Source organism: Eulemur rufifrons, chromosome 4 (assembly GCF_041146395.1).
Source record: "Eulemur rufifrons isolate Redbay chromosome 4, OSU_ERuf_1, whole genome shotgun sequence".
Lineage (NCBI taxonomy): Eukaryota > Metazoa > Chordata > Mammalia > Primates > Lemuridae > Eulemur > Eulemur rufifrons.
The window spans coordinates 11785822-11907717 of record NC_090986.1 but is presented as its reverse complement, the minus strand read 5'-3'; the positions used below and the strand labels follow the sequence as shown (position 1 = coordinate 11907717).

At 45.4% G+C, this 121896-nt stretch overlaps 3 protein-coding genes across 8 annotated transcripts; 2 read left to right on the top strand and 1 right to left on the bottom strand.

Annotated features, from left to right (window-relative positions):
• Positions 1-1920: 1920 nt before the first annotated feature.
• Positions 1921-23996, top strand: NAXD (NAD(P)HX dehydratase). Of its 3 annotated transcripts, none has more exons than XM_069467577.1 (10): positions 1921-1998; positions 8805-8955; positions 10540-10585; positions 11547-11635; positions 13821-13929; positions 19952-20002; positions 20080-20184; positions 20947-21067; positions 21218-21338; positions 22471-23996. In XM_069467577.1, the coding sequence occupies exons 1-10, from the start codon at positions 1953-1955 to the stop codon at positions 22619-22621; spliced, it is 990 nt and encodes a 329-aa protein (XP_069323678.1). In that variant the 5' UTR covers positions 1921-1952; the 3' UTR covers positions 22622-23996. The 3 variants fall into 3 exon arrangements, with proteins under 3 accessions (XP_069323678.1, XP_069323677.1, XP_069323679.1); XM_069467576.1 differs by lacking the exon at positions 1921-1998 and adding an exon at positions 2011-2121; XM_069467578.1 differs by lacking the exons at positions 1921-1998; positions 8805-8955 and adding an exon at positions 10337-10437.
• Positions 23997-25405: 1409 nt separating this feature from the next.
• On the bottom strand, positions 25406-76699 carry CARS2 (cysteinyl-tRNA synthetase 2, mitochondrial). 3 transcript variants are annotated; one of them, XM_069467573.1, is made up of 15 exons: positions 76429-76699; positions 76106-76156; positions 72334-72451; positions 64000-64071; positions 63790-63895; positions 59813-59896; positions 54637-54769; positions 50415-50548; positions 46655-46722; positions 36742-36808; positions 31586-31724; positions 29077-29197; positions 27170-27268; positions 26049-26255; positions 25406-25583 (listed from the first exon to the last, which is right to left on the bottom strand). In XM_069467573.1, exons 1-15 carry the CDS (start codon positions 76647-76649, stop codon positions 25512-25514), a joined length of 1692 nt encoding a protein of 563 aa, XP_069323674.1. In that variant the 5' UTR covers positions 76650-76699; the 3' UTR covers positions 25406-25511. The 3 variants fall into 3 exon arrangements, with proteins under 3 accessions (XP_069323674.1, XP_069323675.1, XP_069323676.1); XM_069467574.1 differs by having other exon boundaries at positions 54637-54766; XM_069467575.1 differs by having other exon boundaries at positions 27170-27289; positions 29086-29197; positions 54637-54766.
• Positions 76700-82171: 5472 nt separating this feature from the next.
• ING1 (inhibitor of growth family member 1) lies at positions 82172-89483 on the top strand. 2 transcript variants are annotated; one of them, XM_069467028.1, is made up of 2 exons: positions 82172-82421; positions 87977-89483. In XM_069467028.1, exons 1-2 carry the CDS (start codon positions 82286-82288, stop codon positions 88678-88680), a joined length of 840 nt encoding a protein of 279 aa, XP_069323129.1. In that variant the 5' UTR covers positions 82172-82285; the 3' UTR covers positions 88681-89483. The 2 variants fall into 2 exon arrangements, with proteins under 2 accessions (XP_069323129.1, XP_069323131.1); XM_069467030.1 differs by lacking the exon at positions 82172-82421 and adding an exon at positions 84224-84274.
• The last annotated feature ends 32413 nt before the right edge of the window (positions 89484-121896 follow it).

The following is a 121896-nucleotide window of genomic DNA, read 5'->3' as shown; positions in this document are numbered from 1 at the left end:
CTTATCTTAAAACATTCCAAGCCTTTAGACAAAGCTTCATGTCTTTAACCAATTACAAGTCAAAGAATCTTTAAACCAACCTATAACCTGTAAGCCCCTGCTTTGAGATGGCCCACCTTTTCAGGCCAAACCAATGCATGCCTCCCACTTAATGATTTATGACTTTACCTGTAATCCCTGTCTCCCTGAAATGCATAAAACCAACTGTAACCCAGCCACATTGAGTCCACTTGCTCAAGACTTCTTGGGCTTGGCTCCGGGTCATGGTCCTCAAATTAGGCTCAGAATAAATTTCTTAAAATTATTTTACAGAGCTTGATTTTTTTTTTCCATTAATAGAGGTGTGAGAGGAAGAGAGAAGTCGGATGACTTCCCAGTGTCTTGGTTTCGGCAGCAGGAATGATGGAGTCGCTTCTTACTGAGATGCGGAAGATGGCAGGAATTTGGGGTAAGCTTGTTTGGGAAATATCCAGCTGGATATACAAGTTTGGAGTTCATGGGATATGTAGGGCCTGGAGCCAACAAAGTGTCAATGGAAAAGAAGCCAAACTCTGTAAAATAATTTGAAGAGGTTTATTCTGAGCCAAATTTGAGGACCATGACCCAGAGCTACACCCAAGAAGCCTTGAGCAAGTGGACTCCATGTGGCTGGGTTACAGTTTGGTTTTACACATTTTAGGGAGACAGGGATTACAGGTAAAGTCATAAATAAATACATGGAAAGCATATATTGGTTTGGTCTGAAAAGGGGGGCCATCTCGAAGTGGGGTGGGGGTGCTTACAGGTTATAGGTGGGTTTAAAGACTCTTTGACTTGTAATTAATTTAAAAATGAAGCTTTTGTCTGAAGGAATGTTTTAAGGGAGTCTGTTAATCAGAGAAAAGCTACAGGCCATATATTTGTTGTGTAAATTAAGGACCTGCAGGTTTGTCTTGCATAGCCTTAGGCCTGTTAATGAGTTACAAAGGATGTCTCCAAGAAGGGAGCGGAGCATGGAGCATGAGGCTCGTCTGACCTCCCTCTCTTGGCCAGCAACTCAGTTTTAGGGTATCCTCTTGGCCAGGAGGGGGGTCCATGCAGTCAGCCGCGGGGGAGGGTGGAGCCTTAAGATTTTGTTTTGGGCCGGGCGCGGTGGCTCACGCCTGTAATCCTAGCACTCTGGGAGGCCGAGGTGGGCGGATCGTTTGAGCTCAGGAGTTCGAGACCAGCCTGAGCAAGAGCGAGACCCCACCTCTACTAAAAATAGAAAGAAAATATATGGACAGCTAAAAATATATATAGAAAAAATTAGCCGGGCATGGTGGCGCATGCCTGTAGTCCCAGCTACTCGGGAGGCTGAGACAGGAGGATCGCTTGAGCTCAGGAGTTTGAGGTTGCTGTGAGCTAGGCAGATGCCACGGCACTCACTCTAGCCTGGGCAACAGAGTGAGACTCTGTCTCAAAAAAAAAAAAAAAAAAGATTTTGTTTTGGTTCACAAAAGCAAGGCATATATAATACCCTGCACGTGGGCAGCGCAGAGGGCTCGGGGCACTCCACCTGCCCTCTGATGACCAACTCTGACAGGTGTTCTGCCCGTAATCTGCTTGCTAATTGGGCAACGTTCAACATCAGTCACTTTCTGTAACGCCCCATGCCCAAATAAACACCGGGCAAAAAAAAGGGGGGGGGGGAGAAAACAGGCTCTAAACCTGACCATCTTGATTCTTTAACCGGCCTTCCTGCAAAACCCTAGTAGGCCAGAGCGCGGCCAGGCTGGGTTGGGCGGCGCTCTTGTCAATCATCCGGGGCCGAACGTAATTGGTGGAGGCCGGTCCAGGCGTGAGGCGAGCCAGTGAGTTGAAAGCCCACTTCCGGCAGCGACGTGGGAACGGCTGGGAACCCGAGAGCGGCGCCCAATGGCTGTGGTTTCGGCGGCGGCGTGGAGGCCGCCGGGAACCCGGAAGACTGCCGGATGGCTGTGCGAGCTCGCGGCGTGGTGATCCGGGCATGCAAGCGAGGTAAGACCGATTCCGGTCTCCCGGGGATGCCTGCGCGGGCGGGGGCCGGGGCTGCAGTCGCCGGCGCGGCCGTTGTCGCACTGCTCTCGGCCGCGCTCGCGTTCTACGGGCCGCTGGACACAGGTACCCGGCCGCGGGCTGCTTCTCCGGGTTTGCGAGAGGGAGGCGCCGCCGAGGGGTCCGCCCTAATGGGGGGCCGGGAGTCGCGGGATAGGGTTTGCACCTGCGTCTCCAGGAGGACCCGTGGGGCGCGGTCAGGTCCATCTGTTCTGCCCTAGCCGCGTTCCCGGGCCGGTGCTTGTCAGCTCCCGGGGCTTGCAGCGGTCTGAGCTGGAGACGCGAGCCCTGCTGGGCCTTTGGGGTGCGGGGGCCGCTGGCCGGGAGCTTTCGGAACCGCAGCGGGGCCTAGGATGAGGCGAGCTGGCCGACCCAGACGGGCTTAGTGCACACGTCGGAGAAAGGCCGCGTCCGCATTCCCAGCTTGAAGCGCCCAGTACTACTCACTAGGGGAGGGACCCGCCGCCCGCGCGCAAAGCCTGCAAGTTCTTGGGCGAGACGAACTGGATACTGCGACGCCCTCATTCAACCGTGGAGAAGGACTACACCGGCCAAGGCACCTCCTTCGCCCTCCCCGGGCCAGAGCATATGTGTGCGGGGGGTTCCTTCAGGGAGGGGGGCTAACCTGAGTGACACCCGGAACCGGGAGAGGTTGCAGTAGCCAGACGCTCCCGAGGACCCCCCCCCCCCCCCCCCGGCCTTCGCTGCTGGACTAGAAACTTCCTCAGTTGGTCCCTGGACTCCGAGATGCCTTTTCAGATAGGATGGATGATGTAGAAGGAATTTAGACATGAATTGAGCAAGTGGATCCTAATTATTCAGAGCCTCATATTTCTTCATACGGTGTTTTTCTTTTGCCTTGTGGATATTAGTTTGTTACATCTTTTATACAGCTAAGTAGTGTTTTGTGATCTCATTTCTCACAAAGTGGAGAGATTACTGTTATCCACCATCCATTGCTTTATATAGGAGGTAAATAAAGGCTCTGAGACAGTGGCTTAGCCAGGATTCCCCAGCCAGTAAGAGGCTGAAATGGTAAAATGCACTGTTTGCTGTAGTCATTAGAAAAATTTACCTTCAGCCAATTTGCATATACCTGAGTATGTATGTATATACCAACAGAATATCTCTTCTTGTAGATATATAGAAAGGGAATTTCTAGTATTTGTAGGGGAAGAGCTCACCATGCCACTCTGACGACCTTGCGTATGGGACATGTAGGCAAGGCTTATGCATATATGTTGAGCCTGGTCAGAGAATACTTGTTAGGGAGTTTTGGCTTTTTGTTTTTCAGCAGGCTAGTTTTGAATGCATTGGGAGGGTCCCTCAGCCTCTCCCCCACACCTCAATCACACCAGCAGGGGGACTTCTGAGCACCACTTTATTTAGAGATTTTTTTTATTGGTAGCTGTTTGCCTTGAATTCACATGCTGTACAGTTAGTTAGGAAGGTGTTTGTGTTTTGTTTTGTTTTGTTTTTGTTTTTGTTTTTTTTTTACGCTAGTATGAGGCTTCATCCTCTGACTGACTTGGCAAACTTTTACCAGAAACCAGGTGGAGTCGATATTATGACTCCCATCCAGGCTTCAAGGATTGTCTCAGTTAACTTAAGGATTGTTGTCTCATGCTCTAAATTAGTTATAATTCACGTTAACTTAAAAGCACTTTTAGCACAAAGAAGCAGCTTCTTTGTGCTTCTTTAAAACAAAAACCAAACAGACTTGGCCTGTTTTTCCAGACTCAGAATTGTCCTGAAGACAAAGTTACTAAATAGGATAAATTTTTTTTTTTTTTTGAGACAGAGTCTCACTCTGTTGCCCAGGCTAGAGTGAGTGCCATGGCGTCAGCCTAGCTCACAGCAACCTCAAACTCCTGAGCTCAAGGGATCCTCCTGTCTCAGCCTCCCGAGTAGTTGGGACTACAGGCATACACCACCATGCCCGGCTAATTTTTTCTATATATATTTTTTAGCTGTCCATATAATTTCTTTCTATTTTTAGTAGAGATGGGGTCTCGCTCTTGCTCAGGCTGGTCTCGAACTCCTGAGCTCAAACGATCCGCCCACCTCGGCCTCCCAGAGTGCTAGGATTACAGGCGTGAGCCACCGCGCCCGGCCCTAAATAGGATAAATTTTAAGTCTTCTCTTGTCAAGGCCTTTCTGTCCTTCAAAACTTTGATGTTTATATTTAAATACTTCTGTGGATGAGTCCAATAGCGATGTCAATAAGCCAGTTGAAACTTTGGGTTCACTGTTGGGAAATGTAACTGACCTGTATTTGCCCTTTTGCTAAGGGAAGCTGTTTGCTCAGGCGAGTGGGACAGAACGCTGGGGCACAGTTTGGATTTTAGTTTGCATTCATGCAATTCCAATTAGAAAGTGGAAATGTACTTCTTATTTTGCCTTAGAATGGCAGCATTTTGGTAAAATGTGTCTTGTGGCCTGGCTTGTCTATTATTAACGGCAGCATCTTCACTGTTCTCTCTCTGGGCCTCAGTTTCCTTATCAGTTCTTTAAAAGAAAGATAAACTGATTTTTAATAAGGAGAGTGAGCCCAGATGTCTTTACTTTCTCCAACATTATTCCTTGCCCTATTCTGTGCCAGGCTCTGTTCCAGGTGATCGAGGATGGGCCCTACCTGGAAGCACTGTGAATGCTGCCCGGAAGCCACAGTGTGCGAGTGACACCCCGTTCTGTGCAGGCAGAGGGTAGAAGGGTGGTGATTCCCCACCAAGTCAGACATGAAAACTTCCTTCTTGTCCAGTTCAGCCCCTACCACGTATGTTTTCTGTGTGCTTTGGAAGCCCGCGTGTGATAATAGTTGCTTTACCTTTGGTATCACTGTGAATTTTTAAAAATTACATACCAAAAAGCTGCTATTGATTACATTATGATTTTAAAATAATTTTGAAATAACTGACATTTGAGCGTTACTTTTCCCATGTGTAAAACTTCAGCTATTCAGTGTCCAGGTGATGCTTGTTGTCCTCAAGGAGTGTGTCCTCAAGGAGTCCTAGACCAGCTCTTACAGTAGCATTGCCGCCCGTAAACTGGAATCTGACAAAGCCTTAAGATAGAGCAGAAGGAAGAGGTGAATTTTGCATTGGTGTGTTGGTCAAGTTGCCATGGAGGTAATATGATTTGCACAATTTTGGATCAAAAATGCTAGTTCTATATAAGATAAAGGAATTGCTTAAAACAGGATTTTCCCCCATGTTTTCTTTGTAGGTACTATAAAGACCGCTATGTGAATGTACTGTGAGTTTTCACACATTCAGAATATATGTTTTTGGCTAAAACATTTTTTTAAATGCTTAACCTACTGTAAGTAAATCTGCCATAGAAAGTGGATATTGTATTTGTTTTTAAGACCCTTGATATCTTACCATTCTAATAAAGCTTATTTTGAAGTGAAGGAAAAGTATGTGTACTTGTCATTATTTGAATCACAGCAAAAATCATTATTTGCTTTAAAACTTGTAGGCTTAAGCATATCCATGCCCAGACTAGCACATCTTTCTCAACCAAAAAGATCAAAAGGTGCATACCAGTATACCTCTGGACAAAAACAAAGAGAAGCTTTTACAGCAAAGTGGGGACACAGAAGAGACATTTTTTGGATCTGAAGAGTAGAAGCTGTTATGGGGCATTTGGAATCAGAGTGTGCCTGGGAGCTCAGATGCTATAGCCGTGGGGCTGTGGGCCAGGTGCTGGCGGTCCCCCAGGCTGCGGTTCCCTAGGCTGTCCCCTTACTCCCCCACAACAGCGGCATGCCACCAGGTGTTCTGGTGACATCAGTTTTGTGGCAGCAGCTCTTTGCCTCCCCTAGGAACTGCATCTCGGCTTGTGGGTACAGCTTAGTTTTGTGTCAAATCTTTTCTGGTAATATAGGTAGGTTACTTCAGCTGGGAGGCAAAGTGCAAATGGATAGTTAAATGTCGGTTTATGATACTGGCCCTTTTGACATAGAGATTAAATATTTCATACCTTGTCTATAGTAAATAAGGTTTAAAATCTGAAATTTAAGATATAGATGTTTATACGATATGAATCTTGAGTATTTAGGGGAAAGAGGCTTCCTGAAAAATGTACAGTATTATCTGCTGGACCGATTTAATTTCTTTTTAAGTTAAGCATTGGCATTTAAGAGTTTTCATCAGGTGAGTTAGATTGGTATAAATGTTAATTTTTAACATCCATAAATTGAAGTCTGACTAAATTGTTTTCCTCTATGATTTCATAAATCAAAATTTATATTTTATATGACCTTAAATACATAATTTGAAGCACAGGTGTATTTAAAGGTGCTAAAACGATACACATCTCTACCAGTCATTCTCAACCAAGGCTCATTTTGCCCTCAGAGAGACCTTTGGCAACATCTAGAGACATTTTTGGTTGTCACAACTACGTGTGTGTGTGTGTGTGTGTGTGTGTGGTGCACACACTGCTGACAGAGTGTAGGCCAGGGATGGCGTTCGGCATCCCACAGTGCATGGACAGCCCCCACAACAAAGATGGAGCTGTCATCTATGACCATAAATGTCTTACAGAGACGTGTATTATTTTAAAACTATAGTTTAGCCTGCCTGGAGAGATTTGATGATGGGTTCATAATATTTCTGTTTTTAGACTTAATGATACTTCATGTGTTATCTCTCATTTTCCTTCTGTAATGATCAGACATAGCGAGGACTTCTTAATGTTATTAGTCATATTCTAATTCACATAGAAATTCAGTGGTGAAACTATAGATTAAATTTTGTTGTGACTTTTACAAACATTGTCCTGTTTTAAAGAAAGAAGTATGTTTATGAAAACTTTGGAAAATGGATTTTTACAAATGTTTTGTGAGCATTTAAAAAGATAGAAAAATTAGGGAAATTAAACTGATAAGAGGATGTGCCTGTTAGGACATGCACATCTTAAAGCATTTCATAGGTCTTATTTAGTGACAAATAATAAAAATGATTATAATTTCATCCAGACTATCTTTCTTTGCTAAATATTGAAGTTCTTAAGCATTATCAAAGGCTGACATGACTTTTATTCAGTTACTAATACTGATTTTAAAATTATTAAGTAATATAAGTTATTATCTCAATAACTTTCTGGAAGAGTTATTGAAATGCTGGTTTGGAAACAGAACTTTTTAAAACCAGCATGTATACAACACAGTGAAAGCACTTGGTCATAAGAGATTTTATATGCGGCTAAGTGCTTCATACAAAGGGATAGTATACAATAAATGCAAAATGTAAGAAACCAGAACAACCTTTGAATGACTGGTAGGTTTGGATTCTACTTTTACAATTCCTAGACTCTAAAAAGCGACTGTATTTCTTGTTCTGGGGATTTGAAGGAGTGAACATTCTCTGATATTCCTGTATCGGTCAGTTGTTTTACGATGCTAGATATGTTAAGGTTTGAAACAAGCATATGTCCAGTGTTTTCATAACTGGATTGTTCCTCAGCACTCAGTGAACTATCGTTAAATTTAACGACAGTTAAATTTATAACAAGTCTGATTTCTGTCGTGCAGCTTGTCACAGGGAACACCAGGGGAGGAGCGTTTATGCTGTTCAGTACATGTGTGTGGTGAAAAGACAGTGTTCAGTCTTGGAGTTTGGGGTGCAGATGGACATAGAGGAAGTTGAGTGAATTGAGGGGAGGAGGAAATTAGAGCAGTGTGGCTCTGGCAGCTCCGGGCCTCCAAGGCCTGGCTCCAGGTCCGGGTGGGAGCAGGGCTGCTGACAGGTCGCTGGAGCAGATTGGCACGTGATGACGGACCTTGGGTGCTGGGGGTCACCCGGCCACACTTAGTGCGGCAAACCTCGTTGTGCCTTTTTTTGTCCAAGGGTTTACAGTGATTCTGTGCTGAGTTTTCTTTCTGTGTTGGTTTGGAAGAAGGTGAAAAGGCATTTAGGTTGAATTAATGTTATCCTTTCACCTTGGGGTCTGGGCATCTGGTATATCAGCTAAGGCATATACGTCTACGAATTAAACCCATTACTTGATGGATTCTCAGTTGTAGAAAGCAAAAAAAAAAAGAAATATTTGAATAATTTTGTTGAACAAAAAGCAAAACTGGGAGAGTTGGAAGACAAAGCCGTTTTACCATAAAGCACCCCGGCAGCTTTGGTCTTCAGTGGAACTTGTGGCACAGCTAGTTTTTCTCAGCTGCGGAGATAATTGGGAGGATGAAAATATTGAGTGCTTTGTTTGAAAAATATTATTTATATTAGCAAGGATTCTTTAATTCTGGAGAGAATATAGACTTTATTATCTATTCATACCTTGGAGTCTACAGAATGTATCAGTATTTCTCTCATAGCTGAGCTGTTTTAAATATTAAGACAAAATGTACAAAGTAGGAAGTTTTTCAAGAAAGGCCAATTAAAGTGTAGCTATTTAAAGACCTAATAAACTTAAAGGGAAATTGAAATGAAATAAAATAGTTCATTAATTAATAATGCATATTTTTTACTTGATAAAACTTCCTGGAAGATTAAGTGGTCTTCCAAAATTTGATACATTTCAAAAATAAACTTGGTATATACAGCATATGTTAGTGTTAAAGTAATTTTTGGACATCAGTTGCCTAAAGAAATAAAACCATTGGGTAAAAACCTATTGCATTCATATTACGTCAACTTTGGGAAGTGTTTTGGTTAGTGGGATATTTTAAATCTGTTCTTTATGTATACAAGTGGATATTATTTACTAATTGATTTCATTTTCCTATTTTTCAGTTTTAGAAAGAGCATTTTCCCTACATAAAGCGCATTCGATAAAGGATATGGAAAATACTTTTCAGTTGGTGAGAAATATTATACCTCCTCTGTCTGCCAGAAAGCACAAAGGACAAGATGGAAGAATAGGCGTAGTTGGAGGCTGTCAAGAGTAAGTGGCAGATGGATAATAAAACGTTAGTGCTTATCTGTCCGTGTCTACCTGCTCACCCACCTAGCATCCAGCGTCTGTCTACTGTGTGACCCCAGTAATCATTTTTAAATGTCGTCTGATAGGACATTGAGTGTTTTTCCATGATCGACTTTTTTATTAAATAAGAAAAACCCTAAGGAGCCCTGATTAAGTTTTCCCTGGTGTGTGTTGGTGTTAAGTTTTGTATGTAGAGGGGAGATGTGACGTGACTATTTTTTCCTATTTTATTCTTTCCTGTATTCACCAGACTTCATACTACAAGCATGTCTTGTATAATCAGGATAAAAACACTCAGCAACTTTTTGGTTTACCTTGTCAATTTAAAGGTATTTCTGGAAGTCATTTGTGAACTTTGACAGATCTTAGCTTTTTTCAAGGCCTGTTCCATCATCTGGTCTTGCATGTTTTTTGCTGCTTTATTTGGCACGTAAAGGTTGATAGCATGTCTTTGGGTGTGAATGACACCTTCTCCCTTCGACTTAAAGGCTGTGATGGTTACTGCTTCTGTTTTCTGATCACTTTCTCTTTGTACTTATGTGGTATCTCTTTGCCTGTTCCTGCGTTTTCAACTATCATGTAACTAGGTATGGTAGGAGAATTTTTACTGGATCAGAGTATGTGCACATTTTAAGTGCTGGTGAACACTGCTAACGTGCCTCCTGCCCCTGTGTAGTAGGGTGCGCTGCCACCAAACAGCACCCACTCCCCACACCCTCGTGGGTGTTGGCAACCTTTGCCAGTCGAGTAGGCAAACTGTGTTGTTTTAGCGCATTTCTAAATGCACTAAAGTGAGACTCATTTTCACATTGTAGGGTGAGAGCGTGCATGTTGCCTGTCCATTCTTTCGTGTTTACACTTTCTGGCAACACCACTTTGCAGGACAAGGTCATCTACATAAAGTGACATGTTACTTTTGTCACTGGTTTGTTTTACTTTGTTAGTAAAACTCGTCATTTCTTGGGACGGACATAAAAGTTACAGTCGCTCATCTGATGCCAAGGGCAAGGATCTTCCTTTCTCCGTGTGAAGTGACATTAAACATGGAGTTGCAGGAACTCAGAACAGTCAGAGGGAAGCCCAGGAGGTGTGTGCAGTCCCTTGCTTGTCATGGGGGGCCCCCACGTGGCCTCTGCTGGCTGTTATTCCCTGGGAATGGGGTCTGCCCCCCTGAAACCCTTTCGCCCAGACTGTGCTGTACTTGTGGTCCCTCTACCTCCTCTCGGGGCTGAAGCCTGCAGTCAGCTGTTTACCTTGCACGTCCACAGCACAGAGACTGCAGTCCCTTGCGCCAGAGGCCGACTCTCCTGAACTGGTACAAAGGTTTTGTGGAAGATTGACTGTTCTCATTCTGATTCCTGTTTATTGAACATTTACTGAGCATCTGCTAGGTGCTGTCTGTGTGCCTGGTGCTTCATGTCTCTCTTATTTATTGATAGTCATGTCTGTATTATTATCTATATGTTTTATTGATAACTTATTTATTGATCAACATGTGATTGTGTTATTCTCAGAAGTTTTTGACTCTGAGAATCTTCTTTTTAGGTACACTGGAGCCCCATATTTTGCAGCAATCTCAGCTCTCAAAGTGGTATGTTTACTTAAAACTTCTTTATTGGTCGGATATCAGACTGAGGTGGGGGTGGGGGAGGGGATGGGTGTATGCCTACACAATGAGTGCATTGCACACCATTTGGGGAGTGGTAACACTTGAAGGTGCTGACCCGGGAAGGGGGGGGTGGGGAAGGGAGGGATATATACCTACATGATGGGTGCAACGCGCACTACCTGGGGAACAGACACGCCTGGAGCTCTGACTTGGGGGGAAAGGCGGTACAGGGGCAACGTATGTAACCTGCAATTCTGTATCCCCCATAACAAGATGAAATAAAAAATAAAATAAAATAAAAAAAAAAAACTTCTTTATTGGGATTTTTCTAGTGAAGAGTTGAGTTATTTACATGTTTTGATGGAAATCTAAATAACATCTTAGGGCAATAATAGGTAATAGAAACACCTTTAAATCTATTTTGACTTCTTGTGCGGTGACAAAATCACTTGAAACCTGTTTTTTAAAAAATGAACTTTTATTTATGTTGTACTTCACCAAAGGGACCCCGGGATGCCTTTTTGGTCCCAGCTTAAGCAGTTGTTGCCCTTGGAACATGGCATTTCCCACCATTTGATCAGGTCCCAGTGGGGCGGCTCCTGGACAGGGGCTGGGCTTGGGAGCCGAGTTGCTTCCTGTGCCTTCATGGAGGGTGACCAGGCCTGGCTGGTCTGGTTGGGGTCGTGTGGTCCTGACTCTGCCTCTGAGGTGGCAGCAGAAGTCAGACTTTCTTTCCAGGCATTTTCTCATGCTACGTGTCCTTTTCCTAGGCTACCTAGCCAAGGTTTAACTACCGCAGTTTAATATTCCCATGTGTGCCGTGAGCACTGTGTCGCTGGCGTGGGTGGACGTGTGTCTAGTGGTGGGCCAGTGGCTCGTGCCTGAAGCCACCTGCAGTGCCTGTTGACTGGTTCCTAAGTCGGCCTCTTGTGCTGTTTCCCAGGGTGCGGATTTGTCCCATGTGTTCTGTGCCAGGGAGGCCGCGCCTGTGATCAAGGCCTACAGCCCGGAGCTGATCGTGCACCCCATTCTGTGAGTCGGTTCCCTGTGCTTGCAGCAGCTCTCCTTGGTCACGGACACCAAGTGTCTGCTCTGCTCGGGTTTGTCGGGTATCAGCAAAAGTAGAAGAAAAATGTAAGGCGCCCATTGTTCCGTGGTCAGGATGAGACAGACGTGGCCGGGTGAGGGGAGAGGTTGGGGGCGCCGAGTGGTGGGCCCGATGCTGTTTGCACAGGCACTTGGACTGTCAGAAATGGCCAGGGTCCAAGGTCCAGGGGAGGGCTGGCCTTGAGGGCCTGTGTGTGGACAGGTCTCTTACGGCAGAAAAAGAGGGCCTCTTAGGCAGTAACAAGGCCCTTCACTCATTCCGCAAATGCTTGCTGCCAGGCACCGTTGTGAGTCAGTGGGGTCAGCAGCAAACAAGCAGAGGGACACCTGCCCCGTGGGGCTCCCCAGAACAGCCTGGGCTGTGGAACTTTCCACAGTGATGGAGACGTTCTCTTTGGCTGTCCAGGACCCTGGCTGCTGAGCACTTGAAATGTGGCTGGTGAGGCTCGGGAACTGGATTTTCAGTTTTGTTTAATTTTATGTAAGAGTGTATGTACTAGCACCTGCCGTACTGGGCAGGACCGCTCTGGATGCAGACAGGGGACAGCACTGTGTTCAGTGGAGAAAGAACCGTGGAAGAGCTGAAGCAGGGAGTAGGCATAAGACGCAGGCTGCGCATGTGCGTGAGAGAGAGGGAGAGGATGGGGAGGTTGGGGCAGCACAGAGTGACATTCAAGTAAACCCCGCAGACTCCCAGCTGAGGCCCTTCCACACCCGAGGAGGAGCCGGCCCAGAGCTCGGGGTGGGGTCCTACGGGTGCGTCAGGATGACTGAGGGGTGCAGGGCAGGACCCCATGTTTACTGCTGCTGGGGGGCTTTGGGGGCCAGGGTGGAGGCTGCTGTCAGGGTCCTGGTGATAGGTATGGGGTGCAGTTGAAACAGTGAGATGGGACCTGATTCTGGGGATATCTGGGAAGTTCGGCCTCAGGATTTGCTGACAGATTGAGTGGAAAAGGCAGGCGTCACAGTGCCACTAAGAGTTTGGTCTGGGGGAGTTTTCCTTTCATGTGACGAGGAGACAGGGAACGAGTTTGGTGGGATTAAGATGAGGGTGGGTTTGGGGCGTGGTTTTGGTTGTCTGGTAAACCCCCAGGTGATCGTGGCTAGTTGGAGTTGGCTAGGAGGGGACAGTCGGGAGGCACAGGCAGCTGTTAACATGTGGATGGCGTGTGAAGCCAGGAGGTGAGGACAGGGTGGGGTGAGAGTAGGCGGGGGCACCCCGGTGTCGGGAGCAGAGGGGGTGGGGAGGAGGAAGAAGCCAGGAGGGGCAACCTGGAGTCAGCAAAGCAGCTGTTTTCTGGACAGTTCTAGAAGGGCCCATGCCACCCTAGGCCAGTTTGAGATGAGGACTAAGAATGAATGATGATGCGTCTCATGTTGTGGGGTCATTGGTGACCTTGACAAGGGCAGCTTATGGGGGAGCACAGGGGACAAAGGCCTTAACGGAGTGGGCTCTCAGAGATGAGATGCTAAACAGGAAGATGTGAAAAAACAAAACACGGTTTACTCTGAATGAGTGCGTTTTTGGTGCTGTAACAGGGGCAGCCATGCGAGTCCTAAGCCAGCCTGTTGTGTGTATCTCATGCAGGGGACAGAGTGTAATTTGATACCTACACGTATGTGTCATGGAAACAAACTGGTTAATTTTAGAGGGCAAAGATAATTTTGAAATTGGCTAAATGTCTTATTTTAACTTATTTTAAGTGTTGAAAGCTAGGCATCTAAATCAGGGCATTAAAAAACTAAACCATCCTGGGTGGACAAAAACAAAAAAAGAAACGAGTCTACGGAGAGGATTAGCGGAGATGACAACCGAATGCAGTGTGGGGTCTGAGTTGATCCTAAAACAGGGACGGGCAGGGGTGGGATCCAGAATGTCCACAGTCCACGTGACAGTACGGAACCCGTGTCCCCTCCTTTGTGATAATCTGGAACGCCAGTGTGTGAGATGCTAGCCTTAGGGGAGACTGGGCGAAGGCCGGGAACCCTCTGTACCGTTTTTGCAAATTTTCTGTAAATCTAAATTATTTTTTTTCAAAATAAAATGTTTTAAAAAGTAAACAAGTGAAACAGTTTAGGTAAACCATCTGCCCTTCTCTTCCTCGTTTAGTGACAGCCCTCATGCTGTTCATGAGGTGGAGCAGTGGCTGCCCCGGCTGCATGCCCTCGTCGTAGGCCCCGGCTTGGGCAGAGATGACGTTCTTCTCAAAAATGTCGAGGTAACGTATGTGAAAAATATTAAATTCCCCTCATGACAGACTTAACTGTTAGATACCGTGAAATCAGAACAGAGGCATAAGTTCCGTGCTGCTGTTCAGTGTTCTGCGTGCCTCTTCCTGGGATAATTTAGATAAGATCTGCTATGAGGGATAAAGGCAATGGTGAGCTGTGCGCAGAAATGAGACACGCACCGGAAGAAGGGATTCCGGGGCGCCGGCCGTTGTCCTGCCGAGCAGCAGTGGGTGCACGTGGGATTGCCACGTGTCCTGTGTCTGACTCCACGAGAAGCTGGGTGGGACTGAGGAGCCAGGCTCGCATTCACCTCCCAGCGCCATCTCCTTGTCGCGGGGGGGCCCTGGTGGTTCGCTCGGCCTCTCGGGCCTCTGTGCTGCCCTTTGAAGGGTGACTGCACCCCCTGGGGTTACTGTGAGCTTGGTGACATCCTTTGCACAGTGCCCAGTGCGGTATGAGCAAAGTCACTGTCACAGGTGACTGAGTCTGAGTAGCATGTCCCTGAGAATAAGTTACTCTAATCGCTTTGTGTTTGCTGCCAGTTGTACGTTTAGGTACAAACCCAAAGGGATTCTGTTGGTGCTCGCGTCGCGTTTTCAGCTGGGCTCTCTTGAAAGCTGTTAGTGTAATTCCTTAGCAGATGTTTCTGTAGCCTTTATCTAGGTCCTCATCGGGTCTAGAGGACCTTGGGCTCAGGCCCCACTGGCTGCTGGTGTGACTTTGACCTCTTTCTGTCCCTGCCGTGCTCCTCACAGCCATGCGCTGGTAACAGCAGGCTGAGGTGGCTCGGGCCTGCCAGTCCACACCCCTGCGCACACGTACGTTGTTCATTTATCATTTCATTTATTGTTTATAAGAGCAAATATTAAAAGTTCATCTGTGCCCACCTTCATCTAAAAAGATGGAAAATTTTATTATAAAAATTGAAATACAAATAAATACCATCTGGGATCAGGGAAAATAAAAAGATCGGGATGGCATGCTGGCCCTGTGTTCTGTGCGTTCCGTCTGACACTACATGGGTGCCTGCCTGGGGAGTCGCCCTCCTGGGTGGACACATCTTGGGGTCTCCCAAGGCTCCCTCCCGAGTTTCCCTGAGACACCTCATCAGGACTCCTGGGAGCAGAGGCAGCGTGCAGGATGGGCAGGTCCAGGTCTGTCCTCCCCGACGCGGGTGCTGCAGTGTGCTCACGTGTGCACTGGCGCTGTAACTGTAACTGTCTGGGCATGGGGGGTGGCGGGGGTGCTAAGCATTAAATGAGGGACTATGCTTGAAGCCCTTAGGAGGGGTGTGGCGTTATTGTGTTCCCCAGAAGGTCAGCGGTCATACTGAACATGACTACTGTCCGCAGGGCACTCTGCTGAATGCCTAGCTGAGGGTCCCTGAAGCCGTGAGGACTTGAAGGTGGTGAGTGATTAACGAGCCAGCTGTTGTGCGTTCAGGATGCGATGTGAGGGGCCTTCAAATACAGTGTGAACACTGTGCACGTTACAGGCTTTTAGGATTCTCATGGTTTTGAAACGACATGGAGTTAGCATGGGGAGCACAAGTCATTTGTCAGGTGGCACCGTTATGTCTTTGAACATCTTCACCGCTTGCCAAGAAGTAGGAGGTAGCCCTGGTTTAGGAGCGATAGAGCCGAGGGAGAAACTGTCCGTGGGAAGTCCCACCTGCAAACAGCTGGGCTCCGTGTGGCGGCCTTGCCATGTCCACCTTTGCATCCTGGGGGTGTGGACGAGTTTAAGGTGAAAATGGCCAGAGCTCTCTGTGCTTCAGGTCCATTTCTCTGTGAGTTTAATAAGTTCATCATTTTAAAAAAACCTGGCATCTGAAGAAAAAGAAAACACTTTGCAACGTGGAAATGTAAAATGTGGGCAGTGAGGGTGTGTCTCACTCCCTTCCAGCCCAGACTGCAGACTCCACGTCTTGGTTCATGTACAGCAGCAGTGGTGGCCGTGAGACTTGCTCACTTACTGCGCGGTCGCTGTGTTGCGGGGAACGCTGAGCGCAATTCTGCCTTCCTCCCCGTCGGCTCCCGGCGCGGTGCCTGCCGCAGAGCAGACACTCGGTAGATACTTTCTGCGTGAGGCCGTTATCTGTGTAGTCCTGGAAACGGCCCTATTAGATAGATTTCTGTTCTTACCCTTGTTTTTTTCTAATGACAAATTGAATCCTGGTGAGGATTCAAGACCATCCATCCCCAAGGTGGTCTTGTAGTAAGTAAATTGCTGAGTTTGTTTTTTTTAAACAACCTTTTGGAAATAATTTACCATACAATTCACCCATTTAAAGGGTACAACTTGGTGGTTTCTAGTGTACTCATAGAGTTGTGCAACCAACACTACAATCTATTTTGGAACATTTTTATCATCTCAAAAAGAAACTTCATATGTGTTACCTTCTGCTCCCTGTTCCCCAACCTCCTCAGTTCTGGGCGGCCACTCAATCTACTCTCTGTCTCTGATTCTGGACATTGCGTATGAATGGAATCATACAATATGTGCCATTTTGTAAGTTGTTTTGTCCACTCATCATAAGTTTATATTCATAGTTCATCGTGTTGTAGCACGTATCAGAGCTTCATTCCTTTTCCTATCTCATTGTTATGGATATACCAGCTTTGGTTTAATCTGTTGGTTTAATCTGTTCATTGGCTGCTAGACAGTTGGTTTGTTTCCACTTATTGGCTCTTATGAATAATGCTGCTATGAATATGTGTTTACAAGTTTTTGTGTGAACATGTATTTTCATTTCTCTGGGGTATATGTTTAGGAGTGGAAATGGCTGGGTCATATGGTAACTGTGTTTCACGTTTTGAGGAACTGCCCGTTTTCCACAGCAGCCGTACCATCTAATGTTCCCACTAGCAACGTGTGAGGGCTGCGATTCTTCACATTGTCCCCAACACTTGTCATTGTCATTTTAACTGTTAGCCATCCTAGTGGGTGTGCAGTGGCATCCCACATGGTTTGGGTGGCATTTCCCTGATGACTGATGGTGTTGAGCATCTTTTCATGAGCTTATTGGCCATTTGTATGTTTTCTTTGGAGAAGTGTCTGTTCATGGCTTTTCCCCATTTTGAAAATTGTTTATTTACCTTTTTACTATTGTTTTAAAGGTCTTTTTATATATTCCAGATACAAATCCCTTATCAGAGATAGGATTTGCAAATATCTTCTCATTTTGTAGGTTGTCTTTTCACTTCCTTGATGGTTTTGTTTGCAGCCCAAATTTTTAATTTTGATGAAGTCCAATTTATCTATTTTTCTTTTGTCCCTTGTGCTTTTGGTGTCTCATCTAAGGTTTTGCCTAACCCAACATTTACAACTATCTTTTCTTTTAAGAGCTTTATGGGTTTAGCTCTTACATTTAGATCTGTGATTCATTTTGAGTTTACTTTTGTCTGCAGTGTAAGGAAGGGTCCAGCTTCATTCTTTTGCACGTGGGAATCCAGTCATTCTAGCACCGTTTGTTGGACAGACTCTTCTTTCCTCCCGACTTGTCTTGTCATCCTTATTGAAAATCACTTGACCCTAAATTGAAGGGTTTATTTCTGGACCCGTTTCTGTTCCATTGATCTATGTGGCAGTCCTTACGCAACTACCCGCTGTCTCGATTACTGTGGCTGTGTAGGCAGCTTTCAAATCGGAAAGTGTTTTAAGTCCTCCAACTTTGTTTTTTTCGAGGCTGTTTTGGCTCTCCCGGCAAGAGCCGAGACTCAATGCATCCCCAGATGAGTCCTGGACCTGCTTGCTCATTTGCACTGGGATTTTGGTAGGGATTATGTTCAATTCGTAGAGTATTGCTGCCTTAACAATACTAAGTCTTCTGGTTCATGAGCCGATTTTGCACCTGAGTTGCCTGAATCTATAAGGAAAGTAGGCTCTTGACTAACACACCTGTCCTCACACTGTGCTCTTTGCAACGTGCTCTTTTCAACAGCGTGTCCTGGAGACTCTTTCCTGGCAAGATATGCAGATGTCCCTCATTATTTGTAAGAGCTACATCATAATTTACTGTGGATGTACTATAATGCTGTGGTCTCCAACCCTTGGGCCGAGGACCAGTACCGGTCCGTGGCCTGTTAAGAACCGGGCCGCACAGCAGGAAGTGAGCAGTGGGCGGGTGAGCCAGTGAAGCTGCTCCCCATTGCTGACATCACTGCCTGAGCTCTGCCTCCCCCGCCCCCATCCATGGAAAAATTGTCTTCCATGAAACCAGTCCCTGGTGCCAAAAAGGTTGGGAACTGCTGCTATGATGTATCCAACTAGTTCATTAAGGCTGTTTTCAGCTTTTTCCCTATTATATCAGTGATGTCTTGAACATTTCTGTATATTTTGTCCACTCTTGGGGTATTTTCTTTAAGCTAAATTTCTGGAAGTTCCACTGCTAAATCAAAGAGTATAGACATTTACATTTTTGAGAGATGCTCCAAAATTTCTCCAGGCTTGTAGCAGTTTGCTTTCCCATCATGGGATCCCCTTTGCTCTGGGTACTCTGATCCTGTGTAGCTGGCTAGTGCTGTTAATCTTCCTAGGAGATCTGAGTGCCATGTTCAAATACTACCCAATAATGTTGACTCTCATTTTCCAGTATTTGAATATTCACCGTAGGCTACTTACTGTTCTTTGTAAATACCTTAATAGAAAAAAACAAAAGACACAAAGATATCAGGTTGTTGCCAAATACTGCAACACAAAATTAGAAACTAATTTAAAGTGTGAATTAGGAAAAGCCTGTCAGTTTCAACAGTAAAGCCAAAATCAGGGCAAAGAATTTTCATTGTTATTAATAAAAAAGGAAATAAGCTTCTGTGAAGGCTCTTGTACCCTGACGCTCACTTGATGGGGCTTTTGGGCACACTCCTGACACTCGGACCAATGTCAGAGCAAAATACAGATGTTTTCTACAGCTGAAATATTTGTCACATAGTAAAGCTCTCAGGGTGGGCAGCTAATACTGTGGGTTTTCAAATTTCATTTTCAGAATAAGTTTTGATTAAATATAAGTGGCTTTAATTTTCAGTATTTTAAATTATTTTTACTTGGCATATATTTTGTTTTAATATTATCTTTTAATGTTTTCTATTAAGTGTCTACATCAAGTGGAGATTATTTTACTATGCTGTTGCAGTATATAATCTTGTCACAACATATTGGTTCATATTAATAATAAACAACCACATGTTGATGACGTTTTCCGTTTTCTGTTGACGTTTTCTGTTTAGCAGAAAACCTTTGAAACTTTTAGTGTAATCCTGTTGGGAAAAATGATTCACTGTTTATTATGGTCGCTCATTTTGAAACATGTAAATAAAGTGTTATGAAAAATATGGGATGACTAATGATTTGGGGAATTCCTGAGAATTCAGATTCCTCGTCTCCAAATTCTGAAGATTAGTGTCTGTTGGAAGTTTGGAAGCCCCACCGGGGTAGGTCTTTGTGGGCCAGCCTGGGAACACAGCCATTAGTCACAGCACTCCCGGCGGGCTTCTCTTCTCGGGGTTCCCAGGGTCCTGCCTTTTTAGGGGGCTCTGCCAGTTCATTGCCAGTCTTTCTTCCTCTCTGTTTATTTTATTATTTTCTATTTATTTGTTGTTGATCTGATGTTGCATTCTATTAAGGGACTGCCTGGTTTTCTTGAATTCCTCTTGAAAAGTGTCGTGGTCTGTTTCGTGCTGCTCTAACAGTACCACAGACAAGGTAGCTTATAATGAACAGACACTGACAGTGCAGGAGGCCGGGAGTCCAAGATCAAGGTGCCAGCATCTGGCGAGGGCCTTCTGGCCACAGCATCGGCGAAAGGGCAAGAGAGACAGCCCTGAAAGCCCTTTTTCAAAGTCACTAAACCAACCCATTAGGCCCTCATGGCCTAGCCACCTTTTAAATCCCCCACTGCCCAGTGCCCTTCCATTGGCAATTAAACTTCAACATGAGTTTTGCAGGGAACATTCAACGTGTAATAGAGGTGATAGGCCCGGTGCTCACTGTCATTTTCTCTTCTGGCAGGGCATTTTGGAAGCGTCCAAGGCCAGGGGCATCCCTGTCGTCGTGGACGCGGTGAGTGTGGCCTCTCCCCTCCCAGCGCAGGTTCCTGTAAGGCCTGTCCAGTGAACGCGGGTCCTTGTTCTGTGCAGGATGGCCTGTGGCTGGTCGCTCGGCAGCCGGCCCTCATCCAAGGCTACCAGAAAGCCATTCTCACTCCCAACCACATGGAGTTCGGCAGACTGTATGAAGCGGTGGTGAGTCAGTGGACCCCCCTGAAAGGCGGACGCTAGCCCTCCTCGTCCTGAGGAGTGGGGAGGAACGGGTTCTGTGCTTCTGCCCGGCTTGTCCCTGTGGGCACGTCTCTGCAGGGACACAGACTTGCAGGTGAAGAGTGGACACGTCTCTCAGAGTCTGAGATGCACATTTTTCACATGCTAACATGTGATCACGATACCTATTGTTACAGTTGATGGTGCATCATCCGATTAGTGCACCTTTGGATGAATGGTGGTGTGCTGGCCTTGGGGGCAGGCGGCCCCCTCTTGCAGCGTACTCTGGACGGGTCACTTCATCCCTGTCCTGCACTGCCTCTCCTGTGACACGTGATGACAGCGTCTACTTCACAGGGTTTATGAAGATGAAATGAAATACCTTTGTAAAGGCATGATTCCCTGCATAGCACGTGTCTCATACGTGTTGGCTGCCATTATTATTTGAATTTATATCACTTCTACAAACCTTTCAGAAGCCACCCGTGGGTGGCATTCTTTTAACTCTGGTCTGACCGGGCAGAGCACTGACGTGGCAAGTGCCGTGCTGGCATCTGCTTGGAGGACTTGCTGCCAGTGACAGCCTGGGCCTCCTTCCACCTGCTTGGTTTTTACCAGGTGCCCAGGTGATTCCTTTAGACACGAGTGTTGAGACTTGTGACAGATAGGACAGGGTTGTTTGTCATATCGTGTGCAGTGGGCTCCTTTTCCATGTCTCAGTGTTCCTGTGGTCTTCCTGTGTTGTAGCTCAGGGGTCCTGTGGACAGCGCTGACCACCACGGGTCTGTTCTGAGACTTAGCCAAGCCCTGGGGAATGTGACTGTGGTCCAGAAAGGAGAGCGTGACGTGATCTCTGACGGCCAGCAGGGTGAGTGGCGGCTTCCCTCTGCATGTCGCTGGCTCTGGGTCAGCACCGTGTGTGCTGGGGTTGGCCAGTGCCAGGTCAGTGTGGCCGGGCTGGGCGTGACTGTCCCCTCACGTCCATGCTAACGTGCCCTCTCATGTCTGCCCTGTGCAGTGCTCACGTGCAGCCAGGAAGGCAGCGGCCGCAGGTGTGGAGGGCAAGGAGACCTCCTGTCGGGCTCCCTGGGCGTGCTGGTGCACTGGGCCCTCCTCGCTGGACCTGAGAAAACAAACGGGTATGGCCACATCCTTTATCCTGCCTTGGAATTGTCTGCTTGTATGCTGTTCGGTAGCTCGTGCGTTTAATAAGTAGCCCTTGGAACATTCCAAATGAACTCTCAGGGTTTCATCAGAGAGATCCTAGGGCAGAGGTTAGCCCTCCACAGAAGCTTCTGCTCTGCGCTTGTTCCTGGGCCCGTCTGTCACTGGGGTGGGGCCTGGGGCATCAGTGGTTTTCAGAGCACCCCAGGTGGAGAACACTGTTCTAGAAGTTCAGTGATCCACCCTGTGTGAGACAAAATACCATGACAGAAAACATGCAGGCTGAAGGCTTAGACACTTGTCTTTAAATATGTGAAATTTATTTAAGAGGCAGCAGAATCCTGAGATCCAGGCTCTGGACTCGTTTCTGTCATCAGAGAGCTCTGTGAGCACAGGCAGTCCCCACACCTCTGTGCGCCTCAGTTTCTCTCTAAAAACCCACCATGGTGACCATGATGTCTGCACGTGCTGGGTGTGGTACATCCTGGGCCCTGGAGGGTGAGCCTGTGGTCTGGCGGGCTCACCTGACACCTGCTGGGTGGAACTACTGGGACGTGATGTCTCGGCACACCTGCACAGGAGCACTGGTCACCAGGGACCCCCCCCAAACTGGGAGTGTGTGTGGACTTTAACTGCACTGGGAAAGGCGAGAGGGTCGCTCCAGTTCCTTCCTCCCCTCCCCCAGGATATGTAATAATGGTAGCAGGCATCCGCATTCTCAGGCTCAGATATTCCACCCCATCCTGGGAAGACTAAAGAGGACTGTTAAAATACGTACAACCGGTAGGTGCTTGGCTGGTTTTTGCCAGGGAAAATTGCTTCCCACTGATATGTCCCACTGTGTCTGTGAATGGATATTTTTCATATCCCTTCTGTCAGGGAATACAGTATCAGGGGCTTAATGGTTACTTTGGCTGTAATAAAGCTGCCTTCTCCGAGGCACGTCAGACTTGAAATTGCCAATTTGGAGTCCCAGGGTTGAAACGGAGTCAGTGCCGATGGCAGCTGCGGCCCACTGACCTCCAGGTGCTGGTGTCTGAGCCCACGGCCGTGGGGGCCTCTAACAACGACATCCTGCAGCTTCCTGCCCACGCCCTCTCCTTCCAGGTCCAGCCCTCTCCTGGTGGCCGCGTTCGGGGCCTGCGCGCTCACAAGGCAGTGCAACCACCAAGCCTTCCAGAAGCACGGCCGCTCCACCACCACCACGGACATGATCGCCGAGGTGGGAGCCGCGTTCAGCAAACTCTTTGAAACCTGAACCGGAGCAGACAGGACCAACATTGCTGGAGGAAACGGCAATTTGTAATGAAAACACCCATACCTACGTGTGCTGAATCCTCAGGGTGCCAGAGCAGCACAGGTTGCTTTTGAGGGTTTTTAATTATAGCATAAATTGATTGATATAAGAATTTAAGAATTCAGAAAATGGCAAGTTTGGGCTAAACTAGTATGTAGTTGGAGATGTTACGATGACACGAATCAAAGTATTCCTGAACTTTTTTTTAGCTTCTAAGCAGTAACTGAGAAGGAAAACTGAGTCACATGAGAATGAAAAACTCTTTGAACAGCTCACCTGACTCTTGGCTTGCTCCAAGGTCGGCAGAGCTGTTCGTGGTCTCTACTTACTTCTTCTTAGTCTCTGCGGACGCATTTCATTCTCCCGGTTTCCCTTCACGAGGGGTCCTGTCGAAGGCACCGGCCAGTTCTCAGGGGGCCGTGTGAACACTGGCTGTGGCTTTTGACTGAGGTCCACCAGAAGGTTGGCCTTCATTCTCCAGCTCATTTTTGTTTAAGTGGTTAGGTTGGAAACGTCTGGGTGTTGGTTGTTTCGGTTAATGTATTGAAGTGTGTCAGAATAGTCAGTGGTCAGTTTATCTTGGCGATCCTTCTGCAGGCACCAAGGGAACAGAGAAGGAAGTGTAGGTGACACTGACCCTTGAGGGGCCAGGCAGGGAGCTCTGAGACACCTCCTGTCTGACACCCTCCCCTGTCCACGTTACACACACTCAAGTCCCGTGACGCTGCCGGGCCCCAGCCGGACAGACCTGACACCTGGGGGTGCTGTCTTGGGAAAGGCTTTCGGGAAGCGCAGGACTTGCTGGGTCTGGTGGGGCGATGGCATCAGGGGACCTGATGACAGTGTCTGCTTAGGAAGCAGCATAGCTGTGTTCTCAGGAATATTTGCAATCCACTGCAGAAAATAACTCTAAAATTTCAGCGAACATAACGTTTTATTGTATTCTTAACCTCGGGTTAGCTTTTGTTGTTTGTGTGAACGGTTCTTGTAAAACGGCCTGGCGCTTGTTCTCCGGTCCCACGTCTAGAGGGGTCGGTGCCTGGTGTGTGCGTGGGGCTGCTCTGTTACCCCTCACGAGGGCAGGCCTGCCCGGCTCCTCAAAGTCGTTTTGCCCTCGTGGCTACTCCTGGGTGATGCTCTGTGACTTGAGCACTGCTACAGATGGATTCTGCTTTCCTTAAAACTAGTCAGCAGCCTGCCATGATTGCTACTATTAATTTTACATCTAACTTTAGAAGCTTCACTATCTACATGTGAACTTTTGCAGAAAAACTGTGCCATGGACATTTTTCCTTTGGGGAATAACATCTAAACTCTAGTAGCTATTAAAAGAAAGATCTGGTTTATTTCAATGTAGTGTTTTGGTTTTTTTTTCTTAAATAGCTAAAACTCACCTTTTGGTTTTCTGAAGTGAAGATATTGCCACACACTGGGCAGATGAAAATATCTAAGCCTTTCTGTCCAACATTGTGCTTATCACCAGTGCCTCCCAATATTGCTACAATAATTCAAAGAATAAGGCTGAAACACAGGTACTTCTTTCCATAGGAATTAAAATTAGCAAAGTCACAGGAACTATTCTTACATTTTTTTGTTACTTAAGTTTCTGTTACTTAAGCTTTTCAGGAAGTACAGAATCCCTTTGTTTAAGAGAGAGATTGGGAGTATATCCAGGTAGTCAGGGACTGTTTTGTGTTTTTAGAAATGAATTCTGCTGCTGAATGGTATTTTTTAATGAAATTAACTGCTTCCCTGTTCTTTACAAACATCATGCAGCGCATAATCATTAACTGCAGCTAAAGAGACACTATGACCTGGAGCTTCCCTGGAACCAGGAGAGTAATGAGGAAGTATGTTTGGGTGGTCAGTGAGGTGGTGGGCCGTTGGGGGACAGTCTGCCCCCCGGTACCAAGGGGCCCTGTCTGGGTGTCTCATTGTAAGGCAGCCTCTGGGAATCTTCCCGCTCCGTTAATCCCCCGGGTGGGTGCCTTCTGAACTGCTGTCCTCGTCTGTAGACTGGGAAGAGCAGTACCTCAGGATCGTGACCAAATGTCGACAAGGCTGTGCTCGTGCCACAGCTGTGCCGGGGATCAAGAGACGCCAGCGCCACAGTGCGGGACACTGGGAGGGGGCTGCCCAGCGTTTGCGAGCCAGGGAGGGAAGGAAAGGGCCACCCGGCTCCTGCTGGCTCCTTTGGGAACTGGGGTCCTGTCACAGATGGTAAGGAGATCAGGGGCTCACAGGTGCTCCCGAAGGGCAGCCGCACTGCACACAGGGCAGTCCTGTCTTTGTCACATCTCCCCGTCTTGGTCTCACCTGGCTGTCCTGACCTCACCACAACTAACCTTTCTCGGGCCCAGCCCTGACCCCAGCTGCTCACAGCATGACAGCCAAGGTGACGCAGCTGTCAGGACGTTAACTGTGTAGCAGGACTGCAGGGGTGTCCCGTGTTTTCTGTGGCGAACACATTCTGTCATCGCTGGGAGGGGAACCACCTCGGCCGTCCTCGCGGCCACCTCCCATCGGCTTCCCTCCCGTTCCTGCTCTTCTGTGCCTCCTGCCTCATCCCATCCTTGGGCGCAGGGGCCAGCTGGTGTCAAGGTGCACAAGCACGTCAGCTGGTTGGACTCCCGCTGGATAGCTGAGGCGCTTTTACTAAACTTACTGTTGAGCCTCTGGCCCTCGGCACCAGGGACGAAATCTGTAGGCGCAGTCACTGACACCCGTGGGACAGCGTTGGTTTGCTCCGTTTTAATGTTGACTGAACAGCCACAATAGAAACTTAATATAAAGTTTGCACCGTAAGGAAGCACAGGCCGCGACGTGAGCGGGGGGTCCTGGCTTCACTCCATCAGCTCCCTGGTTTGGGGCCTTTTGTCCTCTGACCCAGCAGCTCCCACGTGGAGGCTGTACTGCTTCTGTCCTGCAGAGAGAACAGAGCCCGAGTCTGGCTGGACATGGCGTCCAGCGTGCTGCAACCTGATCCTCGGATGACCCGGCCCTGAGGGAGGCAGCTGGATGCTTCAAAGGGGGACGCTGCTGCCCTCTGGTAAAAGACCAGGAGGCCACGGCAGGTGCAGTGTGACCCGGGGGTGGGGGGGGGAGGAGGGGGGGAGGGCAGGACCTGGGTCTTCATGAGACACTGCCCAGCCTGTGTCCCTCTGCCCCTCCACCCCATCCCCAACGCATTTCTCCCTCCAGCTCTGACACGGCCCGCCCCAGCGTCCCTCCAGATTTGCCACAGGGTGGCTTTCTCCACTCACGAGCAAGCACGGTCACAGGGGCTCTCTGGGCCTCTGACAGCCTGGTGTTTATGTGACACCTGTGGACATTCCTGGCTACTAGAGTGATGGCCCTGGGGTCCCCAGGCCCGGGCAACAGCACTCACCTTAATGTTGATGCCGTGGGCGGTGAGGTCCCGGCGCAGGGCATCGCAGGCCTCCAGCAGGGGCTGCCTCTCCAGAAGCTGCTGCTGTCGGGCCTCCCCAGTGGCCTCTGGTGTGGTCAGTGCGAACTGCCGGACCTTCTGCCGGAACCGCACCACCTCCTCCACCACGCCGTGCAGGGTGGCCGCGCTGCTGTCTCCTGGAACACACTGAGCCAGGCACGGCCACGCTGCCGGAGTCTGCACGGGCCGCGTCTGCCTCCCTGGCAGGGTCCTGGGCTGAGGCCCCCACCACTGGCCTCTTTCTGGAACGGTGCAGGGCAGCTGCAGGTTTCCACTGCCCGCTTTCAACCCTACCCAGCTGCCCAGCGCCCACCGGGGGCACAGGGAAGGGCTGGGGTACAGATGTGAGGGCCGCTGCCCGACAGGCGGGCATTTCCTTACGTCTGGCCGTGACGAATGAAAACATGCAGAACCACAGACGCCCCGCAGGGCTCTGCGTGTGCACGTGCTGTCTCAGCTCAACAGTCTGAGGCCGGCCGCTCAGTGGCCCTGGACACCGAGTACATCAGGACCGCACGGGAGCCTCCTCCCCACCCCCGCTCCCCCCTCCCATCGGAGAGTGGCCCTGGGGGCTGCTCTGGAAGGTGCGGATGCAGCGCGGGCTTCTGAACAGGACCCAGCTGCCAGAAAGGACTTCACGGGGCCCGGGGCTGAGGCCGGAAGGGTATTCAGTTAGAGCCTGTTTGTATACAGGAAGCACACCGTGGCATCGGGCAGGAGGGTCAGGCTATAGCTTACTCTCAAATGGTTCAAGAAAAAAATCTTATCGTACATGTGACTTCTACATTTTGAGTCTTTCCCAGTAAAGAAGTGTGTGCAGAGCTGACAGACCACTCTGCCGCTGAGGTGGACTGCGCTCGGCTCACAAGTGTTTGCCAGCTGCGAAGTGGAATCCCACAATTCCAGTTAATAAGTAATAGCTCTGAGTGTTTTTCCAGGAAAGTGACATTTTAAAGCAGGCAAATTAATTCGGCATTATAATTATCTATTAAAAGGATAAAGGTTATTGCACCAACATGTAGGTAATTCCATAATTAAGCATTTAAAAGAAAAGGACGTACCTGTCGATTTGCCAGAGAAATTCCAACAGTCTCAAAAAACTGTTCAATGTAGGAGACAATGGCGCCGAACACGGCAGGGCTTCTGGGACCGGGAAGTTCCTGTAAGGAAGCACCGAGGGGCTCCGGGAAAGTGGTCGGATGCCAGAGGGCAAACAGGAGGAGCCCAGCAGGCACTGCCCTGGGGCCTTTTAGCTTCTGTGAGGGACGACACAGCTCCGCCATCAGCCGGCCTCCCTGGCAGACCACGTGAGCGTGGGTGCAGCAGGGTCCCTGGTGCCTCAGTTCCCCCACCTGTAACGTTGGAGAATGGTGGTCCTAGCTCATGAGGCCCTGGGGGGCGATGGGTGAGCGTGAGAGTGGGCTACGGCAATCGGAGGGTGAATGGGCTGCATTTCTGAGTGAGAAGGTGAGGAAACCCTGACGTCTGCTTGCGCCAGTCAAGGAGCACAGACACTTGCGTGATGCCAGTCTTCACTCCTGGGCACGTGCAAAGATCGCGACAGAAAACTGCAGGTGGCCGGGTCCAAGGAGCCCCTGCAGCCCGAGCTGGGGCGGCTGGGCAGCGCCTTGGGGGAAGGCCACCGTGGGCAGAGTGGAAAGCGCTCCTGTGCCACAACGGTCATGGCTGCTGGATCTGCCCACTCCCGCAGTGCCGGGTGCTGTGTCCCTACATCCACTGGGCTGGGACCGAAATGCTCCTGCCTGTCACACTGACCAGCTGGGTGACTCAGAGGAGACTATAACCCACAGTCTGCCTGTGCTGGTCAGACCACAGGTACGTGGTACAGGCGTGGACCTGCAGGCTCGTGAGGGATGCAGCCTCCCAGCCCTGCCTGCTGTGACTCTGATGCAGGGTCCAGTCTGGGAATCTGTCCTCTAAAACCCCAAGCAGCACAGCCAGGGATGGCGCAGCCCTCCACCAAGGTGCTGAACTAACGGAGGATTTGGACCAGAACCTACAAGTGTTACCAAAGGTGTGAAAGGCACGAAACTGGCCTCAAATAGCGTCTTCACAGCTGTCGTGCCTTCCCAGATCCTGGGAGGTCACGTGGCTCCCAGTGGAGCTCTTCCCAGGGCCAGCACCTGCCAGCCAGTCCCCGTCCCAGCCCCACACGTGGCAAGGAGACCCTCAAAAGTGCGCAGGAACCGAGGTCTGCTGCCTACCTCCTGTCTCTGTCTCTCACTCCACACACCCTCAGGGACCAGCGGTTCAGGCTCAGCCCCTGGGTGCAACCGCACAGTACCTGCAAGGGGGTGGATGGGTCTTTCCTTAAGTTCTGCACAGAAGCTATCTGAGCCAGGTGTGGTGTGTGGACCTATAGTCCCAGCCACTTGGGAGACTGAGGGTGGAGGACTGCTTGAGGCCAGGAGTTCAAGACCACATAGCAAGAACTCATTTCAAAAAAAAGAGAATTTCTCTAAGAAAGTGTCACAAATGGAGTGTGTACATGAAACGTGTTCCCTGAGGATCAGGCACATGTAGAATCTCTGAAAAGCTGGTCATTCCTAGTTGGCCTCAAGACCCAGGCCGGGTGGGCAGCACAGTTGGGTCCCAACGCACAGTGTCCTCCCATTTCATGTCTGAGCAACAAACGCAGACTCCAGCGAGCTCCTCCATGCTAACAGGAGGGTCACGCCGTGCGTGCCAGGGCCGTGGCACGTGCTCTGCGCATTCCCAGAGCCACTGGGTGGCTGGGGCCTGGCCGGGCCATCAGGGCAGACCACGCATGCCAGATGAGCAGACTCTTACTGAGGGGGCTGGCCAGTAGGTGCCCAGAGGCCACCAGCTGTGGGAGGCAGGGTCACCAGAGCCAGCATCTGTTACTTCCACATGAGAAGGACCCACAGAGCAACCCCCCACCTGTCCCACTTCACGGCAGGCCTAGGAGGCTGCCAGCCCTTGTTACCTGAGCCACCTTGAGCTGTCCATTCCCCTGGTGCACCAGGCCCAGGATGGCGTCCACTGCCCTGGGCGTGTCAAAGTCATCTGCCAGCGCGGCCTGCACGGTCCCCCTGGTGCTGGAGAGTCTGAGGAGAGATAAGAAGTCACTGAAGCCAAAGGGAAGCTCGACCAGGCCCCCGAGCCAGCCCTTCAGAAGCCCAGCATTCCTGGGAGCAGGGCTGGGGGTTTAACTGGGTCACATTCATGGACTTGTGTGCTGTGGTAAGTTACTTCCAGAGCAACAGAATCCTAACTATGTAACGTCAACTCCAGACTGCACATCACCCAAATCAGACTTTGTCTAGAGTGGAGGTAACCTGTACAGCTTGTATCTGAATACCCAAGATACTGATGGGCGTTCTCCTAATGGTTTAAAGACCAATAGTGAGAAACTGGACAGAGCTGATACAAAGTAAAGCCGTCACCTTCACGCGACTGGGCTGTGCGAGGTGGCTCAAGGCAAACCTCGGGCAGGTGGCCAGGAGAGGTGGGCACTGGCTCTCTCCGCCTGCCTGACAGGCCGTGTGAGGAACCCCCGAGGACTCGGGTCGGGGAACCGCAGGGGCAGTCGGTGTCTTGTGGCAGGAAGCGTGCCCAGAGCTGCCAGGCGGCCTTGTCGGGACTAGGACCTCTGCCCCCTCTGGGTCCTTGGAGAACTTGCCTCATTTCTGGGCTACCAAGGACACAGAGGCTGACAGGAGGGCGGCACCCCTGGGCTCCTGCCTCTCGGAGGCCCTCCCTGAGCGTGGGAACAGCGCCTGCTCTGTGTCACCTCTCAAAGTGGCCTCTGCTTTCTCTCCTTCACCTTCAGACATCCTTCAAGGAGCAGCGTCAGTGACGGCCCAGTGTCCACACTTCTACCTCACCAACCCCGCTGGGGCACTCCTGTGGGAGGCCGTGTGTCCCCCGGGTCCCCTCCCTGTCCAGGCGCACTGGCCTCCCGCATACGCCTGCTCAGGCTTCGCTGACCCCTAAGGCCTCATCTCCTCCGGCCCTGCTGAAACGGCCACTCCTGACTGTCACTGTCTCGGGGACTCTGCCCGCTTCCCCCGATCTCTCCCTGGGGCCACGTGGAAGGATCGGCGTCCGAGTGCCCTCCAGGCGGCCAGTTCTGGCCGTGTGAGCAGCGGTGACCTGCATGCACTTCAGGGCTGGTGCCTCCACAGCTGGGACAAGGCCCCTGTGCTCCCTCCCCTCAATGCCACACTGTCGAGGGGGACCCACAGCTTCTGGTCAGCCTGGGCCCGAGTGACCACACGTAGAGGCCTCTGCTGACCCGTGAGGGAGAAGCCCTCGCTGTTTTGCACCACTGAGACTCGGGCTGGATGTCACACAGCACAGCTAGGCCTCTCAAGACCCACCGGTAGGGTCACCTGCCCCTACACACCTCGGTCTTTCTTCCTGCGTCCCCTGTGTTGGTGCCACCCGCAGTCCTCCTCCTCCCTCTGATGGTGGCCGAGCTGCTGGCCTGTCCCCAGCCCAGCTCTGGGAGGTCCTAGGCCCATGGCTAGAATGACTCAGCTCCAGCTGTCTTCTGGGGGTACCCCTCCCCTACAGACCCCAGACGAGCCCCAGGTTCCTCATCTCTCCCGGGGATCCCGAGGGGCACAGGTCCCAGCCAGTCCCTGGCAAGCGTCCGGCAGATGTCTGAGCAGCCGGCCGCACTTCCTTCCCCTGGCTGGGGGAGAGTGGAGGGGCGTGCCGCTGTCCACCAGGAAGCTCTGCCTGACGTCAGCCCTGAAACCTCCCGATGTGACACATAATGACATTTACCATGTAACCAGGTGACAGACTGGAACTTTCATGGAATACATCCCTGTTTAGTGCTGGGGCCCCCCTCTTCCTTCCTACTCACTGTCTGCGCTGGAGTCACCCCATCTCCTCAGCCCCTTGTCTGCCCAGAGTCTACACGGCGCAGCCCAGGCACCGTCGTAAGGACATGAGCGCCTGTTCCTCCCCCAGGCGACAGCAGGTCACTATTAGCTGAGGGCCGGCGGGGTGGGCTGTGCGCCTGTCTTGCAGCAGACTCATCTGCCAATTCCTGATGTAGGTTTGGCTTTAGTCACCGAGACCTGCTGTATCCCCTGCCCCACTGTGCCCTCGACCCCGCCATGACACGCCCATTTCTCTGAAGGTCCAGTGCGTCCACTGACCTGCGAGTCTTCCTCTAACTGTGAAGTCCAGTAATACGAGCCCCCGTTTCCCAAACACCGTGAGTGCCCAGCCGCTCTGCCCAGCCGCTCTGCCCAGCCTGGCGAGCCCGTCCAGGACGCAGTATTACAGCCTTCACGCCCACCCACAGGCGGGGAGCTCCTCCACTCTCACCCAGCAGGACCTCGGAAGGGCCACACAGCCAGTGAGGGAGGAGCCCTGGGACCCGCACCTGCTCACGAGGGCCCTGTCTCCAGGCAGCCCCGGCCCTAGAGCAGCCCTTGTGTGGCGCCCGGCAGAAGGGTCCTGGATGTGCCTCTTACCTCTCCCACAGCTGGTCTTCCTGGACGGAGCCACAGGCCAGCTGCCCTTTCATGTAGGCGCGCGCGTCCTCGAGGAAGGAGCACAGCCGCAGGAGCAGGTGCTGGGCTTGGAGCACGGCGCCGTCGCTGTAGTCGATGGCTGAGGAGCAAGAGACGGCATCTGAGGCGGTGCCTGCCGCGCCCACAGCACCAGCATCAGCAGCGTGCCGGGACGGCGATGCTGCCCTCCGAGAGCCGCGACTCCCTGCACCTGCACGATGCAGACCACGGGGTCATCCCAGCTCAAGTGTCACCCGCCCTGGAAGAACAAGGTGAACCAAGGAAAAACGCTCCTGATGCGCGGAGGGGGCGCGTTCCCACCGGCAGAGCACCTGACTCGAGGAGAAGCACCTCTGGGGACACGCCCCCTGGTGCCACGAGGACACTGAGCTCACGAGTCCGAAGGGAGAGGGAGGAGCGGTACAAACGTGGGGCTGTGGAATGACTGTTTCTCATGACCCAGAATGAGGAACCAGTGTGTTTTCTGTTTTTTTTTATCATTTCTAATCTATTGCACCTTGAGAGGTAAGATACAGTAAGGATGAATTATTTCACAATGATTACACATTCCTGGGAATCAGCACTGTCAACTTGGCATAAATTTCTAGAGCCTGACTCTCATCTCTGTGCCTACTATGTGTCGGACCATAACAAACGTCCCCACCTGGCTGGGTGCGCAGACCCTGCCGAGCTCTGCAGCAAACGGCCCTGTGAAACCTATCTGGGCACATGCGCCACAGACTGCCGCCCTGCGTGCCTGGAAGCATGGGTTCCAAAGCGGAATGCCACGGTCAGACGTGGATTCAGGCTGGGCAGCAGCGCGATGAAACTTTCTCTCAAGGTTCTCCACTGTCTTGCTTAAAATGTTTTCCTTTTTCTCAAAACCCAGTTTCAGTTTTTGCTTTGCATAGCTTGATTCAAAAGAGAAAAACCCAGAAACCCACAATGCACTGACAAAATCTAAGATATAGCTCTCAGGGTTGACACGCCTGGAGACCCAGGATAAAATTCACGTGAACGGCAGCAAGAACACACACCCCAGACTGGGAGGGCAGGCAGACCCCCAGGTGCACAGCAGGGTTTGCCTTCGGGTCAAGGAGCACAGCATTTTCCACGAGGATCCTACTGTATAGACAGGGAAAATGGGCAAGAAAACAACCTGCTTTTCCAAAGTGCATGTGCGGCGCAGCGTGCATGGGAGTGGGATCTCTGGCCGCCCCTGTCTCGGTCCATCGGCTGGATGGGGTTTTAGAGACTCCTCCCTCGAGGTGAAGTTCCACTCCAGGAAAGGCGGCGGCTCTGGCCCGGAGGGAAGCTGAGAGAGCAGGCAGTTGCACCAGACAGGTCCCCATACGCCCAGGGGATCTGTCCAGTGTGGGTGTCCATGTCCCAGCTAAGCTGCTACTCGGGGATGGATCAATATTCCCAGAAATCCCTCATGGGCAGGTCAGTGCCTCCTAAATCCCACCCAAAATTCCCAGTGGGAATGAGTTCCCAAAAGGGCTGCCCAGGCTTCAGAAAGCTGCTTTTCAGACCACATTTGTATTCAAAGTCAAAAGGAACTACACAGACAGAGATTAAAATAGTAGGGCTGGGAGCTGTGGCTCACACCTATAATCCCAGCTACTTGGGGGGCTGTGGTGGGAGGATCGCTTGAGGCCAGGAGTTCAAGATCAGCCTGGGCAACATAGAAAGACCCCCATCTCTATAAAAAAAAAATAATAAAAATGAGCTGGGCACGGTGGTGTGTGCCTATAAGCTCAGCTACTCAGGAGGCTGAGGCAGGAGGATCGCCTGGGCCTAGGAGTTCGAGGTTGCAGTGAGCTATGATGATGCCACTGTACTCCAGCCTGGGTGACAGAATAAGACCAATTCTCAAAAAATGATAATAAATAACAAATAAAATAAGTAACGCACAGCCCTGCCCCATCCCTCCACAGTCTGTGATGAGGAGGGGGCAGGGGCCTCCGAGGATGAAAAGACCCTGGGAAGGGCTCAGCTCAGGACACTTCTGAAGGGACCACGAGGGAGGAACAAGCAGAAGCCAGGAGGAGAGAGCTCTGCACTGTGTGTGTGTGAAGTTCATCCACCATGTCTCTGAGACACGCTCTTTCCTTTCCTAGCAACAGAGAGCCAGGTGGAAACAGTGGATTTCCCCAGTAAATTTACTGCTCTGCACCTTCCTCGCACAGCCATGGCCGGGCCATGTTCACTGGAGACATTATCAACATGCTATATGAACAGTGCACAACACAGACGATGACAGTGCCGCCCTCTGTCTCAGGACGACCAGGTCCTCAGGCCGAGTCTGCCACTCCTGCCTGCACCACCCCCAACCCCGGAAGCGTAAGTCCCCCGCCCAGCGCACACAGTTCCACCCCTCAGGGAGAGACCTCGGTCATCCATAGTGTGGAAAACCGGGGTGAACAGCAGAAAGCCCACGCCACGCTGTGTGCCCATCAGAGCCGCAATAAAGACGGTTCTGTGTGCACATCAGAACATGGGCAAAAGGACGACGTGCACATCCTGGGATGGCGGGGTTCTGAGTGAAAGGCGCGCATCTGGGGAGCCCAGCGTGGCTGTGGCTGCCCCTGCCAGCCTCACGGCTCATCTGTGCTCCAGAGGACACAGGATGTGCTTCCTCGCACCCTTGCCAAGCTCGCCCGCTGCTGTTAGCGGGGTGTGGGAACGGCTCTCGGCCTTCCGCCCGTGCCCTGTGCCCCACGCTTCCTGGCAGCACAGCCATGCGGGACGGGCCACACCGGAGAGCCCCAAACTTCCAGACTGAACACTGATGTGGCACCCGCGTCTCCCACAGAGCCCGGACAGGACCTTGCACTCAGAACACACTTTTTTTTTTTTTTCAACTGACACTAAGTTTATTTACCAAAAAATATTGTCTTTCTGTATATGACAGCTTTCCTGAAAGACAGCTAGATAGATCTTCCACCAACCTGTGGGTTTGTCTCACTGCCTCTGACAATAAATATTATGAAGGAAAATGGAAATTATAGGGGTTTATTCCCATGATTGCAAAATGAGATGCAACTGCTACAGAAGTTTACAAGAACCTGGAGAAACAAGCTTGCTATTTCACACTAAATCAACCTACAACACTATATTGCAGCAGTCCCTCCATTCCTCTTGATAAGCATCCCACAGACCAAGAAACGGTAACCAGTCAGCACATACGTGAAGGGAGCTGCCGTGCAGGCTGCGGGTGCTCAGTGCGAGAGAGGAAGTGAGAGGCACAATCCCTGCCCCAAAGCCTGCCACAGCTGGGGAGGTCACGACCTGCTCACCCTAAGTGTCCCAGCAAGACCAGGCAGGAAACACCAAATGGCAAATGACTAAGCGCTAAAGTAATTCAGAGAACAGAAATTGTGTGTCTCAGTGTGTGCATGGCTGTGCGTCAACTATGAGTGCATTCGTGTGTGCACATCTGCATGTTGTGTGTGTGGCATCTGCATGTTAATTGTGTGTGGCATCTGTGTACCATTGTGAGCATATTTGTGTGCATCTGCTTGTTCATTGTGAGTGTGGCATCCGTGTGTCATGGTGAGTATGCTTGTGTGTGTGCATCTGCTTATTGTGTGTGGCATGTGCGTGTCACTGTTAGCATGTTTGCATGTGTGTGCATCTGTGTTAATTGTGTGACCATGCAGGTAGCCAAATTGTGCAGACATCTGGGTGCCTCAGCTGGAGCAGGGGAGCTTGTGCTTGGCCGATGGCCGGGTGAGACTCTGCACAGGAAGGGGAGAGGGGCCTCCTGGGAAAGGACCCCAAGGGGACAGTGGGATGGACCTGGCCCCAGGGTCCCACCCAAACGGCCGAGAGCTCTGTGAGAGACATATGGTACGTTGTTGGGGCAGATTTGCCCCACAGGTGAGCTGAGAATAGACTGTGCCCCAACGCACAACCCCACCCCATCTTTTCATGCACTACGGACACGACCTGGGGAGTGAGGGAGTTGGTCTGACGGCAGCACAGGACATGGACAGAGGCATCAGTGGAGCAGTGGGGCACAAGGAGGCCAGAGGGACAGCACTCGGATGCTGCTGACCTCAGTAGGGCACACAGCCCCAGCTGGGACGGGAGGCTCAACAGGTGCTGTGTGGACGGAGGGCCCAGGAGAAGCTGCTGCCACGCTTGGCGTGAGTGCAGAGGGCAGTGCCAAGGGGCAGCCTGGCGGGAAGGGGTGGTCCTGCACGGGACCCCCCGTGGGGCACTCAGACTGCCTAGCCCAGCTGCTGGTGTGCCACCACCCAACTCAAGGACTGACTAGAAGGACAGCTCCACCGTTTCCTTACGATCAACCCAGTTTTTACACTTCAGTGAGAGTGAGAGGAAGCCGGCCGCCCCCACTGTAAAGGGTGCAGCTCCCATCGACAGAGGTGCCACTGCGGGTCCCCCCAGCCCTGGCCACTGCCTTCCTGGCACAGGTGTGGGGCTGGACAGCACCTGAGGGCCCAAGCTGCGCCTCTCACTGCCCAGCCCGTCCCCAGGGCACACAGGCCCTGCTGCTCCTCCAACAGAGCTAGTCAGACCCTGGAAGCCCTATTGCCAATCAGGTGTTCTAGCCAGACAGGGTCGTGCCTGCTGTCCCCTACCTCGCTGGCCCCCAGGGACATGACGGTTCCCCAGGAGTCCAGCCCCAGGGCAGCAGGCAGCACTGTAGCGACCAGCGTCACTCCTCCAGGGCCCTGTCCCCTGCACACCACAGGAGCAGGGGGTGCCTCTGGGTGGACAGATGGGGTGGCCCCACACTAGAGGGCTCCTGTGTTTCAGGTGCCGTGGGAGGTTGACCGGTGTCATCTCATAGTTCACAACGCAGATGCCAAGATGCTGCAGGGCCAACGGCTTGTCAGACCCCACCAGGAGGGAGCGCTGGACAGGACTCAGCCTGATGCGGAAACCACGTCCTCTAGGAGACGAGCTCCGGACCTCCTGGCTGAGCTCCCTCTGGACTCCCTGCAGAATCCACGCTCACGGCGTCACATTTATTCTGTGGCCCGTACCTTGCTATCCCCGAACATTGCTGGAATGATTCGTTCCCAGGCTGTAAACGAGTGAACACTGTGGTCATCAGACCCAGAGGGTGACGCTCTCTGGCTCACCTGACCTGTAGCTGCTCTGCATGCAGAAGAGCCGGAAGACATCGGGGGAAAACGTCTTCAGAAAGTCCTAATAAAGGGAGAAATAAGCACAGTTATAATGCTTTTTTCCTACATTTTGTATCATTCAGAGATTACCTTCTTTGCTACAGTTATGTGAGCTAATCTGTACATATCAAGAAGTCAGGGAATTTTAAGGAAAAGGCTTATTTTGTCTTCAAACTCTCACAGTTACCACTCTTTCTCCTGGCAATTTCCCCACTGAATTGTCTATGTTCAAGCTCAGCATTGGGCAGAAACGGCAAGAGGAGAAGGCCTGAAATTCCTGCTCTGAGCAGGCCCAAGAGAAGCCTGTTCTGTTGTCAGCCTTGGGGACTTTCATGCCCGGCACAGATGGAAGACAGGGACACAGCCAGATGCCTCCAGGTGGCCAGCCCACCACTCAGACCGTGCCTGGTGCGGAGGGGACCCGGGAGGTGGCGGGAGACACTGCTCGGGGGGGAGACCGTGCAGGAGAAAACCATGGTTAGCCCTGCTGACCTCTGAGCCCGGTCAGCCCGGGACCAAGACGCAAAGCCCTGCCCACCCCACGTGGCAGCACAGTTCTCGCAAACAATGAGGTCAATGTACGCACCAGGTATGTCTCCTGCCTCCGATTAAACATTAGGAAAACTGATAACCCAACCAACCAGTATCGTCCTATGGACAATTTATAAAACATCTGTTCACAAAGAAGTGGAAATTTCTACATTTGGGAGCACAGCACAGAAAAACTCCAGAGCGCACTTGAACCCGCACAGCACGCAACAAAACCTTCCTGCAGACAGTGCCGGTCCTGACGGTTACTTTAAGGAGAAGAAACTTGGTGGGGGAAGGAGAAAAGGGCTCCGCCTCACTCAGGGCTCCAAAGGCGGCCCCAGGAAAGAAAGCGAGAGCCCCGCTTCGACCCCCTGCCCTGGGCAGATGTGCTCAGAGGACAGGGCTGTGAGTGGCAGGTCACCTCCACAGGCAGCACACAGCGCTGGCCCGATGAAAGCCTTCTCTTTCTCTCTGGCCAGCGCCGCAGAAGGCAGCCACGACTGGCTACCTCTCCCCGACGCCTCTCCGCTGCCTGGGACGCGGCCGAGGCCCTCACAGCAGAGCAGCGACCCCGTCCCCTGGGACAAGCCTGGTTCCTCTCATCCCTGGGCTGATGTGTGGTGACGTGAGCACACAGCACCAGGCTGCCGCTAAGCCAGGGTCTGCACCCCACCCTGGGGCCCAGACACCCCTCGTCCTCACCACGCTTGTCCCATAACAGGTGACAGGCCGCTGGCACAAGACACATTCAAGGAGGGTGAGCAGGAAACAGTCTGGCGGCTCAGGCCCGGCGGCTGGCTCAAAATACCGCATCAGGACACATGTGCTCTACATAAAATGCTGCTCTGTGGCTATACTGCTCAACAACCTTACTAAGAGCAGTGAACAAAACTGAGGAGCGTCCTGGGGCAGAAGGGGCTGTCCCTGTCCCAGGGCTGCAGCAAGGCCTCCCGAGCAGAACCAGGGCAGCCTCCCCTCTCCTGCCCGGGAGCAGGAAGGAGACTGCTTACCTGCTCCAGAGAACGGAGGGGCCTGGACTGCCTCCCACCAGGTGGACACTCCACCTCCGGCCCTCATTCCACCCCCTTGTCTGCCTGTGCCTGTCACAGTGTGTGTGGAGGGGGAGGTCATTCTTGCTCAGGGGTGGCATTAATTAGGAAGCTGCTGGGCCAATCCCCTAATCCAGGTTCTCAACCTGGGTCCACGGACCTCCGAGGGGCCCAAGGAGAGACTTCCGGAGGAGAGAGGGGAGAGGAGGTGTATGAATTTAGATGGTTAAATCGTTACACACTTATACCCCCTAACCTGTCACTGAGATGTGGCGTTCCCTTCAATGATCAATCGTGAGCAACAAACCACAGGATGACCACAGCCTGGTGCTCTGTTGCCACAGCAGTCGGAGATGCGTTCATACTGCAAGTACCGCCTACGCCTGCTAATTATTCAACCAGACCTGCAGCAGGTTGTGTTCAGTAAGGGAGAGCACACGTTCCTCTAACCCAATGCCATCACCGTCCTCTGTAATCCTATGTATTTCATCTTATGTATTTAAAAACATTAAATCATAAGGGAGGTCCACAAACTTCACCAGGCTGCCAGAGGGGTCCAGGGAAAGGGGAAAAAGTGTGTGTGTTTGTGTGTGTGTGTGTGTGTGTGTGAGAGAGAGAGAGAGAGAGAGAGAGAACCCCTGTCCAATCTGACCTTCATCAGTAATAACGTTGAAATTTCAGTTTAAATCTGTGCATTTCCTGTGTCCTCCTTTCCAAATCGTGAAAAAAGGAATACCATTTCCCCTGAATTCCCTCACTCGTGCCAAGTGCTGCCGTTCCCGTTAACACACAGGCAGCCAGGCCCTGCCGCCTTCAACGCAAAGTGCTTCCTCCTCCAATCTCCACGCACCGGCGTGGAACTACATGCTGCTGTGCACGCAGGGCAGAGCCCCAAGTCAGTGCGCCACAGACAGAACCACCAGGTGAGCAGCTGACATTGTTACATAAGGCTCTATCATTTACAAAATGCTCACACATGTGACAGACCGTAATTATTATCTGTCCTATTGTGGTGACAAAAAAAAACGAAGCTTAGAGAACTGAAAACCAAACCACTGAACATCACAGGCAGCACTCAGCCTCCATTCTGGTTTGTCTCCATGACTGAGTCCCTATGTCTTGGTTTGCAGGTATTTCCCCTCTGTGGTACTTGAGTCCTCCCAGTTCTAGCTGTCTTGAACAGTGCTCCTCCAAGTGCACAAGCTGTGTCTTCCAGCAGCAACTGTCTTGCTATACCGGGTCCCGGCGGGCTCTGGTCCGCTGGGTGAACAGGCAGCACAGCTGAGAAGGGACCGTGCGCGGGTGGCTCTACCTGGCACGCAGAGGTCCTTGCTGCCCTTCTTCCCACTTTCGCCTTTACTTTTGAATTATTTCCTTGTTACTCATTCTCCAAGGCATAGAGTATAAACTGCTGTACAGCTTGTTACATGTTGCTTTATGCTGCAGTTCATTTCTCTTTGCCCAGGGAAAGAATGTATTGGCAGACCTATTCCCCACCTGCCCTGCCATTATGTGAGTTGTACTTTTAAACTGTTGTTTTGCTTTGTATAAATTGTTGCCAGATAGCGAGTTGTTTTCCACAGAAGCAGAAGCTCTCATCCCGTCGGTGACCTGCTGTCTACAGTTCCTCTCCCACGGCCTGGAGCTCGCCCATCCAACAGAAACCAACACCGCACATCCCCTCTCTGGGTGTTTGTACTTCCTCTGAATTAGGTACCATTTCCCACTCTGCTGACTTTCTGCTCATGTTTGTTGCACTTCATTACACAATTTTAAAACTGTAATATTAAGTATATTTTATCTCTGATGAAGTTCTCTCGTTTTTCTGAAAGAAATCTCTCTTCCTTTCAGAATTGGAGAAAAAGATTCTAGGTGGCTTTATTTTAAAGGGTTCTTATTAGCCTCACTGTGTTCACACATCTAACGTAATAGTTCTCTGAAACCCCAGCAACACTAAAGGGTGCTTATGTGCCCCACTATGGGGGGACGGGGAGACAGGAAAGGCACTGCCATAGAGTTAGGTATCGTAGCAGTTCAAATCTGGAATCTAATCCCTCTATAGCATTCAGTTCCTGTGGACTGTTCCCTAATAATAATATACAAAGAGGGGGAAACATAACTTCTTCATTTTATAATATTCTGGTACTGATGTGAAAGGGTCCCAAATACCGTGGGTGTTCATGGACATTAATTTTTTAATGTGTTCCTGCTCTAGTATCACTAAGTTTCCGTCCTACTCTGGTTCCACCCTACAACTTGGCCACAGCTACCTGAGAGGTGAAATGTGACGATGCTGGTGTAAGTTTGTGCTGGAAGTGTCTCAGGGAGGTAAGCGATCTCCTGGGCACTCTGGCCAGAGGACCGCTCCCCGGCAGGCACCAGGTGGTGATGAGAGCAAGAGCTCTGAGGCGCCGTGAGCTCACAGGTGACAGGTGCATGCTCGCAGGGAGCCAGCAGAGTGGACAGGCCAGTGGTCGCTGCTCCCTCTGACACTGGGACCCACCCCCGGAGCCCCGGGCAGGGGCAGGCTCCAGGAGCCTCTCTTCTGGGCCACGTCCTCACATGCTCGGAGAGGTGCGGCAACTAGTGATCAGGCTTCGAACCCTCACCTAAGCTCCAGAGGTTGTGATCTTTCCACACTGACTCACTCTAGCCTCCCTTAAGTAGAAGGAATTAGGAGTTTTCATGCAGACCATTATGAAACCTTCAGCGCTCTCCAAAACGATGAGGACTGGTGGGAAAACCAGGAAATTGAATGTGGGCCAACAGCTTAACATCCCCAAAGATCTATGGGCCAAGGGTACCTGCAGTCTAGCCAAGAACACAAAATAAAACTAGCCAATAGATACACGTAGGTGAATTCAACATAGCTAATAAACAAAGAAACGGAAATTTAAAATCTAGTTGCCATTCTTCACCTAATTAACAAGAAAAACATTAACCTGATTACACTTCTAATTTGATGCTGGAAGAGACCTGGGAAATGGACATTTTCACCTACTGCCAGTGGGAATGTAAGTGATACTTACTGCTCAATTCCCAGAGGCTATATCCAAATCACCTTGAATTGCATACATCCACTGATGTACAGTTCTACCTCACGGCATTTACCTAAGTTACTAATCGCTAGAGATTTAGCCTAAAGACATTCATCACAGCATTGTGGACTACAGAATACAAGTCTCATATACAAGTCCAACAACAGGGAAATCAATCATTACCACCAGCCACGAAGTGGTCATTAAAAATAATGCGGACTTGGCAATATCTATGAAAATTTAAAATGCACGTATCCTAGTAGAAAACTTGACATTGGCCGGGCGCGGTGGCTCACGCCTGTAATCCTAGCACTCTGGGAGGCCGAGGCGGGTGGATCGCTCGAGGTCAGGAGTTCGAGACCAGCCTGAGCAAGGGTGAGACCCCGTCTCTACTAAAAATAGAAAGAAATTATATGGACAACTAAAATATATATATATACAAAAAGTTAGCCGGGCATGGTGGCGCATGCCTGTAGTCCCAGCTACTCGGGAGGCTAAGGCAGTAGGATCGCTTAAGCCCAGGAGTTTGAGGTTGCTGTAAGCTAGACTGACGCCATGGCACTCACTCTAGCCCGGGCAACAGAGTGAGACTCTGTCTCAAAAAAAAAAAGAAAAAAAAAGAAAACTTGACATAATTTAAATGGCCATTAATAGATTGTTTAAATTAATCAAGGTACGCCCACACAATGGACTACTTAGCTTGGAATGAAACGCCATATGGTAAAAAACAGACTAATCCAAAAGATTCATTAAGTGAGTAAAGCATATACAAAACAATGCTACCATTGTGTGCAAAGAAAAAAGTCTGAAATACGTTCATAGAGAAGAGAGAAATACACACACACACCCCCTTAAGGAGCTGGCAACAGGGATGTGACTGGGCAGGAAATGCTCTTTCCACATTTTGTAACTTTGAATTTTTCTATCACGTACTTCTTTGTCTTGTCTGTGTTTCTCAAATTTTCCACAATAAAATACATTACTTCTATAGTCAGATTAAAATATTACTTGAATAATGGCAATAATTCAAGGCAGTCTACACATTATGCCCCCTCATGATCAGAAAGCACAAGGAGTGCTTAAGGAGTTATAATAAGGAGTTATAATACACATACTGGCTTATTTTGTGTTACACTCCCCTGGAAGTATAACCCAGAAACCAGTAAAACACACAGTTACCGACAAGGATGGGCGCAGGGGAGGTGCGGGCAAGGGTGCGGGCCAGCCTTCTCCAGGCTTCTCTTTAGAGTGCTGACACCGAACCCTGCAAACGTTTTACATATTTGAAAAATAAAAGTCAACTGAAAGAGAGAAGAGATACTGTCAGATCAGAAACAAACTGAACAAGTGAGCCTCCCATGTGATGAAGGGGAAACAAAACCACCCAGAGAAATCGTTACACTCTTACCGACCATACCACCTTAGTGGGATACAGTCTAAGAAACAGAAATACAAATCCAGAACAGGCAAATCTGTAGAAACAGAAAGATGAGTGGTGTCAGGGGCCGGAAGGAAAGGCGAAGGAGAAGTGACTGCTGATGGGTGTGGCACTGCTTTTTGGGGTGATGACAATGTTCTCGGTAGTGATGGGCGCACAGCCACAAACATACTCACATAAAATATCTGTTTTGTATGTTTATGTTTGTCTTCCTCTCCTCAGCTCTGTCCCCTGAAGAGGCCTAGAAATAACATCACTCCAGTAGCAATCAACATACTGAGTGCCGGAATCTTGGCTTCAGAATCCCATTTCCCCTCAAAGGCAGTGAGGCTCCCTGGAGACGCGGCAGGTGAGGGTAGGAAAGTGAAAGGTGAGCAGAGCCAGGAAGAGACTGAGAGACTGAGAGACTGAGAGAGCCACGTCCACGGGACACAGCAGCCAGTCAGAAGAGCCCTCCCTGTCTAAATCCTGGATGATTTCAACACCAAAAAGATAATGACTGAATGATAGTACACTGAATAAATATAAATCCTTCACTCTGTAATGACACTAAGAGACAGGGACAAAACCCTTTGCTTTAAAGAATAATGCCAATAAATGTCAAAAAAGTAAGAGGATGGGATAACCACAACTTTGCAACAACCAATGAAATCCATGATGAAGGTGAAACCTCTAAAACCACAGGGAGTCAGGCGGTTGCTGGGAACAAGCTATCACGTGGCAGGCCACCTCTTAGAGTCTTACTATCACGAGAAGGACATAAAACTACAAGAGGGATCTAGTGGTCATCCCTCAAACAAAGGTCAAACTTACCATCATGAATCATGGGACAACATGACCTGGCCCCAGAGGAACATGGTGTAAGTCCACAGCATCACCTATGAGGTGTTACTGCTGAAAGTTTCCAGGCTGGTCTTGAACTCCTTGGCTCAAGTGATCCTCCCACCTTGGCCTTCCAAAGTGCTAGGATTACAGGCATGAGTCACCAAGCCCACCCTCAAAGTATTTCTTAAATAATAGGACTTGAAAGTGGAAATGACTCCTTGATCCATGGGCTGCAGAATGATGTGTTGGCAGGCATGACAACAGAATTAGTCTCCTTGTACATTTCCATCAGAGCTCTTGGGTGACCAGGTGCATTGTCAATGAGCAGCAATATTTTGAAAGGAATCTTTTTTTCTGAGCAGGTCTCAACAGTAGCCTTAAAATATGTAGTAAACTATGTAAAAAACAGATGTGCTGTTATCCAGGCTTTGTTGTTCCATTTACAGAACAACAGGCAGAGTAGATTTAGGATAACTCTTAAGGGCCCTAGAATTTTTGGAATGGTAAATGAGCACTGCTTCAACTTAAAGTCGCCAGCTCCTAACAAAAGAGTCAGTCCATCCTTCGAAGCCAGGCATTTACTTTTCCTCTCTTGCTGTAAAAGTCCTATATGGCAATCTTCATCCAACAGAAGGTTAGTTCGTCTGCTTTGAAGACCTGTTGCTTAGTGTAGGCACCTTCATCAATGATCTTCTGCATCACTTGCTGCAGCTTCTACATCAGCACTTGCTGCTTTACCTTGCGCTTTTGTATTGGAGACAGCTTCTTTTCTTAAACCTCATGAACCAACCTCTGCTGGCTTCTAACTTTTCTTCTGCAGCTTCCTCACTTCTCTCTGCCTTCATAGTACTGAAGAAAGTTAAGGTCCTTGCTCTGGATTAGGCTTTCACTTAAGGGAATGTTGTGGCCAGACTGATCTATCCAGACCACTCAAATTTTCTCCGTATCAGCAATAAGGTTTTCCAGTCATTCATGTGTTCACTGGGGGTAGCACTTTTAATCTCCTTCAAGAACTTTTCTGTGCATTCACAACTTGGCTAACTATTTGGTGCAAGGGGCCTAGATTTCAAACTACCTTGGCTTTCAACGTGCTTTCCTCACTAAGCTTAATCATTTCTAGCTTTTGACTTAAAGTGAGAGACACTCACTCTTTCTTTTACTTGAACACTTAGAAGCCATTTGTAGAGTTATTAACTGGCCTAATTTCAATGCTGTTGTGTCTGAGGGTAACAGGGAGGCCACGGAGAGGGAGGGAGACTGGGGAACGGCCAGTTGGTGCAGCAGTGAGAACACATACAACATTAAGTTCACCGTCTTGCATGGGCATGGTTCACGGTTCCACAAGACAGTTACGATAATTGTAAGGCTGGTGGTGGGCACCCCTCCCCTCCCTAATGGAAAAAGAAGAAGCCCACCAGACCTGCCAAGGACAATGCCTGCAAGGCCCAGCTAAGTTAAAGGACGACCACACCTGGATGGTTACCCTGATAAGGGTCTCGGTTCCTGGAGTCCACACATACCACCGGCCCCTCCTATTTCTCAATACCCGCCCTAAAACTGCAACAAAGAAATTCCTCAGTCTTCGTGCCGAAATCTTCCCGCCGAAGAAACCCCCATCCCCCAGCCCTAAAAACATACATAAACCCACTCAGACTTCTGGGCGATGTGACTTTTTGGGTGTGCCTCTCTCTCTCTCTCCCAGGACCTAAAAATCTCGCCCGGGCCCCTCTCTTGGGACCCGTTACCCTCACCCCAGAGCGCTTCAATAAAGCTTCTTTACTTATCCCTTTAAACTCTGCTCATCTTTCTTTCTCTGGCGCCAGCCAATCCAAAAAACCTTACAATAGTAACATCAAAGATCGCTACTCACAGATCACAATGACAGATACAACAATGAAAAAGTTTGAAATATTGCAAGAATTACCTAAATGTGACAGAGACACAAAAAGAGCACATGCGGTTGGAAAAATGCTATCTTTAGACTTGCTTGACGCAGGGTTAATGCAAAGGTTCAATTTGTAAAACCCCCACAATATCTGCGAAGTGCACTTAAGTGAAGTACGCCCAAATGAGCCGGAGTTACTCACTGCTGCGTGACCCCATACATACATGTGCAATGCACATGTGAATAAATTTCTATTTTTCTCCTGTTCATCTGTCTTTGGCTAGTTTAACTTACAAGGCTCCAGCCAGAGAATCTAAGATGGGTAGAGGAATAAGATTTCTTTTCTCTACTAGACAACAAATAAAGCAAAATAATAACAATTATTGAATCTACGTAGTGGTAAATGAATGTTTCTTTTAACTTTTCCATATGTTTGAAAAATTTTCTAGTATAAAATTGAAAAATTCTATTTAAGAAAAGTATGTAAAAACTGCTTTGTGAGAGGAGCAGCCTTCTTTCGGTTTATGGTGGATCAGATGGGAAAAGCTTTCAGTGGTTTGGTATTTAGGTCTAGAAAGTACCTGTCAACCTATTTTGCAATTAAAATTCAATTTGTCTTTAAAGACAGGCCCAAAGATAAGGAAGATATCAACCAAACTCTACAAAGTGTTCTGCTTGTTTTCCACTCATATGTAAACACACATTCCATGGGAAACCACCACCTCCTGCCGTTTCTCAGGCTGGGTAAGAATCCAGGCAGCTCTGGGCCCACTAAAGGCAAGCTGCAAAAGCCAAACAAACAAACCCAAAACCACACCAGTAGGACGAGGTCAGTGCGGGGAGGGAAGGAATTTGGCAGGAATTTGTTTGAGAGAGAAACTGTGACAAAGGGAAAAGGGAAGAAGAAGGTGCAAATGTTCTACTGCAGAAAGAGAAAGGGAAACCACGGGGAGAGCTGACGCAGGACACAGCAGGGGGCGGACAATTGGAAGGAGAGCCGCAAGAATGCAGGAGGCTAAGGTGAGGTCCTCACATAATGCGGAAGCCTTGGGGTCAGGTTCTGCAAGCTGTCTGCAGCTCCAAGATGCAAAAAGCACATTACCTTAATAGTAATGTAGTTTTTTAACGATTTGGACATTTTTTCTTCTTTGCCTTTCACGAGCAAATGCCCTGAAACAAAAAGAAAAGCATTCGTTCTGAATTGGGCGAGGAGAAAGATTCTGCAACCCACCGGAGGGTAAGAATTGGGGAAGCAAAGCTGCTGCTTCTGGGGGACCCTGGACCCTCGTGGGCAGCCTCCAGGCATGAGGCTCCCCAGGAAACAGGCGGGAACTGCATCCTATGCTGTGTGCAGAGCCAGGTATGTGCGGATCTAAGGCTGCCCCCAAATCTTCACCTGCGCTCGGCCCTCCAGGAGGACGCAGCCCTGCACAGAGGGGCAGATGACACTGCGGCCCTGGCTCAGAACTGAGACCAGATGGACAACCATGACGCTGACAGCAATGTTTCATGTTTTCTTCCTTTCCTGTAATTCAGAGACACTAATTTGACTAAATACCTGAAGAATGACAAATCTCTCATTTGCCAAGTCAGGCACTCAGCAATAACTTCTTCAGAACAACAAAGTTGAGCCTGCAGGTCTCTGAGTGTGATTAGAATTTCTGTTGCGGGTGTTTTCATGGACTTTTCGAGACCTTGGTATTGCACCCCCTCCCCACAACGTATATGAAAGACAGAAGAAAACCAAACCCATTTAGGGAATCCTAAATCTGAGCCTGGGATTCTGCCTGGACTGTGTTCTTACAAGGCTTATTTCCAAGGGAAAGCTCTTTCTGTTTCTAACAGAAGATTCTTCCTCTTTTTCTGACACATATAACACATATATATTATATATATATAACAGTGCTCCAAGGCCGATTTTTCCTTCAACTGTGGTTAAAATGTGGTGTCCAAAAAGAAATATAACCTTAAATATGTAATTCTATACAATGTGTCATACACACCAAGCATGATTATAATTTTAAAAAACTGACAATATCTAAAAAACGAAACATATTTGCTATTGTTTGAATGTTTTATGTTCTCCCACATTCCTATGTTGGAATCCTACTCCCCAAGGTGATGGTATTTGGAGGGGCCTTTGGAGGTGATCAGGTCATGGGAGTATAGCCAGCATGCCTGGGATCAGTGTCCTTATAAAAGAGACCCCAGGGAGCTCCCCTGCCCCTTCCACCACGTGAGGACGCAGTGAGAAGGTGCTGCTATGAACCAGAAAGGAATCTGCCCGTGCTCTGGTGTAGGACTTCCCAGCCTCCAGAACGGTGAGAAATATATTCATGTTGTTTATAAGCCACCCAGTTTATGGTATTTTGCCACAGCAGCCGAACACACGAGACCACATCTGATTCCTCAGCTCTACCTTCCTTCCATCCATTTATAGTGGCACAAAGTGTCAGTTGTCCTGTGTGCCAGGAGACACTCCTGTTTCCCCAGGATAGAGTCAAACCAGTATGAAGAAGATTCCTATTGTCTTAATAAGTGGTAAAAGGCATTAAAAAAAAAAAAAAACAAAACCAGCAACAAGGCTGGGCACGGTGGCTCACACCTGTAATCCCAGCACTTTGGGAGGCCGAGGTGGGAGGCTTGCTTGAGGCCAGGTGTTCCAGACCAGCCTGGGCAATAGTGAGACCCTGTCTCTACAAAAAATAAAAAATTAGCCAGGCATTGGTGGCTCACACCTATAGTCCCAGCTACTCAGGAGGCTGAGGCAAAAGGATCGCTTAAGCCCAGGAGTTTGAGGTTGTGGAGAGCTAGGATGATGCCACTGCACTCCAGCCTGGGTGACAGAGTGAGACCCTGTCCCAAAAACAAAAAACAAAAACAAAAATAAAATAAAACAAAGCAGCAACCAAAAACCCTCTCCCATTCCCACATGTGAAGGTGAACAAGACGCCAGCCCTTATTCACTGACAGAGGCTGAAGCGTGTTCATTGCTCAGGTCACCCTGCTGGTTCCCTGAACATGCCATTCCACAGTGTTCTTAACAAACACAACCTACTGAACAGAACCAGTCGACAGACATCAGAGTGTCTGCAGAGGGGTCATTTCTGACTTCCCAGACTGTTCACGGGGCGATGAATTGTTCCGAATCTGACAGGAGGTACAGGATGCCCTGAGTTCCTGAGACGTGGTGCTTCGGGCCCCCGAGGGGGACTCTGAGCACATTTTCTCTCCAAGGAAGAGAGACTCCCTCCCACGTGGCCTCCAGTGTCTTGTGGGCACCTGGCTCTGGAAATGAGCACCAGGCTCCCCGGGAGCGACGTTTTAAATGCTCTATTGCTGGGCAGTGAGCATCTCCCTGCCACGAGATCACCAGCTGCAGATGGAGTGAGAACATCAGGCCTTCCTTCTGCTCAGGGAAGCCGCCACGCATGGGACGTGGCTGGCAGGAACAACGCATTGAGTTCCTCCCAGGGAAGTGATGTGCTATACCAGACAATTGCTCCCAAGTCCCTATACAACAATCCAGCCAGCTTTGTTTCCACTTTACTGTTGGACAACCTGGGGGCACTACAGAAAGGAGCTGGTCACTGCAGAGGACTGGGGCACCGTGAGAGGCAGACATAGCAGTGGTGGGGCGCAACCTCCAGGGTGAGCTTGGGGTGAAGAGAACACTGGGAAGTGCACTCTGGGGCCAGCAGCCTCACTGCTGACTGTCATGAAGAAGCCCAAGGGAACCCTACTGCAGACTGTAAAACCATAGCAGCTCTGCACTCACTGTTGCCTTACTGTGACATACTCATTTCCTCATTCAAGGATTTAAAAAAGTATTCGTTAACTTCCCGTATTTTAGATGTTGATGTTTATATCTCCCAGCCCTACCACTATCAAACACTTTTTATCTTTCTTTGTCCCAAATACCCGAGCTGCCCATTCCAAAAAGGTAATAAAGCCAGTTAATTCTGGCCCTGTGACCTCCATCAAAACTTGGACATAAGAATCTCTTCCCATGCATCAAAGTGAATTCCAAAATTGCCATGCTTAAGGTATTGCTTATTTCATAACATTGTATCTACTTCTGAGGACAGATGTCTGGGGTTAATCAGTTAGGTTTTTGAGTAGTAAAACAGAAGGCAATGTTATTAGAAAATGACAGCTATGGGCCGGGCGCGGTGGCTCACGCCTGTAATCCTAGCACTCTGGGAGGCCGAGGCGGGTGGATTGCTCAAGGTCAGGAGTTCGAGACCAGCCTGAGCGAGACCCCGTCTCTACTAAAAATAGAAAGACATTATATGGACACCTAAAAATCTATATAGAAAAAATTAGCCTGGCATAGTGGCGCATGCCTGTAGTCCCAGCTACTCGGGAGGCTGAGGCAGTAGGATCGCTTGAGCCCAGGAGTTTGAGGTTGCTGTGAGCTAAGCTGACGCCACGGCACTCACTCTAGCCTGGGCAACAAAGTGAGACTCTGTCTCAACAAAAAAAAAAAAAAAAAAAAAAAAAAAGAAAATGACAGCTATGTCTGGTGACAATATTTTAGCTTAAAAATGGCATATTTCATAGCTGTTATTACATCATACCATCTGAAATTCCTTCTCAATACTTTTATTTGAAAGAAACTTATATAGAACAGCTTCATAAAACATTTTCCATATTCCAGTCAGTTCCAAAAAGACATGTTCATTATTCCAGCCTAAAGAAGTTCATGTGCAAATGACTAAAATTCAAAAATAATTTGAGATCGATCCGTTTCTTGACCTATTATTAGCTGATCTATGTATTTCCAAATGTAGCTGTTTCACCAATAAAGACAGAATTGACAGACCTGAAATAGAACAAATTAATTTAAAGTCATTACTTACCAGAATGCAGAAAATAATTTCCCCATTGCTTGCACTGATGAAAGACCTCACTCTGTGCAATTTCATTTTCGTGATGCGGAAATGCTAAATCTATCCCACCTGAGTGGATATCCAGTTGACTTCCAAACACCATACTGCAAGACACAGTGCAAGGTGGTGAATTATTCAACCGTATTTCTCGAAACCTCATCTTATCTTTAATCCTTCCGGCCTTGTTTATACACTGAACAAATGGATCTCAATTTTAAAGCAATTTGCATAATTTATCTGATTCAAATGAGAACTGAAATCTGATTTTTACTTCATCATAAAACCCCTAATTCATAGCTTTTCATTCCAGTAAAGAAACTCAGTTCTCTTTGCTCCAGATACAATATATGGTTTTAAGAAAACAAAAAATTACCTTAGTGGTTTTCCAATTTTAACAAGAGACAGAACTATAAAATCATGAGCATTTTTCATTTAGCTTTTGAAAATTTAACTATTTTAACAGTCACATATGAATAACAAGGTAATGGGATTCAAAGCAACACATCTCACCTGTCATCATTTCTGCTACACTGCTATGCTATGCATTCTGGAAAAACCCCATGGTCTGCAAACCTGCACACTAAAATGCACAGGGCTGATGGGGAAAACGAGGCTGGGCTAGACCCCTCAAAGGTCTGTCACCAGAGCAGCCATGGAGCAGAGCACAAGACAGACGACGGCCTGGGCCCTGTGGCACGGCAGGAGTGCCGCCTACCAGGGCTGGCAGTGCGGACAGACGCGGGGCTCTGAGCACAGGGCAGGCACAACCTCCCCCAGCAGAGGCAGGCTAGGTGCAGACACTCATAGATTTTCTTAAAATGGTTGAAAACAGGAGTTTTCAAGGTGCCAATGCTGAAGTCTTTGCCTGCTCCCCCTGGCCCGGCTCCTGGAACCAGGGAAGACCTGCACACGCAGGTCTCACGACTGAGCGGAACGGCACTACAGAAACAAGCCGCAGAAACAACGGCCGCACCTTACTTTTACATCACAGTGATGGTTTCAGAGCAACTCACACTCCCTGAAATCCAGACGCTAGGGTGCAGCGGGGTGGGAGGGACCAGGGAGGGCCGGGGGGCCTCCTCTGTGTCTCCGAGCAGTTCTCTTCACAAAGAGCAGACACAGATGTGACACTGTCAGGATTTCACAAAGCTGAGCCACAGTGGTCACTGTTTTAGCCTCGATTCTTATCTCTACATTAGACCTAACTTAAAGTAACAGAAAGCTGAGAAGGAATAATAGTCTGTTTTCATGTTTTAGATCTTTCAACAAAAATAAAATATTTAATGATAACAATACATTTGAAACTCACTAAATGTTTTCTACCTGCTTTAGAGAAATTCTTTGAATCTAAGAAATAAATACCTTTTTACAACCCAATTTATATCCTATAGCCTGCTGTCATTATAACAAGTATTCACAAACACACATAAGTAGTTACAGTGTGACCGGGGGCTGGACATTTGTTTGTTTTTAAATGGAGACTCAGATCCATGCTTCATACCAACAAGAGCTTGATGTCTCAGGAGTTACTGAAGCATTTCCAGGTGAGTCACACACGCATCACTACAGGGGAGGATGCGGGAGGCGGGTGGGGGGTTGGCAGAAAAGAGAGAATTCCTTCTAGGTCTTAAAAAGGACAAACAAAATTCAGATAAGCAGGCTGTGGAGGACGAGGGCCCCCCACCTGGTAGGATGGGGTGAGCCCACTCAGGCTGGACCTAAACCAGTCTAGGGTGGCCGTGAATGGCGCAGGGTCTCTCATGGGGGAGCACTATCCCATTATCCTCCCCCCAGTCCCTCACACCCAGCCAGAAAACACACATCACTGGATACAACGACCGATTTCAGGATGGTTGGATTTATCGATCTTAAAATAGTAGCTTGAAATGTTCACCTTTAATCATACTTTATGTTTCTAATTTTAAAATGTGCCCATTATAATAAATATCTGCAAAGAACTGACACACATCAAATATACTAAGATCTATGAGTTAATTCTACAAACAGGAAACACACACACACAGGGGTATTCATAGGGATCTTTGTAATAGCAAAACACTGGGAACGCAGGAGCGTTCACGCACGGGACGCTGTCCACCCACGCAGCACCACGCAGCCACGCAGCACCACGCAGCCACGCAGCACCACGCAGCCACGCAGCACCACGCAGCCACGCAGCCAAGGGCGCTGCGCTTGGTGAGCAGGTGCGCAGCACAGAGGACGACTGTGGAGCGCTGCCTTTGGGCGTCCCACGCCAAGGGGCACCTGGCCACAGGCAGACCGAGGGGTGCCAATGTGTGAGGAGTGTCTAGGGAGGGGTCAGAGACAAGGCAGAGGGCCTCCGTCACGATGCAGGAGCCAAGACGGAGAGGAAGTTTCCAGACATGGAACCGGCCATGGCGGGGGCCTCAGGATAGCAGCACCTGTGGGGCCGAGGGAGGGGCAGGCGACAGCGGTCACGGGTGGTTGGTGAGAAGAGAAGCTTCCTGACAGAAGGCAACTCAAGGTCACTGGAGGGGACCCCAGGGTCAAAACAGATCTGTGATTAGACATGACCAAGTGGTCACAGCACCCGGCAAGCTCATGGTTCTCCCCTCCTGGGCCCTGCGCCCTGGACCAACCACAGACAGGGATTAAGGTACCTGGACGCTGCCAGCATGTGACAGAAAATAATTTTTAAGCACGAAATATCCAATTTCCTTAAGTACTAAGTTTAACAGTTGATATCTCTGACGTTTCACTCTGACACTCCTTGTTTTATTTTTACTGTGAAGGTACATCCTCATTCTTGCAATGGTTTGGCTTGTGATTATCTTTCAAATTTTTTTTTAGAGCGATTTTTGTGAAACCATGGATAAGTCAAAAATTCATGTTATTTTCAAATATGAGTTCCGTTATGGAACCAATGCAATGCAGACAGCTTGAAATATCAATGAAGTGTTTGGGAAAGACGTGGCTAATGAACCCACAGTTCATTGATGGTTTGAGAAGTTCCATTTTGGTGACTTTAATCTTGAAAATGAGCCACGTGGGTGACCTGAGACCAACGTGGATAATGATGAGCTGAAAGCTGTAGTAGAAACAAATCCACCTCACCCTAACAAGTGAATTATCAGTGAGGTTTGATATTACTATTCCAACAATATTGGATCATTTGAAACAAATTGGCAAGGCAAAGAAGCTGGATAGATGGGTTCTGCATGAATTAAATGAGTATCAGAAGAGAAATGTCTCAAAGCTTGCCTTTCTTGGCTGTCACGACATAACAGCGAACCATTTCTACACCATATTGTTACATGTGATGAAAATGGATTCCTTTTGACAACTGCAAATGTTCAACACAATGGATGGATAAAGATGAAATGCCAAACACAATCAAAAACTAAATATTCATCAAGAAAAGCTAATAGTGTCTGTTTGGTGGTCCAGTGCTGGTATTATTCACTACAGCTTCATGAAACCTATTCAATTGATTACAGCAGATTCTATTGCAAACAACTGGATGAAATAAATGATGAGGATGCTTGCGATTAAGCAGCCAAGGTTGGTCAACAGAGACAGTCCAATCCTCATGCAACACAATGTTCCACCACATGTCACACAAACAATGCTGCTCAAACTACAGAGGCTGGACTTGGAAACTCTCTGTCATCCACCATATTCATCAGACCTTGCACCAACTACCACTTCTTCCAGGCTTTGGACCACTTCTTACAAGGAAAAATACTCAGTTCTCAACAAGCTGTGGAAAATGCCTTTCATAATTTCATTGCCACTTGCTCTCCAGGCTTCTTCACTGCTGATAAACAAGCTACTGTCAAGATGGCAAAACTGTGTCGATAGTTTAGGCACATACTCTGATTAATTGTCCTGCTTCTTGTTTGAGATGTAATAAACTACACTTTTGATTCAAAATTGGACATGTCATATTTAATGACCTAATAAAAAACAGCCTTTTCTACTACAAAGAGGAAGTGCTGATGTCTGATGTCGGGAAAGCTAAATGCATCCTGGGTTCAGTTGTCTCTGCCTTCTACGATGAGTCATGCTCGAGGAATCTCTTCCCAGACAACCGACCTGCAGGCACCAGTGCCAGGCTCCACCTGCTCCTGTCCACACCCTCTGCTGCCCAAACCAGGCACCGCGTGGGCCTGAACATCAACACAAACACGCGACAGCGTGGGAACCTTACCTTGCCATGGCGGAGCACTCGATGTGCCAGCCAGGTCTTCCAGGCCCCCACGGAGAGGCCCAGAAAACCTCCTTGGGTTTGGCTGCCTTCCACAGCGCGAAATCACTGGCGTGACGCTTGTCAGAATCACCTGCTAATGATAAACGGCTCGTCAGCGGGAGGGGACCTCAAACAGCCACACCCACAAAGGCCACTGCATATTGCAAAGAGCCTGTTCCTTCTCCCAGGTGACCTCACACTCCTCATCCATCTACCTCTCTCTTTCCCCACACAGTGGCCTGAAGGACTAGCAAACACTTCCACCCCAGAGGTGCCAGAGCACGAGGCACCAGCCGAACAGACCAGTCAGGACCGCAACCCAGAGTGACACCGTTTCTGGGGGTGGATGGGCTGAGTGTCCCCACGCTTCCTTCTTCTTTCTACTGTCGGCTTGTCAGTAACAGTTTCAGGGTAACTTTTTCCAAAGAGGTAAGAATCAAATAGAGTGAAGAGGAAATTACCACAGAGCATCAGTCACACTCACAGAAAGGAAACCGGGGAGAGAAAGATCAAATGACGTGTTCAAGGTTATGCAACAAGTCAGGATCGGGCTCTCTTTACATTCCTGAATGAAGAGAACCGAGGACCCTGTCGGGCTCTCGGCTCGGGATGCATCACACCTGATCTTTCAAGGTTTCCCGCCCATTCTAGTAAGTCCTGCAGACAAACTTGGTACTAGATTAAATGCTATGCTGGTGTCCAGCTCCGAGCCCCGCAGCTGTCACCAGGCTGGCTGTCCCCACTTACAAACAGTCCATGTGGTGAGGAAACGAGCACGTGCAGTCAGCTCGGCCCCTCCCCGAGACGCACATCCCGTGCCAAGCGCTGCGTACAGGCCAGTGAGCAACACACAAGGCCACACAGCTCAGAGCGTGACAAAGGGCACGCGTGACACTCAGGGAGGACGTGAGCCCGCTCTGCAGAGGCTGGTGCAGGGTGAGGTCAGGAGGACGGGGTTGGGATTCAGCAGGTAAACGGACAGGAGGGCAGCTGCCAGCCCAGGGGAGGGGCGGCCCGGACAGAGGCCACGTGGGACAGTTTGGTATGAGAAGAAATGCACCACAACATGAACAGGGTTCTAAAATAAAATCGCCATTCCCTAAAACACACCTGGATTTCCATGTCTCCCGGTGTGAGCACAGCTCCCTGTCCTGTGTCCTAGGTCAAAGCGTGGACGTGCAGCACAGCCCTGGCTTTGACAGTCTTGCTGAGAGGACTTTTGGAGCTTGTCTGTGGAAACTGTCTTTGAATAGTCTCAGAGACAAATCCCCACGAAAGGGAAGAAAGGTGAAGGAGGAAGATCATATCAGGGGACACGATGGTAACCAGGCAGAGACTCTTAGCTAGAGTGGCTGCCACCATCGAGGGGAAGCTGCCTGCCTGGGCCAGGCAACCTGTGTTCAAAACCGCTGTCCTGTCTGACCGGGACAGGCAGAGCCCTTTGCACAATGCCCCCAACACCCTTCTCACATATGAGTACTGACGCAGGCATCTTATTAAACTGTGACGAATTTAAAGATGTTGAACTTTTCTGGTGCAGACACTGATACTTTTTCTGGGTCAGACTGGATATGCCATGTTTTTACTACTGGCAAAATGACTAGACTTTAAAGAAAAAAGTCCTCTGGGCACCCAAGCAAACAGAACAACTCATGCATAGTGCATGGAAAATTAGAGACCTTTCACATTTTAATGACAACACGTGACGCTAGAAGAAAACGGAACCGTATGTTGAAGAGACTTAAAGACAGAAAACGTAGCGAAGGATTTTATTCCCAGCCAAACTGACTTTCATATAAAAAGGCACACAATGTCATTAACGGGCAAAAATTCAGGGGATATTGTTCTCAAGGAAGGATTATTCCCTCAGAAATTGCTTCGAAAACAAAAAGCCAAGAAGCTGGAGTTGGTGGGAGGGCAGAGAGTGGACAGGGCAGCAGGCACTGTGGCCAGAAGCGCCGACACGTGGACCTGGGGAACCAGCTCCAGAAAGAGGAGGAAGGAACCTTCTCACTGTGACTGGCCCTCACAGGCGGGGCTGCTGGACCCGGCTGGAGGATCAAGCAGCGACGGCCACTGGGCCCCGCCACACCTGGGAAAAGGGAGATGCGGATGCGAAACAGAACAGGTGATTACACCCCGTGGTCCTGCATCTGGCCATCAGTATGACCGGAGGCAGCATCTCATTTTACATGCAGACACACTTATTTATTACCTCAGCCTACTGACAAGGCCTGCAAATGACAGGTCATGGCGATGAGTAACCTCGCACCCACACCATGTTCTGGAAACACCATTTCCCACTAAAAAAAAAAACAGGGCCTCCAAGAGAAAAGGCTTATTCAAAATGAGCCAGGACTGTCTTGCCACACAGACAGGCAGCGACAGAATCATGAAATACAACAGGGCTGAGTTTAAAGGACCTGGGAGTCAACCAACAGCAGCTCCGACTGGCACAGGAAGGGACAATCTGAGGACCAGTAAGGATGACGATGCTGAAGGGTTAAAGCACAGCACATATGTTTAAGTCTGTGAGTTCCTAATGATTAAAAAAAACTAACTGGTCACCCTCAGAGAATGGCACATAAACCAGCTCTTTATTTTGATAATTGGTATATAAAGAAAGACTTGCGCATTTATATATCCTGCCTTTCCTATGCAAACTGTACCACCGAGAAACCAAATTAACAATCTGTCTGCATAAACGTATTCCAGCAAATAAATGAAGTGATAGAAGGGAAATGTCATCACTGTGCAACCTCTTTTGCCACTAAGGCTGTAAGCTTAGCAGCGCAACAAGGGCTGCCGACACAGAACAGACAGAGTGCGCCATCTATACAGTAGCCTTCTCCAGAAATTCAAAACCGAATTAAGCCTCTAGGTTAAACTACCAATTTGCAAAAAACACAGGTCAGAGGAAACATCACACACCACCGCAAGAACAGAATCAGCAGAGCTGATTTCCCCAACTGAGGAAATTCCGGTAGACACATGACGTTGCTTCAAATGAACTGCAAGGGGAAAAGTGTCAAAGAGGAACACACAGACTACAAACATCCTCGATGTACAAAAATATAGAACAGGTAAGGCTAAACTGGTGTTTAGGGACACGTGCTTGGGTGATAAAACCACTCAGAAAGGTGAGCAGACGACTGCCATCACAGTTAGGGTAGCTCCGGGAGGGGCAGGCAGGGCTGGCGGCCAGGGAGTGGGACGTGGGGCCGCAAGAACTACAATCCACTGCCATGCTGTTGTCTTCCACTGGGGGTGGCCACGGGGTCTCCTCCTGCCAAAATGCAGTGAGCTGGGCATTTTTTATGTTGTTTTCTATTGCTGTGATAATATAATAATTTAAAAATTAAAAAAAAAAAATCCCACACACTATTGCTTTGAAATGATAAACACCACAGGCATTAAAATATTTTTACTGCATATAAGAATGAGTGGCTTTATTATCTTTGTTTTGCATGTTTCCTAATTTCGAATCGTTGTGAGTAATATAAATATGTTGCTTTCCTTTAAGAAAATAATTTTCATTTTAAAAAGCACTGCTGTGAGGACGTGGAGCAACAAACAGGAATGCACTGAGAACTGCAACAGGAACCCACAATGGTGCGGCATCGCTGGAAGATGGTTTGGCAGTTCCTTACAAAACTGAACATATTCTTCCCATATGATCCAGCAATCTCACTTCTTGGTATTTACCCAAAGGAGCTAAAAACTTACGTCCACACAAAAACTGGCACATGGATGTTTATAGCAGCTTTATTCGCAACTGCCAAAACTCAGAAGCAACCAAGATGCCCCCAGTAGGTGAACGGATAAACTGCTGTAAATCCAGACAATGGAATGGTATTCAGCGTGAAAAAGAAATGAGCTATCAAGCCACGAAAAGATATGGAAGAAGCTTAAATGCACATTACTAAGTGAAAGAAGCCAATCTGAAAAGGCACATACTGTATGATTCCAACTATATGACTTTCTTGAAAAGGCAAAACTATGGAGACAGTTAAATGATCAGTGGTTTCCAGGGGTGGGGTGTGGGACTCAGGGCAGGGAACTGCCCTGTGTGACACTGCCAGGATGGGCACATGTCATCATCCACTCATCCAAACCCACAGAACACACAACGCCAAGAGTACACCCTCCTGTGAACTACGGTCTTTGGGTGACGGTGATGTGTCGATAATGAATGTAGAAATGGGCCACTCTGGTGGGGATGCAGACAGTGGGGGAGGCTGAGGCAGGAGGTATATGGAAACTCTTCGTATCTTACTTTCAGGTTTGCTGTAAACCTAAAATGGCTCGAAAATATACAATCTATTAAAATTGAAAAAAAACTGATGACTGCTGCTGATGCAAAAATAAATCCTCTACTTCCTAAGGTGCAACCTACGCCTGCTTGTAACCAAATCTCCTGTCATGGACGAACCAGGATTTTCAGTTCTGGCCCTTCTGCGGAGGAGAGCAAGATGCTAACTACTGACTGGGTAAAAGTAGGAGGAGTCCAGCAATGCTATTAATGATCAGATTGAAATGGCATAGTTTATGAGACAGGAAGATAGAGACTAAAGACACAAATTGAACAACTTGTCTTTGGGGTTTTTGCCTGTTCTTGTTTGGGTCCCTTAAACAGTAACCTTTTACAATTATCTTTAATTTAGTTCTATACACTACACTTATTGCTTCTTCATAAAGATGATTTTGACCTAACAACTTACTGGAAGAGAACAGAGCACACAGAACAGATTCAAATAGGTTGGGAATTTGACACATGATCACAGCAAGACAGAGAAGAGTGTTAAAACATGACACCAGGTGTGTGCACGTTTTTATATGCACAGAAAACCCTGAGAAGGACAGGGGACAACAGTGACCAGCGCAGCCTCGCGGAGAGGAGCTGGGCGCTACAGAGAAGGGATAGGAAGAGGCTCTGCTTGCTGTTGGAACTCTATGCTGCACAAGTTTTATCGACTCAAAGAAACCAAATTAAATTTAAAACATGGCTATGATCAGCCTACAGCCACCGTCACGGTGTCTGAGCAAGTGGGGGTCCACGCTCCAGACCTCACCTCCCCAGAACTGAGATGTAAGGCAGAGGTTTGGGGCCCACAGGGGCTGGGCCCTGTCAACTTACCTGGCTCTCCGAGGGGACCTGGGGCCACGCCAACTAGTTTGCCATACTCGTCTCCTCTAGACTTCAGATCAAAGTAGACATTGCCTGTTTCATAAAAGTAATTACGAACCCATCATTTCTCAGTGTAAAATATCAACACCTATACAAGCTTAATATCCAACAAGTAATTAGTATTTAAATATAGAAAATGACATTTGGCCTCCTTTTGGCCCCTTTTAATACACATATACAAACATATATCCATATAGACACACATATACATATATATGTATTTATTTATTTATTTATTTTGAGACAGAGTCTCACTCTCTTGCCTGGGCTGGAGTGCCGAGGCATCAGCCTAGCTCACAGCAACCTCAAACTCCTGGGCTCAAGTGATCCTCCTGCCTTAGCCTCCCAGGTAGCTGGGACTACAGGCATGTGCCACCATGCCCGGCTAATTTTTTTTCTATTTTTAGTTGTTTGGCTAATTTCTTCCTATTTTTAGTAGGGATGGGGGTCACACTCTTGCTCAGGCTGGTCTCGAACTCCTAGGCTCAAGCAATCCTCCCGCCTCAGCCTCCCAGAGTGCTAGGATTACAGGGTGAGCCACTATGCCCGGTCTATATATATATGTATTGATACTTTTTTAGAGATGAGGTCTTGCTGTGCCGCCCAGGCTGGAGTGCAGTGACTATTCACAGGTGAGATCACAGGGCACTACAGATTTGAATTCCTGGGTTCAAGCCCTCCTCCTACCCCAGACTCCAGAGCAGCCAGGACTACAGGCACGTGACACCATTCCCAGCTTAATATCTTTTTTATATTTTTTTGAGACAGAGTCTAGCTCTGTTGCCCAGGCTAGCATGCCATCGTGTCATCACAGCTCGCAGCAACCTCAAACTCCCGGGCTCAAGGGATCCTCCTGCCTCAGCCTCCTGAGTAGCTGGGACTACAGGTGTGCACCATCACACCCAGCTAATTTTTTTTCTATTTTCTTTTTAGTTGTTTAGCTAATTTCTTTCTATTTTTAGTAGAGATGGAGTCTCACTCTTGCTGAGGCTGGTCTTGAATCCCTGACCTCAAGCAATCCTGCCTCGGCCTCCCAGAGTGCTAGGATTACAGGCGTGAGCCACCATGCCTGGCCCTAGCTTAAAGCTTTTTAACCAGAATTAAAAACAACAATACTATAGTATAAAAGCATACATTTGGACACATCATGTGTGTATGTGTGTGAAAGTGAAAACACAGATGTAAAGTTCTTTGTAACATGGTGAGACAAACTTTTTTAACAGAGAAAAGTAAAATGTAATCATTGGCCTTCATTCAGCTGAATAAAGGCTTTAAGTTACAAGCTAACTAACAAAGACACTATTTCTTTACCCAGATCTCCTACGACTACCTTTTTACTTAGGTTAAAAACACCCTCCGCATGCTGGAAGTACCTGGGAGGCTGTCCCTTTGCTGAGAAACCTACGGTCCACTTTTTCAGACCAAGGGTCAAAAGTACCCTTTGCCAGAGACCCCTGCAGAGCCAGGGCTGCCCCCTGCCACGTCCAACCATGAAGTATAAGGAAGCAGAGCTGAAAAGGACATGCTCGGAGTGCGGAGCTCCATCAGGAAGAGAGCACTAATCCACAGCCCCTGGGCTGGCCGTGGCTGCACACACAGCACATTTCTCCCCAGGAAGGATATGGTGCCAGTCAAGGTTGTGCATAGGCCACCCCCAGTATCAGATCTGCACCCACCAACCACAGTTAACAACATGTGGTCGGCATTAGGGCCCAAGTGTGTGTATAATCTTCAAGGTTTACAAATTTTTAATTTTGAATCTTCATGTTCTTTTTACTAATATAGTTATTAATTCGTATCTGTACTATCCTTACTGGGGACACTGGTCTTGCCAAGATCAAGGAAGCTTCTCGACTGGTAGACACGGCAGCACCAAAGACCTGCACCATGTCCTTGGTGTGTGGGGACAGGACAGGACAGGCCGGTCGGCACAGCAGTCCCTGGTAGGAGGAAGGGGCAGAGTGGCTTCCAGGTGCCCCGGGGCCAGCCCTGCTCCTGGTGTCCTCCCTGGTCATTCAGACTTGACTGCTGAGCTGGAGCCAGGTGCTGGGGACGGAGCCACAGACAGCAGAGGAGACATGCGGGCCCTGGGGAGCTGCTGTCCATGAAATCAGAATGCAAACAGTGCTTTAAAAATGCTCCCGAAGAGGAGAGAAACTGCTCCCTTCAACAGAGAAAAGGAAAATTTCCCCATTCCTTTGTTTCTGTTACCAATTTGCTGAACAAATTGTTTTCCATCAATAGGCCAAAGATCAAATTATAGCCAAGCCCTTGTGGAACTGTCGCAAAGTTCAAACCACTGGGGTCTGAGTGAACCTAAGTGTGTTCTGAATTACCGATACTTACACCATCATTAAAAATTTACAGTAAAACATAGTAATAAAACAATAAAATAAGTAGCAATCACTCCTAAAGCATATGAGGATGCGAATCCTAAGCACCTCAAGAATATCCACCGGTTTATTTCTAAAACAGAAGCTCAGGCTTCCATGTCTTATTCCAAGTTACACGACAGCAGAAAAATAATTCCTGTGTTTTCTGGCACAAACTCCAGTCCAATCACCTAAGTTCTTTAAAAAAAGTTTCTCTTGGAAACAAAATCTAAATAGGCCAAGCTAGCACAGATAAAAAGCCGTAGTACTCCCACATGCGTAGGTACCGATGCTCCGGGGTCAGACTCAGGAAGGGAAGGTGCCGAGAGGCCTGTGAACGGGTCGGTGTTGTGCTTTATACTTTGTTGCTCACTTGCAGCAAGCATTGCAACACAGCAATCTGCAGCCCCGGCGGGACAATCTAACGGGCTACTCAGTTAAGCAAAAGGTTCTTAGGGTCTGAGAATTTACAATCTACATGGGGACAAAACGTGCATACATTGAACAGCAAACGACAGCAGCACGGACTTGGCTACCGGGCAGTATAGTACAGGTACCAAGGCTGAGAAAGACAGTTCACTGCCAGCTACGGCTGGTGGAGGAGGACTTCCTGTGAGAGATCTGTCTGCAGTGAGGGTGTGCAGGCCGGGAGGACTTGGATTTAGGGAAAGAAAGTGAGAAGGGGCAGGTCCAGCAGAATTCAATGAGATCACAGAACAGCAAAATGCCAGGACGCCAGCCTTCCCCGGGGACCACCAGACAGAAGCAGCCTGCAAGCCAACAGCACCACCAGCAGGAACTGACCATGCAAACCCTGATGTTCTGTGTGACAACTGACCCTGCTGGTGTCTTGAACGAGTCTGTGAGGAGGAGAAAAGCGAGCAGACTGGGAGATAAAGAGACTGACTGACATATACACTCTCAACAAACACCCTTGAGTAGATTATGACGTGGGACGTGGGCGTCGGCCATGACAGAAATCGGGGGACAGCTGAGTAAATTTAGCATGGAGGACATGGGACACCGTTGGGAATTATTCACTGTCTCGGGCCTGGCGCTGATGCTGGGGCTCCTCTTACCCAGAGCTGCACGCGGAGGACTCAGAATGTGGTCAGCAGGTCACCCTCCCTGGCCCCAGAAAAAGGACAGCCACAGAGAAGACGACCCGCAGGCCTTCTACAAGGAGGGAGGGAGGGGGCTTCTAGAGGGTCTGTGTTTATTTCCAACTTTGTGTTATGGAAATTTCTAAGTGAAGACAGAACACTACAATGAGCAGTTACGCAGCTGCCACCCAGCCTCCACAAGTGCTACAAGACCAGCTGTCCAGATGGTCACCTCTTCCTGGGATTGGAAACTGTGTTTAGGAAGAACAGCCTCAACAGCTTTGCAGAGACACACGACACCACAGAAACCCCACAATGTTTCTGCTGTAGGAATTATATCAAGACAGACAGCAAAATGTTCAGTGCATTCCAGTAACTCATAAATATGTGCCCAGTTTCTCCAAATGCCATTGCTGTTAACCGATGGTCAGTTTAATAACGTAAACCCTACCTTTTGCCGTTGAGTAGGCATACCCACGAGCAATTATTCCTTCAATGAAAGAGATTATCTGAGGAATATTTTCAGTTACCCTCAGATACACTGTGGGCGGCAGCACCTAGAAGAAAGTGGAGCCGTGAGCTCGTCCCGTCTGCAGCCCTGGGCCAGCCGGCTCCTCTGGCCTGTCGTCCTCCGGCAGGAAGACTCAGCCGCGCGCTTTACCTTCAAGGCTGCCATGTCTTGCTTAAAATCTTCCTCATAATGACTGGCGAGAGAAGCGGGTGATATGTTCATCTGCAGAAGGATCAGATGAGCACAGGAGTAAGTCTGGAGCATTCACGACAGAAACACAGAGCAGCGAGAAAGCCCACTGGCCCAACCCATGACACGCTTACTCTGGCCGCCTCCCTGGGGCGGGTGGCCGGGCGGCCCTGCTGTGGCTCAGCCTCCGCTGGGCCTTACTGACTTACGACAAGGACTTTAACATTAGGCATCAAACTTACAACAAAACCTCAGCTAGTCTAAAAGGCTTACTGACCTTCTTTTCTGGCTGGAGAGGAAAGGAATAAATAATGTCACAATTTCCATTATATAATAAAAACAAACCAAAACACACCAAAAATCCTCCACTTTTCTAAGACAAGGACAAAATCAATCTAGTCTACATAATGACAAGGAAATTCAGTTCCTATCTTAGCCCTTAACCCTCAGGAGGAAAAGAACAGCCAAAAATACATTAAAGAGGAAATCGCTAAAGAAGTATTTTGAAAGTAATTTAACACACTAAGAACGGGACTGGGAGGGTAGCATGAAGTCCCTCAGGCCCCATCCTATGGATGGGTCAGAACACCAAGGCCGCACAGCTGGCTCTGAGTGTGGAGCACAGGGGCACATAGCCGCAGCCCCTGCAAGGTCCTCAGAAGAGCCTGGGACACAAAATGAGGTCCACTCGTGTGATTCATGACTTTTCACCAGAAAACACTCCACAAACAGATGCACAGGCACCATACAGTTCTGAAGCTGAGCCAGGCTGCGTAACTGCTGATCTTGTACAAGCGATCCATGAGCCACCCAAATTCAGCCGGCATTTACAGCGCACCTGCTGTGTGCTAGACTCTCCTTGGACCCACTCCACCTATAGCCGCGGAAAATCGCTCTCCCCATTTGGTGGGTGGAGGAATTTCTGCTCTGGAATATTAAGAAACTTCCTTACGCAAAACGCCACATGTGGGGCCAGGTCTCAACCACGTCACCCTGAGGCCCACATTTCCCCAGCCCAGGGCTCTAACACGCAGTCACCCTAGAAACCTCAACCAATGAATATGCACTGAAGGAAGAAATCTGGTGAACTAAGTCCTGCTACCAAGTGTCTTTTGAGCTTTGTGGTTTTGTGCAAATCAATAATCTAAACCTCTGAGCCTTTGGTATCTCTGCAACATAGAGATAATCTCACCCAATAATCCCTTAGAAGGCTACGAAGGTTCAGAAGTAAGACAAACTTGTAAAAGAAATACATAACATTTAATATCACTATCGAAGAGAGAATATATACAGCACCTAGCATATAGGTGGTACTCCAATCCCTTTCCTGGGGTATAGCTTTGTGGCAAAACAGACCTTATAAAAAAATAGACCAGTTAATTTATATCCTATCTAGAGGACCAAAAGACCAAACAAAAAAGCCTAAAATCAGTGTCCTCTTGCCACCTCAGAAGGTTCAAATACTATGGAATTTTGGACCGAAAGATCAGGAAGCTGCTTTACCTTTAAATTTTAATTAAATGTAATTATTTCCGCTGGGAATAAATGACCTATACAGGTATTATGCCCCTGATGCAGTATACTCTGCAAATAATTTATTCCCAGAGGAATTCAAGTGATATAAAGGATGCCCAGACCCAGCTTCCTTCCCAGATGGAAAATACTGTGACCAGTTGTCCCACGAGCATGAACATGGTTACATGTTCTTTTTGGCGCCCTTTGCTTCGAATCCCCAAATGTGGCCCACTGTCCACTCTGCTCTGCCCTCCTGGCTTCTTTTCCTAACACACAGCCACCCAGAGATCTGTCTGTGCTGTATACACATTTGTCAAACTGTACTTTTGTGAGTAATATATGTGATCTATTGTAGGTCAATTCTACAATAAAGCTGTGCAAAAAGAAAGAAGAAGAAGAAAAAGACTATATAAAACAAAAATTCCCTATAGCTACTTAACCAGTCCTGTCCAGATGTACATTCCCATCTCTGCTATTGCAAACATGACTGTGCACACATCCCTTCACACCGGTCCAAGTGCGCTTCTAGCTATTCCCCTGGACAGGAACCTGCTGGTCAAAGGGTACATGCACAGGGACCCGGCAGGCCATCGCCCAGTTCCCTTCCACCAAAGTTCTACCCATTTACACCTGATAAGAACACCTGAGGGTGTCTACTTCCCTCCACCCTCACCAGCTCGTGTTGGCAAACTTTCAGACTTTGTCAGTGTGACAGCTGGTAAATGATCTTTTGTTACAATTTTAATTTTTACCCCTTTCTTTTTAAGTTTGAACATTTTCTCATGTATGTAGGAACCATTTGTATTAAATGTTCTGGAATTACCCAGGCCCATTTTTCTATTGAGTGGTAGGTCTTTTTCTTGTTGATTTGTAGAAAGTAATTTTATACTAGAGAAATTAACCTTTTATCTCTGATACTGATTTCAATTTTTCCCACAGTTTTTCAACTTTATGATAATTTCATAGCACGTAGAGACTTTCCTTTCACATTTAGCAATCTTTTATATTTCTGAATCTTTGCCCACAGATGGCTTCTGGGTTTGGAAACAAACTTAGAAAAGTCTGTTTGGGGAAAGCCCCAATATGAGGCTACCAAAAAGTGCCTTGGGGTTTCTTCTAGTAATTCTGTGTTTCGATTCCTTTTATATTTCAGTCTTTGACCTGCTCTGAATTGGGTTGTGAAGCATTTATCTAACTTTGTTTTATTTTTTCTCCAGATGTCTAACCAATTGCCAACACTTTTTACTGAATAATCCATCGTTCCCCCCATTGACTTGAAATGCCATTTTTTTATCATAAAACACATTCTCATTAATCACTGGGTCTATTTTTGGACTTCTAGTGTGTTCCATTATCTGTTTATTCCTGCTCTTCACAGCAATGGTTAGTTTCTATAGCCTTTTGAGAGACAGAGGCAGATCAGTGGACGCTGGGAACGGGGACAGCAGGGAGGAACGTGGGAGGGGGCAAAGGACACTCTGGGGTTGATGATGTGTCCACAGGGGCATCTATGTCAACATTTGTCCAACTGTACCTCTGTGAATAATATATGCAATCTATTTTAGGTCATTCTATAATAAAACTGTGGAACATATGTATACACAAAACAAAAAATTTTCTATGGCTTTTTAAATGTTTTAATATCTGGTAATAGCTTAATATACCTTTATACACACTTTTCCTATTCTTGCTTTTTTTTGCTGCTCCATATGAACTTTAGAATTAGCTTATCCATTACTAGTTCTGAAGGGGACAATCACACACGAACACACACATGCACTTTAAATGACACACCGGGTGTAACATTCCCCAAACAAGCAGCTCGCCTTTTTCCGCACATGGCTTCTCTGGCTCAAACAGCACAACGCCAGAAAACACGGCCCACAAATGCTCCCACGACAGATTGTAAGGGGAATAACTATCACTGCTGGTGCTGGGGAGAGGGAAATCGTATTCTAAAAGCCAAATTATTAAATTTAATGTTTAAGTAGCTGATTATGCCACGTATCTGGATAGCACTGCTTTTTCTCACTCAAAATGGAACAAACCACAGGAGGTAGCCAGGTGCTAAAATGGGGTCCCAGTACTTATCATTTCAGGGTATCGTCCAGGTCCCCTTATCAGAGTAAATCATCCTAGTCAGCTCTCTCCCCAGCAGGGAGCCCCGCTGGACCAGTGTCCTGACGCATGAAGAATAACCATGGCTTGAATCACTCTGAGACATTCATTACAACTTCTCTTAACATAAAATGTTACCATGCAAATATAGCACACATGTCTCTTTTCATTCCCACTCCAACCTCATTTAAAACCTCCTGTGGTTTTCCTTCCTGACAACTTATGAAATTGTGCCAAAAATTAAAGTCAAGGGATCAATTCAGAAAAGTGTAATATAATTTACAATATTTTAAAAACAAGTCTTGGAGCAAATGGCATGAAAGATATAACCATCATCAAAACCGCTTGCATTAGAAGCAACCCAAGTGTCCACTGGTGGAAGAATGAAGAAAGAAAATGTGGCGCAATCTGCCCTCCCGACCTCAGGTTCTGCACCCATGTATTCAACCAACCTCGGGTGGAAAGTATTTAAAAAAAAAAAACAAACCAACAAATTCACTGGAAGAATATGCAATAACAAAAAATAGAAAGAAAAAATTTTAAAACTCAATAAAAAATAACAATACAATAAAAAATACAAACTTTTAAAAAATATAGTACAATAACTATTTACAGAGCATTTACATCATAATAGGTATTATATCTGTAGGTGATTTAAAGTATATGGGAGGATGAGTGTAAATTAAATGCAAATACTGGGCCATTTTATATTAGGGACTCGAGTATCTGACTTTGGTATTGGCAGGGTCCTGGAACCAATCCCCAGAGGATAATGAAAGAGACCAGGCACACAGTGGAGTAATACTCAGCCTTAAAAAGGAAGGAAATTCTGACGTAGGCTACAACCTGGATGAACCTTGAGCATTATGCTCAGTGAAACAGGCCAGTCACAACAGGACTAATCTGCATGACCCACTAACATGAGGTGGTAGCCAAATCCATAGGGACAGGGAGGAGAATGGGGGCAGTTGGGGCAGCCAGGGGCTGGGGAGGGGAGGCAGTGTTCAGTGGGTGCAGAGTTTCAGTTTGGGATGATGAGAAAGTCCCAGAGATGGATGGTGGTGATGGCTGAACAACAGGGTGAACGTATTTAACATACACTTAAAAATGGTTAAGATGGCAAATTTTACATTATGCCATAAAAAAGGTTAAAAAAATGAGAAAAGTAAGTTTTTATTTTACCTTTAAAAAATAAAGCTTGCATTAGATAAAAAGAAGAGCCTTTTCACTAAATACTAAAATACACATGTTTTTATAATTATGGATTTCAGATACATGGTTTATTATATTGAAATAAGACACTATTTTGAGAAAAAAAATATTCAATACCATCTTGGGATCTTGCCATGTAACAAGTATGGGAATTTTCAGGTGTTAAAAATTAAACACTCTCTAGAGTTAGGATGCTCAAACCAATTCTACCAACGTTCTCGTATTCTAATCGTTATAAAATTTTTAGAAAGCTCACAGCCAGTCCCTCCTCATGGCTTCCTGAAAGCCTCCCTACCTGGACCTCCGGCTCTCCATCCGCTTCTCCCACAGCCAGCCAGCATTCCTGCCGTCTCCCCACCTCCTCCATGACGCGCTCCCAGCATACCTGGGCCTCGCCTGCCTCTTGGTCCCACCAGGCTCCCTCCAGAGCCCAACCAGTCTCCCAGCCTCACCAGGTCCCTGCGGCCAGGACACAGGGACTGATGTTTCTGCCTCTGATTCTGAAGACTTGTTAGAGGCCTGCAGTCACCAACCGCTTGCCTTTCAGGTGCTGGTTGGTGTGATGGCCGGCCAAAGCCCTGCACTGCTGACCTTCCTGCTTCACCAGCCTGCGTTCCCACATACCACCTCCCCATGGGGTTACCTTGCAACGAGGCAGTCACACACAGCCTCACACATGACTCATTTGCCTTCTAAATCTACCCCACCCGACCCTCAAATGCCAGGGGTGAGAATGTGAAGAAATACCTTTGAAGGCAGAGCCAATTTTCAGCGCTGCCAATATTTCTCTCAACAATCTGATGCTAAGAAAAGTTGTAAGACATAAAATAAACCGTTCCCCCTTTGACCCAGTAATTCCACTTTGGGACAAACATTTAATAGGGAAACAAAACAAAAACACATATATTCATAGCAGCACTCTTTTCAACAGCTAGAAAAGATGCAAACAGTCAAGAATGGGGAAGAGCTAAGAGAACTGCTAAACAGCCACACACAGTGGGATACTACCTAGCGATTAGAAGACAAATCGGTAGAAAACAGGAATATACAGTTCCCTCAGAATCTTCCCAAAGACCTGCTCACACCATTACTCTAAGCAGCCACATGAGAGGTAAGACAAGGGCCCTGTTCACTTAACAAATGACAATTCAACCTCCTTTCAGACAAACACCCCAGCCCAAAGATGGCCTTTTGACTTCTGAGTCAATGCTTTAGTCACTAGTTCTGTCCCATTTCTACGTGAGATTGCCAAAAACCTTGCCCAAATGATTATTCTAAGGGAGCCTGAGGATACTCCACATTCATAAGATGTGGGGTGTGACTTACAAGGTTAAGGAGGTAGGAAGCCCCAATGCGACGACAGGCAAAATGCAATCATTCAAATCTCACAGACTTAAAGTATACACACACACACACATATGTATATCTTAAGAAATCTAGTTTTTTTTTTTTAATAAAAAGCATCAGAAACACTGCTATGGTTTGCACATATGTCTCCTCGAAAACTTCAAAAAAGTAGTGCTAAATGGCAAACGTACCATAAGATAGCTGCTCACGACAAAATTAGGTCAGCTTTACTTAAATTCCTTCACAAGATTCAGGAAAAGGAAATAAACAGCTAACTAATACACAAATGAATAGAGTATATGCTAAACTGCACTGAATTGTGAAAATGGGCAAAATGTTCGGAGGGGATGCTGATTAGGAAAAGTGCCCTAGCAGTGACCAGCGATGGGGACAGCCATTATAAGACAGTACATTGGGCAGTACCAAAAAGGGAAAGGCAAAGTCAAAGGACCCCCTAAAGCCCTTCTGGCAGGGGGTGAAGTATAGGGCCCTGGGTGCCCAGCCACCTGGGAGACCCAGAGAGACACCCCCAACATCTTGCCAGCCTAGCTGAGAGGACACCATCCACTGCATCTTCCTGAGGTTCCACGTGGGGCCAGACTCCACAGAAGCTCTCAACCTGCACAGGAAAGAGATACTTCTGCTACCAGCCACAGGTACTCAAGCCCTTCGCACCAGGCAGAGGGGTCCTGCCTGGAAAGGGCCGAGGTCGGAAGCCCTGGGCATGCAGCCCTGTCCCCAAAGGTCTGTACAACCTGGAGACTCGGCTCAGCCTCCTGACACCTTCTGTAAGATGGGACACACCCAGTGGATGAAGTCGGAGTGCCATCCTACACAGTGAGACCATCAGGGACATGAGACAGGGAATCCCTACAGACAGAAGGAGACTGAGGAGACATAACAGGATTCTAGAAGGGGTCCTGGACCAAAAAGGAGGTGCTGCGGGATGGGGCAACACCTGCATGGGGCCTGTGATTGACAGCCTTGTCACCAGCACTGGCTGCTGCATCAATGCCCAGCTCCTGACTGGGAGCATGGGGCCATGCACACAAGGGCCTTGTCCCTGCAGATGCACATGGAGTGTGCAGAGAGGATGGGGTAGCATGCCAGAAAAGTCTGAGGGCCGGGCGCGGTGGCTCACGCCTGTAATCCTAGCACTCTGGGAGGCCGAGGTGGGCGGATCGTTTGAGCTCAGGAGTTCGAGACCAGCCTGAGCAAGAGCGAGACCCCACCTCTACTAAAAATAGAAAGAAATTATATGGACAGCTAAAAATATATATAGAAAAAATTAGCCGGGCATGGTGGCACATGCCTGTAGTCCCAGCTACTCGGGAGGCTGAGACAGGAGGATCGCTTGAGCTCGGGAGTTTGAGGTTGCTGTGAGCTAGGCTGACGCCACGGCACTCACTCTAGCCTGGGCAACAGAGTGAGACTCTGTCTCAAAAAAAAAAAAAAAAAAAAAAAAAAAAAAGAAAAGTCTGAGGACAGAGAGAAGATGCAATGACAATGGCAATGACAACAACCAGGAAATCCAGGTAAAGGGGTGCAGGAGTTCTTTGTACTGTTCTTGCAATTTTTCTGTAGATCTGAAATTACTCCAAAAAAATTTTTAAATTTTGAATAAAACGTGCTTTAAAAGGTGCAATGAGGTGTGCTCTCCCTAGCACACACGGGGGTTCTCAGACTCAAATGGTAATGAATGTAAAAGCTGTCAAGAGACACAGAAACTAAAGTCATCATTAGCTGAAATATGAGTACGTCCAGTGTCAAGGTCTCATCCCCTCAATAAAGAGAAAGTAAGTCATTTCCCTTGGTGGCTGAGCGGGCCAGGGCAGGGATTAAAGGCTCGAGCCAGGAGCCCACCACAGAATGAGGCAAGGCACCAAAAGGCTTTGGCAACCACAATTGAATTTCTTTCACTACGACAACAAAGATTACACTGATAACTTGTCATTGTTTCACGTCTTAAATTATACTCACTGGGCCACATATGGACAGTAGGCTGTGAGAACTACTTGTAAAATACAAATAAGAGCCACCGTCAGATAAGGGTCAGAACACTGATCAACAATGTTATCATAAACGTAAATCTTGTCTGCTTACCTCATTGGCCCGTTGGATTATTTTGTCATCCACATCTGTAACACCCATCACCATGACTATGTTGCATCCAAAAACCTTGGTTAGGATCCTTCGAATTATATCAAATCTCACATATGAGCTGAAACAAGAAAAGTCAGGATGTCTTTAATACACAAAGTTGTCATTGTTATCTTATTAAAAAATGTGCTACATTTTAATATGCTGCTACATGACTTCAACTGTGTGATATGTTTGACAGTTTGAGCGGAGCTAGTAAAAGGAAAAGCCTCTTCACGGACTGGACACCGTGGGTCCAAATGAGAAAAGATATTGCACCAATTTCAGGGCACAATATTGGCATTTTTAGTTTTAGAGCTGTTGTTTAAGTAAATTTATATCTGTTTGATCATACAAAAATTCACTCATATTACAATCTCACTAGGTAGTTAAAATACTGGAACTTTTACCATTCCTGTTCATGTTCTAAAGAAATTCTAATTTTTCACTATGACAAAATAGATAAAAGCAAATAATGACAAGTCTAGTGTAATCCCATTAAAGATATATAAGATCACTCCTAAGAATGTATACACCAACGTGGACTATTAAAATGCCAGCTTACTTATATATTACATAGGGGCAACTCAGACTTTTAAAACCAAAGGGGTTTAAAATCCATTTAAAAAATCTTAAGAATCTGGTTTCCCATAAAAGCAAGCTTAAAACTCAAGGTCAGCTAATCTCATGCTCATCTCTGTCATCCATGTGGCCTCTCTAAATTTGAGTCCATACAATTGTTACTGTATCACTTTAATCTCCCACCCACCCCCAACATAGCAGAGGCCAAATCTCAAATCCAGTGACAAAGCTATCTTCAAAACTCCTTGCCAAGATACGTAATCTCTTAAAGCCTTAGTCTGCTTACTTACAAATTGGGCAAAATTCCAGTAACCCACAGGATCACTGTGTACAATCTTAGAGCCTGTGCAGCACTAATTCTAAAAACACAAGCTGTTATTGCTATTATCATCACTATGCCCTTCATTAGTCTCGAGTTTGGAGACTCTACAAGAAATGAGATTTAAAAGAAAAATTAACAGGAGCTTAAAGTAAATGAAAACAAGAATCAAATCACACTCTTGGCCCAGAGGAGCTCAGGCTGTCCCAGAAGTGCCCTGCCTGACCTTCAGCAACTTGAGGCTCCCAGATGCTGTGGGTGGGTTGGGTACACAGTGGCATGCACACACATCCCCCGCAGGCATCTGGCACCAGGAGACCTCAGCTTCCTTCTGTGACTCCACTGCGACTGTGTGACTGCCAGGCAGGCTCCTTCTGTTCTGGTCCCAGCCCTCCGGCTCCATCAAGGGAGGATGCGCATCTGGATTATGATGGCTGCACATGTGGATGATGATGGCTAAGACTATTGTCAGTGCTAAGAGTCTTCACTCAAAACACTCCAATGTGACTCCATCCACTGTGAGATAAAACCCAAATCCTTTGGGCCAGAAAATACAACACCCTCCCCAATCTGGCCACAACCAACCCCTCCCACCTCTTCCCCATCTCCTTCCCCCTATTTAAGCCAAACTGGACAATTTGTTCCCCCCCCAAAAAGGATTTGCACCCCTCTGCCAACCTCTTCTGGAAACATCAGAGGCTATTGTTCAGGATGTCTCTTTCTACTGAAGTAAGCCCTAGGCATCCTCCAACGTTCTCATTCAAATTCCGCCCTGTGTAGCAGGCATTGAGCTGAAAAGTTAAATGATTGTGCAAATAACCACTGAAGCAGTTGCAGAACTGAGACAACTGTGGAAAGGTGGGGAAGGATGACAGTAGGTAAGGCAGAGCACAGGTGGGGCAGGGACGCCCTCCACACTGGGGAGAGGACACATCAGGGGAGAGTCGCAGCCCCTGGGAAAGCCCCACACGGACAGAGCTTACAACATTCATTCAGCCGTGCACTTAAGACTTGTACTGTTTTCTGTATTTGTAAGGGCAAATACAAATTATAACTGTAAAACTAGATTCTCCTAGCTGGAAATAAGGGAAGAGACTCCTTTTCAATGTTTGTAAATTTTTTAAATGGCCAAAATAAGCCTACAGCCAGTCTCACAACTCAGGAAATTTTGAAAACCTAGAAACCATCTCTCAAATGCAATCAAGGAAGACAATGCCCCATTTCCCAGTGTGGGGGAGGAGATGGGCCTAACTTGTCATCTGACTACAAATTGTTAAAACCCACCTAAAACAATGGGTTGTGCTGTGGTCTGAAAGTCTGTGTCCCTCCCAAATTCATGTGTTGAATCCTAACCCCAAGGTGATGGTATTGGGAAGTGGGGCCTTTGGGAGGTGATTAGGTCATGGGGCAGAGATGGCATCAGTTATAAAAGAGAGTTGAGAGCCTCCCTCACCCCTGCTCCTTACACCCTGTAAGGACACAGCGAGAAGGCACCAGCAGGCAGGCCCTCATGAGATACTGAATTTGCCAGTGCCTTGATCTTCTCAGCCCCAGAACAATGAGAAGTAAATTTCTGTTTACAAGCCACTCAGTATTTTGGTATTTTGTTACATTAGCTCAAATGGATTAAAACAGGTGGCATCCCCAAAGCTCTTTGAAAGGGTGAAATTTCTTTCTGTCTTTGTGATCATTCCCTTCTGGTTTAATGCTTATTCAATAGGAAAATTATTTTCTTTTTCCTCTACCTTTGGGGAGATTCCACAGGTTGGAAGGATATTTGGTTTTTAATATTTCCCCAACATATTTTGTAATTCAAAAAGACATCAGAATATGCTTTTGATAATTTTCTACGAGTTAGCCCAAAGGGAAGGGGGGAAAAACCAATTCCTAGATTATTTTATTTTTGTTATAAGAAAACTCAAAAAAGGTTCCCATCTTGCTGGGTGATATATCACCTTTTGAAAAGTGTACAGAGTAAATGTAACTTTTTACTTTTAGTCTAGGTCTGAACAATAAATACCAAGTTAAAAAATGTATAAGAAGTCATTTTCATATACTATATTTTGTAAATATACAAAATATTAGTAAACTTTGACAAACATAGGAAGCACTATGTCTTATGGTCAAGAGGTCAAGAAAGCAAACTCTTGGCAGTCAGAGAAACCATCTTCACCCAAGTTCCAACACTTCCTAAACGTGTGACCTTGGGAAAGTCACTTATCCTCAGTAATTGGGGAGCCCTATGACACGTCGAATATCAGGTATGGTGTTAAGCAGCACTTTGTGGGCATTATTTACTAAAATTGTTGTGAGTATTCAAAAAGATGGATACCATTATGATCTCCGTCTCCAAGCAATAGTGACTTGTCCAAGGCTGGGAAGCTAATGAGGGTGAGCACCGGAGTTGACTCTGGCCAGCTGGACTCCCTGGAAAGATTCCTTTTTGTTGGTGGTGGTGCTTCCTTAAAAATCTTATACTTCTCTTTGTTTTCTTAAAGTTTTCTTTATATCAACAAAGCAAAGGCAAATAAATGGAAAGACCTCTTAATGTCACTAAATCCACTAAGAAACATTTAATTCTAAAACAGGTACTTTTTCATTGTTTCACATTGCCTCCCTGAGTTTCCTCCCCTGTAAAATGGGTATAAATGCGCAGATTCCCTCTAAGAACCAAATGAGACTATAACATGTGTGCTTCCCACAATCCCTGGCATGTAGTGATTACTCAGGACCCATAAGTTGCCACTTGAAGAATGAAAAAAACCTGCAAAAGGCTTATCCTTTCTAAAATAAATGGTTCCCTGAAATGTGAAAATTCGAATCCAGGAAACTCACCAAGCATGGCCAAGGTGTGCATGATCATATACAGTTGGTCCACAGCTATACCTAGGAACAAAGTTAAAATCCAAGTGAAACATATTTGCAAGAAAGAGCATTCAACTGTTATAATGATCGTATAATCACTATTTTTTTTTAAAGTAACCTCTTGTAGGGGATGCACAGCCAAGGTACCATACCTAAACCGCTCAATTCGCACCCGAACCTGTGTCTGCAGTACACACACCCCAGCGTTGGGGACCACTCCCCGCGAGCCCAGCAGTGCCAAGACAACTGGGGCCCCGCGCCGCCCTACGCCGCCCGCGCCCGCGCACACGCACCAGGAGGCGGCTCCAGCGCACGCCACGATCAGGGGCTCCTTCCGCTTGGTGAGGCTGTTGTACACCTGCACGCCCGTGTCCTGGCCCGCGGGCCGCAACCACGCCCGCCCGCGGCCCCCACTCGCCGCCCGGCCCGCGTGCCCGAGCCGCCTGGCTCTCCCGAGGCCCAGCGCAGCCCGGAACAGCTGGGCGCCCAGGCCGGGATGGCGCGTCCGCAGCATGACCGCGGCCGGCGCCGGCGACAGCAACAGGGAGGAGTCGCGAGCAGGAGCAGCCCCTGCTCCCGGTCCCGCCCACGCCGCCCAGGCCCTGCCTGCGCCCCGCCCACTCCCGGAAGAGGCCGTCAGCCAGCGGAGCCCCGTCGGCCCTGGCCTGCGCCCTCCCTTGCGGGGGTGGGGACAAGGGCCCGAGGGGCTGAGGGCAGGGCGGGCACCCCGAGGCCGCAGGAAGAGGCGGGTCGCGCGCTACCTTCTTGCTGGCGCGGGCGAGCTGGGCCTCTGGGCGGTCCTGGGGCGAGCGTTCACGGCGCCGGCGCAGCCGCCGGGACCTCGCCAGCCCGCGAGGCATGTCTGCACCCCAGAGCACGGATTGCGCCCCGGTACACACAGCACGTGTGCACCCCAACACTCTGTCCTGGAATCTCGGGATTCAACGACCAAAGCTAGGAACCTACCTAGCTTCATCAAGTATGTGTAGCTGCAAATGTCTGCTTGGGATTCATTTTAAGGTTAAAAGTTCTATCATCCCATAACTTAAGAACCCATTCAAATTTTCTCGACCAATGTGCCCCTATTGGGATCTTGCAATATAGTGTCTACGCCTCGCACCCCTTCCCCCCCCAAAAAAATCCGTCTTGCTTTTGCAGGACTCAAAACAGCACAGAGGTTCCTCCGTTCTTTTAGTTTGCTTCGATGTCCCACCGAAAAGCAAATGATTGAGACAAATAAATGTGTTCCTAGAGTACTCAATGTTTTCTGAGTATCCTGGAGTCCAGTTCTACAATTCTGTCTCAAGCTAGACTGTAGTCTAATGTAAAGCTGTTCTAATGTATAAGGCTAAAATGTTAGAACTTGTTCAGAATTAGGAGACCCTATACTGTACGTCAGTGCTAACCACTCATGTTCCCTAACTACTCTAAATTCTCCTGGAATATCACTTTGTCACTGGCAGTGCAGTACTTTTTTATTTTGTAATTGTCTAGTTTCTAGTGCAATGTGTGTTTCTCTCTGAGTACTCTAGATTGTAAATTCTTTTGCACTTCTCACTGTATCCTGCACTAAATTCAGAAAAAGGCTTGCTGAACCTTATTGAATTAATCCCTCATGAAATCCACCTGTTGTGCAGGTGGGAGGAAATCTGGGCAGTGAAATACCTGATAGAGAAGCTCTGATTCAAATATTAGAAGTGCCATTAAAAATGGCAAATGAACAAAAAACTTGGCTACAATCTGTGAGAACACTAGGAATGCAAGTAAAGAGCTAAAGTCGAAATTTGGAAACATGTATGGTAACACTGAAGACCAAATCTACACATGAATCTGGATAGCAGGCATATTTGAATTGGCCATAGAAAATCCTGACTTTAAATTAACAATGGCATCTTCTGTCTTCAGAAAATTGGTCACGTATGTGTTCAGCCCTTTGCTGGCAGCAATTCTATGCTTTCCTGAGACTTTAGAGGATCATCAAAACAGTGACAAACATAACCCATTATTTAATGATTATTACAAATATGACTCCTTTTGCATATTGAATATTAAGGTAAAGTAAAATGGGAAGATTTATTAGCATATATACCAAAAAAGAGGATGTTCTTAATTTGAAGTCATCTCCCCAATCTAGGTCAGAACAAGGAAGTGTATTAAAATTAGGGATTCCAAAATATCATGAATGCCATTTTTTTAATACTTAATGACAACAACCAAATGTAGTTCTCAGTATTCCATTTTCTTTCAAGGTAAAATCTTGTAAATCCAAAGTAGAGTAGATATGGTAGCATACTGTATAGGGCTTTTCAAGTTTAAGATGAATGACTTAGCATTTATTTTTAAGCACCTCAAAACATAAATAGTTGTATGTTCATCTGTTATCTTTTATTCCCATAGGTCTGAGCATCTCCAGCTGAACTAAAAATATAATTTTTAGAAAAAAGTTTTAACATCTATTTTTGTAATACACCACAAGAAGCAAAATTGAAACAGCCAAGATTCTTCAGTGTTTCTTCAAAATTAAGCACTTTTGGCCGGGCGCGGTGGCTCACGCCTGTAATCCTAGCACTCTGGGAGGCTGAGGTGGGCGGATCGTTTGAGCTCAGGAGTTCGAGACCAGCCTGAGCAAGAGCGAGACCCCATCTCTACTAAAAATAGAAAGAAATTATATGGACAGCTAAAAATATATATAGAAAAAATTAGCCGGGCATGGTGGCGCATGCCTGTAGTCCCAGCTACTCGGGAGGCTGAGACAGGAGGATCGCTTGAGCCCAGGAGTTTGAGGTTGCTGTGAGATAGGCTGACGCCACGGCACTCACTCTAGCCCGGGCAACAGAGTGAGACTCTGTCTCAAAAAAAAAAAAAAAAAAAAAAGTAAAGAGCACACACAGGATATTAAAAAAGAGAAAAAAAAAAAATTAAGCACTTTTCCTTAGTGGCATATTTAAGTATGTTTTATCTACTGGCCTTCTAAGCTTGTTAAGAAAACTTAAGAAAACCACTATGTAAAGCCAATAAAAAAAATAAAATATTTTCTGACTTTTTAGTCCAAGAGGTGGATTAAAAGTTTTACGAAATGTAAGTTCCTTATTCATTACTGTCTCCTCAGCACACAGAACAGTAGCTGGCACATGGTAGGCACTAGTCAAGTATTTCTCACTGAATGAGTAAGATGCCTTTTTGGTTTATGTGTATGTAAAGTTCATAAACAACAAAAGAGGAATGAAATGACTTTTCACATATTGTGATTTTTTTAAAAAAATGATAACCTAGGTCAAACTCCAGCTTGATTATCTTTAGATAATCAAGGGGTAAATTATTTCTAAGCTTTATTCTTGAGTTCACATAAACACTATTCATTCTAGAGCCAATGAATGCTAGGATTAAGAGAACTTTCTTGCTATTGTATTTTTAAATTGTTTATATGCTCTCTGGGGAAAAGGCATATTTTTTCACATTCAGCGTTGTACCTCCTCTATACACTCTATTCCACGTTTATATTTCCACAGAACGTTATAGTCTTTTGCGAAGACTAACGGCCAATAAATGTTGGGAGAAATGAAACTTTACTCATTTTCTTTTCACTGGGCCAAGACCGGAAGAAGTGTGAATCTATAAGTAAAACTAATAACTATTTCTCCAAATATCAAAGCGAACACTCTCCTGATGTAGGGGTAAGATGAAAGTGCTTAAGAGTGGAGATTAAATCCACTTCAGAGTGTAAATAGTACTCGTCATTTATCACTGCTGCAACGTCCAATGTGAATAATCCAATTCCAAATAAAAAACAGGTCGATTTAGTCTCATTTGCTGTACTGGCATCCGTATCATAAAATATAAATCGCTGGAATGAACACCACTGCAGTTAATCTATTTACTGGATTAATCTAAAATGTTATTGTATTGCGCAGAATACTTTTTAAAATTTTCAAATGTCATGCAGTGTTTCATCGAAAACGTAACACCAGAGTATGCAGCCATTTAAACTGCAATTATTTTGTCTAAGGTAGTGTATCCTGTTTCGCAACAGGATGAACCCGAGAGATACAAACTGAAAGCCGACACTGTCCAAATTAAGAGGGCAAGAAAAATGGAGAACTGAGCTATCGCTGAGCTGACAGAGACATTACAACGGCTGGGGGTTGAGCATAGCTCACAGAACACCATATACAGTATCACCGACCCGACTCTCCGAGAAAGATGAAATCTGACGGGAAGGTTTAAAAATTAGGCACGGCTCTCCAACCCGGCGGAAAGAAGACCATACAAATAGCAAGACAGAGGAGGGCTCAAAGCAGAAGCAAACCAGGGAAACAGCGGAAGCCAGGCGTGGCCAGCGCGGCTCTCGGGACGACCCCAGAGAGGCCCTCGGCAGCCGCAGCCGGGCCGGGTCCACGGCCGAGCTGTACCCGCGGCGGCCGGGCTAGCAGGGACAAAGGCGGGAGCGCCCGGCCTCGGCGAGGCGAGCGTAACCACGCCCCGGGGCCGTTCCTCCACCGGAACGGGGCGGGGCCTGCGGTCGGGGCCTGTCGGCTAGGCAACGGGTGCGCTCGGCGTCTTGGCTTTTCCGAAAGCCCTAAATCCGGGAGTTTCGGGTGGGGAGAGGAGCTCTGGGGAAGGGCCCCCGGTCGTTGGACAGCCGGACGCCCCCTTGGTTTGGGTGTCCTCCCAAGTGCGGGGAGCGGACTCGAAGCGTACTTCATGGCATGGGACGGGGAAGGGGCAAAGGTCTAGGGAAAGCGTCGCTTCCGCGTGCCTGCCCTCTGCGGGGACTAGACCCTGGAGAGCAGCTTCCCTCTTGGGCCCCTTTGTCTCCAAACCTTCCCAAACTGAGCTCCGGGAGGCGACACAAAGGGAGGGAGGTGACGAGCAGCGCAGGCACGGAAGCCGCCGAGGCTGCTGGGAGTGGTAGTACGGCCGCGTAATTCTAGTTGTGCTCCAGCGCGGGCCCGCGGCCGCGGCTTTCAGGCCTCAGGGGGGACAAGCGCGCATGCGCCACCACTTCCGCCCGTGCTGCGGCCCGCCCTCTCTTTCCGCCTCCCAGACGACCTGGGTTTCTAATAGTAAGAGCCTGGGAGGAGGTACCCAGGGGTCACTCCGCCTTCTCTTCGTCTTCATTGGGCTGCCAAGGTAAGGGCGGCAGGTCTATTGGCTGCTGGGGCTGCCAGTTCTGTTCTAGGCCGTACTTATATCGCGCTGCCGGGCGGCCACTGGGGAGAGAGAGAGAGAGAGAGAGAGAGGGGTTGGGAGTAGACAGGGTGATAGCCGGTGAGTGTTGAGGTTTTTGGAGGCGGCGGTCCCGCAGCCCACTCGGTACCGGGCGGATTTTCACCGAAGCAAGCCGCCACCCCTCGTTCCCCGGGGAACGTACAGCGTCACCCAACAGGCTCTGCCACCAAGTGCCAAACTCCTAGTAAAGTTTGCGCCTCGCCGGCTGCCCCCGCCCCGGCGGCCCTGCCCCTGTCCCCGCCGCTGTCCCCTCAGCGACCCTCGCTCCCGGCAAAAGTGACGGGCGAGGCCACGCCCCCGCGCGGGCCGTCCTCCACGCCCCGCCGCCCCTCGGGCCCGGGACGGTGAGGGGCGTGAATGCGGCGGGGGGCGGGGCCGCCGCCGGTGGGGGGGAGGGGGCGGGGGGGGCGAGGCGCATGCGCGCTGCGCCGCGGGGCTGAATGTTTCCCAAGTGTTTGAAACTGGTATTTGGGTTTTCCACGTTGGACAAGTGCGGCGCGGCGGGCGGCGGAGCGCGTCCCTTCCCGCTCCTGCTCCGCTGCGCTCTCCTCCCCGGCCTGGCGGGCGGGTGGGCGGTGGCGGCCGCGGCGCTCGGCCCTCTCCCGCCGGTGTGTGCGCGCTCGTACGCGCGGCCCCCAGCGCCCGCCCCGCCGCCTGGGAGGGGGCCTGCGCGGCCGGCCGGGGCGTGCGCCCTGGTAGCCACCGCCACCGCGGCCCGCGCCCGCAGGCGCCGGGGTCCCCGCGGCCCCGGAGGCGGCGCGGCCGGCTCGGCAGATGTAGCCGCCGGGCCGGGGCCGGATCCGGCGGGGGGGCGCCGGGAGAGCGAGGGCTTTGCATTTTGCAGTGCTATTTTTTGAGGGGGGCGGGGGGTGGAGGAAGCGGAAAGCCGCGCCGAGTCGCCGGGGACCTCCGGGGTGAACCATGTTGAGTCCTGCCAACGGGGAGCAGGTCCACCTGGTGAACTATGTGGAGGACTACCTGGACTCCATCGAGTCTCTGCCTTTCGACTTGCAGAGAAACGTCTCGCTGATGCGGGAGATCGACGCGAAATACCAAGGTACGGCCGGGTGATGGATGGGCGGGGGCGGCCGCTTCCATCCCCGCGGGTCCGGGCTCGCCGCGGGCCGGGCCGGTCCTGCCGGGGACTGGAGGACGCGGCCAGCTCCGCAGCGGCGGCCCTCGACTGGGGCAGGAACAAAAGGTCTGGGCGCCTTTGATTCGCCAAGGTCCTTGTGTGCAAAGCCCGGGACACGGAGGAGGAAGGAGGCACGAGAGGTCTCGCTGCAAGGCTGCGCGACCAAAGCGCTCTTTGTAGTGAAGTGATGAGGCGGGTGCTGCGGGGGAGGGGGCGGCGGGTCTAAGCTGTGTCCTCTAGGAAGGGGCGCAGATTACGGCGCGAGATGGAGGGATGTGCTGGCGCTTGGGGCTGCAGGGCGCGGAGACCGGGCTGCTGGAGGGGGGCGGCTGCGGGCCGGAGGTTTCGCGGACCTGCTGCGTCGATCCGGAGCGCCGCTGCTCCCCCGGCCCCTCGTCGCCACCCCCCACCCAGTCCTGAATCCGGGTGTTACATAAAGTATGGGGTACTCGGCTTGGGGTAGCTCGGCCGCCCCCGCCCCCGCCCAGCCCCCTCCGGCCCTCCCTTGGCGCTGGACGCGGAGTAGGGGCCGACCGAGAGGGGCGACGCCGCCGGGTGTAGTTTGCGGAGGACGTGGGCTTTTCTCTGTGCGGTGGGGAAGGGAAGGGGAGGAGCGGAGGCGGGGAAGGCGCCCATCTGCGCGGCGCTCGGGGGGCGCGGGCAGATTGCTGGCAAGGAGAGGAGCGTGGCAGGTGAGAGAACCTGTGGGTCCTTCTCTGCAGCCGCGGCCGCCCAGAGTGTCAGAGAGAGGTGGAAGGCTCGTGTCCGCCGGGAATTGTTGGCTGTTGGGGAAACTTTCCTGCGAGGTCAGGCAAAGCTTTGGGGGCTGCGTTTTGAATGTGGATCGTCGCTCGGAGTTTACAAATGTTTACAGGGCTGCGCAGCAGGGAAACGGAAGAGTCGGGGGAGGGTGAAAAAGAAAAAAAAAAAAAAATCGACCGCTCTCTCCACAGCACATCAAATCCTACGGCGGGGAAAGCGCCCCTGCGCGCTCTACCCCAGACGCAGCTTCGCAGTGATTTTTTATAGGAGTCTCATTAACATATTGCGGAACGTCCCGCGTTGGCCTCACTATGATTGGTTTTGACGTTCCCTGTGGAATGTCCTTATCAGCCTACTGTGGAGCGATTCGTCGCTGGGCCGGATGAGGGTGTGCCTTGTGCAGTGACTGGCATGGGTCTGTGTTTCCGCTGCCTTCTTTTTTTCTCTTTCGGAGAGGGGCGGGGTGGAGGGAGGAGGTCGAGTTGATTTGAATGTCTTCAGGTCGCCCGGCCTCAGGTCTTGGATTGGCCCTTGGTGCTGCTGGGGCGGGACGTGCTCTCGGGCCCTGCCCTGTGGTTGGCGCTCCGCCTGGCCGCTGCCCTCCGGTCCGGCGATCCTCATAGGCGGCAGTTCTCGGGGCGGGGCCTCGCCCCCTCCTTATTGGCGGGAGGCCCGGTCAGTGCCCCTCCGAGCTCGGTCACTTCCGGCCGCGGGGCAATGGTGCCTGCCGTGCGCGGGCTGGTGGTGCGGCTCGGGCCACCCGCCCGCCCTGACAACCCGCAAGACAGGCCCGCAGAGGGCCCTGGGCCACCTCTCTACTGATTCGATGGTGCGGCCGCGCGTGGCCGGGAGAGCGTGAGTGACCGCGGGCGTGTCTCCGCTCGGGGTCCGGGCTCTGGGGCTTTTCTAGAAGAGGGTCCCGGGACTGAACAGGCCCGCCCCGCTGTGAACGGAAAGAAGTGGGGACCGGGAAGATACGAGCGTTTGGCGATTATTTAAGAAAAAGAAAAAGGGTGCGGGGCGGGGTTCACCTTCCCCGGCGTTAAGACGACGAAAAAGTTGGCCCTTATAATATTCTGACATCCATGGCAGTATACCCTCAAAACCTCTTTATTCCTCTTTGTCGTCACTGTGGAGAGCCTAGCTTGCTGCTCTTCCGGTTAACCTGGGATGATATGCTTTTTTGGCTTCAGAGAAGATCGCGGTCTTGTCCCCCGGTGTGCGTTTCAACCGGTGCAGCTGGGAGAGTATGGAGCTCACACATCCTCGTGGTGACGGTCGTCACTCATCCAGTTGAATTTCGCTGTAAATGTTGGGATGTGCCGCACAGTTCGAAAAGATTAAACTTTTATATGTGCAGAACCGTGGCAAGTCAAACTTGGTTAACAGTTTTTTGCTTAGTACATATCAATTGTAGATTAATCCATAAGGATGGATTATAATTAGTTTACCAATTTTAAACGGTATTTGAGTTTGCTTGAATCATTTTTCAAGTATTTTATAAAAATACCCAGCCCCAGGGAAGTCTGTCTCATAAAGAACTTCAGTGCAACCTTCATGTAAAATTAAAGTGTATTTTTGATAATTGGACAAACCAAATTAAATTTTGGTACAATCTCATTTGATCCTTAAATTCTTTCCATACGTTGTTGCTTTCCCATGGTAAGGTTGGTGTGGGACAGGTTTAGAAGAGTCAGCAGCAGTTTGTTTTCCTGAAGCTGAGCTGATGGAACTGAAGCAGCAGAGTTTGGCAGGATGCCTTCCTATTATTTAGTAGTGGTGTTACCATTCATGCTTGTAAATATTTGTACCTACTGGCATTTGTTGATAGAGCACTTTACTTGGGGCATCTAAGAATATATGCCATTGTGTAGGTAACAGAATTACCTCTTGGTAATTTTGTTATTGGGGTATTTGTTTATCTTCCAACAAGTGAGGCTTCACCTGTATGTAAGCTTGCATGTGATATAAAAGAAGCTGTATGTTTACTAAATTTCAAATTAGCAATATGGTAGAATTGTTCTTTTCTATGAAATACCAGCATTGTATTTAGAAATTTGATTATGGATTAAACCAAATCATACCATTTTGTAACTTGTGTTCCATTTAAAAATAAATGGCACAAACTCATATTTTAACATTTATGATAAATAAATTGGATAAATTGATAGTAGTTGGATAAGTTGAGCACAGCTGTTTATTTTCAGAATTAATTACTCTAAGAGACTGAGACTATGGCATTCCTCCTTTCTGGTGGCAGTTTCCCTTGTTCTCTAGGAAGTATCTTCAGAGATGTCATTAGTTTGAGAGTGACAACTGAAAGGAGTGACTGAGGCAAGGATCTCCATTACTGGAGGTTTATTAAGCCAGCTTTAGGCAAAGCGGGTAGGGTGGGGGGGTCGGTGGAGATGCAAGCCACAGATGTGTCTGTGACTTTTTTCCAAAGAGGTTTTTAGGATGTTTATATCTAGACATTTGGGGGTGGAGTGGGGGCAGTGGGGGGAGGGCAGTCTGTGGCCTGGGAGTTGAGTAACACTAGTGGTTACATTCTTGAGAGACTTTAGTTAGTGCCCAGGAAATCTGCATTTTACATAAGCTAAGGTGAATGTTTGAAGAGAAAAGGGGAGTAAAGGAAGAATCAATTATTTGGGTAAGTGGAGGAATGATGGATGTCGTCCAGTCTCTGGTTTGTACTTGGGAAGATTTAGCTTGTAAACAACATTATCAGTGTGGAATCAAACGGACTTTAGTGTTAAAGCTAGGCTCAGACTTCAGGCGGGAGGCCAGCAAAGAGTTTCCTTATGAATGATCTGTGGGGGCAGTCCTTCCTAGATGCCTTGAGGCCTTTTACCTTTCAGTGAGTATCTGGCTAATGCATAGTGTTCATAACAGCGATTCATTTGGAAGGGGGTGTTTCCATGACTCAGCTGCCAGGCTTCACCTTCCCTTTGTGTAAGGAGTTTGGGGGCGGTCCTGAGATTTTTATTTTCCTTTATAAGACTATAGCCTAGAAGAGAATACTTACCATTATATTTAGGCAAGCTTCAGTGTTGGCCTGAGTTCATAGGATTTACCCTAGTGCTGGTATACATCTTATACTACTTGGGGATAAGATGTAGAAAGGGTGGTGGCAATGTTTTAGACACTCCCTCCCATTCTCATCCCTCTCCACACACTTCCTAGTTGGAAAGTAGTGTAGTTGCCTTGTTTTAAGAGATGCAAAAGAATTTTAGGAGAAAAATTAATTTAATGGTTACCATTTGAGAAAAATAACTCTGGAAATTTCTGTGTATTTAAAATAGACTTTGGCAAAACTATTTACTTGCCTTATTTCAATTAGGTTATTTAAAAGCTTTTATTCTTGAGAAATTGCCTAATTACACTTGGCAAATTACATTTTAAAATCACATACAGTCTCTTCTAACCTGACCAAGAACGTTTGAATTTAATACTGAAGGTTTTTAATTTGTTTTTTATAATGTTTTAAAATCTGTTGACTTTTATAGATATGAAGATACTGTTTTAAGCAGTAGATGGAAAAGTAAAATCTGTCACCTTTGTTTTAAAGTGGGGCAAAGTTGTCTGGTTTATTGTGACCAAACCATTCTTGTCTTTACTAATTAGAGGGATAACATGCTAAAATAAACATACAATAACTGATAAACTGAGGACCTCGATCACAAAGTCATCTGGACATGGCGTATTAATCCCATTCTTTAACCACAGAGAGCTATTATATAAATTTATATACATTCTCTAATAGAATATTCTAGATGTTGTTACATTAAAATAAAAAGAATAAAGGTATTTTTTAATTTGAATAAAATATTCAAAAAAGTGATGGAGAGTTCATGATGGTTACCAGAGGCTGGGAAGAGTAGTAGGGAGGGGGGTGGGTAAAGTGGGGATGGTTAATGGGTACAAAAATACAGTTAGAAAGAACAATATTTGACAGCACAACAAAGTGACTATAATCAACAATAAGTTAGGGTATACTTTAAAGAATAGAATTGGAATGTTCTTAACACAGAGAAATGATAAATGCCTGAGGTAACAGATACCCCAATCTCCCTGATTTGATTAATGCATATTGTATGCTTGTATCAAAACATCATATGTACCTATAAAGATATACAACTATTATGTACCCATAATAATTAAAAATAAAATAAATAAGATATAGTACAAAAATATAAATGATTTATAATAAATAATTAAAATTTTATATGCTCATATATAATGTAATGAATTTAGTATTACTACATAATTATAAATAATTTTATTCAAATAAAAATATTTTAACAAAAATGGCAATATAAGACATAATCATTAATGTAATAGAAAATAATAAACATTTGGGTCCAAGTGCTTTAGCTAATTTGAACGTTTCCCCTTAATTACCTCAGGAGTATTTGTCACCCATGCTTCTGAACTGCATACAGAGTCCCTTGGGGTGCTTAGAGTGGCACTTTGCTAAATGGATCTGTGTTGGCATTTGTATTTAGTTTCAGAGATTTTTTCAATAGAAAAAAAAAGTCCTCCAGAAAGGCTTATAAGTTGTAAGATTTTTATATGGGGAAGCCTTGCATTGGTCATTTTGATACTTTGCAATTACTTTTTTATAGACTAGGCAATTAAAGTCTTATTTAATTGGTGTGAATGTCTCCACTAGAGCTCACAGCATGGATGTGTAATGCATGTCTCTTCATTTGTAGAAATCCTGAAGGAGCTGGATGACTATTACGAGAAGTTTAAACGGGAGACGGACGGCACGCAGAAGAGGCGGATGTTACACTGCATTCAGAGAGCCCTGATCCGGAGCCAGGAGCTGGGCGACGAGAAGATCCAGATCGTAAGCCAGATGGTGGAGCTGGTTGAGAACCGGGCCAGACAGGTGGACAGTCACGTGGAACTCTTCGAGGCGCATCAGGAGGTGGGCGACGCCACTGGCAACAGTGGCAAAGCCGGCCAAGACAAGTCGAAGAATGAGACAATCACGCAGGCAGAAAAGCCAAATAACAAGAGATCCCGGCGACAGCGCAACAACGAGAATCGAGAGAATGCGTCTAATAATCATGACCACGACGACATCACCTCAGGAACGCCCAAGGAGAAGAAAGCAAAAACCTCAAAGAAAAAGAAACGCTCCAAGGCCAAAGCAGAGAGGGAGGCATCCCCCGCAGACCTGCCCATCGACCCCAACGAGCCGACGTACTGTCTGTGCAATCAGGTCTCCTATGGAGAGATGATCGGCTGTGACAACGACGAGTGCCCCATTGAGTGGTTCCACTTCTCATGCGTGGGCCTCAACCATAAACCAAAGGGCAAGTGGTACTGTCCCAAATGTCGAGGGGAAAGTGAGAAAACAATGGACAAAGCACTGGAGAAATCCAAAAAAGAAAGAGCTTATAACAGGTAGTTTGTGGACATTCATTGAGAAGTGAGAAGAGCAGAACAAACCAGTGTATTTATTATGTTGCCACCTTTGTTGAGGTGTAAGGATTGTAAAATGTATATTTTTAAAGAATGTTAGAAAAGGGGCCATTCCTTTTATAGGGGTGGCAATGATTCCTTGGCCTTTTGTTTTTATTGGTACACATGTGTAACAAAGTGGTCTGTGGATCAGCATTTTAGAAACTACAAATATAGGTTTGAGTTAAACATTTAAGTATGTCTCAGACTGATTTTTTTGGGGGGAGGGATGACTAAAAGCAACCTAACACATTAAATGTGGAAAGAAAAGATTTAGCTATTTTCTTCTAATGAAAGTACTGTTATTACTTTATGAAAATTTTTTTTAAATTAGCCAAGTTGCCAAAAATACAGCCTGTGGTAAATTTGTTTCTTGCTACTATAATGTATATCCGTAAAACAATTCAATAACAAAGGTTTAAAGTTCAAAGATTATTTTTTAAAAAGGCAAATGGTTAAATTTTACGTGACAAATATTTTGTACACTGGCCCGTTCCCCAGGTGGCCATTTTTAAATGATTGGGTACATTTTTACTAAACAGAAGTGATCTAGTCATGGAACTCCCAATCATGCTTTTGCTATCACAAATCACAGTGTAGTCATCTTTAATTTATATAAGGGTGTATAAATGTACATTTCCAAGTGAACTTGCACTTGCTGTATAATAATTGGAAGTACAGCCAGATGCTATTGTGAAACTAAAGTGTGCTTCCTGCTGTATGTTTGAGAGCTGTACAGAATTTACGTCAAGAAATAAATGAAACTTGGCCAGTTTGTTTCTCTAGCAGTATATTTAATTTTGACGTAAGTAACATAAAAAGTTTTGTCTTAAAAATTTAAATACCAGCAGTTTAGACAAAGCCTTAAGCAAATTTTGTACTATTGTTCTCACTTAATAATGAAGTAGAAGTTACCTAATGCCAGCAAATAATTAAATGTGAAGAGAATATGCATTTAGACCAGGGATCAGGAAATTACTGTCTACCCATCAATCCAGCCCACCACCATAATTGTACGGCCTGTGAACTAATGGTCTTTACATTTTTAAATGGCTAAAAAAAAAAATCATTTCAGGACACATGAAAAAATATAAAATTTAAATGCTTGTGTCCATAAATAAAGCTTCATTAGAACACAGCCATGCTTGTTTGGGTATGTATTGTGTGTGGCTGCTTTTGCAAAACAGCAGAGTTGAATAGTTGCAGCAGAGATCATTTGGCCTGAAAAGCAAAAACTACTTTGGCCCTGTGCAGAAATAGTTTGCTGACCTCTGATTTAGACTAACATCTAGCATTGATGATTTGTGTCATTAACTGCCCACATATTGAAAGGGTCAGCAGAATTTCCATTTCTAACTGATAGATGGTTCACTTTGACTTCTAAAATGGTGAAATTGGTTTCTCTCCATAGTTTGTTTCACAGTCCCCGTGAAGCTAATACAACGAAGAATTGAGTAATGTCACTGTAGGATCTAAGTATCTTTGTGGCATGTATTTATTATAAGTGAAATAGTAAGTTGTTTTCTGATTGTTTACCTTTGGTTTTGGCTTGTTTTTTTTAAGACAGAGTCTCACTCTGTCACTGGGGCTAGAGTGCAGCAGCAGCGTCATAGTTCACTGCAACCTCAAACTCTTGGGCCCATGCGATCCTCCTGCCTCAGCCTCCTGGATAGATGGGACTACAAGGGTGTGCCACCATGCCCAGCTAAGTTTTTCTATTTTTAGTAGAGACAGGGTTTCACTGTTGCTCAGGCTGGTCTCGAATTCTTGACCTCAAGAATCTGGAGTGTTTAATTTGATGAGATTTACCCTGACAAATAATGAACAAAAAGTTTACTATATGAAAATAAGTGAGAATTAAAATACTTGATAAAAATTCAGTAGCAATAAAAATAGTTTAAAAATCTTTGCTTATATGAAATTCTATGTTAATTTTTCACTTCTATTTTAATTGGAGCTAATAATGAAAACGAAGTTACAGGAGTGAAGATTCAGTGGAATGCAGTTGGTAATATTGGATTTCTTCATAGTTATTCAGTTTTGGTGCAGACAACTACGTAGTGAAGAGGGACAAACAGAGGCCAAACTTGCTGTGTAGGAACCCCACTTTGTCCCTTAGGCGGTTGGTTTGAATAAGTTGCTTAACTCTTGATCTGCAGTTCTTCACTTATCAAATATCTGTTTCGTATAGGATGGTTCTGAGAAATGAGGTTTAGTGAATAAGAGACTAGCATGTAATTATTCAAATGTTGGATATTTTTTTCCCCAGCTTTAATGAAGTTTCTAATAAGGACAAATCACTAGCGATTTTTTTCTTTTGAAAAATGTATACAATGCAGAGTCGAATTTCATTCAATTTGGCAGTTTTAAATCACTTTTGTTAATGCCATGGACAGTAAAAAAATAAGTATTTAGAACTCTTAAGATTTAGGATTTAGATCATGATTAGATACAATAGAAAGATCATGGTAACCCTGGAACTGAATTCTTTTTGAAAAATTTAGTGAAAAGCTATCTAATGTAGAACAGTTGCTTATATTTTAGAAGTTCAGTACATACTTTTATAATAACCAAGTTATTACAGTTCAGATAAAAGGTTTAAAATGTTTCCATTATCATATAATACTTTATATTTTAAACTGAACTAAGGAAACTTCATACCTTCAATCAAGTATTTATGGAGCAGCTGTGGTGCTCCTGGGGCCGAGGGTAGGGGTGGGGAGGGGTCCTCCAGGCGTCACAGACCCACAGGGACTTGCCTTCCAGTGACTGGGACGTTGGCCAGTGGTTCTTTGGTGTGATTAGAGCTATGCAAGTCGTCTCTACCTGAGACTATCAGTGGTTGGCAATGCTAACGTAATAAAGCATTTATCAAAGTAAAAGCCATTTCATAGTACTATATACTATTTTTGAAAGAGTAGACGTTTATTTGAAATATCACATGTAGTGTTCCAGGTAAAATGTATTAAAAGCTTTTATTAGGCAAAGTGATTAAAAGCTTAGTCTGTGCACTTTTAAAGACACAATGTGCTCTTGTAAGAGGTCTAGCTTTCCTCGTTAGTTCCATCTAAAGTGATTTATGACTCTGGAATCTCTGGCGTATGTGGAGCAGGACTTCACTGCAATCATCGGCCTCCCTCTTTTAGTTTGTTCATTCCTCTCTAATCCCCGAGTCCAGGTGGTTTTAGGCGGTCTGGGAGGTAGACTTCTGGATTTTTTTAGTCTGGAAACATTGGTGGTCCATGGCTGCCGTTCTTTAGGCACCGTGTTCTCTCGTCACCCTGTCTCATCCTGAGCGTATGTGGAGGGCTCAGGAAGTCACAGTCATGGGAAACAGTGGGACAGCAAATACGGGTTGTGCTGCCAAGTCAAAGCAGCCGCTTGAGGTTTTCATGAGAGCTTTGTTTCAGAATATTTAACTATTCAGTTTTAACCCCCCAAACCCAACACACAAGTATGCTTGTCCCCCCCTCACCCCAAGAAGGATGCCAGGAAATACATAAGTGGAATGAAGAAAAGTATTAGGTCCGTGCTCTTTCCTTCACTCAAATACTTCATATTACCTGATTTTGTTCATAAAGATGTGGTTGGTATTTTCCCAGTTTAAAAGGAAGTTATTACAAAGGGAATGACAGGTTAACTCTTGATTTGTACCATTCTGTGCTTCAGTAAAGCAGAACTTTTTTACTGAAAGAGAAAATGGCTTGTTTAAGCAAGCCAACTTTAAATAAAGGTGTCCAGCATCACTAGCGTGTGCAAATGCAGCCACCATTTATCATCTGCTATGTGTAGACACTGTACAAGGGACTTTGTATACTTACTGTTAAATCTTTATAGCAGCCCCGCCACAGAGAGGCTGTCCTTCCCGGTGAAGGTGCTGAGATTCAGGTGAAGGACATGGCAGGCACGAGGCCACACACCCTGCAGCTGGCACCAAGGCTGCTGTCTTCACCTCCACCACCGCCCTGCGCCAGGAGACCTGCCTAATGGTCAGAACCCGTTGATGGGTCATGTGACAAGTCAGGAGCAGTGCTGCCCTTCTCCCAGCTCTCTGGAGTAGAGAATTATCCTCGTTTCATGATGAGAAAACTGTAGAAAATGGAAGAAACGCACATGGTCTCACAGGAGCAGAGCTGCAGTAGGCGCCCAGGACGGTTGGAGTCTGAGGTGCTTAATGCTGGGCTCTTCTGCCTGATTAAAAGGATCTGCAAGAACCACAAATACCTGTGCTATGGAGTGCTACTTACGCATCTGATTTTCCTCCGGGTAAACCAGCCACTGCTAAAGTTTCTCGTTTTGCCGTGTAGTAAATTTCAGGACTGTAGTTTACCCACAGGGTTTTAAGCAATTTAGCAGGGACAGCATGCCATGCTACAAATCAGCATGAGGCTTAAAGTCAGAAGGTTTGAATTGGGACTAGTTTATCACATACGCTGTAACCTCAAGGAAGTCTCTCTTCTCAGCCCAAAGTAAGGACATGATAATGCCCGTCCCATGTTCAGAGGATCATCCAGGATGATGTCTGAAGGTGCTTTATAAATACTAAAGTACCATACAAATAATGGTTCGAGTGATATTTTTGGCCAATTATTGATTATTCTAGTTTAACAGATGTATTGTTACAAAATGGACAGATTTCTGTACAGCTGAAGAGAATCGAGTCTAGCCTTGGCATAAACTAGTCACTTCCTGTTTCATGCTGCATGAGGGACACGTCTACAGCTGCTTTTCCATAAATGAGACCATTTCTCTGTAGAAAACAAAAGTAGAGAAATCGAATTTTTATTTTTAGCAGCAATCAAAGCCAATTAAACCTCTTGTTGACTCACCTCTTCGTTGAATTTGAGAGCAAGCACAAAATCTAGTTCAGCCTCTTCAATGTGGAGGTGAGGAAACTGAGGCCAGAAATGGTGCAGCCACTCACTAGAGGGCACTGTGTGAGCTGGCGGAGGGGCCCAGTCCTGCTACCCCAGGCCGGCGTGCCTCACTGTGCCAGGCTGCTGCGGTGGGCCTGGCCTCGTCCATGAAGGCCACGGGCACTGGGCTCTTTTCATGATGAGCTGTAGACCCTTAATCTATACCTGTTGAGGGAATAATGAATCCAATAATTAGCATTTAAAAATTAGACATTTTCTAACTTCCAAACCAGTTATAAAAACACACCTAAAGGGAATTACAAATTGATTTGTGTGAAGGGAATATTTTTAGATAAATGTATAGGCAATCAGAAATGCAATATTGCTAACTGGTTAATATTTGAGACATTAATGTGGCTAGATTTTGATCACCCAATTTAATATTTCCTATTATAAACTTTTATAAAAACAAATGTAAATAATTATTCATGGGGTCTGTTAATAACTTGTCCATTTATAAAAATTCTCAGAAATCATTCACTGTCTTCCAAATTGTTTATTTTACATGAGAAATTGCTTGATAAATATTTGTTTCCTGTATTATTATATTTAAGCATCTTTTGGTTGAAAGTAACAGTAATCGACTGACTCTGCCTTAAGCAAAAACAAGAAAGATAAGAGAAGTCTCAGAAAATTCAGGAACAGGAGCAACAATGAGTGCAGCCCAGCAAGGATTTCTCTGCAGCACAGGTGTGTTGAGACACGGTTTCTTTGGCGCAGGTGGAGACAGATCCACATGACAGGCCATGGCCAAGGGGCAGACGGTGTGAGGGACACTGAGCTTCTGGCCTTTGCCTTGGACAGTCAGATGCTATGTTGGAGTAAGCCTTTCCGTCTATAAAATCCTCCTTGCCCTGGCAGGTGCCAAGCGTAACATGGATGGTTCTATTGCCACCATGGCAACGAGACTGGATCTGGCTTCATTCTTTCCCCATTAATTGGAAAGTGCTCATGGAATAAAAATTAATTTTTGTGTTTCAAGGTAAGGAAAAATTAGGTGGAGGAGGGGGAAATATTATTCTATGGTCAATAAACATGATTCTCAAAATATTTCTGATTCTTGGCATCAATCTGCTCGATAAACATGAAAAATTAGAACTTGACTGACAGTGAAATACTTTCATGACACAAAGAGCTTCAATAAAATATCAGGTAGTTAAAAGTGAAAATACACAAGGATGAATGTCCCTGGTATTTTTCACAGCTTGTCATTCAGTGTGAAGTCTGACAAGGAGTATTTCACTTTGCAAATTTTGAAACCACCTCCACGCAACCAAGAAGCTTCATTCCGTAGTAATCGACAAGGGGAATGTTTAGAATGAAAAGGTGAGCAGTTGAGAACCCAACCTACAGACGTGAAAACTGGGTTGAGCTGCAGAGGGAAGGATGAGAACAGAATGTGTGAGGATAAATATGAAACAGCTTGCGGGGCTCACTGCGTATTACTCTATTTCAGAAACGACCTAGAAAGTTCAAGGTAAAGTGAGCACATCGTTATCCTTTATTAAGCTCTGACAGAACACTGGTGTGATGCAAATCTTAGATAAGGTTACAATTCCTGCCACTGAAGTTGCAATTTTTGAAAAATATTAGACAACTGAATAGACCATGGAATAGCAAATTTAATAATACCAGCAAAACTGGAAGTGGCAGGATTATTGTAATTACTGCAGTAAATACCTTCAGCAAGCAAAATACATGGACTGACTTACTAATTTTATTTCCTCTTAAATTCCTATAAGTTTACTTTGTATTAACAGTATGACTCTTGTGACAATTTTATTTATGTTTTTTAATATCTGGCATAGGAAAGACGCTAATGGATGATATTTCTGGCTTTACCATGAAGTTGTCACACTGGAGCATTCATGGGATAAAAAATTGTTCCATTACCAAGGACATTATGTTCCCCTCTTCAGTGATGGGCAACTTGGAATCTTTTTATAGTTGAAGGTCAGGCCAACATTCCTTAAGTGCAAAGAAAGTAGAGCGTTAACCCTAGAAACAAAGATCTGGATGATAGTATCAAATGGATACCACTTGGCATGCTCAATCTTACAGAAGCCACGAAGCACTTCTGATTAATGTGGTGGACTGAGTTAGTCCCCAAACATGTAGACATGCTGGATAAAATATGGGAGAAGGAAAAAGTTTTAAATATGTACCCAAGAGCAAACACAAGAAAGTGACTTCCCCATATGGCAAAGCAAAAGAAACGAGACCAAAAATAGTAAGCAGTGGCTGAAGAGGCAGGCCTGTGACCGAGGCCTGGTCCATCAAAACGCCACACCCTCCTGGCCACAGTGACAAGTGTAAGCATGGGCAGGTACACACATCAATCACTACCTGCCTTTCCTGGGACTTTTCTGGAGCTACCAGCAAAATCCCTTGTCTTTTCTTTCTTTTTTTTTTTTTTTTGTTGAGACAGAGTCTCACTTTGTTGCCCAGGCTAGAGTGAGTGCCATGGCGTCAGCTTAGCTCACAGCAACCTCAGACTCCTCAGCTTAAGTGATCCTCCTGTCTCAGCCTCCCGAGTAGCTGGGACTACAGGCATGCGCCACTATGCCAGGCTAATTTTTTCTATATAGATTTTTAGTTGTCCATATAATGTCTTTCTATTTTTAGTAGAGACGGGGTCTCGCTCTTGCTCAGGCTGGTCTCGAACTCCTGACCTCGAGCGATCCACCCGCCTCGGCCTCCCAGAGTGCTAGGATTACAGGCGTGAGCCACCGCGCCCGGCCCCTTGTCTTTTCATTGGAGGGACTAAGCTCTAAGCATTGAGGTCTGGAACTTCTGGTGGTCGTCCTACCCACCACCTAGAGAGAGTCTGCCTGGAAGATGGGGAGAAATAGAGTGTGCTAGTGGCCTGCTTGGAACCCCTAAAGCCCCGTGAACTCCCGAACAGCCAGTTATGTCAAGTTGGGTTTACAAATGTTTTTCTGTGAAATGACACACACCTCTATGGTGCTTTTAATATGTGCACAAGTCTCACACTCCTCCAGTCAAAGGGTGGAGCCCGTTCTCCTAGAAACTCCTTAAGAAAAGAAAGAGCAGAGCTAGTTTCTGTCCCCTCAACTGTGGATGAGCATTTGTGCTGCTTCCCAGGGAGAATGCAGGGGATACAAACCCATGAGGCTCCGAGGCAGGATTAGACCGAGCAGAGCCACTGCTGACTGATCCCTTCCTCTCTACAGATGGTCACCCTCAGGTCACGGCCACCTGGGAAGACCACACACTGCTGTTTCAGCCACCGCTTCTGTTGAGGTCCCATCCAGCAGAAGCGTGCCAGCCTCCCAGTGACACCAGCCCCAGTCCCCGCTGATGCCCAGTGGAACAGAAATACGCTGTGCCTTCCCACCCCGACCCAAACTACAAATTCATAAGCAAGTTAAATGTCATTGTGTTAAGCCATTACATTGTGGGTGGATTGTTACGTTGCAGTAGATAACCAGAGCCGGGTAGAGTTGCTTTGCTTTGCCTTCTACATCAGCGGGACCATGCCTTGTGTATTGATCTTCAACAAGCTGGGTTTTTTCCTATGTAACACTTTGCCCTGGAGATACTTCCATATCCATACATAAAGATTAATTAACATGCTATTAATTACTGTAAACAATTATGTCCTGTGGATATGCTATATTTATGCAAATACTCCTCTACTGGTCACCAATTAGACTGTTTCACATTTCTGTTTATGGCAAACCATTCTGAGATGAATATCTTTGTATAGTCCCGTTCTGCACATGAATGAGTATTTCTCTATGTTTGATACATAGAAATGAAATTTTAGCAAAAAAGGTTTTCACACTATCTTTCTGCCAAATTGCCAGGAAAAAAACCTGTGCCTTCTTACACTTCTGCCATAGTATGTGAGAATACTTACTTCTCCTTACCTTATTATCATTGGATATTAACCAAATAAAATTTCTCCTATCTCAGGGGGAAAAATTATTATACATGGTTATAGAATACATATATATTCTATATATATTAAGTATTATAGATATTAAGTATTAAATATAATATGTTCATGGTTATAGGATGTATTACATATAATACTTAAAATATTATGTATATAAATATGTAATACACATATGTTTATATAATACACATATTTATATATATGTATTAAGTATATAATTTGCACTTCCCTTGTTTCTATTGATTTTGTGCAACTTTTTCAGTGTGTATTGACCATTTGCTTTATTCTAAAATTATTCATTTTCCTATTGCTTTGTTACATGCAAATATTTTCTCCAAGTCGTAAAGAAGATTTAGATTTTGAGATCGTCATCTGTAAACTTTCTTCTTTATAGAACTTTGTATTATATTTTGCTTAAGAAGTCTTTTCCACCCTAAGATTATAAAATATTCTTCTACTTTCTTTCCATTTTTGTTTTGCTTTACATTTTTCAAATATCTCCTTTCTGCATCTGGAATTTATTTTGGTTTTTAGTGTGGGGAGTTATTGAAATTCTTGGAATACGATGGGAGAACATGAGGGATGCCACGTGGTATAGGGAAAATGAGGCCTAGAAGCTGAGGACCTGAGTTCAGCGTCTGGGACTTACGAGCTGTGTGATCCGAGTGGAGTTTCTCCTCTCTGAGGCTCGGTTTCTTCATTTACAAAATGAGTAAAGATGCCTATGCCCCAGAGTGTTCATTATTATGAAGTTCCAATGGGATCATATTAATATATGTTAAAAATGCTAGCACTCTGGGAGGCCGAGGTGGGAGTATCACTTGAGGTTAGGAGTTCGAGACCAGCCTGAACAAGACTGAGACCCCCCCGTCTTTACTAAAAATAGAAAGAAATTATTTGGACAACTAAAAATATATATAGGAAAAGTCAGCCAGGCACGGTGGCACATGCCTGTAGTCCCAGCTACTCGGGAGGCTGAGGCAGGAGGATTGCTTAAGCCCAGGAGTTTGAGGTTGCTGTGAGCTAGGTTGATGCCACGGCACTCTAGCCCAGGCAACAGAGTGAGACTCTGTCTCAAAAAAAAAAAAAAAAAAAAAAAAAAAATATATATATATATATATATATATGTTAAAAATGCCTATAACTTACAATAATGTTGTACGCTAACCCCCACCACGTATTTCCCCAAGTGGATGGTCACGGTCTCAGTACTGAATCGGCTTCTCACTCTGAAACCTCGGCTCTGCCACACACTCAAGTTTCATAGACACGTGGTGTCTCAGCTACTTTCCACTGATTCATTTGGGTATTTCTGTGAAAAATCTTCACTGTTGTCATGACACTAGCATTTTTAACCGAGTTGGTCTGTAAATAGACTGTCTTTTTAGTATTTTTTTATATTTAATAAGGCAAATGCTCTATTTGTTTCTATTCACTCTTACAGATTAACTTGGAGAAAGCCTGTGTATTTGCAATGTGAATTTTCTCATGGGGGTAGATGGTCTGTTTCCATTTACTCATGATATCTTTTATATCCTTCAGTTGTGTTTTACAATTTTATTCATATTTCTTTCTGGTATGTTGTGTTGTAGTTGCTACCAAACCTGGATCAAGTTTTCCATGGCTTTGTTCTGTTGGCTATTATTTGCACGTAGTAAGTTGATTTTTGTGTGTCTATCTCAGATCTGGCCACCTCGCTGAAATTTCTCATTATTTCTGGAAGTTTGTCAGTTAACTCTCTTAGATTTTCTATGTAGAGGGCCGTCACTAAGGCGTCACCAGTGCCAGAACATTCTGTGACTGACAGCGGGTATTCCTGCTTCTTTTTCTTTCCTTCCTTAATTCTTTCTTCTCGAATGAGCTAGGACTTCAGTGAAATATCACATAGGATTGGTGACAGGCATCAGAGTCTTGTTCTGATTCTAAGGGAATACTTTGAGTATTTCACTGTCATTTCATATGCCAGCAATTCCTACTAAAGATCGTTTGTCAGGTACAGGGAAGCTCCTCCCATGTTTTCTAGTATTTTCAGAGTATTTCCAGAAACTAGTGCTGAATTCCATCAAATACTCTATTTTAAGTGGAGATGAGGTTAGCTATGTGTGGATCTTCTCCTTTTTTTTAAATTTAAAATAAATTTTGAAAAATTTCAGCATTGTTGGGATAAGCTCTTCATAGCCATGATGTATTATTCTTTTAGTGCACTGCTGTGTTAGATTTGATAATGTTGTACTTAGTATTTGTATGTCTCTGAGATGGGGCTTTTTTAAAAAGCAGTTTTGGTGTCAGGATTGTATTATACTCTGGAAGCATTTATATAAAATAGGAATTATTTGTCCCATGAAGGTTTGTTAGAAATAACTGGGCAAACAGTAATTTTAGCAGTAAGCCCTTGTCTACCTTTTCAGGTCATATTTAGGATCTCTATCTTGTCTTGACTCAATCTCATTATTTTCTATTTTTTATAGTCTATATTACATTTTCCATGAAAATAATCTATTTCATCTAGGTTTTAAAATATGTTGGCATACTATTGAAGATATCACTCATTTAAAAAAAAATCCTTGATTACTGTGGTTATATCACCTTTCTCATTTCTAATGTTATTTCTTAAACTGGCTTCTCAAATACTAGTTTATTTCATTAGTCTTTTCGAAAAGTCAATATCTGGTTTTATTGATCAAATCTGTTAGTATTTTCATTTTATTGATTTCTTCTATTATAAATCTAACGTTCTTCTTTCTTTCAGTTTATTTTGTTTTTTTTATAGCCTCTTGAGTTAAAAGCTTAATATATTTTCAGTCTTTCTGTTTTTTTAATAAATAAATTTAATGCTGTAAAATTTCATCCAAATACTCCTTTGGTTGCATCCTACATGTTTATAATATTCATTTTTACTAGCCCATACTTTTAATTTTATATTTTTTTGATTGAATAGTTACTTTTTTTTTTTTTTTTTTTTTGAGACAGAGTCTCACTCTGTTGCCCAGGCTAGAGGGCTGTGGCGTCAGCCTAGCTCACAGCAACCTCCAACTTCTGGGCTCAAACAATTCTACTGCCTCAGCCTCCCGAGTAGCTGGGACTACAGGCATGTGCCACTATGCCCGGCTAATTTTTTTCTATGTATATTTTTAGCTGTCCAGATCATTTCTTTCTATTTTTAGTAGAGATGGGGTCTTGCTCTTGCTCAGGCTGTTCTCGAACTTCTGAGCTCAAACGATTCTCCTGCCTCGGCCTCCCAGAGTGCTAGGATTACAGGTGTGAGCCATCGCACCCGGCCTTTCCATTTTATTTTTAATGAAGAGAGGATTTATTCAGGGGATGAAGAAACTTGATGTCTTTTTAATCTTGCAGAGCTATCTTCCTTTGTGGATGTTTGAAGTTACCTTATGCTCTATTTTATTCTCTATTAAGATCCTGTACTCACACTCTGAGTCTACACACACAGGTGGATCACTTTTTTCTGCAAGTTACTTTACATATACCAACAGGTAGATATGTCAAACACCTATGTGTCCTCCACTTAACTCAGAAATACAAGTCTACAAATTTAGTATAGTCGAATTTCTTCACAGTTTGTCATCTTCTGTCTTACATAAGAAAATTTTTTTTACTAAGTTCAAAAATTTCTCTATTTTTCTCCTAAAAGTTGTATTGATAGATTCGTTTAGATTTTATAATCACCTGGAATTGATTTTTGTATATGGTGCTAACTAGGTGTTGAGATTTTTCCTATATGCATAACTGACTATCCCCCAGTACCCTTTATTGAATAATCCTTTCCTATCCTACTATGCCATCAGTATTACTTCAACATTCAATGGATACAGGGGCCTGGGATTGATAGATTGTTTCGTCTCACTTTTGTCCTTGCTCTAACACCACAATGTCTAAATTGCTATAGCTTTTTTTTTATATATATTAAATCCAATATCTGAAAGGGTAAGGCTCCCTACTGTAGTGTTGTCCACAGCTGTCCTGGTGATTCTTAGTTATTTCCTGTTTCATATACATTTTTTAATCACTTATCAGTGTCCATGAAAAACCCTATTTAGTTTTAACGCAGTTGCATTCAGTGTCTAGATATATTGAGCAAATATTCTTAACACATAATGTTTATTAATTTACTTAGATCTTCTTTTAATTTTCTAGTTTTCTCCATAAGAGACTAGTTCATCTTTTTTAGCTTTATTTCTAGAGGTCTTACATTTTACCTTTTTTGAATTAACTAAATTTATTTGGGAAGCAGTTTTAGATTTACAGAAAAATTGAGCAAATAGTACGGAGACTTCCCACATACACCTCTACACACAATTTCCCTATTAACATATATTAGTATAATACATTTGTCACAATTAATGTACCAATATTGGTACATTATCATTGGCTAAAGTCCGTAGTGTGTTCTGGTTTCCATAATTGTTACCTAATGCCCTTTTGTGTTCCAGGGTCCCGTCCAGGATTCACTTAGTCATTGTGTCTCCTTAGGCTCTTCTTGGCTGTAATAGTTTCTCACATTTTTCTTTTTGATCATCTGGAGAATGTTGGGGAGTGCTGATAAAGTGTTTTGTAGGATGCCCTCTACTGGAATTTTGGATGTTTTTCTCATGGTTAGACTGGGATTATGGATGTGGGGGAGGAAGATCATGGGGTAAAGTGCCATTTTCATCACCTCATATCCAAGGGATGTACTACCAACGTGATTTATCACCATTGATGTTGACCTTGATCACCTGGCTGAGGTAGTGTTTGTCAGGTTTCTCCATTGGAAATTTACTCTTTTTTTCAATTTCCTGTACTGTATTCTTTGGAAGGAAACCACTCTGTGTACCCAACACTTAAGGAGTGGGAAGTTATGCTTCCTCTCCTTGAGGGCAAAGTATCTGTATAAAGTATTTGAAATTCTTCTGCATGGGAGATTTGTTTCTTCTCCCCCATTTTTTACTTTATTCAATCATTTATTTGCACCAGCATGGACTCATGGATACTTATTTTATACTTTATTCCAATACTACTTTGTTTATGTTGTACCCCAATCACTGTATGTATGTTTTCAGTACTTCCCTACTTTCTGGTACTAAAAGATGCTTGGGGCTCATGTCCTATATTTCCTTCCCCAGTCCTAGAATCAGCCCTGGTTCGTTTCACTGTAGAATGGCATTAAAAACCAAGGTCTGTGTGCTAGGTGTTCTCATTACTAATGAGGAGTCATTCCCTTAAGGCCTTCTCAGCTGACAGAGGAAAGAAATATACGCATGTATACTAACTCACACATACAAGATCTTACATTTCTGTTGATATTATAAATGGTATTTTTAATAAAAACTTTAAAGCATCGTATATACAGAAAACTAGATGACATATAATGCATAGCTCAATGAATTATTATGAAGCAATTCCCCAAGCAACACCATTCAGGTTGAGAGGCAGAGTATTAACAAACCCACATATGGCATTAATAAACTATTTTATCTGGTATTAACACAGATATACACTTATTTTTACTTGTTAGTCATTATTTTCTATACTCTTCTTTTCACTTTATTCCTTCCTGCATCTCCAAACTTTCATCTAGATAATATTTTCTTTTATTGCAGGCTTGCTGGTGATAAATTACATTAGGTTTTGTTTGTCTGAAAATGTCTTATATTATCTTTATTTGTGAAAGATATTTTTGCTGAGTAGAGAATTCTGACTCAAAAATTATTTATTCACTATTTTGAAGATATCCCATAGTCTTCTGGATGCTATTGTTTATTTTGAGAAGTCAGCTATTAATCTAATTGTTTTTCCTTTGAAGGTAATTTGTCTTTCTTCTGGCATTTTAAACACTTTTCTTTTTTGGGTTTGTTTTCTGTACTTTAACTATAATGTGCATAAGTGTTAAATTCTTTTTATTTATATCCTCTTACTTCTGCCTTGTCAGCTCTACCTAAGACAGATTTTTTCTTACTGCATTTCTTATGTCTTTATGATCTTCTCTGTGTATTCAACTCATTGTTTCCCTGTCCTTCATTCTAGATATTTTCTTCTAATTTGTCTTCCAGGTCACGGATTTAGTTGTGTCTAATTTTCTTTTAAACCACATTCATTGAATCCTTAATTTTGGTTGAATTTATTCGTCTGATTCAGATTTCCATTGATTTATTTGTAATTTTCAATTGTCTTTGAAGGTTTATAATCTTATTTTTTATTTCCCTGTACATATTAAGCATAGTTATTTTAAAGCTTGAATCTGATAATAATATTGTCTAGAGCCCACTTCAGTTTTCTTCTATTATCTGTTATCTCCTGTTTATTTTTTGTATTAATGTCTTGTCTTTTCAGTTGTCTTGTTATTTTTACTTCACATTAAACATTGTATATTAAAATCTGTAGGCATAATTTAAGGACTGTGGTGATGTTTTATTCTTTGAGAAATATTTTGTTTTGGAAGATGACTTGGAGCACTTTGCAATCTCAGATTCAATTAATACATTCATAAGTATTTATAGGATTCAAAACTAGGCTATAGCTGATAATCGGCAGTGACATCTTATTCCTACTTCTTGGTGGTTCTTCAAAACTTGCATCCCAGGCCGGGCGCGGTGGCTCACGCCTGTAATCCTAGCACTCTGGGAGGCCGAGGCGGGTGGATCGCTCAAGGTCAGGAGTTCGAGACCAGCCTGAGCAAGAGCGAGACCCCGTCTCTACTAAAAATAGAAAAAAAAATTATATGGACAACTAAAAATATATATATAGAAAAATTAGCCGGGCATAGTGGCGCATGCCTGTAGTCCCAGCTACTCGGGAGGCTGAGGCAGGAGGATCGCTTGAGCCCAGGAGTTTGAGGTTGCTGTGAGCTAGGCTGACGCCACGGCACTCACTCTAGCCTGGGCAACAGAGTGAGACTCTGTCTCAAAAAAAAAAAAAAAAAAAAACAAAACTTGCATCCCACATGTTTTGATATTTTTGAAATCATTGTTCATGTTCAATGTTTAAATACTTTCTAATTTATTCTTTGATCAATAAGTTGCTTAAAGGTGTACTTTTCAAATTCCAAATATATGGAAGTTTTTGGATCTTTTTTTTTAAAATAACCTTTATTTTTTTAGAGCAGTTTTAGGTTAACAACAAAATTGAGTAAAAGTACAGAGATATCCCACATGCCCTCTGTCCCCATACACTCAGAACCTCTCGTTATATCAGTGTCCCACACCAGAGTGGTACACTTGTTACAACTGATGAATCTACACTGACACAGCACTATCACCTAAAGTCCATAGTTTACATTTGGGTTCACTCTTGGTGCCATATGTTGTGTGAGTTTTGACAAATGAAAATGACAAGTATCCATCATTGTAGTATTGTGCAGAATAGTTTTACTGCCCTAAAAAATCCTCTGTGCTGTGCCTATTCATTATTCCCTCCTCCATGTCCCCTCACAACTCATAATCTTTTTATTGTCTCCATAGTTTTGCCTTTTCCAGGATGTCATATAGTTGAAATCACACAATACATAGACTTTCAGATAGGCTTATTTCACTTAGTAATATGCATTTAAGTTTCTTCCATGTCTTTTCATGGCTTGATAGCTCATTCCTTTTTAGTGCTGAATAGTATTCCATTGTCTGGATGTACCATAGTTTATTTAACCACTTACCTACTAAAAGACATTTTGGTGGCTTCCAAGTTTTGGAAATTATGAATTAAAGCAGCTGTAAATAAGTGTGTACAGGTTTTTGTGTGGATATAAGTTTTCAACTCATTTGAATAAATACCAAGGAGTGTAATTTCTGGATATTATGCTCTCTTAGTCTGTTTGTGCTGCTACAACAGAATACCTGAGACTGGATAATTTATAAAGAACAGAAATTTATTTCTCACAGTTCTGGAGGCTGGGATATCCAAGATCAAAGCACCAGCAACTGTTGTCTGTGAAGGCCTTCTTGCTCATGTGGTTGAAGATAAAAGGGCAAGCAGGGGATGAATGCTATTTCTTCATGTGCCAGAAGAGCTAAAAAGGGTGAACCCCCTCTCAAAAGTCTTACAGTGGCATTAATCCACTGCCCTCATGACCTAAACACTTCCTAATAGGCCCCCTCTCCAAACACTGTTGCATTAGGGATTAAGTTTCCAACACATGAATTTGGGGGGACATAGCATATAGGAAATGTATCTTTTGTTTTGTAAGAAACTGCCTAACTGTCGTCCAAAGTGGCTGTATCATTTTGCATTCCCATCAGCAATGAACAAAAGTTCCTGTTGCTCCACATGCCCATGGTGCATTTGGTGTTGTCAGTGTTTTGGATTTTGTGTATTTTAATAAGGATATAGTAGAATATCATAGTTGTTTTCATTTGCAATTCTCTAATGACACATGATGTTGAACATCTTTTCTTATACTTACTTGTCATCTGTATAACTACTTTGGTGAAGTGCCTGTTGTTTAGGTCTTTTTACCATTTTTTTTTTTTTTTTTTTTTTGAGACAGAGTCTCACTCTGTTGCACAGGCTAGAGGGCTGTGGCGTCAGCCTAGCTCACAGCAACCGCCAACTCCTGGGCTCAAACAATCCTACTGCCTCAGCCTCCCAAGTAGCTGGGACTACAGGCATGCGCCACTATGCCCGGCTAATTTTTTTCTATATATATTTTTAGCTGTCCAGATCATTTCTTTCTATTTTTAGTAGAGATGGGGTCTTGCTCTTGCTCAGGCTGGTCTCGAACTTCTGAGCTCAAACAATCCTCCCGCCTCGGCCTCCCAGAGTGCTAGGATTACAGGTGTGAGCCACCACACCCGGCCTTTCCATTTTATTTTTAATGAAGAGAGGATTTATTCAGGGGATGAAGAAACTTGATGTCTTTTTAATCTTGCAGAGCTATCTTCCTTTGTGGATGTTTGAAGTTACCTTATGCTCTATTTTATTCTCTATTAAGATCCTGTACTCACACTCTGAGTCTACACACACAGGTGGATCACTTTTTTCTGCAAGTTACTTTACATATACCAACAGGTAGATATGTCAAACACCTATGTGTCCTCCACTTAACTCAGAAATACAAGTCTACAAATTTAGTATAGTCGAATTTCTTTACAGTTTGTCATCTTCTGTCTTACATAAGAAAATTTTTTTTACTAAGTTCAAAAATTTCTCTATTTTTCTCCTAAAAGTTGTATTGATAGATTCATTTAGATTTTATAATCACCTGGAATTGATTTTTGTATATGGTGCTAACTAGGTGTTGAGATTTTTCCTATATGCATAACTGACTATCCCCCAGTACCCTTTATTGAATAATCCTTTCCTATCCTACTATGCCATCAGTATTACTTCAACATTCAATGGATACAGGGGCCTGGGATTGATAGATTGTTTCGTCTCACTTTTGTCCTTGCTCTAACACCACAATGTCTAAATTGCTATAGCTTTTTTTTTTAATATATTAAATCCAATATCTGAAAGGGTAAGGCTCCCTACTGTAGTGTTGTCCACAGCTGTCCTGGTGATTCTTAGTTATTTCCTGTTTCATATACATTTTTTAATCACTTATCAGAGTCCATGAAAAACCCTATTTAGTTTTAATGCAGTTGCATTCAGTGTCTAGATATATTGAGCAAATATTCTTAACACATAATGTTTATTAATTTACTTAGATCTTCTTTTAATTTTCTAATTTTCTCCATAAGAGACTAGTTCATCTTTTTTAGCTTTATTTCTAGAGGTCTTACATTTTACCTTTTTTGAATTAACTAAATTTATTTGGGGAGCAGTTTTAGATTTACAGAAAAATTGAGCAAACAGTACGGAGACTTCCCACATGCACCTCTACACACAATTTCCCTATTAACATATTATATTAGTATAATACATTTGTCACAATTCATGTACCAATATTGGTACATTATCATTAGCTAAAGTCCGTAGTGTGTTCTGGTTTCCATAATTTTTACCTAATGCCCTTTTGTGTTCCAGGGTCCCGTCCAGGATTCACTTAGTCATTGTGTCTCCTTAGGCTCTTCTTGGCTGTAATAGTTTCTCACATTTTTCTTTTTGATGATCTGGATAATGTTGAGGAGTGCTGATAAAGGGTTTTGTAGGATGCCCTCTACTGGAATCTTGGATGTTTTTCTCATGGTTAGACTGGGATTATGGATGTGGGGGAGGAAGATCATGGGGTAAAGTGCCATTTTCATCACCTCATATCCAAGGGATGTACTACCAACGTGATTTATCACCATTGATGTTGACCTTGATCACCTGGCTGAGGTAGTGTTTGTCAGGTTTCTCCATTGGAAATTTACTCTTTTTTTCAATTTCCTGTACTGTATTCTTTGGAAGGAAACCACTCTGTGTACCCAACACTTAAGGAGTGGGAAGTTATGCTTCCTCTCCTTGAGGGCAAAGTATCTGTATAAAGTATTTGAAATTCTTCTACATGGGAGATTTGTTTCTTCTCCCCCATTTTTTACTTTATTCAATCATTTATTTGCACCAGTATGGACTCATGGATACTTATTTTATACTTTATTCCAATACTACTTTGTTTATGTTGTACCCCAATCACTGTATGTATGTTTTCAGTACTTTCCTACTTTCTGGTACTAAAAGATGCTTGGGGCTCATGTCCTATATTTCCTTCCCCAGTCCTAGAATCAGCCCTGGTTCGTTTCACTGTAGAATGGCATTAAAAACCAAGGTCTGTGTGCTAAGTGTTCTCATTACTAATGAGGAGTCATTCCCTTAAGGCCTTCTCAGCTGACAGAGGAAAGAAATATACGCATGTATACTAACTCACACATACAAGATCTTACATTTCTGTTGATATTATAAATGGTATTTTTAATAAAAAACTTTAAAGCATCGTATATACAGAAAACTAGATGACACATAAATGCATAGCTCAATGAATTATTATGAAGCAATTCCCCAAGCAACACCATTCAGGTTGAGAGGCAGAGTATTAACAAACCCACATATGGCATTAATAAACTATTTTATCTGGTATTAACACAGATATACACTTATTTGTACTTGTTAGTCATTATTTTCTATACTCTTCTTTCCACTTTATTCTTTCCTGCATCTCCAAACTTTCATCTAGATAATATTTTCTTTTATTGCAGGCTTGCTGGTGATAAATTACATTAGGTTTTGTTTGTCTGAAAATGTCTTATATTATCTTTATTTGTGAAAGATATTTTTGCTGAGTAGAGAATTCTGAGTCAAAAATTATTTATTCACTATTTTGAAGATATCCCATTGTCTTCTGGATGCTATTGTTTATTTTGAGAAGTCAGCTATTAATCTAATTGTTTTTCCTTTGCAGGTAATTTGTCTTTCTTCTGGCATTTTAAACACTTTTCCTTTTTGGGTTTGTTTTCTGTACTTTAACTATAATGTGCATAAGTGTTAAATTCTTTTTATTTATATCCTCTTATTTCTGCCTTGTCAGCTCTACCTCAGATAGATTTTTTCTTACTGCATTTCTTATGTCTTTATGATCTTCTCTGTGTATTCAACTCATTGTTTCCCTGTCCTTCATTCTAGTTATTTTCTTCTAATTTGTCTTCCAGGTCACGGATTTAGTTGTGTCTAATTTTCTTTTAAACCACATTCATTGAATCCTTAATTTTGGTTGAATTTATTCGTCTGATTCAGATTTCCATTGATTTATTTGTAATTTTCAATTGTCTTTGAAGGTTTATAATCTTATTTTTCATTTCCCTGTACATATTAAGCATAGTTATTTTAAAGCTTGAATCTGATAATAATATTGTCTAGAGCCCACTTCAGTTTTCTTCTATTATCTGTTATCTCCTGTTTATTTTTTGTATTAATGTCTTGTCTTTTCAGTTGTCTTGCTATTTTTACTTCACATTAAACATTGTATATTAAAATCTGTAGGCATAATATAAGGACTGTGGTGATGTTTTATTCTTTGAGAAATATTTTGTTTTGGAAGATGACTTGGAGCACTTTGCAATCTCAGATTCAATTAATACATTCATAAGTATTTATAGGATTCAAAACTAGGCTATAGCTGATAATCGGCAGTGACATCTTATTCCTACTTCTTGGTGGTTCTTCAAAACTTGCATCCCACATGTTTTGATATTTTTGAAATCATTGTTCATGTTCAATGTTTAAATGCTTTCTAATTTATTCTTTGATCAATAAGTTGCTTAAAGGTGTACTTTTCGATTTCCAAATATATGGAAGTTTTTCGATCTCTTTTAAAAAATAACCTTTATTTTTTTTAGAACAATTTTAGGTTAACAGCAAAATTGAGTAAAAGTACAGAGATATCCCACATGCCCTCTGTCCCCATACACTCAGAACCTCTCCTTATATCAGTGTCCCACACCAGAGTGGTACACTTGTTACAACTGATGAATCTACACTGACACAGCACTATCACCTAAAGGCCATAGTTTACATTTGGGTTCACTCTTGGTGCCATATGTTGTGTGAGTTTTGACAAATGAAAATGACAAGTATCCATCATTGTAGTATTGTGCAGAATAGTTTTACTGCCCTAAAAAATCCTCTGTGCTGTGCCTATTCATTATTCCCTCCTCCATGTCCCCTCACAACTCATAATCTTTTTATTGTCTCCATAGTTTTGCCTTTTCCAGGATGTCATATAGTTGAAATCATACAATATATAGACTTTCAGATAGGCTTATTTCACTTAGTAATATGCATTTAAGTTTCTTCCATGTCTTTTCATGGCTTGATAGCTCATTCCTTTTTAGTGCTGAATAGTATTCCATTGTCTGGATGTACCATAGTTTATTTAACCACTTACCTACTAAAAGACATTTTGGTGGCTTCCAAGTTTTGGAAATTATGAATTAAAGCAGCTGTAAATAAGTGTGTACAGGTTTTTGTGTGGATATAAGTTTTCAACTCATTTGGATAAATACCAAGGAGTGTAATTTCTGGATATTATGCTCTCTTAGCCTGTTTGTGCTGCTACAACAGAATACCTGAGACTGGATAATTTATAAAGAACAGAAATTTATTTCTCACAGTTCTGGAGGCTGGGATATCCAAGATCAAAGCACCAGCAACTGTTGTCTGTGAAGGCCTTCTTGCCCATGTGGTTGAAGATAAAAGGGCAAGCAGGGGATGAATGCTATTTCTTCATGTGCCAGAAGAGCTAAAAAGGGTGAACCCCCTCTCAAAAGTCTTACAGTGGCATTAATCCACTGCCCTCATGACCTAAACACTTCCTAATAGGCCCCATCTCCAAACACTGTTGCATTAGGGATTAAGTTTCCAACACATGAATTTGGGGGGACATAGCATATAGGAAATGTATCTTTTGTTTTGTAAGAAACTGCCTAACTGTCGTCCAAAGTGGCTGTATCATTTTGCATTCCCATCAGCAATGAACAAAAGTTCCTGTTGCTCCACATGCCCATGGTGCATTTGGTGTTGTCAGTGTTTTGGATTTTGTGTATTTTAATAAGGATATAGTAGAATATCATAGTTGTTTTCATTTGCAATTCTCTAATGACACATGATGTTGAACATCTTTTCTTATACTTACTTGTCATCTGTATAACTACTTTGGTGAAGTGCCTGTTGTTTAGGTCTTTTTACCATTTTTTTTTTTTTTTTTTTTTTTTTTGAGACAGAGTCTCACTTTGTTGCCCAGGCTACAGTGAGTGCCGTGGCGTCAGCTTAGCTCACAGCAACCTCAGACTCCTCGGCTTAAGCGATCCTACTGCCTCAGCCTCCCAAGTAGCTGGGACTACAGGCATGCGCCACTATGCCCGGCTAATTTTTTCTATATATATTTTTAGTTGTCCATATAATGTCTTTCTATTTTTAGTAGAGACGGGGTCTCGCTCTTGCTCAGGCTGGTCTCGAATTCCTGACCTTGAGCGATCCACCCGCCTCGGCCTCCCAGCATGCTAGGATTACAGGTGTGAGCCACCGCGCCCGGCCGTGTAAGGGTTTTTAGATGTTCTTTATCATGTTGAGGAAGTTCCCCTATATTTCTAGAATGCTGAGAGTATTGATCATGACTGGATATTGAATTTTGTCAAATGCTTTTTCTGTATCTATTGATATGACTTTTTTGATCATCTTTTATTATTGATTTTAACTCATTTGTATTACGATTAGAGAATGTTCATCTCTATGATACCAATCTTTGGAAAATTTTTAAGACTGGCTTTTGTCCTAGCAGGTATAAAATTTTAAGAAATATTTAATTTATACTTAAAAAGAATGTCTTCTTCAGTTATTGAATACAGTATCAATCAACGTCCCAGAAAGAAACTGAAAAGTAATTGATCAAAGATAATTTAACTAATGATCAATAACAGAGTTACTAGGAGAGTTAGGGTAACCAGTAAGGGATGTGGAGGAACTGTAGGAAGCTGGTCTCAATCCTAGGCCTGAAGTCAGTGAGGAAGAAATAATGTTACTAGGGCCAGGTAAGTGCTGGAACTGTGGGATAGTGTCATAGTCTGTTTGGGCTGCTATAACAAAATACTTTAGACTGGGTAATTTATAAACTATAGAAATCCATTGCTCACAGTTCTGCAGGCTAATGTTAATGGGAAAAAACTCAAACTCTGTAAAATAATTTAAAGAGGTTTATTATGAGCTGAATGTGTGTGACTGACCTAGAGCACATGGCCTCAAGAGGTCCTGAGAAAATGGGACTGCAGTAGCTGGGTTATAGTTTGGTTTTTATATTCATGGAGATAGGAATTATACTTAAGACCTTAAGTCAATACTTGGAGGGTGTGTATTGGTTTGGCCCGAAAAGCCAAGACATCTTGAAGCCAGGGCTTATAGGTTATAGGTGAGTTTAAAGATTCTTTGATGTATAATTGGCTAAAGAAATGAAGCTTTGTCTAAAGGCTTGGAATATTTTAACTTAAGATAAGGATGTTTGTTAATCAGGGACAAGCCACCTGATGCTTACCTAAATTTAAGTGATCTGTTAAATAAATTGATTGCCTACAGGTGTAATTTAAGCTTGTCTTGTATAGCCTTAGGCCTGTTAATGATTTAGCTGTTACAAAGGATATCTCCAAGAAGGAAGAGGGGCATGATGCATGTCTGACCTCCCTTCTCATGGCCAGCAACTCAGCTTTAGCGTTTTTCTGGAGTCCTCTTGGCCAAGAGGGAGTCCATTCAGTAAGCTTGGGGGCTTAATATTTTATTTTAACTCACACTAGGAAGTTGAAGCTCTAGGCACCAGCAGATTTGGTGTCCAGTGCAGGCCTGTTTTCCCATAGATGGTGCCTTCTATGTGTCCTCACATGGTGGAAAGGGCAAACAAGCTCCCTCGGTCCTCTTTTATAAGGGCACTACTCCTACTCATAATGGAAGAGCCCTCATAATCTAATCACCTCCCAAAGGCCCTACCTCTTAATACCATTACCTTAGGGGTTAGGTTTCAATATCTGAATTGGGGGTGGGGGGCACAAATATTCAGACTGTAGTAGATAGGATCCACTTGGCAGGAGTTATGGAGAGACATAGGATTGCCAGAAACATGTTGCTGAAGCAGGCAGGAAGAGGGGAATGTATTCTGACCTTTATATTTCTCCATTTTCTGATCATCTACTGGTGACTTCCCTTGGCTGATTTCAATTTGGAAGCAGAGCTTAGGGAAGTCTGGGTGATGCCATTTGTGGAGTCAGCCCCCCAAGACACAGAACATGGCAAGGAAAGACAGACAATGGATCTGGCATTGGGGAAAAGAAAATAGCCAGCAACTATACAAGTTTCTAATATGTCCATTGGAATAAATTTTTTATTTAAGCTGGTCAAATATTTCATATCTTTACTAGTTTTCTTTGGCTTAGTCTATCATTTATTGAAAGAAGTGTGTAAAAATTTCTCGCTATGTTTGTGAACTTGTTAATTTCTCTCTGATTTATTTTTGATTTATGACTTTTATATTTGAGACTATGTTATCAGGTTTACACAAGTGTAAAACTATTATATTTCCCCCTGTGGTCTTTTTTTTTTTTTTTTTTTTTTTGAGACAGAGTCTCACTCTGTTGCCCGGGCTAGAGTGCCGTGGCATGAGCCTACCTCACAGCAACCTCAAGCTCCTGGGCTTAAGCAATCCTACTGCCTCAGCCTCCCGAGTAGCTGGGACTACAGGCATGCACCACCATGCCCGGCTAATTTTTTTCTATATATATTTTTAGTTGTCCAGATAATTTCTTTCTATTTTTAGTAGAGATGGGGGTCTCGCTCTTGCTCAGGGTGGTCTCGAACTCCTGACCTGGAGCAATCCTCCTGCCTCGGCCTCCTACAGTGCTAGGATTACAGGCGTGAGCCACCACGCCCGGCCATATTTCCCCCCTTGAATGGAACCTTTCATCATTATGTGTCAACTCTACTTATCTCCAGTGATCTTTTTGCCTTAAAGTCTATTTTTTTATATTAATATAAGTAGCTGACTTTCTTTTAATTTCTGTTTTTCTATTATATTCTATGCCATCCTTTACTTATTAATATTTCTCTGTATTCTTGTTTTAGATATGTCTCTGCTTAATAGCATATAGCTACATTCTTTCTTTCTTTCTTTCTTTCTTTTTTAATCCAATCTGGCCTTCTTTGTCTTTTAACTCAAAAGTTTAGTCCATTTACATTTGTTGTGATTTCTGATTTATATTTATGTATAGTATCTGATTATGCACTATTTGTTCTGCCTCATCTGTTTTGATTTTTTCTTTCCTTCTTACTATAGCATTTAAATATCCTATCAGGAAAACAGAAAATATCATATATATTTCATATGAAAGGAAATTATTATAAAAGCATTAGAAGGGAAAAGGAAGTATAAGGTTACCCAAAGAATAGTCACTGAAAAAAGTTGTTGTTACTCCTAGGGCTGAAGAGGCCAGAGAAAATGAAGTTGAAACTATGCTGCCTGCTACACCTGACAGTGCCACTGGTGTTGCCACCAAATGCTGGATGGGGGTGGGGAGAATTCTCCCTGGTACTTTTCAGTCCCCATGAGTGCTTCCCATTGGCAGAATTTAACGGAAAGCCAGATGATGAAGAGTCTGGCTTTCCACTCTGGAAGTAGAAATGAGAGTATAGAAGAATGAATGTAGCTAAACAAATACTATCCCTCATTCTTTTTTTTCAAAAAATTTAAAATGTTGTTTATTCAATTTTTATTGTTTGGAAGTTATACATATTCTGTATTCTTTTAGTAGTTACTCTAGTCATTTAACTTGCCTACCTAGCATGATCTGAAGTTAGTTAAATATCTTCACTCTCCCACCAATAATATAAAAACCAATTTATATGCATTGTTATTTTGGTATTATTTTTGCCTCACAAATTAGATATTATTGTTATTGTTCTATAGTCAATATTTATTTAGCCTTGCATTCATATTTGTTAATATCTTTGCTTACCATGCCTTCTTGCATGTCAGAAGTTCTAGCTGGGATTTTTTTTCTGCCTTAAGTACTGACTTTTGGTTTTTCTTTAATGAAACTCTGTAGGTTAACTCTTTAGGATTCAGTCTAAAAATATATACATTTCACTCTCATTTTATAAAGGCAGTTGCTTAAGGCAAATAAGTTTAGAGTGACAGATATTTTTCTCTTAGCACTTTGTGAGAGTCTTCCACTGACGTTTGACCTCTATTGCTAGTATACAGAAGCAGGTAGTTCATCTAATTGCTTTTCCTTTGTGGTGATCTATTTTTTCTTTGTGTCAACTTTCAAGAACTATTTTCCTTTTGAATTCTGCAATTTTACTTTGATCTTGCCTATTTTGTTTTGTTTTAAAATTTTTCTTAGGATCCAGTAAGTTTCATTGATCTAAAGATTAGTTAGTAGCTATCAACAGTGTTAGAAAATTCTCATATATTGTCTTTTCTAATTTACCTCTTCCCCATTTTCTTTGTTATCACCATCTGGAAATCCAATTGCATATACATTATAATTCTTGCTCTATTCTTCAGTCTCTTATTCTCATTTAAAAAAAATGTTTTCTTTCTTTGTCTCTTTACATTGCATCCTAGATCATTTCTGTGGCTCTATCTTCCAGATCATGAATTCTCTTGTCAGTAATATCTAATCTACTGCTTATTGATTTTTCAATTTCAATTCTATTTTTTATTTCTAAAACTCACTTGGTTATTTTTAAGATTTCCTTGTTCTTTGATCATTTATTGTTGAATTTTTCTTATTGTAAAATCATATTAAACGTAGTTATTCCATAATTTTTGTCTAACTCTACTTTCTAAAGTCTTTGAGGATTTTATTTTGCTGTCTGGTTCTCAGTTGTAGTATCTTGGTTCCTTGTATTTTGCAATTTTTTAAAAATTTATTTACTTATTTATTTTTATTGTGAGCAGCTAATATCTCTGGAGTTTTACCTGTAGGAATTCTTGATGTTTCATTTGAAGGTAAGTTCCTTCATTGGGGATTTGCTTTTAGTTCTACCAACTGCCTAAGGTCACTAACAACCCAGAAACCAAGTTAAGTTCAAGTCTCAGTTTGGGGTTCCTCCATACGGTAACTAGTATAAATTCAGACCATAAACACACATGAAAGCTGGCTTGTGTTTTGAAATTTCCCACCTTGACACAGTACCAAGGTTGAGGAAAACAACTTTCCTGACAGTTGTTTTCTGCATGGCAAATTTATTTCTCACTTCCTTTATATTAAAGTAAAGTTTTAGCTTTATGAGAATAGGCTGCTGCTAGACTTTCCAAATGGGGCAGGCCCTGGGCCAGAAGCCTCCAAGCAATGTTTCTCAGGCTTTGTGAGCTGTGAGCAAGGTTGGGAAGCTCTGCCTTGGGCTACCCTCCTCCCCACTCCCCTTTGCACCTCAGGGCCCCACACAGCCATCCAGAAAGAAGCCAAAGAGCTCTGGCTTTGGTCCACGGTGAAAGACGCTTTTGGTACTAACAAGGATTTCTGTTTTTACTAAAATTCTCACCTCTGTGGATTTTGTTTTAACCTCCTTCTGTCTCAGCAATTAATTTCAAAAATATATTTTAACATATTAATCACTTCAATTTGAGAGTTGTTCAGGATATTAACCTGCAAAAAGGCTGGATATAGAAGTCCTTTATCAACTCCCTCCTGCCCATTAAACATTGAGTTCTTAGCAGGGACCATGATTGATTCATTTTTATATCCTAGGACCCAACATTCGTTAGTATTGCACAGGAATTATCATTTGAATGAATGCCAAAACCAATCATTTCAAGTTCAAGTAATTGGTTTGAAATTCTAAGTACAATCAAAGCAATTTCCTTTCTGAAAACTCTCAAGACTGTAACTTAACACCACACTATAGATTAGAGAAGTCCTTGGGAAGTTGCTTATCCTCATGAATGAGCTGTTTTAATCAAATTAACTGAGAAGTTGCCCAATTGTACTTTAATTTGAATCACACGGATTCACTCCAATAGGACAGTAGAGAAGTTTATGTTGTAGGTAAATTGCCCAGTTACATAAATCAGATTGCAAAGCTTTAGAAAAATATACTTGACATAAAAATGTTTCCACTTCTATTTTCCAATGATATTTTACATTTCATTCCTGGTATTGACATTTGCCGTCATCATTGGATTAGCTCATTGATCCATTCCTTCGTAATTTAGCACTCATCTCTGCCCTGCGCTGAACTCTGGGGCTGCAAAGGTAAGGTACATTCCCTGCCTTCAGTGTTCTCCCAGTCAGAGACTAAAGTTTATAATTGCAATACAGTAAAATTTTTTTTTTTTTTTTTTGAGACAGAGTCTCACTCTGTTGCCCAGGCTAGAGTGAGTGCCGTGGCGTCAGCCTAGCTCACAGCAACCTCAAACTCCTGGGCTCAAGCGATCCTCCTGCCTCAGCCTCCCGAGTAGCTGGGACTACAGGCATGCGCCACCATGCCCGGCTAATTTTTTCTATATATATTTTTGGCTGTCCATATAATTTCTTTCTATTTTTTAGTAGAGATGGGGTCTCGCTCTTGCTCAGGCTGGTCTCGAACTCCTGAGCTCAAACGATCCGCCCACCTCGGCCTCCCAGAGAGCTAGGATTACAGGCGTGAGCCACCGCGCCCGGCCGCAATACAGTAAAATTAAACAACAATAGAAGGACATATTGGGCACAGGATAGCACAAAGGAAAGAGTGAGCCACTGTGTTTAGGAGCAGCTGGGGAGGTTTCACTGAAGAGACTCCTTGTGGAGAGTGGGATGAACAACAGTGTTTATCCGGACAGCATTAGGCCTGGCCTCCCCAGACAGTGTGCCAGGCTGCTTTCCTGTGACGGACAAGGCTTCTAAGTGCTCATGCATGCTCAGCTTTTCTTGGCCACTCAAGGGCTCTCAATTTTTCCTGACTATTTCCCAGGACTACGTTCACTGGCTCTTCTAAGGTGACAGTTGCTCAGCCAGATGCGCTGGCCTGGTTAAGCAGCCGTGCCCTTCCCAGATGACGACGTGTGGCCTTCCTAGACTTACGTGCCTCTGACCTTCTCTCCTCCCCAGCTGCTGCTTCCTTCCTGCCTTTCTTTCATAATATTCTATAGAATTTTTATTTATTCCTTGCCATAGATCTCTTCCTGTGAGAGCTACATGAAATTTAACATTTTAAATAAATGTTGTGAACTAAAATAAAATTTTAAGGCTCACCCCCGCACCGGCTGACTGAATGGACTCCCTTGTGGCCAAAGGAATTTCCTAAAACTAAATTGCCTGCCAGGAGGAGGGAGGTCAGACATGCCTCATCATGCCCCACCTCCCGTCTTGGGGACATCCTTTGTAACCCATTATCAGGCCTAAGAGTACTGAAGACAAACCTGCATGTCCTTAATTTGCACCACAAATATATGTGGTGGCTTATCTCTGATTAAGAGCTTCTTATCTTAAAACATTCCAAGCCTCTAGACAAAGCTTCATGTCTTTAACCAATTACAAGTCAAAGAATTTTTAAACCAACCTATAACCTGTAAGCCCGCCCCCCACCCTTCGAGATGGCCCACCTTTTTGGACCAAACCAATTTATGCCTCCCACGTATTGATTTATGACTTTACCTGTAACCTCTGTTTCCCGGAAATGTATAAAACCAAACTATAACCCAGCTACACTGAGTCCACTTGCTTGAGGCTTCTTGAGTGTGGTTCTGGGTCATGGTCCTCAAATTTGGCTCAGAGTAAATCTCTTTAAAATTATTTTACAGAGTTTGGCTTTTTTTTCCATTGACAATGTAAATTCAGATCACAGATTATGTCTCTACTTAGAAACATAAGTGATAAAATTTAATACAAACCAAGAGAAAACACAATCAAAATGTCCAGTTTAAAGTGTCTCCAACTATAAACATATTTCCTTTTCCTCATGAGCATGCTTCTTCTGTTTTCATTTATCCATCCTCTTTCTTGAATTTCTTTTATTCTGAATTGAAATGCAAGCTGATATATTTTTTCATTAATTCCTACAGTATTTTGCTAGACACTAAAGTGCAATATGACCCCACCCCCACCCCCCGACTGGAGCCACCCAAAATTGTACATTGGAGTACAGGAAGAAAATAATCCTTATAATTCATTTATCTTATCCTTTTAAAATTACTGTTTTGCATGTTTTATTATATATATGTTATTATATTATATTTCATGTACATAATTTATAAATAAATATGCTTATATGAGGTGTGCACACTCAAACATTATATGCCAATAGGGTGTAGTGGTTTTTTTTTTTTTTTTTTTTTTTTGAGACAGAGTCTCACTCTGTTGCCCAGGCTAGAGTGAGTGCCGTGGCGTCAGCCTAGCTCACAGCAAACTCAAACTCCTGGGCTCAAGGGATCCTCCTGCCTCAGCCTCCCGAGTAGCTGGGACTACAGGTATGCACCACCATGCCCGGCTAATTTTTTCTATATATATTTTTAGCTGTCCATATAATTTCTTTCTATTTTTAGTAGAGATGGGGTCTCGCACTCCTGAGCTCAAACAATCCGCCCACCTCGGCCTCCTAGAGTGCTAGGATTACAGGCGTGAGCCACTGCGCCCAGCCGGGTGTAGTGGTTTTATTCAATGCTTTTCTCAGGCAAAATGCTTCTGGTTTTAGAGAGTATCTTACTAGGCACCTGCCGCTGTTTCCTAATCCTGTCATCAGTTCTGCCTAACACGAGATTGAAAGGGGTGGAAAATCTAAAACATAGTCTTATCCTGCTAATGTTTTGTTCAGTGATATTAATAATAGTTTTACTATCTGTCTGAATTTGTTTTCTAATGCCAAGAATTTCTGAGCTGCTGAGTAAAGATGGAAGTTCCTGGGTGCTGGTGGGGAAGATATTTTGAGAAAAGCATGAATTGGCAGTTTTCCCCTCAAATTACATCATATGAATGTCTCCTGACATGGACTCCAAGTGGCTTAGAACCCACGGGTCTTTCCTGACTCCCAGACCTTAGGGGCAAAGCCTTTTTCTGCTCTGCTAATTAGTTCTGTCTGGTCAAGTGCTCGTTTGAAAAACTTCATGAATGCCTACACCATCATTTTGTAAACTAAAAACTGTCTTAAAATCCCATTTCTACTAAAAAAAAAAAAAAAAAAAGCCATGAGTTTGAACAATTTTAAAGCCTAGTTTGTTTTTCTTTGCCAATTCAGTGGGAAATGCACTATAGCATTTTACAGGTTTAGTTTCTCTATTGTGTGTACCTGATTCAGAGTGCAAATTAATTTTGTAGCTCCTTACGTATTCTAGCATTGGCTCCTGACTTTCTCTGAAGAGCAGTGTGCTTCTGTGTGCCAAGTATCTTTTGAAGTTCTAAAAGTGGTTAATGAAGCTCTCTTCACCACAGTTTAAAACGTCCTCAACACTGAAACATCTGCTTACGGCCATCATCCTACTGTTCCAGGGAAAAGACATCTTGGGATCTTGGCCCTTAGATAATTTAGTTGGTTATTATCTTGGTTTGAAATTTGTAGTGAATTAAGAAAATTTAGCTACTTGGTTCAGGTGCCTTTCTAACACAAGTCATTCCTAGGTAAGTTCCAAGTTTCATATTTTTTGGATGAGAAGGCGAGGCCACCCCAAGGTGTGGCGAACTCTAAAGGCGTTCATGACTACCCAGTGGCCCGCCCCCACATCCCTTCCTCCCTGTCTCCTCCCCGCCCCTTGCACACAGCCACGGGACCCGTGCGCCATGCGGGCTCTCGGCGCCTGGGACTCTGGGACTCTCTGCCCTCCTCTCACCATTCGCTAGGTCCTTGTTCAGGGAAGCTGGTGCAGTTTGTCGCTCAAGGGATAGGTGTTTGTTTATGGCCCAAACACAGGGGCCCTCCCTTTGGGTGGGAGCGAGTGGTGCTGACAGCGGGCTGAGGAGCCCTGCGAGCTCCCATCAGATCCACTCAGGAGGGCGGTTTTCTGAGCCAGTAGCCTTTCTGCAGAGAATTGCAGCATCGTCCAAACCCACGGACGGGGGCTTCTTATCAAAGACTTGGTGTTTTAACCTGAAAATGGGTTAAATGATGTATACAATACCTGCCTGTTGTGCTTAATCTACTGGAGTCATTGTGAAAACTCAATGCGAAAGTAAGTCACAAAGTTTATCATCTTAAGTTGTTATTATACTTCAAGTGAGACTCCTTTCCCCAGCGAAGTTTTTGTTAAATTCTGACGCCTGCGTGGCCCCTGTTATGAAGCTGACCACCTTCAGGGCTCTCACCCGCTGACTGTTTCCTGGTTCCCCCTGAGCAGGGAACTCCAGGTTCCTGGGTTGCCGAGCTGTCATTCACCCAAACCTGCCCTCCCCAAGCCCGAAAAACTTCTCATTCTCAACATCTTTTCCTTATGGTCTTATTTTCAGATCTTTCACCCACAGTAGTGACTTAAATGCAAAGGCTTTCTAGGTCAGGGAAGAGAGCTGACCTTTCGTGGCCTTTAAACGATCCTGGGTTCCAAGAACCTCTGGGTCACCTGGGTCCGTCCTTAGCCGAATCCTTTGTTAGAATTCTGTTTTAACAGACTCCTAGAGACTTTCAAGTTCTTTCCTGAAGGCACCTCCTCCTCTGAGGGGGATTTCAAATGGATATAATCAATGGAGAAGGTAATTAGACATAGTGTTTCTAACCTTTGGGATGTGATGACTGCTTTTGCCTACAACATCACTTCCAAAACTTTTTCGTAAGGAAAAATCAGATGTTTGGAACAATTTACGTATAAAGTTATGCACTGCAGTTTTATTTATAATTTCTATTACTATTGATGATTATTTTAAATCAAAATTAGAAACAACTGAATATTTAATAATAGGAAAATGATGTAAAAATTTATGCTAATTGGATAATGGAAATACAGTATGTAAGAAAATATACATAATATAGAATTCTATTT

Coding starts and splice junctions, on each gene's coding strand:
- NAXD (XM_069467576.1), top strand. CDS start 2,025: ATGCCTGCGCGGGCGGGGGCCGGGGCTGCAGTCGCCGGCGCGGCCGTT. Junction 10,586..11,546: donor CAATCTCAGCTCTCAAAGTG/GTATGTTTACTT, acceptor GCTGTTTCCCAG/GGTGCGGATTTGTCCCATGT. Junction 20,185..20,946: donor GCAGACTGTATGAAGCGGTG/GTGAGTCAGTGG, acceptor CCTGTGTTGTAG/CTCAGGGGTCCTGTGGACAG.
- CARS2 (XM_069467575.1), bottom strand. CDS start 76,649: ATGCTGCGGACGCGCCATCCCGGCCTGGGCGCCCAGCTGTTCCGGGCT. Junction 29,198..31,585: donor GAAGACCAGCTGTGGGAGAG/GTAAGAGGCACA, acceptor ATCTCTCCTCAG/ACTCTCCAGCACCAGGGGGA. Junction 27,290..29,085: donor AGGGGAATGGACAGCTCAAG/GTGGCTCAGGTA, acceptor ACTTTCCCGGAG/CCCCTCGGTGCTTCCTTACA.
- ING1 (XM_069467028.1), top strand. CDS start 82,286: ATGTTGAGTCCTGCCAACGGGGAGCAGGTCCACCTGGTGAACTATGTG. Junction 82,422..87,976: donor GATCGACGCGAAATACCAAG/GTACGGCCGGGT, acceptor CTTCATTTGTAG/AAATCCTGAAGGAGCTGGAT.